The sequence below is a fragment of the Aedes aegypti genome, chromosome 2, assembly GCF_002204515.2.
Source record: "Aedes aegypti strain LVP_AGWG chromosome 2, AaegL5.0 Primary Assembly, whole genome shotgun sequence".
Lineage (NCBI taxonomy): Eukaryota > Metazoa > Arthropoda > Insecta > Diptera > Culicidae > Aedes > Aedes aegypti.
Window position 1 is genome coordinate 122413404 of NC_035108.1, and position 144179 is coordinate 122557582.

The 144179-nt window shown below is 38.6% G+C and overlaps 4 protein-coding genes and 1 long non-coding RNA gene across 6 annotated transcripts in view; 2 read left to right on the forward strand and 3 right to left on the reverse strand.

The window, feature by feature from the left end:
* Positions 1 to 2422: 2422 nt before the first annotated feature.
* On the reverse strand, positions 2423 to 33066 carry LOC23687578. Its single transcript, XM_021842176.1, has 4 exons — positions 32374 to 33066; positions 18724 to 19622; positions 2709 to 2780; positions 2423 to 2634 (listed from the first exon to the last, which is right to left on the reverse strand). The coding sequence occupies exons 1-4, from the start codon at positions 33059 to 33061 to the stop codon at positions 2473 to 2475; spliced, it is 1821 nt and encodes a 606-aa protein (XP_021697868.1). The 5' UTR covers positions 33062 to 33066; the 3' UTR covers positions 2423 to 2472.
* Positions 33067 to 33603: 537 nt separating this feature from the next.
* On the reverse strand, positions 33604 to 46409 carry LOC5572489 (zinc metalloproteinase nas-7). Its single transcript, XM_021842178.1, has 3 exons — positions 46055 to 46409; positions 33785 to 34218; positions 33604 to 33720 (listed from the first exon to the last, which is right to left on the reverse strand). Exons 1-3 carry the CDS (start codon positions 46368 to 46370, stop codon positions 33634 to 33636), a joined length of 837 nt encoding a protein of 278 aa, XP_021697870.1. The 5' UTR covers positions 46371 to 46409; the 3' UTR covers positions 33604 to 33633.
* Positions 46410 to 138397: 91988 nt separating this feature from the next.
* Positions 138398 to 139117, forward strand: LOC23687896. The gene is made up of 3 exons (XR_002499965.1): positions 138398 to 138668; positions 138736 to 138831; positions 138890 to 139117. It is a non-coding gene; the product is annotated as an uncharacterized LOC23687896 (long non-coding RNA).
* Positions 139062 to 139764, reverse strand: LOC5578594 (39S ribosomal protein L54, mitochondrial). The gene is made up of 2 exons (XM_001656966.2): positions 139513 to 139764; positions 139062 to 139446 (listed from the first exon to the last, which is right to left on the reverse strand). Exons 1-2 carry the CDS (start codon positions 139613 to 139615, stop codon positions 139145 to 139147), a joined length of 405 nt encoding a protein of 134 aa, XP_001657016.1. The 5' UTR covers positions 139616 to 139764; the 3' UTR covers positions 139062 to 139144.
* A 4162-nt stretch (positions 139765 to 143926) lies between these two features.
* Positions 143927 to 144179, forward strand: part of LOC5578595 — a 751-nt gene continuing 498 nt past the window's right edge. The window contains exons 1-2 of one of the 2 annotated variants that reach the window (XM_021842179.1): positions 143927 to 144026; positions 144077 to 144179. The exon at positions 144077 to 144179 is cut by the window's right edge and continues 109 nt beyond it. In XM_021842179.1, the coding sequence (XP_021697871.1) occupies positions 144129 to 144179 (51 nt within the window). In that variant the 5' untranslated portion in view covers positions 143927 to 144026; positions 144077 to 144128. The other variant, XM_001656968.2, reaches the window with a different exon arrangement.

A 144179-nucleotide genomic window follows, 5' to 3' on the forward strand; every position in this document is an offset into this window, starting at 1 on the left:
CGCAGCTCAAACGGGGATGTTCGATTTTGCCAGTCATCTCTAAATGGCATAAAATGTGAGAAAAAGAAAGAAAAACCAGCACATGAACATTTTTAAGTATGTATAAACATTACTCAAATTTTATGTTAGTCCAGAAAAGCCTGATGCTATGTGAGTGAAACTCACTTCTGTGTAACAATTTTTAGGCGTGATTGATTTGATTCCTTCCACTTTTTGCTTTCGATTACACGATGATTTAAATTTAGCTGAATATAATGTTTACGCGCTTTTGACTCAACAGATGGCAGTAGTGTTACTTGAATAACGTGTCGTCGGCAAAATATATGGCATAATAAAGAGTCGATCATCTTTTTCTTTTAACCATCTTTGGTTAGATCCGCGAAGCACATTCCCTGACCACTCTGGGCTGAGACGGAAGTGAATCGTCCCTTCGGCACACCATAGACTTTAGCCTAATGTACATTACCTTCGACATTACAGTATCAATCGCGAGATTGAGGTTATACTTCGGATAAATAGGCAGCCGATGCGTAATTTCAATAATTATTATGATGTAATCAAACAAACGGTGATGGCATTGATGCCATAGTGAAGATAATGAAATTCGAAAAAAGATTCAGGATATAGCTAGGGATACAATTAAATATACTTTATTGAATCGCGTTTTTCACCATTGTAACAGACACCATTATAGGATTTTTTATAATCATTATTCAACAGATATTTAAAACAATAAACAATACTATAGTGTGTATTTCAATATTCCATTTTAATATAGGTGTTTGGTACGAAAATAAAAAATCTGGCAATACTGTTGATTAAACCAAAACTTCCATGTTATGCTAGTGTTAAACTAATGAAATATATACGTGAAACGAAAGTGCAAATGAAAATGTTTTTATGTAATTAATAAGTACGAGTAAATTGTACGGATGTTTAGAAAATAACTAAAGTAGACTTTTACTGATAACGTGAATAGGTGCTTTACTCAATATACGTAGTATGTTTTACCGCACAGCTTATTTCATAGCAGCCCCAGGTTAAAGTTTTTTTTAAGAGAATTGAAATTTTCGTTTCACCTACCGATAAAAATATTCAATAAATATTTCGTTTAAGAAACTAATGTGGTAATTAAATTTATTGTGTCCAATAGTACAGCTAACTTACAAAATAATCTGTATAATTTATTTAAACTGTTTGAAAATGGTTCAGTTTCCTGTTTTAACATGGTTTCTAAAAATCGTTCAACAATTAGCGAATTACCCTAATTGAAACGATTTGAAAGCTACTAAAATAATTTGACCTTGAGGGTTTTTTTTCGCATAAATCATTGTTTTTTTTTTCAGTACAATTCATTAGTATCATAATAAAAAGTTTGTAGGTTTCAAAATAAATTTAACATTGAGTTGTTTCGTTGAAATTTTTAAGCCTTTATGTATGCAATACAAAGGTTAGGCGAATAGATAAAAAATAATGAACATTGCATATTTGTTAAGGAAAAAAATCACTATAGGCTGATCCATCTTGCCCCGAACAAACATTTCGGGTCAAGACCCAGACAACCGGAAGTCACATAAGAATAAATGTAAGAACTCATTTACTTGTACAAATAACAACACACCCGCACAAAAGGTTGAAGGAAATCGTTTGAGTGAAGAGTTTCCTCGCATATAACGCCTTTTTCAAGTTTGTCAGTGCATTTTGTTTCGTTCCGTATGCACGTACAAAGTAAGTTGAATCAATCCACAACAGCTGCCAAATAAATTTTGTTATCATATATTAAGTCGCATAAGATTTCAGCCTTCCTTAGCCGAGTGGTTAGAGTCCGCGGCTACAAAGCAAAGCCATGCTGAAGGTGTCTTGGTTCGATTCCCGGTCGGTCCAGGATCTTTTCGTGATGGAAATTTCCCTGACTTCCCTGGGCATAGAGTATCATCGTACCTGCCACACGATATACGAATGCAAAAATGGCAACTTTGGCAAAGAAAGCTCTCAGTTAATAACTGTGGTAGTAGCTGAGAAGCAGGCTCTGTCTCAGTGGGGACGTAATGCCAAGAAGAAGAAGAAGATTACAGAATAGCTTGCAATAAAATCTATACACTCGCATTGCATGCCACCTCTTGGTTCTTATTCAGGATGTTACAGGGGTCCATTCTATAGGTGATCCATCTTGTAGTGCCCTTTTCTTCCGAATCAGTTTCACAATAATCCTAAGCAAATTTCATCAATAAAATCCTAAGCAAATTGATTTTTAATTGAACTAGTGAGACCCACAATTTTAAAATTGAATTGAACATATTTATTTAAAAATTGTATTTGCTTTTCTTTATACTACTCTTCCAAAATATAATGTGAACAATTCAACAGAAATAGAATATTAAAGCAATAAATATTGATAAAATAGTGAAGCAGTAAAGTTAACTTTATTCTCTACATAATTTAACAACGAAATGATGTCCACAGAAATTTTGTTTACGCCTTTTCAAAATCTCTAAACTGAAACAGTATCATTATGTAGGTGACGATGGCGGCGAAAACGTTGTAGAATACTTGCAAATTGACGGTGAATAGTCCACACGCGGTGATCTTGGGTGATTCTGCCATCAGCTTTAGGTTGATCAGATCTAAGAAATTCTGAAAGTTTGAAAAAAAGATGATTAAAGATTATTTTTAGCGATAAATGTTTTTATAGATCGTGAAATATTTACCAAATAATCTTCTGAATGTTCTTCGGTGGCAGTGTATTGAAGGGATTTAACTGCATTTTTGAATTCCTGTTCCTGAAAATGGTTAAGAAAAAAAAATACTAGAGTTTGTTTCAAATGTTTGAAGGTTATATAATTAATGCTATAGAATCTGATTCATATGTCATAATCAAAGCTGCCTATACCAATTTTCAATTCTTACCTCAATTATAAGCTTATTAAATGCGTAAGTATTCCCATAAAATAAAATAATGGTTGGAATCGCGTTACCAGAGTCCATAAAAATGGATACTAAAGAACTTCCCCGTCCAATAAATACTATACTAGCGTAGATGGCAATTGCTGAGTTCAGGAATACTAGCAGTGAGTTCAGCAAACAGTAAAACCCAAATGCATCAGAAATCAATTGTGTCATAGCACCCAGTCGATCATACAATTTCAGTGTTGCCAGAAGTAGATTTTGCTTGACCTGTTTCTGAACTGTATCGCGTATCAAGTGGTATCGTATCGTCAAATGTTCGACAAAATACACCACATACAACTGTTGCAGAATGAAGTGAAATCTGATGAAAACAGAAATGGTCAGCAGAATCGCTGTAGTGGTATTATACGGCAGCACAGAGAACATGATCAAATTTATCAGCAAAACTATAAGATAGCTAGCACTGGCAAACACAAGTTGATTTCTTGTAAGCTTCGCATCCGCCTTAAACGACCATGAATTTGTTAGTGCGCTGTAACTCCGGTCAAAATAAAGTAGCTCATCAACCAATCTAAAGCACTGTTTTCGGTTGAACAGAAATAATAAGTTACTCAAAATGTCGATAAAGGTAAAGGAAGCATATCGAAGAACATCACTTATAGTGACCACACTCCGTAATAGTTTTCCAAATTCGCTGTACAATTCCATAAGGCCCAAGCACATGACGCATAAACAGAGCAAAAATGGTACAAAAAAGTTTCTAAAAATATTATTGTAGTGAATGTAGCACCATCTTTCGTCGAGTTCCAAGCGAATGCTGGATACGAAAAACACGTTGAATAGGTTAAGCATTTTATGGTCGATCATGCTTGCGATCTGAGAATTGAAGATGAATAACTGTTGTTACGTTGCGATGGTTCAACTTTATCGTAGGATTATGGCGTTTACATAACTAATATATTATTGTTATTTTTATGTTGCATGCGCCCGTATTTATTTGCGGTTATGGTATACCTAGTCAACTTGATGCTTGTCGTTTTATATTCAAATCGAGCATTCAGACTTGTTTGTGGCAAATGAAATATATGAATGAATATATGAAAATGAAAATACAGTTTGCATAAAAGATTGTTATCGAGTTCTAATCGTGACATTACGATAATTAAGGTACTGCGGGGCAAGGGGGTAAATGGGGTAAGTGAAAATAACTTGTATATTTTAGTGGAAATATGAATCTACGTTTCAATCACATGCGTAAACCTTCGAGGCCATTCAGAACATTACGATAGACAAGAATTTTACAAAATATTCAACCATTATATCATAATTGTGCAAAAGATTGTTTACCAGTCAAATATAACTTCGTAACAAAAAAAAATGTTGCGAGAATTTTTTTTTGCGATTTCTCATCGAAATAGGCTGTTATTTATTCCGCCAATCTGTCAAGAAACGGCCTACTTTCCTGCACTGAATTATACAGTGCGGTCATAATTATTACGCATGAATCATTACACAACAATTTTTCAGAAATTGTTAAATAATGGTGAATGATTTCCGATATGATTTCTGATACCCTCAAGTGGTCTTCTACGAAATTTCAAAAAATGTTGTACGCAACTCGTTGCAGAACTCGATTTTACAGCACTCATCATAATTATTCAACTGTAACTGCTGTAAAGATCGTCTGCAACTTGTTGCGTAAACAACTTTTCTTTAGTTCATCTTTTTTTTTTTAATGAAATAAAAAGTTCAAAAAATAATTCGATGCGTTGAGGTTCAAGCAAAATTGAAACAATATCAATTTTCTAACAACGTGGGGTCAGTGAAAAGTGTCTTATTAGATGTTGATGTTCGGTCTCACCGCAACGTTATCTCCCATTCGCTTCTATGGTAGGCGCACTCGTAAACTGCAGCAGCGTAGTGTGCATTCAATTTATCTCGTTTGCCCCAGCTAGCAGCAAGCAGCCCAATTCCTTTCATGCTCTTGCATTGGGCTGCGTGGTGCTAGCCTGTCGGCGCATTAACACTGTAACAATGCTACATGCGATGTGCACTTTTGCTACCTCTGGCATATATAAGTGACATCGTTTCCCTCTGTGATATTAGTTGTAAGCTGTTATCGTCACCTATCGTATCCCCCACCGAGCAGGAGCACTGCCTCTTTCATTCGTCTGCCCCTCCGGGACCAAAGTAAAACACAACGTAGGGCCTGGTCAACCCTGGACGAAACAGTTGAATATGTGTTTGTTCTTTAAACAGCCATATGTTAGCACGGTTCGCAATTATCATAAAAACAGAGCGTGTTGAATTAAAAAAACACTATTTAAAGCATTGAAAGCTATCAATGCAAAGCATAAATCCCGGAAATTCCGGTCAAGCTTCTCCAGGGCGGAAGTGAGCAGCTTTTCCAGTAAATCCACCGAGTACTTCTGAAGGTATGGGAGGATGAAGAAATATCCACCGGCTGGTTGGATGGCCTCATACGCCCAATATACAAGAAAGGGCACAGGGACTGTGCTAATTACAGAGAAATTACCCTGCTGAATTCGTTGTATAAAATACTGTCGAGCATCTTGTTTGACAGACTAAGACCGCTCGAGGCGTCCTTCCTCGGCGAATACCAAGCTGGTTTTAGTGAGGGCCGATCGGCAACGGACCAGACGTTTACCTTGCGTATGATCCTAGATAAATTTCAGGAGTATAAATTGCAGACTCACCACCTGTTTATTTATTGGTTTCAAGGCGGAGTGCAACTCAGTATAAAGAAATAAGATGTGGTAGATAATGTCTGAACATGGTTTTCCGGCGAAATTAATTAGGCTGATACGTGCTACGCTGGATGGTTCGAAATCAAGTGTTCGGATCGCGGACGAAGTCTCAACCTCGATCGTGCCGTTAGACGGGTTGAAGCAGGGAGACGCACTTTCGAATTTACTGTTCAACATTGCACTCGAGGGTCGGAGATCTGGCGTACAGAGGAATGGCATTATTATCACAAAGTCGCACATGCTCCTTGGCTTCGCGGACGATATGGACCTTATTGGAATCGATCGCAGGTTAACGGAATCAAAATTCGCCCTGTATAAAACATTGATTCTTCCGGTGAATCTCTACGGACACGCAGTGTTGACGTTGGAGGAGGCAGACCGTACTTGCGAGTATACTTGTGCTTAATACGTAAATTAAGTATCTCACCTGACCTGAGAGTTCAATTTCAATTTCTTGGATAATATATAGAGTAATACATGAAATCCATTGAATTGTTTAATTATCACTAAGCATTTACCTCAGTTTGAACACGCTCAAAAGAGTTGGTCATCCCGAACAGTGACACCAGGTTTATGGTAAGCGTATTCATTCTCAAAACAAATTCTTGGATGTTAAAACCGTCTTGGTCGCGTTCTAAAAACACTACCACCACTGTGTAGGCGTCAATTGAAATGTTCATGAATAACTGGATCAACAGGAAGAACAGTCTTCGTCCAAAGACTTGTGAAATATTTTTCTTTATACTAATCAACAAATCGGCATTGGCGAGCACAGCTTCCAAAGGTTTGGTCTTCAGTCGCTCTCGCAGTATGGCAAACTCTAGTGACAAAAACTCCGCGAAAAATAATGGATAGAACAGATTCCCCAAAAGATACAACCAAATAGTGTAAACGATAAGTGTTATCATGATGATAATAACCATCGATATCAATTGCAGATTTGCTATTACATTGTACACATTCATCACTGTTAGACATATGATAACTATGCACATCTCTAGTAGCATTTCCAAATGACGCTTGGGTTTCACTTTATCACGATCCTTATTCCGAATGGTGTAGTTCAGCATGAGATTCGCCAGGCATAATAATTTCCGGCGAGATACAAGGCTATCCAGCAACACTAATACCAAAGCATTGAACGACAAACGATAGTATTCTTGAGATATATGCGAAAGTGATTTGAGAGGGTATCATAGGCGTGTCAGTGGCCTTAGATTTCTTGAACAGTTGCCAAGAAAAGTAGAACACCATTAAGAAGTTAGCGAAAAGAATCGCCGTATTACGTAGGGCACTTGCAGGTATCACTTTGTGGCGAATGTAATCTATACGAATATTGCCGATTAAAAAAGTGTTAAAATAGTCTATGAATTTTAGTTCCGACATATTGAACATCAGAAGTACGACTATCTTCATTTTCTTTAACAAGTTATGTTTGCAACTAATAAGGGTATAGTCTGTCACTATCGTTTAATTCATGAGTAAGCTAAATATCGTTAGGTGATTGAAATATAATTTGTAATAATATCCATGTCAAAACAGATTCAACATCGTGTTGACAAAATAATATAGATCGTTTAATGTATAGTAATATAACAAGAAACGACTGCTTACAGGCATCCAGCTGCAAGACATCTTTGAATATTTTGATAAACTTGATGCGCATGATGTGCTAGGCTTTAAGTAAATAATCGACAAACGAATAACACTAATTGACTTTCATTAGACAAACAAGCCTTTCTTTATACGAACGTTTCATTCTTCACTATGGTACATGCTTTCAAATTGGGCTTGGGACTACTATCCATAAATACATAAGAGTCTTATGTACATTATCGTAGTTTTAGGTTTAATTCGCTCCAGAATTTCGTACAGTAATTTCTGGAAATACATTTTATAACATTCATCAATAGATATTTTAAGAAATTTCTTTGTTTGATTCTATTTCTAATTTATTTTTAGAGAAATTCCTGAATGATTATTTTTATAAAATTTTGAAAAAAAAAAATGAATAGTTTCATGGTCATGAAAAACTGGTTTTCATTAGAATATGGACAAATTTCACATCATTTAGGCAATCGCAAATCTTAATTTGCTTATTCAATTTCCAAATATTCAGAAACATAATCCAGCTTTTATTTATCAATTGAACAAAACCAATATATGTAGTAATTTCTTGAGAAACTTTCAAGTATGTCTCGGAAAAACATCAGGAATAAAACTTAGCTAACTGTACGATGCAGTTGTGCAACCAAGGGGGGTTTTGGAGGTCAATTATTACCCACTCCCCCCAGAGCCGAAAGATTATAAAGCTTGCCAAGTATATTTTTGAAATTCAACACTACACATCATACAACTACAGAGCAGTAACTTTGTTTGATTCGTATTAACTCTGGAAATGTGAGTGGTTTTACAGTAATATTCTTATTACTTGGGTTGTTTTTAATTATTTATCTTTTCAGGTGATTCGATAACAACAAAATTATATGTGAATTATTAATGCAATAAGCTGATAAAAAACAAAGTATTTCTAGCCCTTTTTAAAAATAAACTGAAGGCGTTGTGTCCATAGTTTGTCAAACCTCCAGATATATTGACATTTCTTCATTGATGCAGCATCCAGGGCCCAGATAGCCGTAGCGGTAAACGCGCAGCTATTCAGCAAGACCAAGCTGAGGGTCGTGGGTTCGAATCCCACTGGTCGAGGATATTTTCGGGTTGGAAATTTTCTCGACTTCCCAGGGCATAGAGAATGCCTTGATTTTCAAAGATTACAAAGAAGAAAAATTTGCGAATGCTATTGGAGAATTTAGCTGCCGGTAGAAAATTTCGGCCTCATTAGGAATTCCGACAATTTTGAGATTGAAAATAAATAGTTTATTAAATAAGATGTTGGAAAATTGTTAGGATTTGTCCTGGTATCGATGATGATAATATAATGATCGTCCTTGAAGTATAGAACAACTTTGCTGATGACACAATTTTTCTAAATGATCTGTGCCCTGACATACTTAACCGCAAAACCGAATATTTCATTCTCACCACCACCTACTGGAAACATTTCGAATCTCTTGATTAGAATAATGAAAGCCTTTGAGCTACGGAATAACTTTACCAAATACACCATCTCTTTAAGTGACCAGGATCCAGAGATAGGATAGCTCTTGAGCTACTGAATATGCCATCTTTCTAAATGGTCAGGATCCTGAAATAACCACAAAAAAATTCCGCTAGCGCCGTCTAGTGACAAAAATTCGAACCTCATGACTTTCACAATGATAGCGCTTGAGCTACTGAGCAACTTCACCGAAGACGCCATCCTCTAAGTAGTCAGAATCCTGAGATATCCGCTTAACAGAAGTTTATTCTTCTTAAACAGTGTTGTCAGCCACATGAACATTTGTGTTTCGACCGACTGTATGGTATGCAACACTTCTTGGCAAGTTCTTGCAACTTTGGTGAACATTCGGTATCGTTATCTTTCAAATTTATTGGTATCTGCATATAACACCCCCATATAATTAGCTCTTTAATAACAATCGAACAGTGTTGTCATCTATTATCAGAATATGAAATTTAAATGGCCATTTTGAAAAGTTCTCAATCAATGTTTCTACTTTGCCGAATATCTCTGATCAGTATTTGCACATCTAGATGTTGTATTTTTCAAAAACATAATTATAACCCTGATTTTGTTTTACGACCCCCCGATAACGGTCGTAAAAAGAGGTTGGGGTGTATAACAATTCAACATCCAAATGGAATTTTATTCGCTTTCCACAGAAATGTATAGAAATAAAATATTTTACATGATCGTTCGAAAAAATTTAAGCGTTTTTTTTAGTTTGGTTAATGGAGCGAGCTGTTTCTATTTTTCTAATAAAATTCTCGTGAAACATTGTGCATGAAACACTAGTAAAAGTTTGAAATTTTTGAATACATAATTGCACAGTTGACACCTAAATTGTTAATAACACCTGTTTGTTGACAAGAAAAACTGTTGTACATCTAAATGTATGGAATTTTTGCTGTTTAATAATGAGCACTGGTGGAATTATTCGGATCACGAAGCACCTCACGAGTGTAAACCAACACAAAACAAACATGACAGACTCATGAACAGGCTTGGTGTGAGTAAGTTTGCACCCGCCTGCGTTCGCGAACATTTACTCGCGAGTAATCGAACAAGGTGTGATTTATCATGGTTTTGACAGACAAATCAATTACATATCTTTCAAATCGAAAGTGAAGTTTGTAGTCAAAAATCAGCTTCGTGAACAGCTCCGAATACGTTCACGAACTACTTAAATCTCGTTTACTCGCGAGCCGTTTTGTTTATATTCCGGTTCAACAGAAATGTTAGCTACTTTCCATCACTGATGATTAGTGACTTTTTTCGAAACATTTCAGTCCGTTCACTAAGTTTCACAAATTAAGTAAACCATTAAACGAAGATGGTAAAAACCATTTTTGTTGCAAATAAAAAACTGACATGCTAAAATGTGAACAGCTTTTGTAGAATCGAATGCATACGACTACGCTTTTAAATGAAGCCTATTGATGATTAAGCGTTGAGATACAGCTGTTTGAAGTTTATAAAGTGAATTTCAGTTGTTGAGTTCAAAGTAGTGAGATTTTGATGACTGTTTATCGTCAACCATAACGTCCATTGGAGGATGAATTGAAGTCACTCCTCAAATTTTCAAAACGTCATGTGTCTAATGTCTAATGATCTGAAGAGTACGCTAAACCTAAAGTTTGACATTTGAAATCATATGTGTTCACTATAGTCGAATATATTGGTACCGTAAAGTGGGGTAACATCGATCTATATAATCTATCACGTAAAAAGTCGAAATGAACATTTTGAATTAATAGTTAGATCACCGAAAACGACAACGTTGTCAGAATTCTAATAATATTTTTTAAATTATTGAACTAATTGCTGTACAGAATGCCTAATTTAAAGCATATTTCGCAATTGTTGTTTTTAATTTGAGAATAACTCAAAAAGTTAATGACTTGTCAGAGTTCGATCTCATATCCAGCTTCAGAGGCCATGAATTGAGTTAGTAAATATATTTCAAATACTTTTAAACTTTCTATAAATGGATTATTAATGTTATACCACAACAGCAAAATCAAAAATCAATTGAAACATTTTCCAATGAGTCGCGACGTTCTTAAATGACCGGTTACGGAACATGAGTCAGTTGTTCGACAAATACTTGTTCAATTATGATTCGTGGTTTACGGTAGTGATCCTTTATAAGAGAGACACGCGGAAGTTGACATTTCTGTAAAAGCGTGAGCCAATCGAGCAGTGAGAGCTGTCAAAGCTTGAAATTATTTCGGTAAAAGTTGGTTTTCAAAGAGCAAAATATATGAAAACTTTTCATTTTCTGATTTTTTTTTTTTTCAATGCAATATTATGTTGTTGATTTTTTCTGCTGTTTATTAGTTTGGAAATGTAGCTCAAAGACCTATAACGAAACAAAAAACACGTTTTAGCAATGAGAAAGTCATGTCCGTGTTACAATATTATATTCGACACCGAGCAAACGCAACACTGCTGGTCTGTTACCAAATCATTCCATTTTACTTCCGCTTATCTCTCATACACTGAGAAAAATCTACACGTCAAGGTCGTGTGTTTTACTTACAGATTTGCGCAATAAGAGAAAACACATGACTCGAGTGTGGTAGCCATATGGATTTCGTCATTGACTTCATGGTATAATTACATGTGTATCAACATTAGGTTGTCATGTGAAGCCAACATGAATGCCTAAAAGTTAAATCATGAATACCGAATGATTTGCTTATTGAATTCGAAATGTAGTGGTTTTAGATAGCCATGTGTAATAAAATATGATTGCCATGGTTCTGAAAGAATAAATTTGGTAGAAGAACTATTGCTCCTCAAGATATGAATTAGAGGCTCCTCTGCTTGTCGCAAGCTTACTTGAAAGTTTTCTTTTTTCAAACTAGTGAGCTAGCAATAAGCGGGGTGCACCAAATCCATAATTTGGGAAGCCAGGCATTAGCATATTCCATTATATTCGAAACTGAAAACCAGGAAAATCTGTTAGTAGAATCTGATTTTTCTGTTAAACCGTACATTATAATCAACGTTTTTTATAGAAAGGAAGAATCCTCTTATATCGGATAACTTCACTAATAAAAGAAAAATCGAATTCACTCATTTTCACTGTCAGCTTCAAAATTTGCTTCTTCTCTTTGGGAGCATGATGATGACTGTCCAACACAAGGTCCAACCGCAACTCAGTTTGCTATGAGTTGATCACTAACAATTTAGAAGTTTTGAACATGGAAATCGATAACAAAACTCATCGATTTCATCATAACAAACTCATTGCGCAAATCAATGAATCGACCAACTTGAACATGGTGATCATGACACTAGATAGCCATAAGCAAAACACATTGAATCCGTGTTGGGTGATGATCTATGGCGTCCCTAGGTTGACGCATACGATTGTGGAGGGAAAGCTTCGGGAACTTATGTTGAAAAGTTATGGAATCCCAGTTGTCGGTTGATTAATCAATCCATAAAGCAAAACAAAGGAATTCAATGTGTAACTCAAACGAAGTTTGCAAGAAAATCACAGCAAATCAATATGGACGTTCATGGATCGATCCATAATTTTAAACACACAGATCGAGCGTGTGGATTTGTATCAGTGTATAAAGGATCACTAGTTTACGGCTAACCAGCCGAGAGGAAGTTCAACAAATACCGAAAATCTAAACATTACATATACTTTGCAATTGGATTAAATTGACAAATTGATATGAAATTTTCGGCCTTCGTATATGTAATGCTTAATTTTTCGGTAGTTGTTAAACTTCCATTCGGCTGATTAGCCGTTAACCATGAATCATAATTAAACAAGTAATAAATGTTACCCCGGATTACGGTACACATTTTTCACAAAATGTGAAGTATATATTCAAACAAAAATTTCAGATATATGAGACCATGAATACACATGAATTTTCAAAACTGTCGCGGAGCACCTGCTAAGGCTTCGTGGAGCACAAAATGCTTAATTATTAAAGTTATTCAAATTGACTTTTTTAACCGTTCAGGATATGGTATTTGCACGGTACAATGTATTCAAATTAACTACAGAAAACCGATTCCCCATAGGAACACCAAAATATCTTTAAAACCAGATGACCAATTATCAATATCGACGCAGATTCTAAAAATATAAGGTTTTTAAGAACTTGTGAAAAAATAGTGCAAAAAAGCCGAGAAACAAAAAGGTTTTCGCCATTTGAATGTTTTTGGAGTGAACAAATAAGGGGTTGAGGTGAAGATGAATAGAAACCAACCCTCGAATTTTTAGTTGTAGAGAACCAGAAAGCGGTTCAAGCTGCAAACTTCATCGATTGGTATCACCAGCGACTAACCGATCGATCAAATTTTCAGCTGGAATCGCGTTCCTGTTCTCTAGAATTGCGCTTTTGAAAATTTGAGTTTTGGTTTTATTTCATCTTCACCTTAATAAATAGTTTTTGGGTTTTCGGCTTTCAGTCTTTAGGAATCATAAACGCATTTCCATTCTACACCTGACGTTTCGGTCACATATATTGTGCCTTTTTCGAAGGATAGAAGGCATAAAAAAGGCACAATAAATGTGACCGAAACGTCAGGTGTAGAACGGAAATCCGTTTATGATTCCTATAGACTGAAAGCCGAAAACCCAAAAACATAACCTCCATCACAGTCGATTCCTGTACACTTAATAAATAGTTCAACCGAATTGCATTCCACTCACCTCCGTCGCCACCCGGTCAAAGCTATAGCTTACTCCGAACAGTGACACCATATTCACTAGGAACACGGTCAGAAGGACATAGATTGTTCTGATTAGCTGCCAACCGCTGGACTTCTGCTCCACGATGGTAGTCATGATGTCGTAACTGCAGAAGGACACGTTAACCAGCAAATGAAACAGCAGCAACAACAGTCTTTTTCCAAATGCTCTCGAAATGGCTTTCTTTATTCTATTCAAACTATCGGCACTGCTAAGGATGTCTTCCAAAGAATGTGAAGGTAGCTGGAGTCGCAGTGTAAGATATTCTCCGGTTACGTATTGCGCGAAAAATTGCATGAATACAAGGTTGCCCGTAACGTAGCAAGCATTACTATTGAAAATTGCGCCCATTACAATCATTAAAATAGATAGATAATTCCAATACACGTAAATAGTATACAGATTCATGATTAGTAATAAGCTTAAAATAATACCAATCTCAACCCTTATGAATGGCACATCAATGTTGGACCCTTTATGGTCCAACCACCTCATGCGATTGGCATGATCTGCCATTATTCTTGTCAAGTGCAAAATTTTGTTATGATTCCAGACGCTTTCCAGCAAGATTACCGCACATGTGACCAAGGTTATCACAAATCTCAAAACCACTGAAATGTTTTTGATTCTCGATAAATTTTGTTCGAAATCCAGCTTAAATAAAAAATAGATCGGCGAAACTGTGACAATCGAAAGAAGTATCGTGTTACGAATCACTCCCGAAGCTTTCACCCTGCCACGGTAGGAGTCGAATCGTACGCTACAAATCAACAAATTGTTGAAATGATTGAGAAATGACATGTCTGCCATCTTTGACAGTGAACATCGGACTACACGGTTCTGTCTGGAACGGAGGTTAATCGATTTGATGACCATTCGTTTTTGAGTGTCATCAGTCGCATCAATTATGGATAATTAGACTAACCATCGCTGGCCTAGAAACAAGATACCCCCTTCCCCCCGGGGTTTTTTTTAATGTAGTACCTACACACTTCCAAAAAATCAAATCATAAGACGTAATATGGGGCCTTCCTTACCCGAGTGGTTAGAGTTCGCGGCTACAAAGCAAAGCTTAGTGAAGGTGTCTGGGTTCGATTCCCGATCGGTCCAGGATCTTTTCGTGATAGAAATTTCCTTGACTTCCCTGGGCATAGAGTATGATCGTACCTGCCACACGATATACGAATGCGAAAATGGCAACTTTGGCAAAGAAAGCTCTCACTTAATAACTGTGGAAATGCTCATAAGAACACTAAGCTGAGAAGCAGGCTCTGTCCCAGTGGGGACGTTAATGCCAAGAAGAAGAAAATGGGGTGCGAGTATCGTCCAAGTTTCATGCCCATATAGGACTATCGGTCTTAATAGCGTTTTGTACATCGTTCATTTGGTGCGGGGTTAAACCTTTTTTGACTCGACTAACGTTGTTGGCAGCCGTCAAGGATCCGAGGTAGACGAACTCGTCCAGAACCTCGAAGGTATCCCCGTCTATCGTGACACTGCTTCCTAGGCGGGCCCTATCGCGCTTAGTTCCTTAGTTGACACCTCGTCTGAGATCCGAATACCGTTTTGTCTCAAATTCCGAACAGACTCATATTCCGAACACTCGGTTTTTGTATGGCGATTTGGTTGAAATGTTTCGCTGAAATATGTCACCACATACTAAGGAAATGGTAGTTGATTGCAGCTCAATTTTAACGGCCCCAATATAATTTATACCACGGGAGTAGTGATGATTCTCTAGTTTGAGACCAGTAGAACAAGCTCAGATAAATTTATTTGCAAAATTGTTCATTTGAATACGATTTATTCGTGCTGTTCGGAATTTGAATCAAGGTGTTCGGAATATGAGACAGAATGAACACAGTGTTCGGCATTTGAGACAAAATGTTGTTCCATACTTTTATGTAAAAACAATACTAAACAAGCTAAAATTAATTATTTTATCGACACACACAACAGCTAACAGTAAGACTTTGTGAGTAAATTGAAATTTTCACAAATATTTGCTAATTTATGCCTATCAGATGCATTTGAAATCACTGTTGCCCTTAAGTGTTCGGAATATGAGTCAAAACGGTACTTGATTTTTATTTTTATTTTTTTTTCAATACCCGCCACTATCCCCCACACCAAAAAGCTCATATGGAGAGAGAGCTTTCTGGTAGTGGACGCAACTATCTCAGCTCTTTTGAAAATATGACGATTGGAAATCTGCTTAATTTCATCCGGTAGTTGATTGTACTTGGTTGGTCCGATGATTGATATTCTTTTTTGGCCAAATGTCGTGTTAGCTCGACTTTGAAGCAAATTATTCTGATTTCGAACCATCCAGCGTAGCATGTATCAGTCTAATTAGTTTCGCCGGAAAACCATGTTCAGACATTATCTGCCAAAAGCTCATTTTTTTTCACTGAGTCGTACGCCGCCTTGAAATCAATAAACAGATAGTGAGTCTGCAAGTTATACTCCCGGAATTCGCAAGCTAAACATCTGACCCGTTGTCGATCGGCCCTCACGAAAACCAGTTTGGTATTTCGCCGACAGTTCTTCAGCTCACTGATAGCATTTTAACCTCTACTATGGTCGGCGGGTCCACAGCTTGATCATCATCATCTATGTTCATCCTGTTCCTCGCTACATTTCCATTTTCACCGTTCAAGAATTGCTGAAAGTGCTCCTTCCACTTGGTAGCCACTGCCGTTTTATCGGTCATCAAATTCCCTTCTTTACCATTGCACATGGCGGGCACTGGTACGGTATTGTGCCGCGCACCATTGACCGTTGCATAGAATCTCCGCATATCATTCCGGTTCATGCTTTCTTGAGCTTCAGCTACCACACTTTCTTCGTGCTGCCTTTTCTTTCTGCGGTGGATTCGCTTTTCTTCGGCTCTCGCTGCCCTGTACCGTGAATTTAACTAGAAGAAATATATTGGACGTGTTGTTAAACTAAATACCATCTCAATAGCTAAACACCGTCCACCGAACTATGAAGGCAGCCAACAATACTGTTTCAAAATTACTGCATCAATTGATTTTATTCGCAGTATGGCAACATATGTTGAATATTAGACCACATTTCTATGATATTCAGCAATAAATACAGGAAAGTTCTATTTTTGCCCTCAGAAAATCAATTCTGTAAAGCATACAATTTGGGATATGATGTCGGCAAAGTTTTTCATCAAAAAAATTTCCTATTTTCAAAGGTGAAGAATTATTCTTGCGTGAAGTTTGATACCCACGAAGTTTAATGGTATTACGAAATTTTGCAGAACTAAAAATGCTTTTTTTATAAATTGATCATAAACGTCCGATATTTAAAAAAAAATCTCAATAGGGCAATGTCTAAACGTCTTTTTTTAGAGTTCCTGCAATGAAGCAAAACTGTTTAGAACGTCCTTATCTGTTATTTTGAGATTGAGACCCCAAATTTTCTGATAATGTGAAATTTTGGGATACCGTTATGCATGATACGACCGATATTAAAGTTCTCCCCATACAAAACTTTTGGCTTTGAAACGTCCCAGCGTGGCCTAGAGTTGGGCAAAATTAAAGAATGAAGTTTGCACATTACGTCGCGGATAGTTTTTCTAAACCATAATCAAATCTGTCTCAACCGATCTTTTTCAAAAGAATATACCTTAGTTCTTTGTTCTGAAGATGTTTCGAATCGGATTTGACATGTTTAGCGTTGTAAGTGTGTAACATACAGCTTCCTCAATAAATTGACAAAGATATATAGGAAACAAAAAGATCATTATCCTCTTAATGAATTGCAAATGTGCCATAATATTTGATGAACTATAGCTTCAATTGCGCTTTCTTGTGCCTAGATATGATTTTTTTTTTATTTAAATTATACTGCGAATCAGACCATTATAATCTCATACTTGTTATAAAGACTGTCTTTTCAAGCATCATCAGCTACCGAATACATTCAGAAACCACCAAAAGTTTGCCCACCATATTAAACTTCAAATTGATACAGAAATAATTACATTTCAATAAACTGTTATCTGGAGAAGATTTTACTGATTCAATTAAATTAAATATGCTTTTAAACCAATCCTTCCAAATGTACTGGGAAATATCCCTTTCGGGACGGACGATTTTTCACCTTTATGATCAATGGATTGTACTCTTCATGGGGCTATAATGTAACTCATTGACTATGGATTAATGAAGATGGAAAACAAAAAAATATCTGAAACAGGCCCTGAACAAGCCGTTTCAAAAAATTCTGTCAAGCACAATTGTGCTGCTTCGTCCCGAAAAGTCTATATCCCCTTTTTGTATCAGCGACCATTCCCATCAAATTATCTTTAAAAATTTTGGTTTGTTAAATAATTAGCATTTTTCGACGTTTGGAGTGAGAATAATTCAATAATTAAAACAATAATAATTCTATTGCAACAATTTCTGCGCAGTCAGAACGAAGCAAGTGTCAAAGGGCTATAAACTGATTGAATATTGCATTTTTTGGGTTGTTTTCAGAGTTCGATAGACATTTTTGGTAGATCGATAGTGTCTGTATGGAATGTCATAGAACCCGCTTATTGGACCAGTATATTTTGGCCGGTACTCAAGATTTTCACTCTGACTAAACGCATATTTGAATATTGCTGGTCATCAATGCCCTGACCCTGCAAAACTTTAATTTTCAAGCTATCGTAATGCCACAGATCTTGGGATTGAAGATATGGATTATTAAAAAATTTACGATACTGATGTCGAAAGATGTTGATAATCTGTTTATCGTAGTGATATACACCCGATTTGACCATGCAAGCATTGAATGCTTATTATTTTCGTAGAAATTGTTCAGTCATTGTGAACCAATTCACTGAATGGTGGTCATTAGTTCAGTCAGTGGATCAAGTGCAGATAGTCGATCAAAAAATCGTTCGATTAGAGGTTTGGATTATGTTTTTTCATGATTATCACTTCACATTATATTGTTTGATAGTAACACAAAGATGTGTAGAAATATTGAACCAATATTTAAATGAGTTAAAAAAATACAAAGAGACTTTAAGCCTATTATCCTCAGCATATTCAGAATGTCACTTGGTGCACTCTGACTTAACGCCGACCAATTGTACTTTTGGCCAGCATTCGTATGGAGTGCGGCCACTGTTTCTGAGCATTCTGACAAAGGGAAATTTTGAGATACCCTACAAAACATCTATCGAGACATACCTTGACTTCAATCAATCCACAACGATAGCCGAACAGGAAAAATATAACCATGTTTCCGAACAGATCTGCCAACACATCCAGCTTCTCCCAAAGCACTTGTAGCAGATTTTCTTTGATCTGCACGGTGATCAACACGTTGTAGCTCACTACGGAGCAAGTCATAAACATATTAGCACCGTTGATTAGTATCTGGAACCCGAAAATTGACGTCAACAGCGTTTTGAGTTCGTCGATTTCATCCAGGCACTGCACAAAGAATCCAAGATTCCGCAGCGTGACTACTCGTTGAAAATGTTGAAATCGTGACAGCAGTATTTCGCCGAACAGCTGCCCGAATATCAACCGCATAGCCATATTGAACTGCAACAGGATGCGGCCCGCTACCGTAAGAGCTGTTTTGCCCGGATACATATGACTAAGTAGGATACAATGACAAAGCAAGTACAGCGTAATAAGCGAAGCGATTACTAGTTGAAGCTTGATCCACCAGAAGCTGTTGGGAGGAATAGGCCGGAAGAAATGTTTCTGGAACTCTTCGTCCATCCGAATAATACGTTTGCAAAGCTCGTGCAGCTTGTTCCTCTTGGAGATTGCTACGGCCAGCGTTGGAAACTGAACAATCATAATCACGGTGTACATCAGCGTTATCGAAATGGATGACACATCCCCGAGATGGCTTCGGAACTGTATCGTCCCCATCTGCTGCCCGGTAATGAAAAGAGTTACTATTGCGACACCCGTCAGGATCACAGCATTTCTAACCATTCCCGAAGAAATCGCGTTTAAACGATGATGCTTCCTGACAATTAATACATTTGACACCAGCATACGGTTGAATGCGTTCACTAGAGATATCGCGTCCATGAGGTCGTCCGGTTGGTATGGTGTGCTACTGAAAACTAATGCAATCTTGTGATTACAACAGAATTGCAATGAGAAATAATAAAGCAATGGAAATTATGATTCATCGTTGGAATCTAGATGGTTTCAATTTAACAAACTAGCTCCACGCATGCCACCAGATCATTGTGTTAAACCACATGTAAAACAAAGTGACATACGGGGACAAATACTTAATAGGCCATTCTGGAATAGAATTGAAATTCCTTTGAATGATGTTAACGTTTCGCTGGCATTCTCTAGGAAACCTTTATAAAGGATCACTATGAGAGATGAGATTACGAACCATGTATTGTGGCGTGAAATTCAGAGCGTCAATGATTAACGGGTCGCAATGATTGATTAAGTGATTAATGATCAGTGCGCATCGTACCTTCGTGCTGTGCGTACACGAATTCTCTCTGCTCTTGGAAGTTTTCTTAAAAACTACCTAAAGCAATAAAACAGTACTTTTCAGTGCTACAAAAACTATTGATCCCTTTACGATCCTTTTTGGACCCGTGCCTTCGATTTTTCGTTGGACCCGTTGGCGAAAGCTAGCGGTGGTAATCCTTCTTGGACACCCTCTTGGGAAAAAACCTCTCGGAGGTCACGTCTTCTTCCGTTTATTAACTTAACATGGTATCAACAACAAACAAAAGGAAGGGTGAATCTCTGAATTCCTTCCAAAAAAGTGGGATTTAAAACTGTCACTAAACGTGGCAAGAATGGAAGAAAGGACGTTTCTCCGGAATGCGAACTTTCTTCCAAGGGTGAAATGAATAATTGTATCGAAATGAGCAATCAGTTTGATGCTCTAGACAAATTTTCCGAACACCAAATCGAAGCAGCCTCTAGCCCAGGCTCTTTGATCCAAGTGAGGAAGCAAAGAGTGCCGCCTATCGTGGTCAGTTGTTCCGAATTTGGGGGATTTAGGCAGGAGATCTTGAACTCCATTAGGGGAATCATTGGCGTAGCTAGGATTTTTTTCTGGAGGGGGCCTAGGGGGGGCCTAGCTTATACTTGTTTACAGACGTTATGTCGGTCGCAATAATCACGATTTTAACTAATTTCGTAGTTCTAGCAGATTCGTATTGATTTGAATTGTTTGTAATTTTGTATCATTTCGCGGCACATCAGTAATATTTGTATATTTAAATTTACATTTATAGAATTTACAGAAATTTACAAATTCTTCCATTTTGTAATTCAGTCAAGAATTCTAGCATAAACATCACAAGGGATGTCTTTTATTCTTCCACGATTTTTTCAGGTATTGAAGAGATTTCTCTTAGAATTCTTACGGGAATTTATTTATGAACTATTTTCGTACTTTTCAGTGCTTTCTTCAAGAACCAGTTTGTCTTGGGATTTCAACAGAAAATCATTCCCAGACTTTCTGATCTTACATCAGAAAATTTCTCGAAGAATCTCTTTTATTTTTTTTTTATCATTATTAACGAGATTTTTAGCCCTGGGCTAGTTCATCTCGGGACCAACGGCTTTACTTCCCTTCCGAAGGAAGTTATCACTGAAATTTTTAGTGACTATCTCGGGGATGGGATTCGATCCCAGGTCCTCGGCGTGAGAGGCGTGTGTTCTAACCCCTACACCAGGTCCGTCCCCTAGAATCTCTATCGAGTTGCTTTAAAAATCCCTTTAATAATTCCGCCATGGAATGCATTAGGAATTCTTTTAATCATTTTCGCTGGAAGGTCCTCTACGTACTAATTACATTCCAATTGTTAGTTTAAAGCACCGTTTCCCAAACTTTTTTGACTTTCGCCCCTTTGAGGCCAACAAATTTTTGAAATCGCCCCCCTGATGTGGTTTTGAATTTTTTAATTTGGTGCCAACCGTGGTTTTCTGTTGAATTACAGTCAACTCTCCATATCTCGATATAAAAGGGACCATCGAGTTAGGGAAACTTGCATGACATAAATCAGATTATATGCAAACCAAGAGACCATCGAGTAAGCAATGAGAACCAACTTTTACTATCGATATCGAGTAATTATTTTTTTACGACTTCAAAATGTCCAAACCTTTGAAAAAACATTGGAAAATCCTGAAAATTGTTTGTACCTTTCTCACTCCAACGTAATTTGAAGTTTTTTTTTTGTTGAAAAAATCTAGATTGCTTTCTGCAGCTTTCGAGGTTTCAATCCGATATTTTTAAAAATCTTTTTTTAGTTACATGATTTACGTCTTTGGTAATTGATAGCTTTAATGTTGGCACTTAATTTTCGCTGGTCAAATTTTCTGAAATTAGTTCATAAAAAAGTGTGTAATGATTAAAATGATCGTAACAAAATATCAAAACAAATTGTATTGAAAACTTTGCCTTAGTGGAAACGTATATCAAATATCTTGAAATAAGCTGTCCAAATCTAAAGTTCTTTCATAAATAGAACATCAAAAGTAATCAAAATGAGCATGAAAAGAAGTACAAACAAATATGTATAGGGAAAAACTTAAATGGATTATCAACTAATCTTTACATCATTAGAGTATAATCCTCTATTAACTTGGGTGTCTTCTACTCTGTTAAGTATCGTTACTCTCAGTCTCTCACACTTTCACCCCCTTTCTAGTTTTTTGCCCCCCAAATTCCATTTTACAAATTTTCGACCCCTTGGACTTGAAAATCACCCCCAGGGGGGCGAATTCGCCCACATTGAGAATCACTGGTTTAAAGTATCCTCCAGTTGTACATTAAAAATGTATTCAGGTTTTTCAGGAATTAATGAGGATTTCTTCAAAAAATAGTTCAAAAAAATCTAGGAGTCTCACCAAAAAAGTCTTCAAGATCACCAAGCAAGGATTCTTCCACCAATTCTTCAGAACAGTTTGCTTTTGAAGTTATTGTTAAAGTTCATCCACAGGATTGTTTGAAAAAAAATCATAGCAAAAATTATCCAGACTTCCCGCAAAAAAATAAATTATTCTTCTAGGTGTTCTTCATGATATTCCATGCAAAAAAATCATGAGCTGTTAACAAGAATTCAATTGGGAAAATTTTATTCATTATTTCTCAAAAAAGTTCTCCGCAGATCTATCCGCATTTTTTTACAGATAATTATTTTTTACATTTCTCTAAAATCATCCCCCATCCCATAGAAACTCTCACGAGATTTTTTTTATTTTTTTTTTATCTTAGAAATGTTTGAAAAATTCTAACCTTCTTCTAAAATTCCTAGCGAATACGTTCAACTGTTTTTAAAGAACTCTTCCACGAAAGCACTCAAAGATCTCCCGAGTAAGTTGTTCAGGGATTTCTTAGGGAATTATATATAAGATTCTAAAAAAAAAAAACACCAGTGATTCATCTAAGTATTTTACAGACTTTTTTTTCTTTAAACCGCACCGACGAAATTTTCAAAAGAAAATTCACCAAAAATACACATAACATTTTTTTTTTTGAAGAAATTTTTTATCAGATTTACTAAGATTTTGCAATTCATTCTTGAACTCCTTAAAAACAATTGTTTTCGATTGATAATCTTAGGATTCTTTCATAAATAAAATTTGAAAATTTATCCAGTTTCCATTTTTTGGTTCAAAAACTACTCCATGAATATCTCAATATTTTTAAGGATTGATTTATTAATTCCTCTATGAATCTTTCCATATCATATTTCTAGAGAAACACATACAATAGTATTGTATTTTTGAAATAATTGCAGCTTAAATATAATTCGGAAAAAATTACTATTGTAACAAAAAATAATCGGTATTAAAACGGATGGAAGTTCTATTGAATGTAGTTGTAACTAAAATCTCAGATAATATTCTGTATGAACTTCGAAGTTTCGTGCTACTACATGTTTAGCATGTGTTGTAGAAAGAACCATTTTTTTCCTATCTTTAGAAATCTCAATCAATATTTCGAAGGTTTTATTATCGATTGTTTTGTAGTACAGTAGAAGTATAACGCGGAAATATTGCCGGTTTTTTTTTTAAAGAAGATGACCGAAGATGTATTGTGCATTACGTTGAAAATTAAATTACAAATTTCCTCTGACGACTCGATGGCTAGAGATATTCCAAAAACAAATGTCTTTCCAATTCATGAATTAACCGTCAATTTGTGATGTATTTTGGAAAAATTTCTTAAGGACTTTTGTTGAACTTTACGGAAGAATTTGTCATAAAATGTTTAGGAAAAATATTTAAATATATTCACACAGCAAAAATTTGTGAATGTTAAGCAGCACGCAATTTGGACATCGACGGAAAATTGTGGCAGGCATTTGAAAATTACAAGCGTTAGCCAACAGCTGCACGCAAAAAATTCTTGCATGATTGACATAACTTTTCCGATAGTTGCTTTAACATGCCAAGATACAATTGTTACAAGCATATTTTCGGTGCTTCTAAACTGACAGTATGGTTTGTCCAATCGCTTTTGCGTTTGTTTCTGTCTTCCATCACATGATTATTTCAATTATATTATTGTTGAATTAGCTTTCCGCACATTTTTACCTTGTCACGTTATGAGCTGTACCGCAAAAAACCGCTGTTTACCAACAAGCGATGTTGGAGTAGATGTAAGTTAATGTGCTCTCACTCTCAAGATAGTGGTTTGAATTCCTGCTCCCATTTTTATTTACATTTTGTCGCATTTTTGCAATGTCGATAAAGAAGATTCGTGCTGGTTTTGACAACACAACATCAACAATAATACCATTGTCATGATTGTATATTAATATTGAGTCAATCATATCTATGGTTGATTCAATTATGTTGTGTAGTTGAACCAATCATACCAAATAGTTAAACCAAGCACAGATATTGTTGAATCAATTTTAATGTATGGTTGACTGAAATCCAATGTCAAATATGATTGATCTACCAGCAAATATGATTGACTGGACAATTCTTTTTTCTCCGTGTGAAGCAAATAAAACCATCTGTTACCCAATCAGGGCCCTTCCAACTATATTTCAGTTAAATCCGCTAGAAATTTACATGAATCTGCCACAAAACAAACCTAGCCACGGTCAACAATCACGCGACCGAGAGAACGCTCCGCATTGTTGACTGCTATTTCAATCACTTCTCGATGAAACCGCCAACCGTCGAAGCGATTCTGTGATACACACATTTTACGCAGAACGTGTTCAACTTTCGTCAGCCTCATGCTAAGGTGGTTAGACAGCTGAGAGAGCTCAGGTGTGTAGTTGTCGCTCCAGGGGTCGCGAGTTTAATTCCCGTTTAGAACTTTTTTTATGTTCATCTAGTTTGGTAGCTAATTATAGCTCATTTTCAAACCAGCATCAATGTAATTTTAAGATGGCACATAAATTTCTATCCTATATGATGGAGTCCTTTTGTTACATTCGACTCGCTATAATTTTACGGGTTTCGTTCGTACTGCAGATGCTTTCCAGCAAGATTACCGCACATGTGACCAAGGTTATCACAAATCTCAAAACTACTGAAATGTTTTTGATTCTCGATAAATCTTGTTCGAAATCCAGCTTAAATAAAAAATAAAGCGGCGAAACTGTGACAATCGAAAGGAGTATTGTGTTACGAATCACTCCCGAAGCTTTCACCCTACCACGGTAGGAGTCGAATCGTACGCTACAAATCAACAAATTGTTGAAATGATTGAGAAATGACATGTCTGCCATCTTTGACAGTGAACATCGGACTACACGGTTCTGTCTGGAACGGAGGTTAATCGATTTGATGACCATTCGTTTTTGAGTGTCATCAGTCGCATCAATCATGGACAATTAGACTAACCATCGCTGGCCTAGAAACAAGATACCCCCTTCCCCCCGAGGTTTTTTTTTAATGTAGTACCTACACACTTCCAAAAAATCAAATCATAAGACGTAATATGGGGCCTTCCTTAGCCGAGTGGTTAGAGTTCGCGGCTACAAAGCAAAGCCTAGTGAAGGTGTCTGGGTTCGATTCCCGATCGGTCCAGGATCTTTTCGTGATAGAAATTTCCTTGACTTCCCTGGGCATAGAGTATGATCGTACCTGCCACACGATATACGAATGCAAAAATGGCAACTTTGGCAAAAAAAAGCTCTCTGTTAATAACTGTGGAAATGCTCATAAGAACACTAAGCTGAGAAGCAGGCTCTGTCATAGTGAGGACGTTAATGCCAAGAAGAAGAAAATGGGGTGCGAGTATCGTCCAAGTTTCATGCCCATATAGGACTATAGTCTTAATCCCCCACACCAAAAAGCTCATATGGAGAGAGAGCTTCCTGGTAGTGGACGCAACTATCTCAGCTCTTTTGAAAATATAACGATTGGAAATCTGCTTAATTTCATCCGGTAGTTGATTGTACTTGGTTGGTCCGATGATTGATATTCTTTTTTGACCAAATGTCGTGTTAGCTCGACTTTGAAGCAAATTATTCTGATTTCGAACCATCCAGCGTAGCATGTATCAGCCTAATTAGTTTCGCCGGAAAACCATGTTCAGACATTATTTGCCAAAAGCACTTTTTTTTCACTGAGTCGTACGCCGCCTTGAAATCAATAAACAGATAGTGAGTCTGCAAGTTATACTCCCGGAATTCGCAAGCTAAACATCTGGTCCGTTGTCGATCGGCCCTCACGAAAACCAGTTTGGTATTTCGCCGACAGTTCTTCAGCTCACTGATAGCATTTTAACCTCTACTATGGTCGGCGGGTACACAGCTTGATCATCATCATCTATGTTCATCCTGTTCCTCGCTACATTTCCATTTTCACCGTTCAAGAATTGCTGAAAATGCTCCTTCCACCTGGTAGCCACTGCCGTTTTATCGGTCATCAAATTCCCTTCTTTACCATTGCACATGGCGGGCACTGGTACGGTATTGTGCCGCGCACCATTGACCGTTGCATAGAATCTCCGCATATCATTCCGGTTCATGCTTTCTTGAGCTTCAGCTCCCACACTTTCTTCGTGCTGCCTTTTTTTTCTGCGGTGGATTCGCTTTTCTTCGGCTCTCGCTGCCCTGTACCGTGAATTTAACTAGAAGGAATATATTGGACGTGTTGTTAAACTAAATACCTTCTAAATAGCTAAACACCGTCCACCGAACTATGAAGGCAGCCAACAATACTGTTTCAAAATTACTGCATCAATTGATTTTATTCGCAGTATGGCAACATATGTTGAATATTAGACCACATTTCTATGATATTCAGCAATAAATGCAGGAAAGTTCTATTTTTGCCCTCAGAAAATCAATTCTGTAACGCATACAATTTGGGATATGATGTCGGCAAAGTTTTTCATCAAAAAAATTTCCTATTTTCAAAGGTGAAGAATTATTCTTGCGTGAAGTTTGATACCCACGAAGTTTAATGGTATCACGAAATTTTGCAGAACTAAAAATGCTTTTTTTTTATAAATTGATCATAAATGTCCGATATTTAAAAAAAAATCTCAATAGGGCAATGTCTAAACGTCTTTTTTTAGAGTTCCTGCAATGAAGCAAAACTGTTTAGAACGTCTTTATCTGTTATTTTGAGATTGAGACCCTAAATTTTCTGATAATGTGAAATTTTGGGATACCGTAATGCATGATACGACCGATATTAAAGTTCTCCCCATACAAAACTTTTGGCTTTGAAACGTCCCAGCGTGGCCTAGAGTTGGGCAAAATTAAAGAATGAAGTTTGCACATTACGTCGCGGATAGTTTTTCTAAACCATAATCAAATCTGTCTCAACCGATCTTTTTCAAAAGAATATACCTTAGTTCTTTGTTCTGAAGATGTTTCGAATCGGATTTGACATGTTTAGCGTTTAAGAATATCAACAAGTGTGTAACATACAGCTTCCTCAATAAATTGACAAAGATATATAGGAAACAAAAAGATCATTATCCTCTTAATGAATTGCAAATGTACCATAGTATTCGATGAACTATAGCTTCAATTGCGCTTTCTTGTGCCTAGATATGATTTTTTTTTATTTATATTATACTGCGAATCAGACCATTATAATCTAATACTTGTTATAAAGACTGTCTTTTCAAGCATCATCAGCTACCGAATACATTCAGAAACCACCAAAAGTTTGCCCACCATATTCAACTTCAAATTGATACAGAAATAATTACATTTCAATAAACTGTTATCTGGAGAAGATTTTACTGATTCAATTAAATTAAATATGCTTTTAAACCAATCCTGCCAAATGTACTGGGAAATATCTCTTTCGGGACGGACGATTTTTCACCTTTATGATCAATGGATTGTACTCTTCATGGGGCTGTAATGTAACTCATTGACTATGGATTAATGAAGATGGAAAAAAAAATATCTGAAACAGGCTCTGAACAAGCTGCTTCAAAAAATTCTGTCCAGCACAATTGTGCTGCTTCGTCCCGAAAAGTCTATATCCCCATTTTGTATCAGCGACCATTCCCATCAAATTATCTTTAAAAATTTTGGTTTGTTAAATAATTAGCATTTTTCGACGTTTGGAGTGAGAATAATTCAATAATTAAAACAATAATAATTCTATTGCAACAATTTCTGCGCAGTCAGAACGAAGCAAGTGTCAAAAGGCTATAAACTGATTGAATATTGCATTTTTTGAGTTGTTTTCAGAGTTCGATAGACATTTTTGGTAGATCGATAGTGTCTGTATGGAATGTCATAGAACCCGCTTATTGGACCAGTATATTTTGGCCGGTACTCAAGATTTTCACTCTGACTGAACGCATATTTGAATATTGCTGGTCATCAATGCCCTGACCCTGCAAAACTTTGATTTTCAAGCTATCGTAATGCCACAGATTTTGGGATTGAAGATATGGATTATTAAAAAATTTACGATACTGATGTCGAAGGATGTTGATATATCGTAGTGATATTCACCCGATTTGACCATGCAAGCATTGAATAGTTGTTATTTTCGTAGAAATTGTTCAGTCAGTGTGAAAATGAGTTAAAAAAAATTTAAAGAGTTAGACTTTAAGCTTATTATCCTCAGCATATTCAGAATGTCACTTGGTGCACTCTGACTTAACGCCGACCAATTGTACTTTTGGCCAGCATTCGTATGGAGTGCGGTCACTGTTTCTGAGCATTCTGACAAAGGGAAATTTTGAGATACCCTACAAAACATCTATCGAGACATACCTTGACTTCAATCAATCCACAACGATAGCCGAACAGGAAAAATATAACCATGTTTCCGAACAGATCTGCCAACACATCCAGCTTCTCCCAACACGGTGCCCCGATAGACCGTTATTATACAAAAAAATTATCCATCAAATCTGAGCACAGGGCTCGATTTCTGAGGTCATTCTGCACCTCTGGGCCAATTTTTAAAAAAATCCCTAGGAGGAATCTCGAGAAATCTTGATTTGAAGTTTTTGACTTAAAAATTCAATATAATCCTTAAAAAAATTTTGAATTAGCACTGAAAAAACCTACAAAAACGCTCAAAAAGTTGGCCAAACTGTTCTCAACTAGCATATAACTGTTACCATTGTTATAATTAGAAATATTTAAAACTGACTTAACATACCAGAGTGGCTTAAGTATGTTTTTACATGGCTTAATCCAGTTAGCTTAGTTCAATAGAATGAAATCTAAGCAATAAATTCTTATATACAATTGATATTACGTTCGATAAACGTGAAACATTCAATGCTGAATTTACAGCTTGTTTACAGCTTTTTTTTCGACTTTCACACTAAGTGACCAGCCCACCAAAGTCTGCCGTATTTATTTTGCTTAAAAAAAATTGTTTCTACTATTTACTACTTACTACTCTTGATGTTTACGTCTAGTTTTCCGCCGAGTTCTGCCCTCACCATTCTGTGTAAAAATATCCTTTTCAATACTCCAGCAACAACAGGATTATAACTACACGGGAAACATGATTGTCATATGTCACAAGTGTTCGAAAATTAACAAAGTCTTTAACAACTTCAAACAAATCCTCAATGAGTATTTAATACTTTAGATCAGCATCACCAGGATGGCTCATAAAAAATGCGAAAATTGTTCGAACGTGAATCTAGCATCCACAAGCATTATTTTCATTGTTTTTGCTAGTGAATGTAATTTCTGATTATTGTAGTATATTCTAACATAACTTCGCTATCTAGGACAATTTTTGTCATATTTTTCTTACTGTCCTAAACAATGTAATAAAGCAAAGAATTTCAAAGGTTTTGTCCGCCCAAAGCTAGAAACAGCGTCTGATTGTCGTATACTCTGGTGATAAACTTTCCACCTTCAAAAATCACACTTTATTGTTGTAAATTTCAGTTTGTTTGGTATCAGAGGATGGATGAGTTCTTAGAGAACGGGTTTTTCATGGTCACAATAAAATATTTTGCCAGGGTCATAGTTTTGAGGGCATTTGCGTCTTATAGGTTTGATATGCCTTTATTTATTGTTAAAGTTTAGTAAAAAATAAATACGGAGGCCTAAAACAGATTTTTGAGGATGAAATTTGTTCCTTCGGTTAGAGACAACTTATATCAATACTAGCTCATAGGTTTTGAGCAAAACGGATCAGCTTATCACACTAATATGAAGGTTCAATCAAAACTCTCCAAAATGAGCCGTTTTTTCAAAAATATGTTTAAGTCTCCAATGACCCAGGTATGAACCAATTCTATCATTTGATATGGGCGTATGCTGGAAACAAGGCCTGTGAAGTATCTCACGCCATCGTTGATGTTTTAGAAGCTTTCACCATTCAGATATTGAACTCGACGTCCGCACGATAAAATTTGAAGGTATGCTTCCAATTCCTCTCTGGTAAGGTGAAAGTAACAGATAAAAATCATGTCCAAAGCGAAAAACTGAGTCTAAATAGATTAAACAATACAAGTCATGAATAATATTTATGTTTCATTCACATTTTCTATGTAAAAACTACCATTGAACATGATATGACGATTTTCGCATTTTTTTATGGGCCATACTGTATATATCTGCAACAATCTTCGTTTTATTTTTTTTCGGAATGCATCGTCAATCTGTATATTGATTTCTAGATCACGATCGACTCAGTAACGAAATTCTAGCTGCTGCAGGTAATGTCAAAGGCTTAAAAATAAAACATAAAGCTGATAGGCTGGCAAATACAATGAAGTGTAAGAATTGTAGACGAGGAGCCTATTTTTTTCGGAAAATTACATGGAATGGAAGGAGATGAGTTTCAGAATTTACTGTTCAATATTTCGTTTTGTCGCATATATTCCTTGATTCTGCAGACGATGACTTTATTGAAATCGTCCGCAGTGCAGTAAAGCAGAGTTTCACTATTTTAAAGGTGGACAACTATTCTCCGTCGCGTCTCTCGTGAACTAGGATAAGCTTGTCATATCATGTACTCTATCCAAACGTATATGGTTTCATGTAGACAAAGAAGGAAGTTCAGATTTGTTGGTGCTGAAGCAGTGCTTGATGGAGATGTACAGTTGTGTTCAGAATAATAGTAGTGTAAGCCGATTTCTATACAAAATGCTCAAATTTGGCATTATGTTACTTTCTTTCCATAGGAGCAATCGGCATGAAATTTTGGCAGTAAACTACAAATAAAGTCAATTTCATTATCACATAATTTGTTAATCTTCACACTACCGGTTAAAAAGTTAAGCACCAGTCGAAATCGTTCAAAATAATAGTAGTTTTCATTATTTATATATCTGCTGTATTTTGAGTTTTTGAATTTTTCTAAATTTAAAGCCGATTGCTCATAGGGAAACAAAGTAACAGCATGCCAAAGTTGAATATTTTGTATGAAAATCGGCTTTCACTACTATTATTCTGAACACACTTATGACGTATGATAATAATGATAACACACGTGTACTAGCTGTGAATATCTCCTTTTATGGATTATGTAACCAGCTTATGGACCAACTTGCAAGGGTAAATAACATTTCTACACTGTTGCTTGATAAAGGCTTATCTGATTTCATAGATCAATTATTTCGTTAACAACTTCGGCAAAACACATCGCGACCCTTTATCGCAGAACACTGAAAAGTGTTTCGAAAACTAAATCAGTTTTCAATAAAAATGCAAACAGAACAACGATGAATGCAAGCATGCCTAAATGAGTCACCATTGTCAATTTTCCCTGTATAAACGCTTATTATTGGCTCTAAAAGCACATTTATTTGAGAACAGGAGCGAAAACTATTGTGTGAATAAAATAGGCGAACTTCAGTGAGCTGGTTATTTAGTGAGAATGCCGGAAGAAAAAGTTACATCATTCAGGTGGAGGTCAGCGGCCCCGTGAAAGACATTCGTGTATGTTCATGTGTATTGTACCAAATCATTCCAGATTTGAAACAAATGACTGATACTAGCTCTAAATCGACTATACAAGTTTAAAAACTATAGAAATCTATGAAAAAAAAATCTTAAGCCACTTTGGTAAGTTTAGTTAGTTGTTAATGTCTAATTATAACAACGGTAACAATTTTATACTAGTTGAGAACAGTTTGGCCAACTTTTTGAGCGTTTTTGTAGGTTTTTTCAGTGCTATTGCAAAATTTTAATGAGGATTATATTGAAATTTTAGATCTAAAACTTCAAATCAAGATTTCTCGAGATTCCTCCTAGGGATTTTTTTAAAAATTGGTCCAGAGGTGCAAAATAACCTCAGAAATCGAGCCCTGTGCTCAGAATTGATGGACAATTTTTTTGCATAATAACGGTCTGTCGGGGCACCGTGCCCAAAGCACTTGTAGCAGATTTTCTTTGATCTGCACGGTGATCAACACGTTGTAGCTCACTACGGAGCAAGTCATAAACATATTAGCACCGTTGATTAGTATCTGGAACCCGAAAATTGACGTCAGCAGCGTTTTGAGTTCGTCGATTTCATCCAGGCACTGCACAAAGAATCCAAGATTCCGCAGCGTGACTACTCGTTGAAAATGTTGAAATCGTGACAGCAGTATTTCGCCGAACAGCTGCCCGAATATCAACCGCATAGCCATATTGAACTGCAACAGGATGCGTGCCGCTACCGTAAGAGCTGTTTTGCCCGGATACATATGATTAAGTAGGATACAACGACAAAGCAAGTACAGCGTAATAAGCGAAGCGATTACTAGTTGAAGCTTGATCCACCAGATGCTGTTGGGAGGAATAGGCCGGAAGAAATGTTTCTGAAACTCTTCGTCCATCCGAATAATACGTTTGCAAAGCTCGTGCAGCTTGGTCCTCTTGGAGATTGCTACGGCCAGCGTTGGAAACTGAACAATCATAATCACGGTGTACATCAGCGTTATCGAAATGGATGACACATCCCCGAGATGGCTTCGGAACTGTATCGTCCCCATCTGCTGCCCGGTAATGAAAAGAGTTACTATTGCGACACCCGTCAGGATCACAGCATTTCTAACCATTCCCGAAGAAATGGCGTTTAAACGATGATGCTTCCTGACAATTAATACATTTGACACCAGCATACGGTTGAATGCGTTCACTAGAGATATCGCGTCCATGAGGTCGTCCGGTTGGTATGCTGTGCTACTGAATACTAATGCAATCTTGTGATTGTAACAGAATTGCAATGAGAAATAATAAAGCAATGAAAATTATGATTCATCGTTGGAATCTAGATTGTTTCAATTTAACAAACTATCTCCACGCATGCCACCAGATCATTGTGTGAAACCACATGTAAAACAAAGTGCAATACGGGGACAAATTAATTAATGGACCATTCTGGAATAGAATTGAAATTCCTTTGAATGATGTTAACGTTTCGCTGGCATTCTCTAGGAAACCTTTATAAAGGATCACTAGGAGAGATGGGATTACGAACCATGTATTGTGGCGTGAAGGAATTGTTGTTTCAGTTAGATCTTAACTAAATATACGAAATGTGATTATTTATCATAATTTTAGCCTCTATTCGATCCCAGTCCAAGTAATATAAAGATTTTCTAAGATACTTATTCTGCTTTAATCATGTTTATTGTATCTACATATTTGCAATGAGCTGAACTGTGGAGAAATGAGAAATTGAACACTAGTTTGTCCAACGTGTAACTGTTTATTTTTTTATTATCGTTCATCCATTACAATACATCGCTTTGATCCGTTTTATATCGCTGTTGGAAAATCCATTCCGCTGTCCAATTTTGCCCGAAAACTTCACCTAGATGTTTCAATGTTCCTCAATTAATAAACATTTACATTATAAAATGATACGCACGTCCTACCTTGGGGTCAATCGTATTGAATCCATTCCAGCTGAATGCCTTTCGGGAATAGTGCAGCACACTACCCAGATCGTACCCGGTGCCCAGAGTGCTGGTCCGATCTTTAGTTTCCTTCCAGAAATTCCCAATCGCGTCGAAGCGCACATTCAGGTAGTTGATGTCCACGAACTTATCCCTATCGTGGCGAGTGTGCTCGTGAAGGAATCCCAGCGCGTGCATCAACTCGTGAAGCACCGTTCCAATCTGTCGTAGGCAAGAACTTTGCAAGTTGACCACTTGGCGACCTCCCGCACGTCCAACCGTTGACCAGCAACCACTGGAAGATTTCTCGATTGCGATGAAATCCCTTTGGCTGGCCCTCGGAACGAATCGAACACAGGTCTTCTGGTGGAACATTTTGAACGCCATTTGGATGCGCTGCACATCGCTGTAACCTTCAAGGGTACGAATGCAATCAAAAAGTCAACGTCAGACTAGGGTGGTGCCTATTTCCAAACATCTTTCGTAGTCAAAATTTACAAAGTGAAAAATACTTTTGGGGTTAAATATAACATCCTGTGAAAAAATAGAATTGTTGGTGAAGATTCGGAGGTAGCGCAAAAAGTGTAAGTGCATTTTCCGTGATTTTAGGGAATTATTCATAATTTTGGTAAGTTTTCAGGTTGTTTTGATTATTTTAGAACCCACAAGTCATTCTGTTCCAATAGTATTGACAGCTTATTTTATTGTTTTAATAAAGTTTTTTTTTCTAATAAGGCTGCTTCCTTATTTTGACAGAAGTTATTTAAGATTACCGCTGCAAATGTCTACATAATTTCAACTGTCTAGCAATAACATCAAAAATTTCCTTAACCTTCCTTAGTCCCTAACAAAATGTTACGACTCAGGGTCGTTTTTGACCCGAAAATTCAAACAGCTCGCAAAAATCAGTGTGTTTAACGAATTTAGTTCTGTTAGGCTTCAATGAAGGGCACACATGTGTAGTTTTAGAAATCCTCCCGGAGATCCGGATTTGGTCACTGTAGCCACCGGGAACCTGCTACATCTGAAAAAAGTGCCTTTAGTGACCCTTACTTTGACGACCTGTAGTTTCGTAACTAAACAAGTAATCTGAACCGTCCTCATATTGTTGAATAGGTAGTCACGTGGACTGTGAATAGAGATCCTCATATCACTTAGTTATTCATACCCGGTTCCGGAAACCCGGAACATCCGAAATGTAAGTTTCCATCGCAGTTCTGTATATGTTATTCACATCGGTACTATTCGGTTGATGGATATTTTGGCATAATTTTTTCTGCAATAAGGAACCAATTACCGGCGCACATTCCCTGAAAAATTCGGTCCAGTATGGTCCATGCGGAACGGATTCCTGGAGTCCCGGAAGGTGGCCAATCTGGACAATTCGATGAAATTACTCAGATTTGAACCCCAAACCCAAATGAATTGTGCCCAATTCTTAACGATTTTTTATGTTCGGATGTATTTTGCCAAAAGAATGAACGGATGGTTATTCTGGTCCTTTTGAAGCACCGGAATGGCCACCGTGAAACCCGTAATATGGAACCACAAAGTTTTAACACCAAAAGTAGGCATGCACAGCTAAAAATATGTTGTAAATTTAAGTTTATTTTCATGCACATATTTGGAGCATCAAAATAAACGTAAATTTCAACGACCAATCCATTATTTTTCAATCGAATTCACTTTAAATTTACACGATCATGTAATAATCAACCATTTTTAGTTGAAAATTGAATGTATATTCATTTAAATTTAAATGATGCTGTAATAACACACGAATTCGATTTATTTTTACAGTAGGCTTCAGTTTACATTACATTGAAAATTAAATATTTTTTTCTGTGTGCGACGGCTCATTCTTCATGATTTTGAATACATGTGACTCTTCTAGTTCAATTATTGATGAATGACCACTCTGGCTCATTGTAACCACGAAATAACCCAGGAATGGCGACCGGAGATACCCGTGTTGTGCGATATTTAAATTGTTGTACCAAAATTAGACATGCGACGACTCAATCTTCATGATTTTGAACACCAGTGACTCTTCTAGTTCAATCATTGATGAATGACCACTTTGGCTATTTTGGCCCATCGAAATAACCCAGGAATGAACACCGGAGACACCCGTATTGTGGGACATTTCAGTTTTTGTATCAAAACTAGGTATGCGACGGTTAACTCTTTATGATTTTGGATACCTGTGACACTTCTAGTTCAATTTTAGATGAATGACCACTCCGGATCATTGTTACCACGAAATAACCCAGAAATGGCCACCGGAGATACCCGTATTGTGGGACAATTCAGTTTTTGTACCAAAACCAGGCATGCGACGACTCAATCTTCATGATATTGAATACCTGTGACTCTTCTAGTTATAGATAAATGACCACTTGACAACATAAATAACTCAGGAACAACCACCGGAGATATCCGTATTAAAGAATATTTTAGTTTTTGTACCAAAACTAGGCATGCGACGGGTCATTCTTCATGGTTTTGAATACCTGTGAATTTTCTAGTTCAATTATTGATTTCAATTTTGAAATGGGTCGAAAAAGACCCAAGGTCCTTACTAAGTTTAAAACTCTTGCAGGATTTTCAAGAACCTTGAAGCACAAACCTCAATCAAACTATGTTTAAACTTGCTCCAATCATAAAACCGTGTTCGACAAAAGTTCGTAGAATTGAATAAACTACTAGGTATGGTCCTTCGGAAATCTAGGGGGTTGGTGTCAGGCCCTGCAAGCCAACCGTAAAAACACATCAGCACAGGAACGTCAACGAGAGAATACGGATTGGAATAATCGGCAAAGACCACAGCGACGAAAAGGGACTAGCGATTGGAAACGTGGTACGTGGAACTGCAAATCTCTCAACTTCATTGGAAGTACTCGCATACTCTACGATATAATGACCAGCGGTTTCGACATCGTAGCGCTGCAGGAGGTGTGCTGGACAGGAGCATTGGTGCGAACGTTTAGAGGTAATCATACCATCTACTAGAGCTGCGGCAACACACGCGAGCTGGGAACTGCTTTCATAGTGATGGGTGATATGCAAAGGCGCGTGATCGGGTGGTGGCCGATCATTGAACGAATGTGCAAGTTAAGAATCAAAGGCCGATTCTTTAACTTCAGCATAATCAACGTGCATAGCCCACACTCCGGAAGCACTGATGATGACAAGGTCGCATTTTACGCGCAGCTCGAACGCGAGTACGACCGCTGCCCAAGCCACGACGTCAAGATCATCATAGGAGATTTGAACGCTCAGGTTGGCCAGGAGGAGGAGTTCAGACCGACGATTGGAAAGTTCAGCGCCCACCGGCTGACGAACAAGAACGACCTACGACTGATAGATTTTGCCGCCTCCAAGAATATGGCCATTCGTAGCACCTATTTCCAGCACAGCCTCCCGTATCGGTACACCTGGAGATCACCTCAGCAGACAGAATCGCAAATCGACCACGTTTTGATCGATGGACGGCACTTCTCCGACATAACCGACGTCAGAACCTATCGTGGCGCTAACATTGACTCCGACCACTACCTGGTGATGGTGAAACTGCGCCCAAAACTATCCGTCATCAATGATGTACGGTACCGACGCCCACCCCGGTACAATCTCGAGCGGCTGAAACAACCGGATGTCGCCAATGTGTACGCGCAGCATCTTGAGGCAGCGTTGCCGGATGAGGGCGAGCTCGATAGGGCCCCTCTTGAGGACTGTTGGAGGACAGTCAAAGCAGCCATTAACGACGCTGCCGAAAGCATTGTCGGATATGTAGAACGGAGCTCAAGAAACGATTGGTTCGGCGAGGAGTGCCAGGAGGTTTTAGAGGAGAAGAATGCAGCGTGGGCTGCAATGCTGCAGCATGGTACGCGGCAAAACGTGGAACGATACAGACTGAAGCGGAAACAGCAAACCCGCCTATTCCGGGACAAAAAGCGTCGCCTGGACGAGGTGGAATGCCAAGAGATGGAGTTGCTGTACCGTTCTGAAGGAACGCGGAAGTTCTATCAGAAGCTCAACACATCCCGCAATGGCTTCGTGCCGCGAGCTGAAATGTGCCGGGATAAGGATGGGAGCATCTTGACGGACGGACGCGAGGTGATCGAAAGGTGGAAGCAGCACTACGATGAACACCTTAAGGGCGCAGAGAACACAGGCACAGAAGGTCAGGACAGCGGAGGCGATGGCTACGTCAGCACAGCGGACAGTGGAAACCAACCAGCTCCCACGATGGGGGAAGTTAAGGATGCCATTCAACAGCTCAAGAACAACAAGGCCGCTGGCAATGATGGTATCGGAGCCGAACTCATCAAGATGGGCCCGGACAGGTTGGCCGCTTGTCTGCATCGGCTGATAGTCAGAATCTGGGAAACGGAACAACTACCGGAGGAGTGGAAGCAAGGCGTTATATGCCCTATTTACAAAAAGGGCGACAAACTGGAGTGTGAAAATTATCGTGCAATCACCATCCTAAACGCCGCCTACAAAGTGCTATCCCAGATTCTCTTCCGTCGTCTATCACCTATAGCAAACGAGGTCGTGGGAAGTTATCAAGCAGGTTTCATCGACGGCCGCTCGACAACGGATCAGATCTTTTCCGTGCGGCAAATCCTCCAGAAATGCCGTGAGTACCAGGTCCCTACGCACCATTTGTTCATCGATTTCAAGGCGGCATACGATAGTATCGACCGCGTAGAGGTATGGAAAATCATGGACGAGAACAGCTTTCCCGGGAAGCTCACAAGATTGATCAGAGCAACGATGGACGGTGTGCAAAACTGCGTGAAGTTCTCGGGCGAACACTCCAGTTCGTTCGAGTCTCGGCGGGGACTACGACAGGACGATGAACTTTCGTGCCTGTTGTTCAATATTGCGCTTGAAGATGTTATGCGGAGAGCCGGACTTAACAGTCGAGGCACGATTTTCACGAGATCCGGACAATTTGTTTGCTTCGCGGACGACATGGATATTATTGGGAGAAAATTTGAAACGGTGGCAGATTTGTTCACCCGCCTAAAACGTGAAGTAACAAGAGTCGGGCTAATGGTGAATGCGTCGAAAACAAAGTACATGCTGGTTGGCGGAACTGAGCGCGACAGGGCCCGCCTAGGAAGCAGTGTTACGATAGACGGAGATACCATCGAGGTGTTGGACGAGTTTGTCTACCTCGGATCCTTGTTGACGGCTGACAACAATGTTAGTCGGGAAATACGAAGGCGCATCATCAGCGGAAGTCGTGCCTACTATGGGCTCCAGAAGAAACTGCGGTCAAGAAAGATTCACCCCCGCACCAAATGTACGATGTACAAAACGCTCATAAGACCGGTAGTCCTCTATGGGCATGAGGCGTGGACTATGCTCGAGGAGGACTTGCAAGCTCTTGGGGTTTTCGAACGCCGAGTGCTTAGGACGATCTTCGGCGGCGTGCAGTAAGACGGCGTGAGGCGGCGAAGGATGAACCACGAGCTTGCTCAACTCTACGGCGCTCCCAGTATCCTGAAGGTAGTTAAAGCTGGAAGAATATGCTGGGCAGGGCATGTTGCAAGAATGCCGGACAACAACCCTGTAAAGATGGTGTTCGCTACGAATCCGGTCGGAACAAGAAGGCGTGGGGCGCAGCGAGCTAGGTGGGTTGACCAGGTGCACCAGGAACTGGAGAGCGTGGGTCACAGTCGAGGATGGAGAGAAGCGGCCATGAACCGAGTGAATTGGCGAATAATTGTTGGCGAAGCTTTATCAAGATAATTGATGTAAAGCCAAATAAGTAAGTAAGTAGGGGTATCACTGATTAATGAACTGGTCATTCGATAAGCGCCCTTTTTTATCCAGTTGGCGGATCTTTCGAGTTTCAATAATCTTGGTATCTTTGGCAATGGACCGATGCACGAATTCATTATTTGACGTGACTGTGTTATTTGAGTGACCATGGCAACAAGTGAATTCGTCACCGCTTAAACATCAAATTAGTAAACTCGTGCATTGGTCCATACGTGTTAAGTTGAGAATGACAATATATCTTCTTGTTCTTAAGGTGACACCGATTAAACTGAAAATTTATTGGGTTGTGCACTACATATATCCAGCTTTAAACGCTAGCTATAAATCAACAAGGGGTGATTCAATTTTGACATTTCTTGTGTACATATTTTATAGCTAGGTCTTAGCAAGCACTGGTTTTATGTTGTTGATTGAACTGTCATTAATTTTCACTTGATGTGTTTTGCAGTAGCAATAATTAAGATCCATTAGAAGTTTCCTTATGCAAACGAGTTATCATACAATTTTTGGACAGTCGGACTTTTAGGTGTGGATTGTGTAAACCAGTGATTTTCAAAGTGGGCGAATTCGCATTCCGGGGGGCGATTTTCATGCTCAAGGGGCGAAAATTTGTAATACAGAGTTTGGGGGGTGCAATATCCAGAAAGGAGGCGAAAAAACTAACACGGGAGCATTTGAAAATAATTACTCATAACCTTTAGAGGACACACATCTGAAGGATAATCAATTCCAAACTTAACTAATTCCAGGAAAATATACCTTAGATCGTTATATCTCTAATTATGCTCATTTTAAAGTTATCAATTGTTTTTATCATTGATGATTGTCAAACACAAAATGTCAGTGTTATGCATGCAGGTTTTTTTTTTTTAAATCATGTGCAATTTAAAGAATGATCGATATTTGAGATTTTCACAAGGTCGGACTGATTAGTCACAGATAACAACTAGAACACCCAACATATTTTGGATGTACAAGACATGCATCTGTGAATTTTTAGGAAATTTTGCCAATCCCCATTATTTTATATGAGGATTTTGTTTTTGTATGGGAACTTTGAGGTTAGGAAGCTAACAGTACCCGATTTGAAGTTTCGGTTGCACTCATCATCCTCATCATTCTTATCACCGAAAATGGCCATTTTCGGCGTTATGAAATTTGTGAACAAACCCTAATTGAATCACGTATCAGGGGGGCGATTCCATATAAGTATTGGCCTCAAGGGGGCGAAAGTTTAAAAAGTTTGGGAAGCACTGGTGTAAACTTACGAGTGAGAGAATTGAGCGCTTTTCCACGGAAGCATAGAAATTTAATCAATTGGCTATCGAGAAATTAAAGTTCCAAAATTTTGCTTGACTCGCTACAAACTGGAAGGTTTGCAAGGAAGCCAGCAGGTTTCACTTTCTGAGCAATGGAATTATTTTAATTTTTAAGGTCCCTGGCAAGCAGCCGTGCGCTATATTCTCGCAATCTTAATCAATTTAACGGGGGACTCAGTGCCATCTCACTCGTATTTGTGATAGAATTGGCTAAGAAGTCCTGAGTCTAAAGTTATTTCTATTCCCACAAACCTCTATGAAGAATATGGAATTATAATATCATAAGTAACGATGGATCCGAAGTTACAAATAACAAATAACCTGCCTTTCATCCCTACTCACATTAATAGTACGAATGCTAATCAATGGAAAATTTAATCAGTTTTCTTGATAATTAATGAAAATGATCGGCCTACAACCAGGCTCAGATGTCTTTTTTTTATGGAGCAAGTATTATGCACTCCGTCAATCATTGGTGATTCAATAAATCTTGCTGAAAGCGTTTATTGTTTCTGCAACAAATCCATAACTTACATTTTCAATTTGATAACTAGTAATCCTCTTTAATGCACCTAAAATAAACAACAATTTGGGAAAAATACAAAAAAGAATTTATGAGATCTGAAGTTTTTTCAAGAAATTTCATATCTAATATGAGCAATTCTCGCTGAAACCAGGCCGCCATCGGCACCCATCGTTGGAATTCCAATTTTATGTCACTAATCGCTAGTTTTCGATAAAACTTAAGGGTGGTCCTTTCTGTTTTCTCAAATTGATGGACCCCTCGTACGCCAGCTAGCTGAACAGTTTGCGAAAAACACTTGGAACACATAGCAAGCTTAGTGGCATCGTATAGAGTAAGGATATAGCTTTCATTTGAACTTGAAAAAATTTTGGCGGCCATTTTGAATTTGGCCGCCATCTTGAATTTTGTTAGAAAAATCGATTTTTCACCATTAGCGCACCGCTAGTTTTGAATTCTGAGATCAACATCAGAAAGCTGAGGAAAAATTGCGTAAGATAGGCTACAAAAACTAGGTGAGCAAAGGTATTTACCCTATGATATGAACGATTTTCTAAATCATGTTCTACTATTTGAGGTATATGGCGAGTGCAATCAATGCAAACATATTTTTTGTACAACAAAGAAACAAGTTTTCAATCGTTGGTGTATTATTTGAGACAGATTGTTCATATATTCTTTTTGTATTTTTTACACTTTCGTTGTTGTCTCCTGGAAACATGGTCGTCAACATCAAAAGTGTTGTCCACCACAAAGGTTGCTGTGATCCAACTATAAAAAAAAAATATAGTGAAGGCAAGAAATGTCAGGAAGGGGTGATTCAAATATTATGGTATGCTAGAGTAAAAAGCTGGATACAATTATAGTGATACATTTTTCGCATCAATATATTGAGTGGTTCTTGAGATTTGCTTCTTCAAATGGAAAGGGTGATTATAATACCGTCCCGTGCGGCCTTAAGATTACTTATTAGTTTTCTAGTTCACCACGCTCTCACTGAAGACTGTTCTTGCAAATTTTTGTACTGCATTACTTCTTGGGAAAAAAGGGTCATTTGGGGAACTGGCGTTCGGTGAAACGACATTCGGGGAAAAGTAACACAATCCAAATCAAGTATGGACCGATGCACGAGTTCACTATTTGACGTTTGAGCGGTGCCGTGTTAATTACGTGACCATGACAACGAGTGAATTCGGCACCGCTCAAACGTCAAATTAGTAAACTCGTGTATCGGTCCATTATGGGGAAATTCAGCCCGAGGCTGGTTCATTCCAGCCAACTGAATGGTCGATTTTAAGAAAGATAAAAAACAAGTCCTTATATTTTCGTTAAAATATGTAACAACAATATTTTTATTGTTATTCAAAATATCTGAAAGGTTATAATTTCGTGATATTGGGCAGTATGTGTATAAAATGTAGTAAAGTTGAGTTTACAACATTCTCGGTAGTAAATGCTACATGTGGAACACGAGTGGAACATGTTTGTGTCATTTTACTTCACTACATCTTTCAGCATACTACAAGCAACACGTGGGTATAAATGAAAGGAGCATTTACTACAAAGCTACTGGTAGTTAGTTTCAGAGGTTGCTACTCGTACTTTAAGATTTTTTAATTGAATGGAATAACTAAAATGTGAGTAAAAATCATGGAAAAATAATGTCAGCTTCGATATTTTCGATATTTTCGTAAAAAACTAAGATTTCAAAAAGAGTTTTAAGATTTCGGTAAGGTTATTGTAGTAATTTTGAATTTTCCCGTAAATTTTGGCAATTCAGGTACTTATGAAATAATAGTGAACTTTACGTGAGAATAGTGACATTCAAGGTTCTCGGATTTCCTTTGGAGTTTCAGAAATGTTTTATATTACCTAGTTATTTTTCAATAAAATGAAAAAGTAAGGCCTGTACTGGCCAGATAAGGGTTGATTTTATAAAAACGCATTTTTTTTATGTAAAATTTTATTTTATCAAAAAAATGCCACTAATGATATTTCAAATATCTCAAAGAAAAATACAAAAATATCCTTTTGTACCGAGGGAAATGTTGAAAAACAAAATCTTTACTCACATAGTGATGAGGCCATCACATTTTGGTTTTGTAATTAAAAGACAAAACCCCATTTTGGCTACCATTTAGACTGCTAAGGCCGAGAATATCCCCCTTTTGCAATATCAAATTATTTCCATTGATTAGCTTCCTATAAATTCTCTTTTGTTGGCTCCATGAGTTTGCAAAGTTCACGAATTTATCTAGAATTGAAGACGAACAGACCATGGACTCGTATTGACCTCATTCTATGCTAGAGAATTCAACAATGATGAATGTATCATTCATCATATTCAATGTACAGGGGATAGGCAAAATGATTGAGATAGGCAAAATTTTGCCCAAATTCAAATGCTTATAACTTTATGAAAAATGGATGAAATTGGATGCATCTGGAAGCAGTCGACGGCAAATTTGGTCCAGTTTTAGGAACTTCCTTGGCCATGCATATTGGCCACTGGACACCGGAGATGTTCCGGATTTTCTGAGGTCATGTCCAAATGTCATTTTTTCTGTCGCTTCTATTTTTGTGCGGTGTAAAGTTCGATAGATGTTTGCAATTTTCCTAGAAACTAGAACTAATAGGAAGTTAAATGCCACCGGACGCATTAAGATTGGTTGGAAATCTTCAGAAATATGACCATTTCCGTAAAACTGGTTCTTGAAAGCATGGTCAGTCATGTTTGTATTTCCAATCATGTTAATATTATACGGAGCTATATCCAAGCGGACACTAACCTTAAAAATGATGATTCCTGCAGCATATTCAGAACCATTAGATCAGATACACAGACCCGGGGAATGTGGCCGATTCGGAACATGTCCGTTCATCTGTTTAGAATCACATTCTACCATAAACAGTAAGATCCATGGGACTTGGAAAATGGCGATCATTTTCAGAACCACATGATGTAATAACCACTCTATAGTAAATTCCAGGGGCTCCTAGAGATGTGGCCAATTCGAAACATGACCTCATCCCCCAGGGCCCATGGAACCTACTATACAGTGGTCGTATAAATAAGTTGCGCTGTAAATACTTCTTTTAGCATCACCTTCAAAAATCTTGATGTTTATACCCATATTGATGTGTTTTCGGGCATGTTTTGAATTGGCCACATCCCCCGGGGCACCTGGAACCTACTATAAAGTGGTCATGGCAGCCGGTGATGCTGGAAATGCTTCGGAAAGCATAACCTTTGAAAATCATGAAGTTTGATGCCTATATTGATATGGTTCCGGATATGTTCCTAATTGGCCACTTCCTCCAGGGCACCTGGAACGTTCTATAGAGTGGTCTGTGCATCTAATGGTTCTGAATACGCTGCAGGAAACATCATTTTTAAGGTTGGTGTCCGCTTGGATATAGCTCCGGATAATATTTACATGATTTGAAATACAAACATGACTGACCATGCTTTCCGGAACCAGTTTTACGGAAATGGTCATATTTCTGAAGATTTCCAACCAATCTTAATGCGTCCAGTGGCATTCAACTTCCTATTAGTTCTAGTTTCTAGGAAAATTGCAAACATCTATCTAACTTTACACCGCACAAAAATACAAGCGACAGAAAAAATGACATTTGGACATGACCTCAGAAAATCCGGAACATCTCCGGTGTCCAGTGGCAAATATGCATGGCCCAGAAAGTTCCTAAAACTGGACCAAATTTGCCGTCGACTGCTTCCAGATGCATCCAATTTCATCCATTTTTCATAAAGTTATAAGCATTTGAATTTGGGCAAAATTTTGCCTATCTCAATCATTTTGCCTATCCCCTGTATTCTCATAAAGATCATTGAATGTATTCTTATACAGATCATTGAAAGGTCCTCATCGTGTGTATTATTTTTTTACTGATTCTTGATATTGCTAAAAACTAATGTAATTAGTTACTAGAAAGATAATAAAATGGTTGAAAATAAAAAAAATGAAACTCGTTAACTACCATGATATGTACAAACAAATGTAAACAGTGAAAATTCTTGACAGTTCAATCAACAATCTTAAATTCCAGCCTGCTAAGAGCAAGCTATAAAACTTGTAGGTAAGAAATGTCAAATTCAATTCACCCCCCGTAGTTTATTAGCTGGCGTAAAAAGCTGGATAATTCGTAGTTGCTACTCCGTGATTGATCTGAACAATCGGGCTTGGGATTAGCTTACCATTATCAATGTGTACAAATCAAGAACTCCAGTTTTAATAGTCAACAACGGCACCGGCCACGTCCTTATGGTCCTCAGGGGAGGAATGTTAATTAGACAACCATTGTTACTAAAAATCGAAGAATCTCCTGCATTTCCATAATTGTTATGGAAACCATATCGCGCCTAATAGGATTCGCGATATTACACGATAAACGTATTGTACGCCGAACAAGTGTTTATCGCTTGTCTCCGCAGGAGCACAGGATCGCGCTCTAAACCTTCACCAAAACATCTATTTTTTTCACAGAGTATTATTGAAGCATTTTCAAGTTTTAAATTTTGACTAGGTACGGAAGATTTTTGAATCAAAACAATCCCCATCCAAATGTCGGACGCCAAAATCTTACCGAAACTGTCGCTTATTTTGTACGGCACGACAGCCTTCGCCCATTTTCTGCTTTTGAATTTCACCGCGTTCTTCGCAAGCACCGGTTGATAAAGATCACCCTGTACAAACGGTCCCATCTCTTCCGGATTGATGCTTCCGTCGTCGTCGCTCCACTCTTCCAGCAGCTTTTCGGTATGATTCCTCGTCTCCACCACAAGATACATCTCTTCGCCCAACTGGGAAAACTCGAAATCGAACGGTTCGTCCTCAGCTTCGATGGGGGCGCCGAGGACGGCAACCACCTGAAGTGCCAACAGACCGATCGTTAGGAACATCCTTTCGCGTAGAATTATCGTGACGTTCTGTCTAAATAATTTATGGGGCACTTACTCATCGGAACACGACTGTTGCTGATGGATCAAACAATCATCTCTCCATTAGCCCGAAGGAAGCACCATTGAGTGGGAGTAACACTACTAGCGGTACCGAGTGTACGATTTGGTGATAAAAGGTTCAATTAATTAAATTTGATTACACACCGGTGTGCGGCGTCAATGGGCGGCATCGTGATCTGGAACTTGGCACTTGTGGCGTTGTAGATCTGGGTCATTGTTAACAACACCAATGATGCAACGCTGATAGCATAGTTGTGTACGCATTTCGAAGTCGCGAAGGTGTGAAATGGCTCGATGCTAAGCTCAATTATGAAAAAAGAAAATAAAAGGGAGTCAAGTTTGGTTAACTTAGTCAAAATGGGTAGGGGGGAGTGGTCTGTAGATTGAGACATTACTTTTTTTCTACCTTTGTTAACGATATTTTTAGTCCTGGGCTTTTTTTTTAATTTCTTTATTAGTATCATTCTAAACATTACATTCGTTTCATATATCTAGGTGTTCTGTGTTATTGGACAACACTATCATCCTAATTTGGTAAAACAAATTTAAGATTTAATTAACATTTCGTTAACAACATATTACATTTCATTTGCCGTAGCAGTTCAGATTTTTTACAGGTGAGTTGATTTCACCTGCTTGTAAGAGAATTTTTTTTTAATATACTTAACCTAACTTAACCTAAACATATAACGCATTAATCGTGGCAATAGAAGATTGTAACGATTTTTGTCTGAAATTATTGATTATTTTATTTGACATTTGTTCCAATGTGTCAACATTGGATATTCTATGTAACTCATTGGTACTATACCAGGGAGGAAGCCTCAGAATCATTTTCAAAATTTTAACTTCATCTGACCAATTTATTGAAACCCCTCTCATCGTGACAACATGTCTACTTGAAGGTTTCAAATAAAGAGCTTTTGATTTATGTGGGAATATTATTAGTTGAGTTTTGGAAGCATTAGGAGAAATCTTCCATTTTTGCAAGTATGAAGAAAAAATATCCAAACTTTTTTGCAATCGACTACAGATGACACGCAAGCTTCGTCCTTTGGCGGAGAGGCCTGTGTCATCCGCAAACAAAGATTTTTGACATCCCTGAGGTAGCTCAGGTAAGTCAGATGTGAAAATATTGTATAATATTGGTCCCAAAATGCTGCCTTGGGGAACACCAGCTCTTACAGGAAGTCTTTCAGATCTGGAGTTCTGATAATTAACCTGAATAGTACGATTTGACAGATAACTTTAAATTATGCTAACAATGTATGTTGGAAAATTAAAGTTTTTTAATTTTACAATCAAACCTTCATGCCAAACACTGTCGAATGCATTTTCTATGTCTAGAAGAGCAAGACCAGTAGAATAGCCTTCAGATTTGTTGGAACGGATCAAATTTGTTACACGTGAAAGTTGATGAGTGGTCGAATGTCCATGGCGGAATCCGAACTGTTCATTGGCAAAAAATAAATTTTCGTTGATGTGGGCCATCATTCTGTTTAAAATAACCTTTTCAAAAAGTTTACTGATGGAGGAAAGCAAACTGATTGGACGATAGCTAGAAGCTTCTGCAGGATTTTTGTCTGGTTTTAAAATTGGAACAACCTTAGCATTTTTCCATTTGTCAGGAAAATATGCTAATTGAAAACATTTGTTAAATATATCAACTAGAAATGATAAGCTACTTTCTGGAACTTTCTTGATGAGGATGTAGAAAATTCCATCATCGCCAGGAGCTTTCATATTTTTGAATTTTTTTAATAATAGTTCTCACTTCTTCCAAATCAGTCTCCCAGGCATTTTCGAAAACGTTCTCTTGATTGAGAATATTTTCGAACTCCTGAGTAACTTGATTTTCAATTGGACTAGTAAGTCCTAAATTAAAATTGTGCGCACTTTCAAACTGCATAGCAAGTTTTTGAGCTTTTTCACAATTAGTTAGTAATAATTTGTTTTCCTCTTTCAATGCCGGTATAGGCTTCTGAAGTTTTTTTAAAATTTTAGATAATTTCCAAAAGGGCTTAGAGCCAGGGTCCAATTGAGAAATCTTATTTTCAAAATTTTTGTTTCTTAATTGAGCAAAACGTTTCTTGATTTCTTTCTGCAAATCCTGCCATATAATTTTCATAGCAGGATCGCGAGTGCGTTGAAATTGCCTTCTCCTCGCGTTTTTAAGACGGATCAAGAGTTTAAGATCATCGTCTATAATCACGGATTCAAATTTTACTTCACATTTTGGAATTGCAATGCTCCTGGCTTCAACAATGGAATTTGTTAAAGTTCCAAGAGCATTGTCAATATCATGTTTTGTTTGTAAGGGAATATTAACATCAGTCGGCTCGAAAATAATTGAAAGTAGAGCTGATAGGATTGAGAATCGCTTCATGGGATATTTGAAATGTAACAGGGACATGATCAGAATCAAAATCAGCATGAGTAATCAGTTGGCTACAAAGATGACTAGAGTCAGTTAAGACCAAATCAATCGTAGATGGATTTCTAGAAGAGGAAAACATGTAGGGCTATCAGTGTATTGAATTGAGAAATATCCTGAAGAGCACTCATCAAATAAAATTCTGCCGTTGGAATTACTTTGAGAATTATTTCATGACCGATGTTTGGCATTGAAGTCACCAATGACAAAAAAATTTGACTTATTGCGAGTCAAATTTCGCAAGTCAGTTTGGAGCAAATTAACTTGCTGCCCAGAGCATTGAAAAGGCAAGTAGGCAGTTATGAAAGTATATTTACCAAGCTGTGTTTCAACAGAAACACCTAAAGTTTCAAAAACTTTAGTTTCATATGACGAAAACAGTTGATGTTTTATACGCCTATGAATGATGATTGCAACTCCCCCACATGCCCCATCAAGTCGATCATTACGATAAACAAAAAAAGTTAGGAACTTTTTTTAGTTTGGATCCAGGTTTTAAATAAGTTTCGGTAATAACTGCTATATGCACTTTATTAGCTGTAAGAAAATTAAACAGCTCGTCCTCTTTACCATTCAGAGAACGAGCATTCCAATTTAAAATATTTAAATTATGATTTGGATCCATTAGAAAAACGTAATCCAATAACAATTTGATTTGTAAATTATACATAAACTTGGAATGCTTCAGTCATAGTGGTGGCTTTGAACATTGCATCAATCATTAGATTCAATTGTTCAGTTAGAAAATTAAAATCTGATGATTTCCCATTGGAATTTACGGTAGACGAAGAAGCGGAGTAGGAATTACCTGTGGCGGTAGGGTTTTTTCCATTTGATTTGAAACAAGTAGAATGGGTACTCATGGAACGAATAGGGGAAGAGTTCAAATTACCTGCTACGATATCAGCAAAGGATTTTCCGTGGGTAGATACATTCGAAATTGAAAGATTCGAACGGCTACCCGACGGATTAAAATTAGTTTGTGAATGAGCATGATTATGATCTTCCTGGTGGGTATGATTCCTAATCAAACGATCGTTAACTGAAAAATGAGCATTGTTCGATACTCTACCAGGCAAATTCCGGAAACGACCGTTATCGTAACGGATGTTATCCTTCATCTGCCTGGCACGAGCCTCAACGACTCTTTTGCGTGAAGGGCATTCCCAAAAGTTAGCTTTGTGAGGGCCCTTGCAATTGGCGCATTCAAACTTTCTGGTATCTTTTTTCACAGGACAGACGTCCTTAGCGTGAGAAAATACTCCGCAAATCATGCATTTAGCATCCATGCGACAATTTTTTGTACCATGACCCCACTTTTGGCACCGCCGGCACTGAGTGGGGTTCTGGTAATTTCCTCCAGGTTTCTGGAAATGTTCCCATGTCACACGGACATCGAACATAAGTTTTGCTTTTTCTAAAGCTTTAATATTATTTAGTTCTTTTTTGTTAAAGTGAACTTAATAATATTCTTGAGAAAGCCTTTTCCGAACAATGCCAGATTGGGTTCTCATTTTCATAATGATTACTTGGACTGGGGAAAATCCAAGTAAATCATTTATTCCATTTTTGATCTCTTCAGGTGACTTATAGTCACTTGAGAGACCTTTCAAGACAACTTTGAACAAACGTTCAGTTTTGTCGTCATAAGTAAAAAATTTGTGCTTCTTCTCTTCAAGATGTCTGAGAAGAAGTTCACGATCTTTAAGAGTTTCCGGTAAAACGCGACAGTCTCCTTTCTTTTCGATTTGGAAGGAAACCTTGATTTCCCTAATGGAGCTAAGATCTTCTGCCAAAATCCCCCAAATTCGGAACAACTGATCACAATAGGCGGCACTCTTTGCTTCCTCACTTGAATCAAAGAGCCTGGGCTAGAGGCTGCTTTGATTTGGTGTTCGGAAAATTTGTCTAGAGCATCGAACTGATTGCTCATTTCGATACAATTATTCATTCCACCCTTGGAAGAAAGTTCGCATTCCGGGGAAGCGTCCTTTCTTCCATTCTTGCCACGTGTAGTGACAGTTTTAAAACCCACTTTTTTGGAAGGAAGTAGTGAATTCAGAGATTCACCCTTCCTTTTGTTAGTTGTTGATACCATGTTTACCCAGTCAACATTTTGGTTGGTATATTTTTTGCTAAACATCATTCTATATGAATCAAATCACTCGTATAAAATGCATGGAAACGCTATATACACACCAAAGTGGAGGCCATATACGTACTTCCCACGACTTTTTCAGACTTTCCATGGTCAGCAATACGATACCACAAAATTCCGATAAAAATAAAAAAAAAAAGTTATAACCGAGACTCGAACACCGGACCTGTTGATCCCTGACCCGGTACCATACCACTACACTACAGATCGCTTCATGATTGAGGTGTGATTATTTGCCGATATGAAAGGAAGTTTTCTATACACTGCACACGCTTTGTTGTTCTTTGAAGCCCACCGCCAGAAAATACCAACCAAATACCAATTCCATTTGTTGCTAGTCTGCATTGATATATGATCTGTCAGTTTATATAACTTGACGCGATTCTAGATTATACTATTTACGGCATGGTTTGTTGTCAACAAAGTTTGTCGACAATGAATCGAAGTGGAGAATTATATACAACTTGTGTTACAATTATTCGTTTTGATTTGTCATATTGTGCGATTCTGATTTTTGACGTATGAATATGAGATTTTTGGCGCACAGTCTTATACGATACGTGGTTCACTGGGTAGTTAATAAACGAGAAAGACGTGACCTTCGAGAGGTTTTTTTCCTAAGACGGTGTCCAAGAAAGATTACCACCGCTAGCTTTCGCCAACGGGTCCAACGAAAAATCGAAGGCACGGGTCCAAACAAGGATCGTAAAGGGATCAATAGTAGAAAAAATAGTACTGAAAAGTACTGTTTTAGTAGCACTGGAAAAAAACGTTTTTAATTTTAGCACTGAAAAGTACTGTTTATGTAGCACTGAAAAGTACTGATTTATTGCGTTAGGTAGTTTTTAAGAAAACTTCCAAGAGCAGAGAGAATTCGTGTACGCACAGCACGAAGGTACGATGCGCACTGAATTTTCACATTTTGATATGATAATGCCTCTTGGTTCAACAATGGAATTACAGTCGACTCTCCATAAGTCGATATTCAAGGGACCATCAACTTATAGTTGTCGAGTTATAGAATATACCGACACAAAATACCACAAAATCGAAGGAACAAATTTATTATTATTATTATTATTATTATTATTATTATTATTATTATTATTATTATTATTATTATTATTATTATTATTATTATTATTATTATTATTATTATTATTATTATTATTATTATTATTATTATTATTATTATTATTATTATTATTATTGTCTTTATTAACGAGGCTTTCAGCCCGTGGCTGGTTCACCTCGAACGAGGAACAAATTTGTGTATTTCCTTTAAATATATGATCACTTTTGTAAGAAAATACAGCTTTCTTTCGTTGATTTCGTTGATAATATTTTAAAAACTATTATTTGAAAACTTTTTTTCGAAATACATACTCGAAAAATCATGTTATATTTACCGACAATATCTATATAAATAAAAATGGAGTGGTGATGGTATGTCACGAAATGGCTTGCGAACGGGCCACAAGATTTTTACATTTTTTTCACTTAAGTGATCGTGAAGTGTTCCGACGTGTTTGTGTGTATAAAAAGTTTAGAATATTCACCGGAAAAGTCAAAAAACGAAAGTGAACGGAACTATAATTTTGTATGGGACGTTTCATGGCGTTTTTCAACAGCCTACTTGATGGCAAGACGAAGTTTGCCGGGACCACTAGTATTTAATATTTTCATGTTTTTTCAACTTTTATTACAACTTGCAAGTATTTATTCACTTCCAAACAAGAATTAGATCATGTTTCCCCAAAAAAGAATAATTTCAAAATGAATATCGAATTATGGAGAGAAATTTACCTCTCACGTGACATTGATTTGTGGAGATATCGAGTTATAGAAATATCGACTTATGGAGAGCAAATTGTATGGAAATTTGAAGGGACCGAAAAATCCATCGAGTTGTGAAGAGTCGACTGTAGTAAATGTTTCGAGAGCATTGTCAATATCAAGTTTTGTTTGTAAGGAAATGCTAACAACGAGATTACTATCGATGTATGTTTCATGTGTATTCCAATCGGCTCGAAAATAATTGAAAGTGGAGCTGATAGAATTGAGATTTGCTGATCATGATCGCTGATTGGACAAGATCAGAATCAAAATCAGCTTGAATAACCAGCTGGCTACAAAGGTAACTAGTGTCGGTTAGGACCAAATTAATCGTAGAAGGGTTTCTAGAAAAGGAAAAAACAAGTAGGGCTTTCACGTTATTGATTTGAGTAATATCCTAAAGAGCACTCATAAAATTCTGCCGTTGGAATGGATCATTGAAGGTAATTTTTGTCAGTGCTCACCGCATCAAAACAAAGGCGCCACTGTATATGTGATTTAACATTGTGACAGCATTGCTGTTCTCTCAAACACACAATGCTACGGTGGCGCTATCTATGCTTTCCATAGCAGTCGTTTTGGTTATTATTTGAGAATTATTTTAAACGCGATACTTTGCATTAAAGTCACCAATCACAGAAAAAAAATCCTTATTGCGAGTTGATTTCCGTTGATTTCCGATTGAAGCAAATCAACTTGCTGCCAAGTGCATTGAGAAGGCAAATAGGCAGCTATAACAATATATTTACCAAGCTGTGCTCCAAGGGAAATACCCAAAGTTTCTATAACTTTAGTTTGAAATGACAAAAAAGTGGATGTTTTATACGCCTAGGAATGGTGATTATAACTCCACAACATGCTCCATCCAGTCAATATTACGATAAACAAAAAAAGTTTGGAGCTCTTTTGAGTTTGGATCCAGGTTTCAAATAAGTTAAGGTAAGAATTGCTGTATGTTTTTTTTTTTTTTTTTTTTTTTTTTTTTTTTTTTTTTTTTAATAGTAGGGTTCAAAAAAGCTTCAAAAGCCTGGCCTGTTGTGTGTTGGCACGGTGTGGGACTCACGTTAGGCGTGCTTAACCACTAAAAAACTTTCCCTACTGCTCCTGTGCCTCGATCTCCCCCGGAACTACATCAGGCAACTTCATCGGGGGAGGGCTGTGCTCATGCACTTCTGTGCTCATGCACTTGTTCAATCTCAGCCTCTAACTGTTCTGCTTGTTCGCTTTTGGAGCGTTTTGCCCAATTGGCGGTTGAACATCTCGCCGGGACTTTGGACAGCTTTCTGTGCGACGACGCATACTTCCCTTGGGCTGGCCTCGCGTCAGAGCTCTGTTGATCTTCTACTGGACGCTCATGTGCACTTCGTTGCTCTACGACGACTTGTTCTCCGCTGCTGCTGTTCGAGCTCTCCTTGTTGACCAGTTGGATGCCGAGGTCGGTCCAGCGATTCCGGTTGGAGGATGACTTCCGGTTCACTGGCGCCCAGACGACCCAAAACTGGTTTGTGACGATCGATGCTACTCGGCTTAGTCCCCGACGGTGGAGCTAGCCTACTCCGGCTACGCGCTTCTTCATGATTCGATACAGGCCGGTGGAGTGCCGAAGTCGGTCCAGCGATTCCGGTTGGAGGATGGCTTCCGGTTCGCTGGCGCTCCGACGACTCAAGCCGGTGATACGCTACGTACTACTCAGAGTAGTCCCCGGCGGTGGATCTATCCTACTCCGACGAAGATTTCCCCGGCGGCGGAAGATCTCCCGAACCGATGCTATCCGGGCAGATGCCGAGGTCGGTCCTGCGATTCCGGTGGAGGGAAGCTTCCGGTTCACAGGCGCCCCGACGATCATTTGCCGGTGCAACAACGCGATCTACTCAACTAGTGCCCGGCGGTGGACTTAGCCTACTCCAAAGCTGGCCGGGCAGATGCCGAGGTCGGTCCTGCGATTCCGGTGGAGGAAAACTTCCGGTTCACAGGCGCCCCGACGACCATTTGCCGGTGCTATTTCGCGAATTACTCAGCTTACCGGCGGTGGACTCAGCCTACTCCGACTCGACGTTGGTCGGCCAAGTGCCAGGGTCGGTTCTGCAATTCCGGTTGGAGGATGGCTTCCGGTTTGCAGGCGCCCCGACGACTATTAACCGATACTACGCTACGCCCGCTCTACTCGGTCTAGTCCCCGACGGAGGATCTAGCCTACTCCGATCGCGACCCGGAGCTCTCTGGTCTTCACGCCATCTCCTTTGCAGCAACGACATAATCGCCGTTATTCCCCTGTTCACCGCATTCCAGGTGCTTTCATGCTGGCACATGTTCTGCACGATGTTGTCCGGATTTAGAACGCTTGCGGTTTCTGGCATCATCTCGCTTCGTATATCCCTGAATCGAGGGCAGTCGAATATAACGTGCTCCGGTGTCTCCTCGATATTTGGACAGGCCGGACAATGTGGAGATTCTGCGTGTCCGAATCTGTGCAGATATTTCCGGAAGCATCTATGGCCTGACAGAAACTGGGTCAGGAAGAAGTTAACTTCTCCATGTTTTCTGGTCGTCCACACCGACACGTTAGGAATGAGCCTGTGGGTCCACCTTCCTTTCTCCGAGTTATCCCACTCCTGCTGCCACCTGGCCATTGTGTCCAACCTAATGGTATTCCTCACATTCCGTGTGTCCCTTTGCTGGTAACATGCGATGTCTTCAGCCAGAGTGATACAGATGGGGATCATTCCGGCGATAACGCACACTGCCTCCGATGATATAGTGCGGTAGGCACTCGCAACCCGTATAGCCATGAGCCGGAACGTACCTGCCAGCTTATCTCGGTTACGTTTGGTTCCCAACGCTGCAGCCCAAGCCGGGACTCCATACCTCAGTATAGACGATGATACGGTCGCTAGAAGACGCCTCGTGCTGCTTCTTGGTCCTCCAATGTTGGGCATGATCCTGGCTACGGTGTTAGCAGCTTTCGCAGCCTTTTCGCAGGCATAGTCTACGTGGCTGTTGAAGTTTAGCCTGTCGTCGACCATTACTCCGAGATGCTTTAGAGAGCGCTTCGATGGGATTGCGTGCCCTCCGGCGTTGATTTCCAACTGCTGTACCGCCTTGCAGTTGCTGACCAGCACCACCTCCGTTTAATGATGAGCCAACTGCAACTTGACTCCAGTCATCCACGATTCGATGGTGTCTAGCGATTCCGCCGTCAGCATCTCCACCTCCTCCGCAGTCTCACCAGTTATCGCAAGAACGACGTCGTCTGCGAACCCGACGATCTCGACTCCATTCGGCAGTGACAAGGTTAGCACTCCATCGTACATCATGTTCCACAATGTTGGACCAAGTATGGATCCTTGTGGAACTCCCGCCGTGACTTCAAATGACATCCGTCCCTGGTTCGTGTCGTAGACCAGTACCCGGTTCTGGAAGTAACTTTGCAGAACTTTACACAGATATCCGGGAACCCGCATTCTGTGTAGGGCTGCGGCAATAGCCTCCCAACTGGCACTGTTGAACGCGTTCTTGACGTCTATTGTTACCACTGCGCAGTATCGATTGCCTCTCCTCTTCTGCTTGGCAGCTTTCTCCGCGCACGCGATGACTGCCCGAACAGCATCCACCGTCGAAGTCTTTTTACGGAATCCGAACTGCCTTTTCGACAATCCGTTCTCGCCTTCCGTGTAGATCGTCAGCCTGCCGAGGATGACCTTCTCCAAAAGTTTGCCAAGAGTATCCAGCAAGCATATTGGTCTATATGAAGCAGGATCTCCTGGCGGTTTTCCCGGTTTTGGCAGTAACACCAGCTTCTGCACCTTCCATCTGTCTGGGAAGCAGCCTTCCGCTAGACACTTCTGCAACGCTGTCCTGAATATGTCTGGGAACGCCAAGATTGCTGCCCTTAGCGCAACATTAGGGATACCATCTGGTCCGGAAGCTTTGTTCAGCTTCAATCCTTTCGCAACCGTTATCAGCTCGGCGTTAGACACTTGTATACCGGCATTTTCCTCATCTACGTCAGCGTACGGTGTGGGCGGCCACGCTGTTGGAGCATGCGTAGGAAAGAGACCGTTCACTATCGCCTTCAGTTTGTCGGGACACATTTCAGCTGGGGTAACTGGGCCCTTGATCTTCGCCATCACTACTCGATAGGCGTTGCCCCAGGGATTTGCGTCAGCTTCCCGGCACAACTCCTTGTAGCAGTTCGTTTTACTCGTCGATATTTCCCGTTTGAACGCGGCTCTGGCCAGTCGGTAGGTCACTTTACGCTCTTCCATGCTGGCTTCGGATCTAGCTCTCTGCACGCGTCTTCTGGCTCTTAAGCAGGCTGCGCGAAGGGTGCTGAGTCTGTCGTTCCACCAGTATGCAGGACGCCGTTGATTCCTTGGCTCCAGTTTTCTCGGCATAGTTGCGTCACACGCTCTCGCCAACACTTCTGTCAGCTCTCCTGCATCCATGTTTGGAGCGTCGCTTACTGCTCGGAGTGCTTCGACGAAAAGATCCTTATCGAAATGCTTCGTCTTCCACCTTCGTTCTCCATTCCTCCTCTGCCATACTGCACAACTTCTCTGGCCAACGCAGTAGTGGATCGCTTGATGGTCACTGTGGGTGTATTCTTCGCTAACTCTCCAGTTCATATTGGTGACCAGTGACGGGCTGCAGAAGGTCACGTCGATGATGGACTCCCTACCGTCTGTATGTAATTGCTGTATGTTTGCTGCCTATAAAAGCATTACTGTCCCATATGGATTTTTGTACCAATACTTTTTTAATCGCAATACTCATGTTTTAATATGTAATTCACGATGCAGATAAGAATCAATTCACTTTGTTTGAAATGGTGTGGAAAAGTATGAATTTGTTGCACTGCCATATCGAAATATAAAGGCATAAAAGTCTCTATATGAACTTTCAATCCAAATAGCAACTAGTAAACGTGAACTAAACGAGACAACTACTATGTACAGTATAGCATGCTAATAACGGCGATATACTACCACAGAGAAGAAGTGATTCATCATGCGAATGAAAAGTTTAAAACATTATTGGAATTACTTGAAGCGTCCCTTGGACAAATGTAAAAAAAAATCAACAATTTTCTTGCAGTAAATCAAGTAGGCCATGCCTTTCATAAGTATTTATAAAGTATTACAACATCGTAATCTCAACTATACACACTTAAATTCTGAAATCGACCTCGGTAAACGGATTCGCCGAGAACCGTAGAACAACTGATATCTCGGTAATTACTTGCCGATTGTCGGTAAAACTTTCGGTTTGACGAAATCTCGGTAAAATAAATACTTATTTTTGCATGATACGTCGAGAAATGATGTTCCTTTTTTTGCACGGATTTTGAAATTTCGAAATGAAAACTTTTTTTGCACGGTACGCATTCCCCGCGCAAAAACATAATCGGGTGTAATAAAAACTTATCTTTCAAAGCGATTAGTGTTTATCCGTGATAATTTTTGGAGTGAATTCAACATGGAAAGCATAAAACAGCAACAATAAAGCATAAAGGTAAGTTGAATACAAAACAAGGTTATGGGAAGTATGCACTTCAACAGAAAAGTAATCGCCTATCTCGATGCGTGGGAAATTTCTTGCAAGAAATGCTCAAGAAGAGCATTTTTCTTTGATCGCAGTAAGCAGTTGAAAAGAAATGTCAATTCAAATGGAGCTGTAGAAAATTTATTGACCATTTCTTCCGCAAAAATGTTTACTTTTCTTGAGCGGAACAGCATACCTAGCTTGAACTGTGATGATAGAGTTGTATTTTTGTGAAAACTTAGGCTCTCACGCGACTTACAATTCGTTTATAAAACAAAAAGCAACCAAAACTTCAAACAGCCTAAACAAAACATCACCTCGAAACACCGCTCTAATTTTTGCACCAGTTTTTAATTTTAGTACCCCTAACATAGTGAAGATGATTCCAGCTGCTCTCGTCTCCTCTTCCACTTGCAATTTCCAATTTTCCAGATGGTGGTCTAATGATGAATAACGAGGATTGTTTAACAACTATCGAAAAGCTAAACATTACATATACTTTGCAATTGAATTAAATGGACAAATTAATGTGAAGTTTTGCGAAAAAGTTACACGTCTTCTCGGTGAAAATCGAACTCACGACTCCCTGATCTCTAGTTAGGGCGCGTTACCCCTACGCCACGAGAGTGTTCATGTACGATTAGTGGGATAAAATTGGAAAATTGGTGTTTGGCAACATAGGTTATAAACTTCCGGATTCTTTGTTAGTGATTGAATTTGTTGTGAAATCGCGCATATCTCAAGAACACCTAATGGTTAAAAATGATTATGCCAATGGAAAATAGTACAGTAATAGATTGATTATGATCTAATTTTTGTGTTGTAAAATTGAATTTTGGACGTAAACAAACATTTTCAGTAACATTTCTCGTCTTCTTCAACAGCGACCTCTATGATGGTGGCGCATTATATTTGCCTATCGGCCAAACACAATTATATTAGCACAGAAAAACAGACGTAACACTATAGAAATTTCCATCCACCATTTATTTAACGATAATTTCAAATATTCTATGTTTCAAATCTCACATCCAAATGCGCGCTTATCGTTTCTTTCGTGTTTGACGTTTCACACTACTGCCATCTGAGGTCTTGTTGCACAAAACAGTGTTTCGTGCACCAAGCTTACAAGATCATGATGATGTAAACTGGGCGATGGGCCTTAATTGAATTTGTTCTAAAGTGTTACTTCTGTTTGTCTGTGGAATTAGCATTAGGCGTACATGTTCTCTCGACTATGATTTTGATCGCAAGTAGTCCTAAGTGTTATGTCTGTATGTCTGTAATCAAAGATTCTGGTAACACTTGATCGTAAAAAAGCTAACGTGACCTAGACACGTGTAGAATAAGATAAGATCGATGGCCTCAGGTTAACATAAGAGAACGGAGAATTATCAATGTATTAGAAAAATCAATCAAAAAATATCTTATTCAACTGGTCTCCTACTATTCAGATTTCCAACGCTTGTCGAAGCAAAGAATAACCTCCATGAATAATTTCTACACTGAAGACCAGTAAATATTTTGATGCTCTTTCCATTATTTTGATGCAAAAGAACACCGGCTAGCTAGTTAGAAATGAATCATGAACGCAATCAATCTGTTCTATTTCTTTGGAATCATCCCATACCAGTACAACCCGGTGAAAAAATGTTATGCAGCAAAACGTGCAATGCGAAATGCATTTCAAATGCTATGGTTCATTATTGCGCCAACCACGACTATGCTCACCCTAGGAGTTCTGATTCGTGAATTATTGTTTCGCGATGTTCGCTTTTGGCGCATTGTGCACATCTTGAGGCTGTTCATCTCGGTGATCACTCTGTTTGTGAACATTTCGGACAATTATTACGACGCCAAGTTTCATATGGAATTGTTGAACTTTTGTACCCGTAGTTGTGCGAAGACAGCTTCGAAGATTAGTCAAAAAACCATGAAGAAAATAACCGTTCTGTTGACCTTCTACATCTATTACCAAGCCAATCAATACACATTCGTGGTGCTGTACAATGAAGAATTGGATGAACTGTTCTTCTTCGTGACTTACTACTACTTGGAAATGGTCTTGATTCTGAACATGTTCTACATAGCTTGTTTGTTCACAGCAATGCAGGAACTGATGAACAACATCATCAACATGAGAAACCGAGACCAATCGAAACTGTACGGTCAGTACCTTCGTCAAAAGACATTGCTCACCAAAAAGATGTCCTTTCGGTTGGTGCAGTTGACGACGAATACGTACGTGGTTTCGTCGGCACTGATCTTCATTTTTGTGACCCAACTGCAGACATTCCCTCACGGAATTCTGGAAGCGAACGTGATGTCCCTCGGTTTAGCAGGCAGTGTGATCCAGCTGGTAGGGCTGTTTTCGGTTTGCTACGAAGCCCATCAGTGCGCCAATCAGGTAACTGATAATGATTCCTCATCTTTGAAACAGGCAAGTGTGACCATCAGGCATAACTCATTTGTGGTAAGATTTTCAAGGGGATATTCTTTTTCAAAGTTGGAGCTAAGCATAATAACAAAGAACGTAGTTAACACAAAAAAGTAAATGTTTTTACTAAAAAGTGTAATATGTATGAGTTACGATTTCAACGCCATTTCCAACTTGCATAGAAAATTGCGGTATGATTAACGCCTTGTTTGTGAGTTTTGAGTATCATTGAAAACTGCTTACGTTAAAAAACATATGTGCTTATTCTGCGCGGCGTGTGAATCGGATTCGCTCTCACCGCGAGTGACGTGAGACGACTAATGTTAATCAAATGGGAGCGAGTCGACAATTGTCACCTCATTCGACTCGTCTCACCTCACATGCCGCGCAGAATAAGCACAATATTGATTTCATTTCATATGATAATTTAGTTGGTCTATTTTTTATTCATTATTGTAATTAATAAAGACTTGATTCCATAGGATGCACAGTGGTTCCAGCTACATAGGAGGGCGGTCATAAATATGAAAGTCGGTAAACTAATCATGAATTCATGCAATTTGATACGTATTCGTGTTCTACATGCAAAGCATTACTTCTGCAAAGAGGGGGAGGTGCTAAGGTTTTCACCCCCTCCCTATTCACGTATTGGCGGAAGTGATATTAACACGATTTCAGCTCTATTCGCTCACATATACCAGGATAATGAACAAAGTCGCAGACGCTGTACATTTAAGGCTTTCTATGTGTATTGTTGAGCAGCCTACTATGATTTCACATTTAAAACTCAAAAATGAGATACTTGAGATTCCTCATGAAGCACCTTCAGAAATTCCTCTCAAGATTTCTCCAACATTTCATGCGAAATTACTCCTGTAGTTTTTCCAAACAATTTTTTGTTTTCATTTACAAGTAAAATCTATGTGGGTTTTACAAAACTTTTTACACTACAGCTAATACTATTGGAAATATTCTAGTAATTCCAATCATAATAGCGATTTACTTATGAAATCCTTCGAGACTTCCTCAAATTTCTCTCAAGATTTCTCCAACATTTCATGCGAAATTACACGCAGAAGAATTTCTGTATGTTAAGATTACAATCCTGTCAATTACTTTTACTTACGCACAAATAGTTGTTTCGAAATAAAATTAACTTACGCCAACACTAAATTAACGTCAAATCAAATACTCACACTTCTTTGATTGAGCTATCCACTTGTACTTATAACAATTATAATTTTGATAATTATCACTATTCGGAAACATTCACCTCCCTAGACTTCAAGTCATGCTCACAAATCTACTTATTTCTAACTTGCAAGGAATAGTGTAGGTGCTAAGATGACCACCTCTCACGGAGACGGAGACCACATATCAAGTTTGTCGACTCGCCCTATGTTTTCATTTTTGCAATGTTTTTTTTTTAGATCGATAAAGCAGCACCGATTCTTTTCAGATATGTTGATAAAGCAGAACAAAATGCTGAGTAAACATTGCAAAATATTGTAAACTCAATAAAATTCACTTTGAGTCAACTAAAATATAGTTAAATTTTGACGTATAGATAGAACAAAATATAGTGTTCATAATCATGTTTCCGGTCAATTTAACTATATTTTAAGGTTATTTTGGAGATAACTAAAAATATAGTTGAATTGGCAGTATATTGTTAAACATAACTATACCATATAGTTGTTGACAACTATATTTTTGATTGAATTTACAAACGTCAAGTAAATTCAATCAAAAATATAGTTGTCAACAACTATATGGTATAGTTATGTTTAACAATATACTGTCAATTCAACTATATTTTTAGTTATCTCCAAAATAACCTTAAAATATAGTTAAATTGAACGGAAACAAGATTATGAACACTATATTTTGTTCTCCGTGTTCCTCAAGAGCCCAAGAGTTCTTTCCGAGAACTTTGTAGGAGTTTATCAAGGGTTATTTTCAAACTAAATCGAATTTCATCAGATGTTACTTTGTGATTTTCTTTTGAAAAATCTCCCGGATTTTTGAAAAATTTCAAATCCTTGATCTCTTTCTGGAAATATTCCTGAGAAAATGACTGGGAACATTCTTTGAAGACATCTTTGGGAAATTTCTCTATAGGGTAACCAATATATTTTGGACCCCCAGGGGCATTTTCCTGCAAATTTCCCAGTTTAAATCGAAAGACCAACTCAATTTGCATGCCAATTGGAAAGATAGGACTATTCCGCAGTTGCATCAACCGTTTGTACATGTGAAGAAAATGTGTTTATTTTATCTGAAATTAATTTAATTTAATCGGTTCATCCATGTAACCGTTACAACACGTTACACACAGAAATTGAAGACGTCAGAAATTTTTCAAATGTAAACAAAAATTTTTTTCAAATTTCTGAACTAAAAGCGTAGAATTTCTATTGTCAATCGATTGATTAGACTATGGGCAAGCATAATATACATCCAGTGTCGTGGACTTTGTCACCAAACGATAAAAAATGCCGGGGGTCCAAAATATATATTTTGAGGGTTCAAAATGTATTAGTGTGTCCAAAATAATGAAAAACAGTGCTTCACAATTCAATTATTTTCGACGTTTTTTGGATCCTACATGATTGAATGGGCATATTCATCTCGTGGAGGAAGTTTTTCTCTACATTTTGGCATGTTTTTTGACTTGGTTACGCTGTGAAATTAATTAATTGGGACAAAAAACTAAAATTTCTTCCATAGGGGGTCCAAAATACGACCGTTACCCTAATTTCTAGAATAATTCTTGAAGAAATCTTAGCAACAATCAGTAGTTATTAGGTGAAGCAACGATCCGATCGAAGAATGCTACGTTTACCCTAGCAACTTACTTGTTAGATAAAAATAACACTTGTTCGTTATTCTCCCGCAAACTACTGTGAAATACAGACGTTATTGTTAAACCGTTAACTGTTGTTTGAATACCTTATTCTACCAAGAGGTTATGAGCCCAGGATTGCTGAGAGCGTTGGAGAATTGAAAATCGTCAATTTTTGAAATGGCCGAAACAAAGGTGACTGTGGAGAAGCTGGATGGGACGAACTACGCTGTTTGGAAGTTCCGTATGGAATTGCTGCTAACCAAGGAGGAGTTGTTCTCGATTGTAGCTGACGAACTACCTGAAGAACGGAATGCAGCTTGGAAAACCAAGGACGGAAAAGCTCGGACGTTGATTGGTCTCGCTTTGGACAACTGCCAGTTGGTACACGTCATGCAGTCCACCACGGCCAAGGAAATGTGGGATTCACTTAAGAAATACCATGAAAGGACCACTTTTGCCACGAAGGTGCATGTTCTGCGGAAGCTAATAACGACTCGATTGTCGGAAGGAGGGAATGTCTCGGAGCATCTGGCGAACATGACCACGTTGATCAACAAGTTGAACGCGATGGGTGAGAAGTTTAAAGACCATTGGATTGCTGCAATGATTCTCGCAAGTTTACCAAATTCTTACGATGTTCTTGTAACCACGCTGGAGGGTCGTCCTGAGGAGGAGCTAACACTTGACTATGTGACTGGTAAGCTACTGGATGACTGGCGTCGGAGAACGGACGGAGAAGAACCTGGAGAGAAAGCATTCAGAATCGCGACGGGTGGAAACCCGAAAGTTCACGAAGCTAAGAAGAAAGTGTGCCACTATTGCCATGAACAAGGCCACTTCAGGCGTGAATGTATGTTACTTCAAGGAAAGAAGTTTGAGCCCAAGAAGAAAAACAATCGCCACGTTAATATGGCTACATCAAATTCACGAGAAGCTTGTTTCGGGGTTGAAGATGGAGATCATGGTACAGAAGATCAGAATCTATGGTACCTTGATTCCGGTGCAACATCACATATGAAGCACAATTCCAAGAATATCGTTCGATTGGATACGAATCGGAAGCATAGCATTAGTCTTGCTGATGGAAATCAAATCGAAGCGTGTGGCTTTGGAAGCGGTCAATTGTTTGCGAAGGATGGTGAGGGAAATGATACGAAAGTTACGTTGAAAGAAGTATATCATGTACCGAAGCTCAAGTCGAATCTGCTGTCGATAAGCAAGATCACTGACGATGGGTACGTAGTAATTTTTGAGAAGCATGGCTGTAAGATTATCAAGAACAATGAAGTAATCGTGACTGGCACTCGCAATGGAAATTTGTACCACTTGGATTCATCACTGTCTCACCGAGTAATGTTAATGAAAGATATTCACGCGAAGCAATGTCTGCATCTTTGGCACCGAAGACTCGGACATCGTGATTTGGATGTTATCAAGAATGTTGCTCGAAGTAATCTCGCAAGCGGAATCCTGTTGAAAGAGTGTGATGTTGACAACATGTGCGGAGTTTGTTACGAAGGAAAAATGAGGCGTTCGAAGTTCCCCAAGCACTCGAATACCAGAACCCATGCAATCGGAGATTTGATACACACGGATCTCGTTGGACCAATGGAAACAGCAACGCCAAGCGGAAACCGTTACTATGGTATTACTGGATTAAAGAAACTATAAGCAAAGAAGCGAAATGTTCCGATTGGAATTCCAAGTTTACTGTCAATGTCATTCCAATCGAGCAGGAGACTTGTCAAACACTTTTTCACACAAGCTGAAAACGGCTCACACAAAAATGTTACCGCCCTCGAAAATTTTGCTTCTTCTGAAGTAGCATATTTTCTGAATACATGAGTGTCTGTTGCAATTTTCATGCTTTGCATAAAGAATGCTCTACTCATTACATTGGTTTTCTACACATTCAGTCAATGTTTCATTCGTTACCCAAACCTGTGAAAATTCAACACATAAAAACTGTGACTCACTTTTAGCGTGGGATTCAACATTGGCAGTGCTGCGTAATAGATTTGGCATAGTTGCTAGCTGATTTATTTTGAATATGATCAGATTTCGTCTCTTTATAATTTAGACTCTTTATACTGGATGATTTTAGCCGCTACTGCATCGTGTATTTGCTGAAATATAAGGAAGAAGCTTTAGAGAAGATGAGAGAGTATATAAATCTGCTGTACAATAAACATAGGTGCAAACCAAAGATACAGTTAACTCTCCCTTGCTCGATATTCCGTATCTCGATATCGAGTTAGAGAACCATAGTAAAAGTTGGTTTTCATGGCTAACTCGATGGTCCCTTAGATCGCAGTTGCACTGGTTTTGTGTTCTGTAACTCGATACCTCCCTAACTCGATGGTCCCTTCAATATCGAGTAAGGGAGAGATGACTGTAGTACGTTCTGACGGAGGAGGAGAATTCTGTAGCAGAGCGGTTCCATTTGAATTCGAATGTCGGTTTACTTTTGTATTTTTTTATTTGGCTGAAATTTGGCATATGCTTTCTTTATACCCAAAAATGCCTATTTGCATCATCGGTTCGCCATTTTTACCCTAGCGTTACTTTTGAGAAGGGCCTAAGAAAAAAAGCCTTAACAATTTTCAAAAAATTAAAACTCAGATACTATTTGTCTGATCGGTTGGGTGTCTTCCGCAAAGTTTTAGGTTATTGTTGGAACTAGGGAAAGTGTACCAGTTATGGCCATAGTGGTTCCCTATTTGGTCATATGCAAAATTTGGATAACTTTTACATTTTTAATCTTTTTGAACGTTTTAACATCAAGATTTATCCTTTACTTTACTGCTAAAACACAAAAGATTTTTCAAAATGTGAAGGCATTCTAGATATCACGTATGGCGAAATAGGGAACCACTATGGCCATAACTGGTACACCTACCCTATCTGGAAAAAAAATATACACTGTAAAAAAAATGTATTTTTTTTTTGGAAAATAAAGCTTGAAAATCCATTTTCACAAAAATCGTTTTCTTGATTTTTTTTTTATTTTTTTATATTTTGAAGTAAATAAAAATGGAGTCTTTTGCACAGTGGGTCAAGATGGAGAAATCATGGACAAAAAAGTTATGATTTTTTGAAAATAGGTGAATTTTTGAAAATGGTCATAATAAACTTTTTAAATATTTTTCAACTCGATTTTATGAAAGTCGCAAAATTTACAACAAAAAAGGTATACGGAAAAATCAGGCTAACTTTTACCGTTTTAAAGATACAGCGATTTTAATACAAAATAATGATATAATTTTCAATTTTCGGTCATTATAATATTACTTAGAAACGGTTTGTCCGATCAGTTTGGTGTCTTCCGCAAAGTTTTAGGTTATTGTTGGGACTATCTGGAAAAAAATATACACTGTAAAAAAATGTTTTAATTTTTTATGTATCGAAAATAAAGCTTAAAAATCAATTTTCTCAAAAATCGTGATTTTTTTTTATTTTTTATGTGTTGAAGTAGACAAAAAATGAAGTGCAAAAGAACAGTGAGTCAAGATGGAGAAATCATGGACAAAAAAGTTATGATTTAAAAAAAAGTGAATTTGTTGAAAATGGTCATAATAAACTTTTCAAATGTTTCGGTAGCAATTAGCAAAATTTTCTCATATACCTTTTTTGTTGAAAATCTTGCGTACTTTCATAAAATCGGGTCAAAAAGCATTCAAAAAGTTTATTTAGACCATATTGAAAAATCAACCTTTTTTTAAAAAATCATAACTTTTTTGTCCATGATTTCTCCATCTTGACCCACTGTGCAAAAGACTTCATTTTTTGTCTACTTTAACATATAAAAAATTAAAAAAAAAATCAAAAATACAGTTTTAGAGAATATTGATTTTTAAGCTTTATTTTCGATATATAAAAATTTACAACATTTTTTTTACAGTGTATATTTTTTCCAGATAGCCCCAACAATAACCTAAAACTTTGCGGAAGGCACCAAACTGATCGGACAAACCGTTTCTAAGTTATAATTTTTTGAAACTTATTAAGGATTTTTTTTTCTTAGGCCCTTCTCAAAAGTAAGCCTAGAGTCAAAATAACGAGCCGATGATGCAAAAAGGCATTTTTGGGCATAAAGAAAGCATGTGCAAAATTTCATCCAAATCAAAAAATATAAAAATGAAATTTGGGAAAAAAGTCGTCATTTTCTGTGGAACCGCTCAGCAGTCGAATGAAACAACTATTTGCTGAACACGGAATCATCCATCAGGTAACTGAGCGGTTCCACGCCGTTTCGCAAACCCGATTATTTTTGTATGTTTTGAATCGCCTGAAAATTTGCATACAGATTCTTTATGACCAAAAATGCCATTATACACTTTCAGACCGCCATTTTGAACCTCGCCTTATTTTTTAGAAGGGCGTATCGGAAAATGCATGGCAAATTTTTGAAAAACTGTAACTTGAAAACGGTTTGTCCGATCGATTTGAGATCTTCTACAAAGTTGTAGGTATTGCTTAGGACTATATGGAGAAAAATATGCACGGTAAAAAAAAGTTACAGAATATTTTTTATTTCAAAAACAAAATTTTAAAATCGATTTTCTCCAGAAACGCAGTTTCGATGTTTTTTATTTTTGGATATGTTTTAGGGGGCAACTTATGTGATATATAGCACAATGTTTCAAAATGAAAGAATTATGGACAAAAAAGTTATGATTTTTTTTTAAATTACAGATTTTGAAAAAAATCGATATAGAGGAAAACAATATTTTTTTATGTGATTATTTGAAAGTACAAAAAAAATGCAATCGAAAAGTACTTAAGTAAATTTTTTGTAGGTTGCATCAATTTCGAGATATACTCATATTTACATAAAATTTTCAAATAAAAAAAGATAAATAGGCCCTTTTCAAGCATATTCCGTGTTTCTCCATTTCAGAAAAAAAATATTTTGATTGAGCGAATTGTAGCTAAATCGTTTATCGTTTGATCAAAACATGTATGCTTAAGTATTGAAAAAAGAGTGCACGGTAAAAAATATAAACGATATTTTCAAATAAAAATTTGAAGCTAATAGTTCTTAAAAACCGCAAAATTGATGTTTTTTTTATTTTTGGATATATTTTGCGGTTGTTGTAGGTATTGTTTAGGACTATTCGGAAAAAATATGCACGGTAAAAAATAATGATAGATATTTTTAATAAAAGAAAATTAAAATCGATTTTCTATGAAAATGCATTTGTGATTTTTATTATTTTTGGACATGTTTTAGGGGACAACTTATGTGATTTATTGCACAATGTTTCTTAATGGAAGAATTATGGACAAAAAAGTTATAATTTTATAAAATATTACAAATTTTGAAAAAAATCAAAATGAAGGAAAACAATATTTTTTATGTGTTTATTTGATAGTACAGAAAATGCATTGGAAGAGTACTTAAGTAAAATTTTTCTAAGTTGCATTAATTTCGAGATATACTCATGCTTATATAAAATTTTCAAATAAAAAAAAGAAAAATAGGCCCTTTTCAAACATATTTGTTTCTCCACTCCGGAAAATTTTGTTTTGATTTCAACAACACAAACCAAGTCGAGTCAAGTACACGACACTGAAGACGGCCTTACAGTTGAGGTCGAAATACGCGTATCTGTCAAAGGATACAAAATCTAGTGGAATTAAATGGTATAGTACTAAATTCGGTTTTTTCATCTACTTATAGGTATTCTACTAAACAGCTCGAAGATTTATTATGATATAGAAGTTGAATGGCATTTTTTTGCAACATCACATGGAAAAGGGCCATGCGATGCCATAGGAGGGACACTAAAACGTATGGCTACCAGAGCCAGTCTTGCCAAAGAACGTGAACATCCGATAAAAAATGCTAAGGAACTATATGATTGGGCTCAATATCGGAAAGAAGAGCAGCTTACACAAATCTTCTTTTGTTATTCAACTACTGAGGAGTATGATAGCATTGCACAAGAACTTAACGAACTATTTTCAAATGCAAAAACAGTTCAAGGCACACAGAAATATCACTCGTTTATCCCTATCTCTGAAACACAAATAGAAGTTCGACAATTTTCGAGCTGAGACGATATTAAGAAAGTAGTTGATATAATTAAGAAATAAAATTGCAGTATATATATATATATAAAAAAAAAACAAAAAATAAACTCATTCTCCATGGTTGTACGATCTTACCGCGATGAGAGGGCTTTACCCATTAGCCGGGCTTAGCCCTGGGGACCAAAGCTACACCGTTGTGATAGAATCACATTTTTAATGCCACGTTGAGATTTACCGTGTATATCTCGGAAGTGATGCATCTCAGCTAAATTTTACTTGAGTATTTTTCGATAGAAATTTTTCATATTTTAAAATATATAGTTATTTTTCTGTACTCAAAAAACGCACCAAAAATATCGTTTCACATATATTCGTTTTATTTATTTTTTTTTTAATAATTTATTTTTTATCCAAAAATTTTCCGTTTTGAGGCATTGTGCAAGAAATTACAAACAATATGCTGCAAAACATATCCAAAAATTAAAAACATCAATTTTGCGGTTTTCAAGAACAATTAACTTCAAATTTTCATTTGAAAATTTCGTTTATATTTTTTTACAGTGCATACTTTTTTAAATACTATAGTATATAGGTTTTGATCAAACAATAAACAATTCAGCTACGATTCACTCAATCAAAATAAAATATTTCTGGAATGGAGAAACACGAAATATGTTTGAAAAGGGCCTATTTTACTTTTTTTATTTGAAAATTTTATTTAAATATGAGTGTGTCTCGAAATTGATGCAACCTAGAAAAAAATACTCAAGTACTTTTCGATTGCAATTTTTCTGTACTTTCAAATAATCACATTAAAAAATATTGTTTTCCTCTATTTCAATTTTTTTCAAAATCTGTATTTTTTTAAAAATCTTAACTTTTTTGTCCATAATTCTTCTATTTTGAAAAATTGTGCAATAAATCACATAAGTTGTCCCCTAAAACATATCCAAAAAAAAATCGAAACTGCGTTTCTGGAGAAAATCGATTTTATGCATATTTTTCTCCATATAGTCCTAAGCAATACCTACAATTTTGTAGAAGATCTCAAATCGATCGGACAAACCGTTTTCGAGTTACAGTTTTTTAAAGATTTGCTATGCGTATCGGGAAATATACGCCCTTCTCAAAAATAAGGCGAGGTTCAAAATGGCGGTCTGAAGGTGCAAAATGGCATTTTTGGTCATAAAGAATCTGTATGCAAATTTTCAGGCGATTCAAAATATACAAAAATTAAATTTAAAAAAAAATCGTCATGTTCGGTGGAATTGCTCAAATGTAACAACTTTAAGTGAAAATTGAGTTTACAAAATTAATTTCTACAAAAAAAAATCGTTGTATACACATATCTTAATCCAGTATTAGAAATTTTACTTCTTGTTGACCATAATCTGTTATTTTGGGTTTGCAGCGTATCAAACCATAGGCACGCCAAGATTAATGTTAATTTACATAGGATTACCTTGGTTTAGAAGTTATGAAAGTGAAATTTACTTATCAGAATAAATAACTTAATCACTGTGCACCAATATTAGACATTATAAGCTAAATTTTGATTCCAGGGAAATTGAACGATTTAGATTCGCTTTTGATGCTGTATTTAAACCAGTTAGGGACATGAAGGGACAAAGGAACAGCTGTATTAACAGCATTATAAATCGTTGAAATTTTTAAAACTGAACAAAGTTATCTAATGTCCGAAGGTGTAGTAATCAAGTTGGAGAAATAGAATTATTATTTGTGAGTCTATTTTTATGTGGAATCATTTTCGTCTATAACCTATTTAGTTTTTTTTTATTTTTATTAGACCTAAAAAAACGATAATGATCGTAGTGGACTTTTGGCTTTCGAAGGACTAGCTTGCAATTATTGCAATACCACCAGTGTTTGGTACAGTCGGAAAATGTTCTCTGTCTTGGGGCGAGATTTTAATCCACTTTCCTAGATAAATAGAGTCAGTTGCCACATGTCATAATAGCCCGAAAATCTATTGTTTGATTTCGATATAATCGGTATTCAGACAGACTAGACCAAGTGTTTTTTTTTTATTAATTTTAGAAACATAAACCCCAGGCATTCGAAATATCAAAATATTCACATTATGTGCTGTAATTAAACTTGTCTATATATGCAGATGATACTCTCGATTATGATTTTGACCGCATGCCCTAAGTGTTACGTCTGTTTGTCTCAGTAGCGTAGCTAGGGGGGTGCGGTCCGCACCGGGCCCCGAGTTCAAAGGGGCCCCCAGATTGTGCTAAGAATTTCATTTAATTTTATGATATTGATTTTTAGAAAACTACGCGTAAACAAGCAGATAAAAAATCAGTTTGAAGGTGAGCTTGATCGACAATGTGTAGGGGCCCAATGATCAATGTTATTAGTGATTAGAGTAACTTAAATACCTATTCAAAATTCATTTCCGATAACTCGCTTTATTTTGTAATTCAGACGGATATACCTAAATATGCGGGTTCCATAATTGTATCTGGAAGTCCGACCTGTATTTTACAGATCATATTCTTAAGCTAGCCGATTTTCATTTCAATTATAGTTGAAAAAATAAATCAGTTATCATCTTCGGGACATTGTTTGTGCACATTCAAGACTGGTAAAAGATCTTAAACGTTTAGTCTCTATTTTAATGCAAGTCTCTATTTTTAACGGTAGGTCTTGAAAGTCTCTATTTTAGGCAAAAATGTCTTCAAAGTGATTTATGATTTATTTTCTTTATTCTGTTTGCAGTGACTTCAAGAGGTTCTAGAGATACCTTCAGAGAATAACACGAGATTTTTGGTTCTTCAAGAATTTCTTTTCAGATTCCTCAAGGAAAGCCTTAAGGAATTCTTCTAGTGATTTATACAAAGATCTCTTCAGGTATACTTCTGAGATCTCCTTTAGTAATGTCTCTATTGATTCAACCACCAAGTCTCCTAAAAATCTTCCAGCGTTGTTTCAAGAGATGGTTAGATGATATTATTTGTAATTCGCTTAAGGAAACGCTTTTCTTGACTATTTTGATTTCCCCAGTGGTAACTATAAAGAAATTAATTTGTGGATTTTTACAGAAAGATCTACAAGATTTCCTATGCCTTACTTACTTACTTTTGCTGGCTCTACGTCCTTCAAGACATGACCTGCGTCACAATGTTACGCCAACTAACTCGGTCCATGGCTGCTATCCTCCAATTTCTCGATCGCCCCACACTTCCAAGATCTTGCTCTACTTGGTCAAACCACCTAGCTCGTTGCGCTCCCCTTCGTCTTGTACCGGCCGGATTTGAGGCGAACACCAGTTTTGCGGGATTGTTGTCCGGCATTGTCACAACGTGTCCCGCCCATCGTACCCTTCCAGCTTTGGCGACTTTCTGGATACTGGGTTCACCGTAGAGTTGCGCAAGTTTTTTTTTTTTTTTTTTTTTTTTTTTTTTTTTTTTTTTTTTTTTTTTTTTTTTTTTTTTTTTTTTTTTTTTTTTTAATTTCTTTATTAGTATCATTCCAAACATTACATTCATTTCTTATATCTAGGTGTTCTGTGTTATTAGACAACACTATCATCCTAATTTGGTTAAACAAATTTAAGATTTAATTAACATTTTGTTAACAACATATTACGTTTAATTTGCCGTAGCAGTTCAGTTATTTTTTACAGGTGAGTTGATTTCACCTGCTTATAAGAGAAAAAAAAAACCTTTTTAATATACTTAACCTAACTTAACCTAAACATATAACGCATTAATCGTGGCAATAGAAGATTGTAACGATTTTTGCCTGAAATTATTTATTATTTTATTTGACATTTGTTCCAATGCTTCAACATTGGATATTCTATGTAACTCATTGGTACTATACCAGGGAGGAAGCCTCAGAATCATTTTCAAAATTTTATTTTGAATTCTCTGCAGAGCTTTCTTCCTGGTATTACAACAGCTAGTCCATATTGGTACAGCATACAACATGGCTGGCCTGAAAATTTGTTTGAATATCAAAAGCTTGTTCTTAAGACAAAGTTTTGATTTTCTATTAATAAGGGGATAGAGACATTTTACATATTTATTACATTTGGCTTGAATGCCCTCAATGTGATTTTTGAAAGTTAAATTCTTATCTAGCATGAGCCCTAGATACTTAACTTCATCTGACCAATTTATTGGAACCCCTCTCATCGTGACAACATGTCTACTTGAAGGTTTCAAATAAAGAGCTTTTGGTTTATGTGGGAATATTATTAGTTGAGTTTTGGAAGCATTAGGAGAAATCTTCCATTATTGCAAGTATGAAGAAAAAATATCCAAACTTTTTTGCAATCGACTACAGATGACACGCAGGCTTCGTCCTTTGGCGGAGAGGCCTGTGTCATCCGCAAACAAAGATTTTTGACATCCCTGAGGTAACTCAGGTAAGTCAGATGTGAAAATATTGTATAATATTGGTCCCAAAATGCTGCCTTGGGGAACACCAGCTCTTACAGGAAGTCTTTCAGATCTGGAGTTCTGATAATTAACCTGAGGTGTACGATTTGACAGATAACTTTGAATTATTCTAACAATGTATGTTGGAAAATTAAAGTAGAATAGCCTTCAGATTTGTTGGAACGGATCAAATTTGTTACACGTAAAAGTTGATGAGTGGTCGAATGTCCATGGCGGAATCCGAACTGTTCATTGGCAAAAATTGAATTTTCGTTGATGTGGGCCATCATTCTGTTCAAAATAACCTTTTCAAAAAGTTTACTGATGGAGGAAAGCAAACTGATTGGACGATAGCTAGAAGCTTCTGCAGGATTTTTGTCTGGTTTTAAAATTGGAACAACCTTAGCATTTTTCCATTTGTCAGGAAAGTATGCTAATTGAAAACATTTGTTAAATATATCAACTAAAAATGATAAGCTACTTTCTGGAAGTTTCTTGATGAGGATGTAGAAAATTCCATCATCGCCAGGAGCTTTCATGTTTTTGAATTTTTTAATAATAGTTTTCACTTCTTCCAAATCAGTCTCCCAGGCATTTTCGAAAACGTTCTCTTGATTGAGAATATTTTCGAACTCCTGAGTAACTTCATTTTCAATTGGACTAGTAAGTCCTAAATTAAAATTGTGCGCACTTTCAAACTGCATAGCTAGTTTTTGAGCTTTTTCGAAATTAGTTAGTAATAATTTGTTTTCCTCTTTCAATGCCGGTATTGGCTTCTGAGGTTTTTTCAAGATTTTAGATAATTTCCAAAAGGGCTTAGAGCCAGGGTCGAATTGAGAAATTTTATTTTGAAAATTTTTGTTTCTTAATTGAGCAAAACGTTTCTTGATTTCTTTCTGCAAATCCTGCCATATAATTTTCATAGCAGGATCGCGAGTGCGTTGAAATTGCCTTCTCCTCACGTTTTTAAGACGGATCAAGAGTTTAAGATCATCGTCTATAATCACGGATTCAAATTTTACTTCACATTTTGGAATTGCAATGCTCCGGGCTTCAACAATGGAATTTGTTAAAGTTTCAAGAGCATTGTCAATATCAAGTTTAGTTTCCAAAGAAATGTTAACATCAAGATTAGAGTCAACAAACGTTTTATATATATTCCAGTCGGCTCGTAAATAATTGAAAGTGGAGCTGATAGGATTGAGAATCGCTTCTTGGGATATTTGAAATGTAACAGGGACATGATCAGAATCAGCATGAGTAATCAGTTGGCTACAAAGATGACTAGAGTCGGTTAAGATCAAATCAATCGTAGATGGATTTCTAGAAGAGGAAAAACATGTGGGGCTATCAGGGTATTGAATTGAGTAATACCCTGAAGAGCACTCATCAAATAAAATTCTGCCGTTGGAATTACTTTGAGAATTATTCCATGACCGATGTTTGGCATTAAAGTCACCAATGACAAAAAAATTTGACTTATTACGAGTCAATTTACGCAAGTCAGTTTGGAGCAAATTAACTTGCTGTCCAGAGCATTGAAAAGGCAAATAGGCAGCTATGAAAGTATATTTACCAAACTGTGTTTCAACAGAAACACCTAAAGTTTCAAAAACTTTAGTTTCAAATGATAAAAACAGTTGATTTTTTATACGCCTATGAATGATGATTGCAACTCCTCCACATGCCCCATCAAGTCGATCATTACGATAAACAAAAAAGTTAGGATCTCTTTTGAGTTTAGATCCAGGTTTTAAATACGTTTCGGTAATAACTGCTATATGCACGTTATTAACCGTAAGAAAATTAAACAGCTCGTCCTCTTTACCATTCAGAGAACGAGCATTCCAATTTAAAATATTTAAATTATTATTTGGATCCATTAGAAAAACGTAATCCAATAACAATTTGATTTGTAAATTTTACACCTACTTGGACTGCTTCAGTCATAGTGGTGGCTTTGAACATTCCATCAATCATTAGATTCAATTGTTCAGTTAGAAAATTAAAATCAGAGGCAGACATGTCATGTGATTTCCCATTAGAATTTCCGGTAGACGATGAAGCGGAGTATGAGTTACCTGTGGCGGTAGGGTTTTTTTTCCATTCGATTTGAAACAAGTAGAATGAGTACCCATGGATCGAGCAGGGGAGGAGTTCGAATTTCCTGCTACGATATCGGCAAAGGATTTACCGTGGGTAGATACATTCGAAATTGAAAGATTCGAACGGCTACCCGACGGATTAAAATTAGTTTGTGAATGAGCATGATTATGATCTTCCTGATGGGTATGATTCATGATCCAGCGATCGTTAACTGAAAAATGAGCATTGTTCGATACTCTACCAGGCAAATTCCGGAAACGACGGTTATCGTAACGGATATTATCTTTCATCTGCCTGGCACGAGCCTCAATGACCCTTTTGCGTGAAGGACAATTCCAAAAATTGGACTTATGGTTAGCCCCGCAATTACAGCATATGAATTTGGTGGTATCTTCCTTCACTGGACAGACGTCTTTGGCGTGAGTAGAACCTCCGCAAATCATGCATTTAGCATCCATGCGACAATTTTTTGTACCATGACCCCACTTTTGGCACCGACGGCACTGAGTGGGGTTCTGGTAATTTCCTCCAGGTTTCTGGAAATGTTCCCATGTCACACGGACATCAAACAAAAGTTTTGCTTTTTCTAAAGCTTTAATATTATTCTGTTCTTTTTTGTTAAAGTGAACTAAATAATATTCTTGAGAAAGCCCTTTCCGAACAATGCCAGATTGGGTTCTCTTTTTCATAATGATTACTTGGACTGGGGAAAATCCAAGTAAATCATTTATTCCATTTTTGATCTCTTCAGGTGATTTATAGTCACTTGAGAGACCTTTCAAGACAACTTTGAACAAACGTTCAGTTTTGTCGTCATAAGTGAAAAATTTGTGCTTCTTCTCTTCAAGATGTTTGAGAAGAAGTTCACGATCTTTAAGAGTTTCCGGCAAAACGCGACAGTCTCCTTTCTTTGCGGTTTGGAAGGAAACCTTGATTCCCCTAATGGAGTTCAAGATCTCCTGCCTAAATCCCGCAAATTCGGAACAACTGACCACGATAGGCGGCACTCTTTGCTTCCTCACTTGAATCAAAGAGCCTGGGCAAGAGGCTGCTTCGATTTGGTGTTCGGAAAATTTGTCTAGAGCATCGAACTGATTGCTCATTTCGATACAATTATTTATTTCACCCTTGGAAGAAAGTTCGCATTCCGGGGAAACGTCCTTTCTTCCATTCTTGCCACGTGTAGTGACAGTTTTAAAACCCACTTTTTTGGAAGGAAGTAGTGAATTCAGAGATTCACCCTTCCTTTTGTTTGTTGTTGATACCATGTTTAGTTAATAAACGAGAAAGACGTGACCTTCGAGAGGTTTTTTCCCAAGACGGTGTCCAAGAAGGATTACCACCGCTAGCTTTCGCCAACGGGTCCAACGAAAAATCGAAGGCACGGGTCCAAACAAGGATCGTAAAGGGATCAATAGTAGAAAAAATAGTATTGAAAAGTACTGTTTAAGTAGCACTGAAAAGTACCGTTTTTAATTTTAGCACTGAAAAGTACTGTTTTTGTAGCACTGAAAAGTACTGTTTTATTGCTTTAGGTAGTTTTTAAGAAAACTTCCAAGAGCAGAGAGAATTCGTGTACGCACAGCACGAAGGTACGATGCGCACTGAGTTGCGCAAGCTCGTGGTTCATTCTTCTCCTCCATACGCCGTTCTCGCATACATCGCTTGCAGGTCCTCTTCGAGCATTGTCCACGTCTCATGCGCGTAGAGGACTACCGGTCTTATTAGCGTCTTGTACATGGTACACTTAGTACGGAAGTGAAGTTTACCAGACCGCAAGGTCTTGTGGAGTCCGTAGTAAGCACGACTTTCGGCAATGATACGTCTTCGAATTTCTCTGCTGCAGTTGTTATCCGACGTTATCAATAATCCGAGGTAGACAAATTCGTTCACCCTCTCGAACTCATCCCCGTCGATCATCACGCGTCTGCCAATGCAAGCTCTATCGCGCTCGGTTCCTCCAGCCAGCAGATATTTCGTCTTCGACGTATTTACCTTCAATCCAACCCGATCTGCTTCTCGTTTCAGCCTGGTATACTGTTCAGAAACCACCTGGAACGTTCTTCGGACAATGTCCACATCGTCAGCAAAGCAGATGAACTGGCTGGACTTATTGAAGGTCGTGCCCCGCATGTTGAAGACCGCCCGTTTCATAACACCTTCTAGCGCAATATTGAACCATCGCCTTGTCGAAGTCCTTTGCGTGTTTCAAACGGGTCCGATAATGCACCCGATATCTTCACACAGCACTGTACACTATCCATCGTTGCTTTGATCAGTCTAGTCAGTTTCCCGGGAAAACCATTCTCGTCCATAATCTTCCATAGCTCTTCGCGGTCGATGGTATCATAGGCCGCTTTGAAATCGATGAATAGGTGGTGCGTAGGGACTTGATATTCGCGACATTTTTGGAGGATCTGTCGCAACATAAAGATTTGGTCTGTTGTCGATCGCCCGTCCACAAAACCGACTTGATAACTTCCCACAAATCTGCTTGCCAGTGGCGATAGACGGCGGAAGATGATCTGGGAAAGCACTTTATAGGCTGCGTTAAGAATGGTGATCGCTCAATAGTTCTCACATTCTAACTTGTCACCCTTTTTGTATATTGGGTATATTATTCCCTCCTTCCACTCCTCCGGTAGCTGTTCTGTATCCCAGATCCTGGCTATTAATCGGTGCAGACAAGTGGCCAACCTGTCCGGGCCCATTTTAATAAGTTCCGCTCCAATACCATCCTTTCCAGCTGCTTTGTTGTTCTTGAGGTGTTTGATAGCATCGTTAACTTCACCTATTGTGGGAGTTGGCACGTCTACCTCATCCGCCGTACTGATGAAGCCATTCCTCCTGCTGTCCTGATCTTCCTCCTCTGCGCCGTTTAGGTGTTCATCGTAATGCTGCTTCCACCTTTCGATCACCTCACGTTCGTCCGTCAAGATACCTCCATCCTTATCCCGGCACATTTCGGCTCGCGGCACAAAGCCTTTGCGGGATGCATTGAGTTTCTTGTAGAACTTACGTGTTTCTTGAGAACGATATAGCTGCTCCATCTCTTCGCACTCCAACTCTTCCAGGCGGCGCTTTTTATCCTGGAATGATGGGTTTGCTGTCTTCGCTTCTGTTTGTATCGTTCCACGTTTTGACGGGTGCCTTGCTGCAGCATCATCGCCCGCGCTGCATTCTTCTCGTCCAAAACCGTCTGACACTCCTGGTCGAACCAACCGTTCCGTCGATTTCCTTCCACGAACCCAATGGCACCTTCCGCTGCGTAGTTAATGGCTGCTTTGAGACTACTCCAGCAGTCCTGTAGGCTTCGGTGAGCTCTCCCTCTTTCGGCAACGCTGCCTCAAGGCTTTGCGCGTATTCAGTTGCGAATTCGGGTTGCTTGAGTCGCTCCAGATTGTACCGGGGCGGGCGTCGGTACCGAATGTTGTTCACAACGGAGAGTCGTTGGCGCACTTTAACCGTCACAAGGTAGTGGTCCGAATCGATGTTTGCGCCGCGATAGGTTCTGACGTCGATAATATCCGAGAAGTGCCTTCCATCAATCAAAACGTGGTCGATTTGCGATTCAGTCTGTTGGGGTGATCTCCAGGTGTACCGATACGGGAGGCTGTGCTGGAAGTAGGTACTACGTATGGCCATGATTTGGAGGCGGCGAAATCAATCAGTCTAAGGCCGTTTTCGTTCGTAAACTGGTGAACGCTGAACTTCCCTATAATCGGTCTAAATTCCTCCTTCTGGCCAACCTGAGCGTTGAGATCTCCGATAACGATTTTGACATCATGGCTTGGGCACGTTCCAGCTGCGCGTAGAAAGCGTCCTTATCGTTATCGTCACTTGCTAGGTGAGGGCTGTGCACGTTGATTATGCTGATATTGAAGAAACGGCCTTTGATCCTCAACTTGCACATTCTGTTGTCGATTGGCCACCACCCAATCACGCGCCTCTGCATTTCGCCCATCACGATAAAAGCTGTGCCCAGCTCATGTCTGTTGCCGCAGCTCTGGTAGATGGTATAACCATCCCTATACGTATGTACCGTCGACCCTTTCCAGCAAACCTCCTGCAGCGCTACGATGTCGAACTTGCGGACCCTCAATAATTCGGAAAGAATGCGGGTACTTCCCAAGAAGTTGAGAGACTTACAGTTTCATGATCCGAGTTTCCCGGATAAAGCGTACCATTCAGTGAATGGAATAAACCATTAATGTACAATATAACGTATTGGATACAATACAGCGTATTGTAATTGAATGTCCAAGCAACATTATTCTTGTTTGAATATACAATTCAAAAACAATATAATATATTGTAACAGAACACTGTATTGTTTTTTATTGGTTGTATATTATTACATGAACAATATATCGTATTGTATTTTCAAAATGTATGTATGAGAAAATATCTATATTTGTATTGTTACGATACTTAACCACCCATACATTATATTGGCAAAATCTTATATACAATACAGTGAACTGTTCAAAACAATATATTGTACTGTAATTGTATTGTCATTTTACAATATACTGTATTGTATTTCCAATATATTGAATGGTACTGTTTCAATACGTTATATTGTTTTTGTATTGTATTTTTTTATCCGGGTTCCAATCGTTAGTCCGTTTTCGATGCCTGTGTCTATGCAGTAGAAGCATTAACCTAAGAATGCTAATGTCGCTGCTGTTCGTGTTACCAACATCTAGTTTGCCACGCACTGACAGCTTGAGTACCGGGCCTCAAAGTGTCAAACAAATTTTAAAATCATCCACTACAACATGGCATCGCCCAATCAATGAAAAGATATAGTTAAAGGTGATAATAAACTAATTCAGTTTTGTGAGAACACTGCCATTAGCGTTCTATTACTAATATTTCTATTGTCTATGCCGATTGTTCCGATGCGAATTTACATTGTATTCTTCCTGTACTGATGATTTTTACGGCTGGCTTGTAAGGCCTGCACCAACCCCCTGTCTCGCCGGAGGATGATCGTGCACAGCACTGTTTAGAGTCCCACGCTGGCACTAGGACGCTGTTTTGAGCCGCTCCTAACATGGAGAACAGACGCTCTGATAAGCTACACCCTCAGAAGAGAGGAGCCCCCCTTCCCTGTCAGCATACGACCAAGGTCCCACCAGGGTTGGTTACCCGATCTTCCCTACGGTTACTCGTACCCCAGGCGGCACCACGGGGAGGTAGGGAGAGGAGTTACTGGACAAGAGGCTAGGGACAACAAATGGGGTCTATTTTTTACCTGCAGGTACGCGAAGTACTAATGGTACGCATTGTCCAGTCATTTACCACCCATTTCCTATGCCACTTTCTCCAGTTATTCTTTCAGTAATTATATGGATGTCTTAAAGCATTCATCCAAATTTTCCCCAGGAATTGCTTCTAAAATTCCTCATGGGATTATCTGAGGATTAATAATCAATACTTTTCCAGGAATTCCTCTTCAAATTTTACCTGAGATTCCTCATGAAGCACCTTCAGCAATTTCTCTCAAGATTTCTAAAACATTTCATGCGATATTACTCCTGTAGTTTTTCCAAACAGTTTTTTGTTTATTTTTACAAGTAAAATCTACGTGGGTTTTACAAAAGTTCATCTGAGGTTCCATACTACAGCTAATACTATTGGAAATATTCTAGTAATTCCAATCATCTTTGCGATTTACTTATGAAATCCTTCGAGACTTCCTCAAGAGCCCAAGAGTTCTTTCAGAGAACTTTGTAGGAGTTTATCAAGGATTATTTTCAAACTAAATCGAATTTCATCAGATGTTACTTTGTGATTTCCTTTTGAAAAATCTCCAGGATTTTTGAAAAATTTCAAATCCTTGATCTCTTTCTGGAAATATTCCTGAGAAAATGAATGGCACTTATGATTTTCTTGAAAATAATCTGAATTAATCTTTGAAGGAATTTATGATAGAATCTCTGAAGCAACTTCTATGGTTACCCTTAGAAAGTTCTACGGTGAATTATTGAAGGTGTAAAACGAAATCCTTTCGAAGTCCGTGAAAATCACGAAATGAACTCCTGAAGAAATCATTGAAGTTCATATGGTAATTTATTTTAAGCAAACCTTGAGAAAATTGAAGAAGAACTGTAGACTCATTAATTGACATTTTTGCCATTAAACTACTACATCAACATATCAACATAAGTTTCATAACTTTAGTCATAAATTTACAAAAGCTATGTGTTCCAATGTTAACCTGCCAACCTTAACTTTGAGGGCCCCTAAATTGAACTCCGCACCGGGCCCCAAAAACCCTAGCTAGCCACTGGTTTGTCTGTGATCAAAGCTTCTGGTAACACTTGATCGTGAAAGAGCTAACTTGACATAGACACGTGTAGAATAAGATAAGATCGATGGCCTGCGGTTAACATAAAAGAACGGAGTGTTATCAGTGTATTAGAAAAATCAATCAAAAAATATCTTATTCCACTCGTTTTCTACCATTCAGATTTCCAACGCTTGTTGAAGCAAAGAATACCCTCCATGAATAATTTCTACACCGAAGGCCAGTAAATATGTTGATGCTCTTCCCACTCTTTCGGTGCAAAAGGACACCGGCTAGCTAGTTCAGAATGAATCATGAACGCAATCAATCTGTTCTATTTCTTCGGAATCATCCCATACCAGTACAACCCGGTGCATAAATGTTATGCAGCAAAACGTGCAATGCGAAATGCATTTCAAATGCTATGGTTCATTATTGCGCCAACCACGACTATGCTCACCCTAGGAGTGCTGATTCGAGAATTATTGTTTCGCGATGTTCGCTTCTGGCGCGTTGTGTATATCTTAAGGCTGTTCATCTCGGTGATCACTCTGTTTGTGAACATTTCGGACAACTATTACAACGCCAAGTTTCATATGGAATTGTTGAACTTTTGTACCCGTAGTTGTGCGAAGACAGCTTCGAAGATTAGTCAAAAAACCATGAAGAAAATAACCGTTCTGTTGAGCTTCTACATCTATTACCAAGCCAATCAATACACATTCGTAGTTCTGTACAATGAAGAATTGGATGAACTGTTCTTCTTCGTGACTTACTACTACTTGGAAATGGTGTTGATTCTGAACATGTTCTACATAGCTTGTTTGTTCACAGCAATGCAGGAACTGATGAACAACATCATCAACATGAGAAACCGAGACCAATCGAAACTGTACGGTCAGTACCTTCGTCAAAAGACATTGCTCACCAAAAAGATGTCCTTTCGGTTGGTGCAGTTGACGACGAATACGTACGTGGTTTCGTCGGCACTGATCTTCATTTTTGTGACCCAACTGCAGACATTCCCTCACGGAATTCTGGAAGCGAACGTGATGTCCCTCGGTTTAGCAGGCAGTGTGATCCAGCTGGTAGGGCTGTTCTCGGTGTGCTACGAAGCCCATCAGTGCGCTAATCAGGTAATTGAACACCACATGGTTAAATTAAACATTGGAATTAGGAGTAAAATACGCCGTTGGGGTAAAACGCGCCACCACAATATTTCCAAGATAAACGGTAGGGAAACTATGGGTAAAATTAATGAACTGGTTTGTGTTTTATGGTAATTATGTTATAAATCTAAACATAGCACTATTCTTAATTCTCAGACTAAGGAACTATTTCGACAAGTCTAAAACACGCTGCTCCCCTGACCGTTATTATCAGAAAAAACTCTCCATCAAATCTGTGCTCACCAGTCGTTTTCTATAGCTAAGCTGCATGTCTGGGGAAAATTTATAAAAAGTCTTAGGGTCCGTTTTGAAGTTACGCCCTTTTTATTGTAAAAATTAACAAATTCAAAGGAAATTTGAGATATTTCAACGGATTTTTATTGGCCATGATTGTCAGAAGGAATAAACCATCAAAATTTGGTTCAAAGTAGGTGGTTTTAGTTATTTGTAACCTCTGGGCGAAGTTTTTAATAAGATGACCGTCGAAATTTTGAGTTACGCCCTTTTTGAAATGTAACTATTAAATCGCCAATATCAAACAGATTAATTAGGCATTCTGATACCGGTAAGCATGTTCAAATATTTCCAATGACTCATTACATTCACATGCCGTCAAAATCTATCACAATTGAGTGATTTTTCATAGGCTCAAGCAATATAAGGCATTACGAGCCAATTTCATATTGTTATTATTAGTCATAAAATATTGTTATAACCCAGCTGTCCCGGCTGTTCTGGCTAACTTTGTACTACCCCAGAAATTAAACCTCAATTGCTGAGTAATGCACTATTGGCCAAACTGTGGCACTCACTATCAATACTTTTGTGATCATTTGTAGCATACATTACAAAATTTAGATTTTTTACAAATCTAGAAATACCCGGTCTTTTCGATCTCACAAACACGTAAGAGTCCTGGATGAATACAATTCGCCCCAACGAGGGTATGGTGCTGCCATATGGAAAAAGTTTACTCTGTGCGTGAAGCGTCGAAAATTTTACCCGGCAAGGTATAGGAAGTGAAATTTCAAATGCCTTTATACAATTAACTACAATAGCTATTTGACATCTTGTCAGTACATATTGATAAACTTTCAATGGGTCACATTTTAGGCACATTATTTTGATTTTTATGTTTTTTCCTCTATATTCTGCGGATTCTATAGCTTATCATAAATTTAACCCCGTACACTTAACAGAATTTAATTAAATTATGTTTTGAATTTTTTAGAAGCATTTTAAAATTGACTTCCTATGCTTTGCCATGTAAGGAAATCGGAGCGTCACGCATAGGGTCAACTGTGGCAATTGCCTTCGTCATCACGAATAGTGAAAGAATTGTATGAATCAATCAACCTATTCTCAAGCCAACTCGTGAACATTAAGCATCAATACTTGAAATACGTTTAAGAAAAGTAAGAATTATTCGGTATTGTTTAGATGCACTGATTTTAAAATCATAACACCTCCAGAACTTAATTTCACATGTCTTCCATAAAAATCAATACTCAAATCAAACCTCTCTTGATAAGATTCCACCCAATAATCCCGAGTTTCATTTCCCCGAATGTCATTATCCCGAGAGTCATCACCATTATGCTGAATGCTATTGTCCCGAATTTAATTTACCTTAAATGACATTGCCCCGTGATAATGAAATTCGAAGTAAAGCCATTTTAGGAACTGGACCTCGTGGTTATGGTCTTCAGGTTTATGATATTCGGGGTAATGGAATTCAGAGGGGCATAATTTAAAGAAGACTTTACCTCCAGTTTTTGTTACCGGAAATTGTTCTGTGGCCGTGTTGGTTACCTGCTAATCTATCTACCATGACAGAGGTTGAATCCTATACAAATTGATGATTTATCAGTAAACTTCAATTTTTTTCCATCACAAACTATGCCTGTGAAGTAAAGACTCTCCCGCTGCTATAGGAGGAGATCCCCCAGTACCGGACACTTAAGCCACTAAATTCATAATTCGAAAAATATTGATTTTATGGGCTCGTGTTACCCATTTATGATAAATATTATCATTTTTATAGCGTACAAAAAAAAATTTGAAAATATATATATGAATTTTGATATTGCATTTTGATGATGAGTTTTAGTACCAAATTGATCGTTCTCGAAAGGTGGCACCCAATCCCGGACAAGATCTAGAAATGCCTCGAATTCTGTAAATTTGAACATCATCGAATGTGTACACTATAGGAATAGTTTATAATTACCAATTCAATGCATTTGCTACATTTACAACAATAATTTGAGTTTTTCTTAGTTTGCAAGATGCCTATCAAAAACCTATAATCATATATGAAGATGAAAAATAGCGCATTTTACGATGTTGTTCTGAATGTTCATTATTCTTAATTTTATTGCATATTTGATACCATGATCGACGGAACCCATGAAAAATGAAAGTATTCTGAGACACTGATGCAATTATTACAAAGATATCATATAACAAATCAAGCTGTCTGAAACTGAGGGACAGGAGGTGCTTAACCAATATTGTAATTTGGCCCTATTTAGTTCAATTATGGTATAAAATGCATTCATACTATCAAATTAGGATTATGTTCGATCATGCTTGCGGGATCCAAAGTATTATTTCATATTCAAAATATTTACTAAATAGGCTCAAAATGAAGTGGATACGTCAATTTTTTAAAGATTTTCAAACTTTTCTACTTTTTTTTTAAAAGGCATGCATATTTCAAGGATATGTTATTCTACGCAATCATTAGTCTACATAATAGCTTTCTTTTCTACTAATACACCATCTTGATTGGACCATGATTTCTCAATGTTTCGGCTTTGTCCGGTATTGGGTGCTGTCCGGCACTGGGGGATCTCCCCCTAATTAGTGGAGACAAACTAAAATAAATCATACTTTGTTAAACAAACCTTTCATACGTGAAGGTGACAAAGACAAACATTTAAAGTTAAGCTATGGGGATTTTTTTTATTATCGTACAAACTGGGCCGAAGGGTCTCAGATTTTCATGAAACTTTTTCCACAGGCAGGGCTCATGGATATATGAAAAAAAAAAAAATTGAGAAAAATTTAGGGTCGCCTATTTTTCCGGAAAACTCAGGTTGGTTTTCCCTTGACACTACTTACTTTGAAAAATCATAACTCAAGAACGAAGCATCGTAGAAACAAAGTTTTGATATGAAAATTTAAGCAAATTTTCTCAAAAATCCAAAAAAAATATGAACTGGAAAAAAATTTCCACCGTTGGGAAAATTCGTAAAGAAAAGCCGGAGAAACTATGCCCGAACTCGTGGAAAATTTTCAAAAAAATATTTTCGAGAAGGTAATTTTATAAGCTTTAATCACTGAAATTTTTGGAATGCACTTTTTTTTTCGTTTTTGAGTTATGGCCAATTTTGTGAAAAATGTCCAGATGTGCCATATAAGACTTTTCTTTGAAAAATCATAACTCAAGAACAAAACATTGTAGAAACAAAGTTTTTATATGAAAATTTAAGCAAATTTTCTCAGAAATCCAAAAAAAAATGAACTGGAAAAAGTTTTCCACCGTTAGGGAAATTTATAAAAAAAAGCTGGAAAATCTATGCTCGAACTCGCGGAAAATTTTTATTAAAATATTTTTGAGAAGGAAATTTTATAAACTTCAATTATAGTAACTTTTAGGATGTACTTTTTTTGTTCCTGAGTTATGGTCAATTTTGTGAAAAATGACCTATTAGCCTTTTCTTTGAAAACCCATATTTCAATCGAAGCATCAGAAAAACAAGGTTTTTTTTATCAAAGCAATTACAAATTTTCTAAAAGATCTGAAAGAAACGATATGGGATTGGTTTTAATGAAGTATAAGTCGGATTAGATTATATTTTTCATGAAACATTACACCGTTAAGCAAAGCTGATAAAACTGTTTCTTTTCCATTCCAAGGGATTCTTTCTTTTCTATGGAACAAATAAGATTCTTTTTATATTTTTCTTCAATTTTATTTATTCAATTATTCAGTACATAACTTACATTTTGTCTTAAAACTATCTATTTTTTCAACCGGGAAGATTGCCTTTGGTTGCTACCACCAGAAGATTTTCGTTTCTTTGTAGTATTAAGAACAAAGCATGCTGTATTTTCTTGGTTTTCATGTGCATCTGAGAATTCACTCGCAAAAATGCTTCGTTCGTCTTTTGAAATAAATGAATGATATTTTTTTGTTCCAGGAATTGGAACAAGGTTAGAAAATCTCTCCTGAAGTAATTTTTCAGCCTCTGAATAGTCATTTTCAGTTGCATAGATGAATTCCCAATCTTTTTTAAATTGGTCTTTCACCTTTTGCGACACAGCCCAGTCAAAAAATTGTTTGGCATTATTAATTTCCGCTGACTTTTTAATACTAGCATCTCTAGCCATTCGCTTAATATTGCCACCGATACCATCACATGGACCTTTTCCATGTGAGGTTGGGAAAAAGTGCCATTCTGCTCTAATTTTAAAATCATTTTCATGGTTGCATACATTTTTGAAATTTGATTTATTTTTGTACTGCTCTCCGCAACCATCAGAAAGATAAATGATTTTTTCAAGCTCAGGAAAATTATTTTTCAATCTTGAAATTAGTTTTGTTTGAAAAGCATAAACTGATGTCGTATTATGCTTTTTTATGTCAGCAATTACAACAAAATTTAAGACTTTGATCGAAGATTTGTCTTTGTAATAAATTACAAATGGATGTATTGTTACTTGAGGTCGTACAAAGTAATGGTTTTGAATGGAATCTTGTATCACGCACGAATAATTTTCCGCGAAATCCATCTGGCACATTATTTCTTTGTTTTCAACTAGTGATTCCTTTTATTTTACTTGAAAAGAAATTTCCAAGAATTTAGCAAGCTCTTGTATTTTTTGTACATTATTTATAGAACCAACTGACTCACCCGAGGAAGTAGTTTCCTTTGGCGACGCCAACGAAGATAGTGCTGAAACTTGTTCCTCAAATGCCATTGCTTCTGGAAGATCCGTTACGAGAGCCTTCTTGTCACCGGTAATGGAGCACTTCACGCAAATTTTCATCTTTTCCGTAATCCACCGAACTCCATTCGAATGAAGCTTACTGATGAGGCCTTGGCTGATCGATCGTAGATTTGTCCTTACTGATTTGTGGCCGTCCAGTCCGAAGGGGTTACAGCATAAAGCATTGTATTCGTAATATTGAACTTTGTCCATTTCAACAGCTTCGGGAAAACTTTTTTCACTTTACTAAAAATAATAACGAGGAATATACAGCTGATAGACAACACTTGCACTTTCTGACTGCTCTTTGTTAGTTTTTGGTAAACTTATGATTATCAAGCCATTTCAACGCTTTAAACTTGAATTGGTAAATACCTATTTGTCATATTGTCTACCCATTTATTTAACTGTCAATTTTGTAGTTACCTAACAGGAAAAAATTGCCTACATTCTGATTGAAGAAAACTTTGTTTCTATGTAGTTTCGTTCTTAAGAAATTTTGTTTATGAACTTATAAATTTGTAAATATATGGTTCAAACAGCTAATGCTAGCAATATTTAATCATGTTTTAGGAACGAAAAATGAGCGTATTGAAAAATATTGTAGGATTGGATCATATTGATCGCTCTTTTCAAATATACTTTGTTTGAAAGCTGGAATAGCTAATCGGGTTTTCATTATTTGTTTTCATAAACAGTGAAAAATGTCCTGGGAAACTGATTCCATTTCAAAAATTTCATATTTTTGAGATAATTTGAATCCGGTTCGACAAGTCATGATGAGTCTTGAGTCATGATTTTTAAACGATACATGCCTTATGGCAAATCTTTGCATTTTTTACAAAACTGAACATAGACCAGGAACTAAAGAAAAGTACATCCTAAAAGCACAGATAACAGATGTTTATGCTAGAACAAAATTATTCTGAAAACCTGTGTAAATATTCAAATTGAAACTCCTTGCAATCACTAGCGCCGCCACACAACGAATTGCGTCAATCAGTGGTGAATATTAGTATCTTGAAATATTTCATATTCACCACTGACATCGTCATGGGAACTTAGCGATGACAGCGCCACCACGATGTTGCTACTTGTGTTGCCATTCAAAATAACCATGAATTGTCTTACACAGTTTTACAATCGGACTTCAACGTCTGTTATCTGTGCTAAAAGTTACCAGAATTGAAGTTTATAAAGTTTCTTTCTTAAAAATATTTTATTACAAAATTTCCGCGAGTTCGGGCATAGATTTTCCAGCTTTTCTTTAGGAATTTCCCCAACGGTGGAAAATTTTGTGGAAAACTTTTTCCAGTTTTTTTTTGATTTCTGAGAAAATTTGCTTAAATTTTCATATAAAAACTTTGTTTCTACAATGTTTCGTTCTTGAGTTATGATTTTTCAAAGAAAAGTCTTATATGGCACATCTGGACATTTTTCACAAAATTGGCCATAACTCAAAAACGAAAAAAAGTGCATTCCAAAAATTTCAGTGATTAAAGCTTATAAAATTACCTTCTCGAAAATATGTTTTTGAAAATTTTCCACGAGTTCGGGCATAGTTTTTCCGGCTTTTCTTTACGAATTTTCCCAACGGTGGAAAATTTTGTGGAAAACTTTTTCCAGTTCATATTTTTTTTTTGATTTTTGAGAAAATTTGCTTAAATTTTCATTTCAAAACTTTGTTTCTACGATGCTTCGTTCTTGAGTTATAATTTTTCAAAGTAAGTAGTGTCAAGGGAAAACAAAAAATTTCCACCTGAGTTTTCCGGAAAAATAGGCGACCCTGAATTTTTCTCAATTTTTGTTTATTCATATATCCATGAGCCCTGCCCGTGGAAAAAGTTTCATGAAAATCTGAGACCTTTCGGCCCAAACCCGTACGGTAATAAAAAAAAAATCCACCTCTGTAAGTACTACGATTTTAAATTCCATTATATTTCAATAAATTCCAATAACGGATGTTCTATACTTTGCATTATTTTTTTTCCATTTTGAATCGTTGCCTTCTACATCGTTTATTTCATTTTATTCCATACCCTGCTACTCATAACCGAAAACTCAAGTCCGAAAGTATTCTTTGACGTCAACTTGCGTTTCGATATACAACATGAATTACATGTTAAATAATCTGAATCGCGAGTTCATTGCTTCACCAAACTATATAGAACATTGTTGAATTAAAACTAATTTGATTACATGATAAAATTGGCTCCGTAATGCCTTATATAGCTTGAGCTTATGAAAAATCAGTCAATTGTGAAAGACTTTGACGCCATGTAAGTGCAATGTGTAGTTGAAACCATTTGAACATGATTATCGGTATTAAAATGCCTAATTAATCTATTTGATATTGGCGATTTTAATAGTTACAAAGGGCGTAACCCAAAACTTCGACGATTTTCGCATTCAAAATTTCGCCCAGAGATTAGAAATAACTAAAAACACCTTCTTTGAACCAAATTTTGATAGCTTATTTCGTCTGATAATCACGGCCAATAATAATCAGTTGAAATAATTCAGATTTCTTTTGAATTTGTGAACTTATACAATCAAAAGGGCGCAACTTCAAAACGGGTTCTACGATTTTTTAGAAATTTTGCCCAGACATGCAGCTTAGCTATAGAAAACGACTGGTGAGCAGAGATTTGATGGAGATTTTTTTCTGATAATAACGGTCAGGGGAGCACCGTGTAGGACGATCTAGAACTGTCAAAAGCTCAAACAGTAAACACAAACAGAGTACACCCGATTCTGTTTTTGCACGGATTTTTTTTACACGGCCGTGCAAAAAAAAGTTTCCATACATTTTTTTCCACCAAAACCTTATTTTGACGTTAACTACGTCTTACGGCAATATACTGGGTGTCAATTGAAAATCTAAAATGTTGCGACCGTCACGAAATTATTTAAGATTTTGAATACTTATAATTCAGCCATTTACCGGTAGATTTTCAATATTTTCCCACCAATCGGTCGGGATTTTATACAACATTTTACTCAAATTATTGAGGATTTTGCCCTCCAATAGACTCACACCTAAATAATTTTGTCCCACCATAATATTCTCCCACCATGTTTGCCATATATTGGATGGCGTCGTAGCTAACAAAACCAACAAGTAACGCAATGTAACGCATTATGTTGGATTGTAGGGGAAGGGGTGGTAAAATGAACACCTTAAGGAAATCATCTTGTTTCTGATAGAAAAACGAGGAATTTGTATAGTTCTATCGAACAAAATCAGAAATAAGGATGTAATCTATAGCAGCGACATGGATTCAGACTAAAATAGCTAAATTTTTACATATTTTTATCGCTATCAAAAAGTGATGCAAATGTTCATTTTACCTGCACTATGTGGGTAAAATGAACAGCGGTTGGTGGTAAAACGAACACCATGCAAAAAACGTGAGCAAAACAAATATTTCTAAAAATTGTCATTGTCCCACCGAATATACATCCATTAACGATTGTAATCCATTCAAAAAGAATTCTAAAGGTATCAGATTTGACATCATATTATAACGATATTTACCTCACTGAAAAACCTCAAGTCTTCCGAGCTAAAAGTTACGTCAGTTATAATTTTCAAACGTGATTTTCTAAAATCTTGGTTTTCGTTGATATTTTGACTTCAATTGACCTACGTATCAACTCAAACACTCAGATTTATACTCTAAAGCGTCCGTTTGTGATAAAAATTCATCGAAATTTGTTTTTTCTCAGTAAAAGGCACGTTGTTCATTTTACCACCCCTGTTCATTTTACCACCACTTCCCCTACATTGAATGCAAGGTGCGTGCTTCTATGAAAGTGCCATATAAACTGATGTGTGAGTATTTATTTTTCCTCGTTGAAGATGTGCACGATAATCTATTCCTCAACTAAACGAACAATAAGTGGTGTTACTTTTTTGCACGGTTTTTAATATATTGAACTGAAAACTTTTTTTTATGCCCAGGGAAGTCAATGAAATTTCCATTACGAAAAGATCCTGGACTGACCGGGAATCGAACCCAGACACCTTCAGCATGGCTTTGCTTGGTAGCCGCGGACTCTAAACATTCGGCTAAGAAAGGCCATATAACGGAACTTAATGCTTGATTGGTTATTTGAATTGAAGAACTATGTCAACTTTATTTTTCCTCATCATCTTTAACCAGCATATGAATTAGCGATGTCCATATAAATACCGATAAGAATGTGAGACAAGTAAAAAGAATGGTACACGTTCCCAATGCTAATCCAGTAGCTTCCTGTTGTATCGATACAGCAGATATCAGATCTCATGTCAAGCCGATATGCAATCGTTATGTTGTCACATTTAACACCCAAACGGGAACGAAAGCATTGTACTAGGCAGAAAGGAAAACATTTCGGTGGCCAATCAATTATGTTGAACCTAATTTTAATCCTCCTCAGTTCAGTTGCAACTCATGAACGAAACTAATTTGTTCTATATTTTCGGTATCATACCATACCGATACGATACAACTACCAAAAAATATGTGCTCATCAGACGAGAACAAATACGAGGATTGATTGTGCAAACTGCTGTACCGAACGTAGTTCTATGGTTATGCGGCATAACTGCTCCTAGCGAAATATTCATATCCGGCAAAGTTTGGAGTACTTCCTACGTTTTGCAAATGCTTTTGGTCATAGCGGCCGTTTACGTTAGCATATTCGATAACTATTACAATGCGCAGTTCTACATGTTTCTCCAAAGTACTTATCGTTCAACTGATTGTGAAGCTGGATCGTCAATTCAAAGAATACTAACGTTTAAGATATTTAGTTTAGTGATCTTCTATGCTTATATGGGAATTTATTTAGCCAATCGCTTTATAACAGAAAACGAAAGCTTTCCCATGATGTTTTTCTACTTTATTTACACGTATCTCGAGTGTCTTTTGGTCATGAACTCATTTTATATGGGAACTGTATTTGAATATTTGCAGTGTTTTTTAAACGATTTGCTAAAATTCGATCTGCATCAACAATTGAATGTTCACTCTAAACGAATCAGAAAAAAGTTCTTTACATACGCCAGTCGCAAAAATGAGCTCTCACAAATCCTCTGTCCAAGACTTCTGTTCATGGGGATGAGTGCGTTCCTAACCAGTTCGTCCATGGTATACTTAACGATGCAATGGTTAGATTCGCGGACAATTACATCGCCTTGGAACGACATCAATGACATTGTCCTGCAGATGGGACAATTATGTTGCCACATGGGTGGGTTAGGCAGTTTGTGCTACGCGGTGGAACAGTGTTCAAGAAAGGTAAGAAAAAATCAATCTATTTTTCTCAAAAGCAGCCATTTTTGCTAGTAGATTTAGTTGACATATATCACTGCCATTCATATCTCTTTTGAAATACTGAATCTACTACCAAAAAATAGGTGCTCATTGAAACAATCCCTATTATGGTCCTATTTTAATTGCCGAAATGGTCAATTGGCATAACAATATCTAAATTAATAACTATAATCAAAAGCTAGGAATCAGGCCTTGTCCCAGTTGGGGCATAATGCAAGGAAGAAGAAGAGTCATCGGCAAATCCATAAATAGGAAAACCACAGAGTTGTTTCTAAAACGTATGCTCAACTCCCTCTTTGAGACATCCACATACACTCATTTCCTATCTTAATCGCTGCTTGAAGCAATGTCAAAAAAAAGGGGTTGTGCTTTTTTTCCCCGAATGCCAGTTCCCCAAATAACCCATTTCTCCTGAATGTTTTTGACACTCATTATTGTTACAGTCATCTCTTCCTTATCAGATAGTCCGTATCTCCATATTGAATTGGATAAACATAGTAAAAGTTGGTTTCCATGGCTAACTCGATAGTCTCTTAGATAGCAGTTGCACTGGTTTTGTGTTCTGTAATTCGATGCCTCCCTTAACCAATGGTCCTTTCAATATCTAGTTATGCAGAGTTGACTGTATAACTTAGGCGAATGTCCTTAGTTAAAATTGCTATAATAAATACAGTCAACTTATAACTCGGTATTGAAGGGATCATCGAGTTGGGGAGGTGCAAAAGTTGAAAAATATATCTGTTAATTGTTTTGGTCATTAGGGGCCCAAATAGCCGTAGCTGTAAACGCGCAGCTATTCAGCAAGACCAAGCTGAGAGACGTGGGTTCGAATCCCACCAGTCGAGGATCTTTTCGGGTTGAAATTTTCTCGACTTCCCAGGGCATAAAGTATCAACGTACCTGCCACACGATATACGCATGCAAAAATGGTCATTGGCATAGTAAGCTCTTATTTAATAACTGTGGAAGTGCTAGTCATAAGAACACTAACCTGAGAAGCAGGCTCTACCTCAGTGGGGACGTAACGCCAGAAAGAAGAAGAAGTTTTGGTCATTCTATGGCATTTTCAAAGAATGTAAGAATTGAGCTTGATCAATTCAAATTCGATATGTTACAAACCTCACAACCGGAGGCGCACGCATCGTTTCCTTCGTGTTTGACGTGTCACACTAGCGCTTTCTGTAGGCACTGTTGCACAAAATAGGATTTCGCGCAACATGATCATGTTCTAAGTGTTACGTCTGTTTTTCTGTGTATACTCTTTGAATACCATAGATAACAAAAAAAATACCAGATACATTTTCTACTGTTTAAAACATTTAGGCGTTTTTATGTACTCTATACCTTACAAATTGAGGTTCGAGTGTATTAGAATTCTTACAATAAGTTTTGTCAAACATTAATCTTTTCTTTAACTCTTCTTCTACCAAGGGGGTGAAAACTCACGCCAACCACCAAGGGTCTAATAAAAGTGGAAGTTCAACTTTGAATATGCATCTCTGTCGTTTTCGAAGCGTTTTTGGTATAGATGCATCTACCCAAAATTATTAAGCAAAATAAGGCACTTCCTAGTTTTTTTAAACGCATTTTTCCACAGATTCGACAATAAAACAAAATTTAAAGCGATGACACTTTTTCGACATTAATTTGCTTGATTGAGTAAAGTGAACATGTTTGAACAGAAATTCAAATTTTTGATTACACTCAAAATTTATTTTACTTAAAATATTACGGAAACCCCTATTTATTTGACCCGTTTGTCTGTATCTCAAAATTCAAATCGATGACATATAGTTTTTTCGAGATGAAATCGATTGTAAAAATCGAAATGTTCGAGTCTTTAAATAATTTCCGATAACACTTAAAATGTATTTTACCCAGAAAACCACACAAAAAACGCATTTCTTGAGTTTTTTTTTGCCTGTAAATTAAAATTGAAGACTATGACATGAAGTTTTTTCGAAACGTACTTGCAGAGGTCGAGTGAATATTGTAGAGAAGAAAAATAAATTCTTGACTACACTCAAAATTATTTTTATCTATAAAACAACAAAAACAACTTATTTCGCGAGTTTATTCATCTGTAAATATAAACTCAAGGTTATGACATGTAGTTTTTTCGGCATGAATTTACTTGTAGAACTCAAGTGAACATTTTTGAGCGGAAATTGAAATGTTTGATTACCCTCAAAATTTCTACAGGCAAGAGATACAGGCAAACGGGTCCAAAAATAGGGGGTTTTCGTAATATGTATTTTAAGTAAAATAAATTTTGAGTGTAATCAAAAATTTTAATTTCTGCTCAAACGTATTCACTTGACTTCTTAAAGTAAATTCAGGCCAAAAACTATTGAAACACGTCTGGTTATGTTGGGAGTAATAGTGGAAGTGAAGAAAAATTTTATTGCTTTAATGTCTAAGCCTACTACAATATGTTTTCCTAGGTTGCTATGGGTAGTCCTTCGGCTGCCATCCAACACCCCTGCTCAACCGAATAATCCTAGCTTACTTCGCAGCATCTCGAATGGTCCACGTGACAATCCTTTGGTGAACAGGTCTGCCAACTGCTCATTTGTCGGAATGTACTGGATCTTGAACGTACCATCTTGTAGCTTCTCACGAATGAAATTATACCGGATGTCCACGTGCTTCATCCTTTTGTGGTCACGTGGCTCCTGGGCAATGCAGATGCAAGACTGATTGTCTTCATGTAGCACTACGGGTTGGTCCAGCTTTATTCCGAGTTCGAGGATAAGGTTTCGCAGCCAGATTGCTTCACACACAGCGTGACTGAGCGAAACATACTCAGCTTCAGTTGAAGAGAGGGCAACGCTGCTTTGCTTGCGAGTCATCCAGGAAACTGTACCATCAAACACTTGAAACACGTTACCCGAGATGGACCTGCGGTCGGCCGGGTCGTTCCCCCAATCAGCGTCAGCATATCCAACTAGTGGCGCCGATCCTTCGTTCCTCCGAAATATCAGACCGTGGTTCATAGTACCCTTCAAGTAGCGGAGAATGCGCTTCAGGTGACTCCAATGTTCGCTTGTCGGTGCAGATTGGTACCTGCTAAAGAAGTTGACCACAGCACTTATATCCGGTCTTGACGACAGTGCCAGGTACGTCAAGCATCCTATCAGCTCTCGATATGGTTCGGAGGTCACTGCTTCATCTTCGCGGCGTTCTAGCTTCAGGTTCGGTTCCAGTGGCGTCGACAGACAGCTATCTAGATTGGAACGTCGGAAGCCCAGCTGGATTACGAAGTTGTGGAACTCCGAGTTCCAGCTCCGAGGAGCCTGTTTCAATCCGTAGAGGGACTTCTTCAGGTGACACACAAGGCTAGGATCACCAGACTCGAATCCTTCGGGTTGTCGCATGAATATCTCCTCCTTCAGTTGTCCATTGAGGGACGCGGTTTTGACGTCCATTTGGTGTAGCTGATATCCCATCTGGTTCGCCACCGCCAACAGCACACGCACCGTGGTCCCCTTCGCTACCGGTGCGTACGTTTCGTCGTAGTCGTAACCCTTCCGTTGTGAGAAGCCCTTTGCGACCAGGCGGGCTTTGTACCGGTTGACGTTGCCAGCTTCATCTCGCTTGATCTTGAACACCCATTTACAGTCGACGATGTTCTTATTGGGTGGCTTCGGAACGAGCTCCCACGTCTCATTCTTCTGCAACGACTCCATCTCGCTGATGATGGCCTTCTTCCAGTGTTGCCAGTCGCTTCGCCGTCGCAACCCATCGATCGTGGTCGGCAGGTTCTCCACGAACGTCTCACCATTCAATGCAAACGCCATCGTCGCATCGTCATGGTCCTCAGAAACACCTGTAGAACATTCCGCAGCAGTAGATGCTCGAGAGCCGGTAATAAAATCAAGGAACTTACCGGGGAGTTTGCGCTCCCGTTCGCTGCGCCTCGTGGTCGCTTCTGCAGGGCAGTCGACACGTTCTGGTTGCGAAGGGAGCGTGGTGTCGGCATCCTCGTCGTCATCAGTTATGTGTTCTGCATTCACATCTGGTGCTGCCTTTTCAGGCTGGGGGGCAATATTGGGTTGGCCCACCACTGGAGCTTCCGGTTCATCTTCACAATCTTCTGTATCGTCGTTACGCCACAGCACCTGCTTGGCATCATTCGGCGCAGCAACGGAACCATCTTTCTGCTCGTCTAACACCACGTCTCTCGCAACCGTAACTCTCCGCTTACGTGGTTCCCAGATTCTATATCCGTTCGCAGTGTAACCAACCATAACATTCTTCTCCGATTTGGGGTCCAACTTATCACTTTTCTCCTTTGGCACCCAGCTATGTGCCACCGAACCGAAGACTCGCATTTTGTCGATGTTGGGTTTTCGTCCATACCATATCTCATACGGTGTCTTCTTCTCTTTCAGCGCAGATGTAGGGCTCCGGTTGCATAGATAGGCAGCAGTCAACACTGCCTCGCCCCACATGGATTTGTGCAGTCCAGCTTCTTGTACCATCGAACGGGCCTTCTCCAACAGCGTGCGGTTCATCCGCTCAGCCACTCCGTTTTGTTGTGGGCTGTATGGAATGGTTGCTTCGACGTTGATCCCTTGAGTGCGGCAATACTTACGGAACGATTTTCCAGTATATTCTCCGCCGTTGTCGCACCTCAGTCGGGACACTCGAGTTCCACAGAACGCCGTCACCCGTGCACAGTATTCTTCAAACTTCGATTGCACCTCATCCTTGGACTCCAGGAGGTACACGACCGTGAAATGGCTAAAGTCGTCAATGAACGTGACGAATGACCGCTTCTTGTCCCACGTCTTCTGCGTAAACGGACCACACACGTCCGAATGGATGATCTCCAGTGGACGAGACGCTCGTCGCTCTCCACCGTCGTCGAATGGTTGCCTTGATTGCTTCCCTTGGAGACAGACTTCACAGACACAGGGTCTTCATGTTTGCCGTTCCCAAGTGGCCGAGTCGTCGATGCCACAAATCGAATCCGTCCTTCTTCGAAGCCATCGCACCAGCTTCGCATTCGCCACCAGAAGCTGAGTAAGCCACATCTCGTAGCTCGATGTCCATCTTGTACAGCTGACCAGCTCTTCTGCCAGTTGCGACCACACTTCCGTTCTTCAAAACCTTCACTGTACCGTTAGAGATTCTTACCATCATTCCGTTATCTTCCAGGCGCCGAACCGAGAACAAGTTGCATGCCAACTGTGGGACGTAGAGCACATCCTTGACAACAGCCGGTACTTTCCTTCCATCAATCAGCATATTGACTTTCACGGTGCCCGCATACTCCGCGAAAACGGCCTGACCAGATTTTGCCACCGCTATACGCACCTTATTGTCCAACGCATGCATCTCATCAAAGAAAGTCTTGCTCTTCACCATGTGATCCGTCGCGCCCGAGTCCAGTCGACGTTTTCCTTCGACACAGTACCAACAGACAAACACTCCATGGTTTCCGTAGCAACGAACGTCATTTCCTCGGCCACGCTCGCTCCAAACTTTGTTTTTCGTGAAAATTTTCCATCCTTCTTTCGGGGCCGAGTTGAGCTAGAACCTTCAGCAGGACGGTTTTCGGGACACTCAGCTCGTTTGTGACCGTACTTGCCGCAGCCGAAGCACTTGATTCCTAGCTTCTTACCTGAAAACGCCGAATCTCGAGAATTTTCCGACTCACCTGCAGGACTTGAATTTAGTCGCTTCACCTGCTCGTCCAGAAGCCGCTTTTTCACATACTCCAACGTAAGCTGCTGTGGCTGTATCGTCTCCAGAGCCGTGATAAGCGCTCCGTAGGACCGGGACCGGGAAGCGCCAGCAGTAATTGACACACCACGTCTTCCTCCTGCATGTTGACTTCCGCCGTCCTTAGCTCGCGCAGAATCTTCTCGAACCGGAGCAAGAAATCCTTTACGTCGCCACCTTCCGCCAGCCGCAGCTCTTGTAACTGCTTTTTCAGGATTAACTTGCCTGCAATTCCAATCCGTTCGAAGTTGTTCTTCAGCTCGTCCCAAATGTCTTTGGCCGTCTTGTGTTCCTTGGCATACTCGAGCTGATCCTCTGCAATCCGGTGAATTGGCAGGTTTTTGCATCGTCGATCCTTGGCCATTCGTTCGTCCAGTAGCTTCTTCTTCCGCTGCCTCTCCTCAGCAGTATCGTCCGGAAGTTCCTCAGCGTACTCTTGATCCGCAATTGCCGTTTCCAGGCACTCCAGCAAGCCCCTGTCTTCCATCAGCACTTCAATCCTGAATTTCCAGTTGCCGAAGTTTTCACCGTTGAACAGCCAGAGTTTTTCGTCGCTCATCTTGACTTCTTCCGCAGAACTTGACCAAACGTTTCTTCAAATAAACTACTTCCGTGCTGGGCCAATAACCTATTGAAACACGTCTGGTTATGTTGGGAGTAATGGACTTATCCACGGTCTTCTTTTATCCTCGACTTTCTTTTTCTTTTCTGCTCTAAATGCGGGCAATGTTTACATTAAATGACATCCGGACCAACATCCGGACAACGAATGTATTCGATTTCCCTACCGCAATACAGTAAACAAATTTTTATTCAATATTTTCTAGTTTTGAACAAAATAACTGATCTTGAAGTTCCAAAGATTACGATGGCGGATGCTTGAACGTTTAATCTCATAATCGGGGGCCCCAGAGTCGAAAAGAGACATAATAGTTGGGTTCAGATTGGGTACCACTTCTAGTACTGCATTTGGTCCCTTGGTACTGCATAAGGTACCCAAGTTTGACAGATCACGCAACACATTTCACGGCATTCTAGATTTTTATCTATTATGTCCTATAAAATTTTGCATGGAACATGGAAGTTCTTATTTCGTCTTTGGTAGCGAATGACCTAAATGATCCATACTAAGATACTAAGTTAGAGCATTTTTGAAAATGTGTGGCAATTTTAACATTGTTGATAATAGTTATCTATTGTGCATTTGTAATTACAATTATGAACAGATTGCACTATGGTCAATTGTTGAAACTTTCTTACAATGCTTAAAATTTTGTATCAAATGCGCGAAGTTAGACAATATGCTAAACCAGGACACTTTATAGCATTAAATATGTAAATAAATTATTTGCATTACGTAAAATAATCTTACTTCATTTGAGGGAGTTGAAAACCCAAAAGGGTGACAAAAATCTAGTTTTGATTAAATTGATTTTGAAGTTTTTGCAGCAATTTTTCAAGCCATACTAATTGTAGGGGGGGCCAAAAAACCAAGCTAATCTTCTACGAATTATGTTATTTTTTATGTTAGAAAGAAAAATCACCTAAAAATACCGTTGGAAAGCAAAAACAGTAGTATTTTTAGCGTACTTAACTCAAAACCAACCAAAATGTCACTTCAAACCATTTGTTTTGGTCCCTCATTTAGAAAAATGGTTTTTGATCCAGATTTTTTAGTTCTGTCCTTACATGCGTCTACGACAAACTTGTTCAGTAGGTAAAGGAATGACATGCGGCGAATGAAAAGATTCAAAATACTGCCACCAGGAAGCTTGTAATTTTCGAAATTCGAATATCTCAGTAACCTACAAGTCGTCGTCTTCTGCAAAATTGCTAAATAGGGTGACAGTGACATGCGAAAATATTTGGAATTCTAACATCAGGTGACACTTTTGTGCATGCAATGCTAGAAGCTTGGATATTTCAGGAACCTGGAAGAAGGAAATTTAGAATTCTCAGCGACCTGATGACTTACACAAACGAAAATTTGTTCACTTAGTCAAGAACCGGCATGTGGCGGGTCAAAATATTTTAAATTCTGAAATTGTGTAAATTGGCACATTCTATGAAAAACTTAGTTTTCTATTGTTTTGTGCGAGGAAATGGTTCAATTCAATGTTTAGATGTTTAGTGCCGCACATCAACATCTACGACTTTCCTATCGAAAGGTATTAGGTAGGTACTGATCTAACATTCAACTAATCTAAAACAAAACTAAGGGCTTAAAATTGAAGACCAAGCGTTTCGCATACGGACGATTGGCATAATGGACGTTTCGCACAAAGCAAAAGGTAGCATTTTAACCTTCCGCGGATGTTAAGAAAAACAACTTAATAAGATACTGGGGTCATTATGACCCAGAAATGTATACCCCTATAAATCAGCGAAATATCAACCGAATAATGAAATTTATGCCGCATTCGAAAGATATACTCCTCAAGACTCTGATCAGTACCTGGAATGCCGGTTCCAGATCCAGTGGCCACCGGGAATCGGCTACGAAGGGGACCATGTTGGCCACGTGGAATTTCAGTACACTCAGTCCAGAAATCTGCAGTCATCACCAAATTGTATAAGATGCAGGCCATATAGGAATGTACTGTCTTCAGCAAACTTGTTTCGGGGACCAAGAACTTCCACATGGGATACAATTTAGTTCAGAACTCGACCGCGACGTGGCGCTAGCGTCGATATGAACTTCCGGTAGGGGCTAATTATGCGATAACTCGAGATCGCGAGCACATAGAAGGATGCTGTCTTCGGCAAAGTTGTTCAGGAGGATAAGGACTTCCACATGAGATACAATTTATTTCAGAACTCAACCGCTGCGTGGCGCTAGCGTCGATATGAACTTCCGGTAGAGGCTAATTATGCGATAACTCGAGATTGCGAGCAAATAGAAAAATGCTGTCTTCGGCAAAGTTGCTCAGGAGGATAAGGACTTCCACATGAGCTACAATTTAGTTCAGAACTCGACCACCGCGTGGCGCTAGCGTCGATATGAACTTCCGGTAGGGGCTAATTATGCGATAACTCGAGATCGCGAGCACATAGAAGGATGCAGTCTTCGGCAAAGTTACTCAGGAGGATAAGGACTTCCACATGAGATACAATTTAGTTCAGAACTCGACCACCGCGTGGCGCTAGCGTCGATATGAACTTGCGGTAGAGGCTAATTATGCGATAACTCGAGATTGCGAGCACATAGAAGGATGCTGTCTTCGGCAAAGTTGCTCAGGATGATAAGAACATCTTCATGAGATACAATTTAGTTCAGAACTCGAGCACCGCGTGGCGCTAGCATCGATATGAACTTCCGATAGGTGCTAATTATGCGATAACTCGAGATTGAGAGCACATAGAAGGATGCAGTCTTCGGCAAAGTTGCTCAGGAGGGTAAGCACTTCCACATGAGATACAATTTAGTTCAGAACTCGACCACCGCGTGGCGCTAGCGTCGATATGAACTTGCGGTAGAGGCTAATTATGCGATAACTCGAGATTGCGAGCACATAGAAGGATGCTGTCTTCGGCAAAGTTGCTCAGGATGATAAGAACATCTTCATGAGATACAATTTAGTTCAGAACTCGAGCACCGCGTGGCGCTAGCATCGATATGAACTTCCGATAGGTGCTAATTATGCGATAACTCGAGATTGAGAGCACATAGAAGGATGCAGTCTTCGGCAAAGTTGCTCAGGAGGGTAAGCACTTCCACATGAGATACAATTTAGTTCAGAACTCGACCACCGCGTGGCGCTAGCGTCGATATGAACTTGCGGTAGAGGCTAATTATGCGATAACTCGAGATTGCGAGCACATAGAAGGATGCTGTCTTCGGCAAAGTTGCTCAGGATGATAAGAACATCTTCATGAGATACAATTTAGTTCAGAACTCGACCACCGCGTGGCGCTAGCATCGATATGAACTTCCGATAGGTGCTAATTATGCGATAACTCGAGATTGAGAGCACATAGAAGGATGCAGTCTTCGGCAAAGTTGCTCAGGAGGGTAAGCACTTCCACATGAGATACAATTTAGTTCAGAACTCGACCACCGCGTGGCGCTAGCGTCGATATGAACTTGCGGTAGAGGCTAATTATGCGATAACTCGAGATTGCGAGCACATAGAAGGATGCTGTCTTCGGCAAAGTTGCTCAGGAGGGTAAGCACTTCCACATGAGATACAATTTAGTTCAGAACTCGACCACCGCGTGGCGCTAGCGTCGATATGAACTTGCGGTAGAGGCTAATTATGCGATAACTCGAGATTGCGAGCACATAGAAGGATGCTGTCTTCGGCAAAGTTGCTCAGGATGATAAGAACATCTTCATGAGATACAATTTAGTTCAGAACTCGACCACCGCGTGGCGCTAGCATCGATATGAACTTCCGATAGGTGCTAATTATGCGATAACTCGAGATTGAGAGCACATAGAAGGATGCAGTCTTCGGCAAAGTTGCTCAGGAGGGTAAGCACTTCCACATGAGATACAATTTAGTTCAGAACTCGACCACCGCGTGGCGCTAGCGTCGATATGAACTTGCGGTAGAGGCTAATTATGCGATAACTCGAGATTGCGAGCACATAGAAGGATGCTGTCTTCGGCAAAGTTGCTCAGGAGGGTAAGCACTTCCACATGAGATACAATTTAGTTCAGAACTCGACCACCGCGTGGCGCTAGCGTCGATATGAACTTGCGGTAGAGGCTAATTATGCGATAACTCGAGATTGCGAGCACATAGAAGGATGCTGTCTTCGGCAAAGTTGCTCAGGATGATAAGAACATCTTCATGAGATACAATTTAGTTCAGAACTCGAGCACCGCGTGGCGCTAGCATCGATATGAACTTCCGATAGGTGCTAATTATGCGATAACTCGAGATTGAGAGCACATAGAAGGATGCAGTCTTCGGCAAAGTTGCTCAGGAGGGTAAGCACTTCCACATGAGATACAATTTAGTTCAGAACTCGACCACCGCGTGGCGCTAGCGTCGATATGAACTTCCGGTAGGGGCTAATTATGCGATAACTCGAGATCGCGAGCACATAGAAGGATGCAGTCTTCGGCAAAGTTACTCAGGAGGATAAGGACTTCCACATGAGATACAATTTAGTTCAGAACTCGACCACCGCGTGGCGCTAGCGTCGATATGAACTTGCGGTAGAGGCTAATTATGCGATAACTCGAGATTGCGAGCATATAGAAGGATGCTGTCTTCGGCAAAGTTGCTCAGGAGGGTAAGCACTTCCACATGAGATACAATTTAGTTCAGAACTCGACCACCGCGTGGCGCTAGCGTCGATATGAACTTGCGGTAGAGGCTAATTATGCGATAACTCGAGATTGCGAGCACATAGAAGGATGCTGTCTTCGGCAAAGTTGCTCAGGATGATAAGAACATCTTCATGAGATACAATTTAGTTCAGAACTCGAGCACCGCGTGGCGCTAGCATCGATATGAACTTCCGATAGGTGCTAATTATGCGATAACTCGAGATTGAGAGCACATAGAAGGATGCAGTCTTCGGCAAAGTTGCTCAGGAGGGTAAGCACTTCCACATGAGATACAATTTAGTTCAGAACTCGACCACCGCGTGGCGCTAGCGTCGATATGAACTTGCGGTAGAGGCTAATTATGCGATAACTCGAGATTGCGAGCACATAGAAGGATGCTGTCTTCGGCAAAGTTGCTCAGGAGGATAAGGACTTCCACATGAGATACAATTTAGTTCAGAACTCGACCGCTGCGTGGCGTTGGCGTTGCTATGAACTTCCGGTAGGGGCTAATTATGGGATAACTCGAGATTGCGAACACATAGAAGGATGCTGTCTTCGGCAAAGTTGTTCAGGAGGATAAGGACTTCCACATGAGATACAATTTAGTTCAGAACTCGACCGCTGCGTGGCGCTAGCGTCGATATGAACTTCCGGTAGAGGCTAATTATGCGATAACTCGAGATTGCGAGCACATAGAAGGATGCTGTCTTCGGCAAAGTTGCTCAGGATGATAAGAACATCTTCATGAGATACAATTTAGTTCAGAACTCGAGCACCGCGTGGCGCTAGCATCGATATGAACTTCCGATAGGTGCTAATTATGCGATAACTCGAGATTGAGAGCACATAGAAGGATGCAGTCTTCGGCAAAGTTGCTCAGGAGGGTAAGCACTTCCACATGAGATACAATTTAGTTCAGAACTCGACCACCGCGTGGCGCTAGCGTCGATATGAACTTGCGGTAGAGGCTAATTATGCGATAACTCGAGATTGCGAGCACATAGAAGGATGCTGTCTTCGGCAAAGTTGCTCAGGAGGATAAGGACTTCCACATGAGATACAATTTAGTTCAGAACTCGACCGCTGCGTGGCGTTGGCGTTGCTATGAACTTCCGGTAGGGGCTAATTATGGGATAACTCGAGATTGCGAGCACATAGAAGGATGCTGTCTTCGGCAAAGTTGCTCAGGAGGATAAGGACTTCCACATGAGATACAATTTAGTTCAGAACTCGACCGCTGCGTGGCGTTGGCGTTGCTATGAACTTCCGGTAGGGGCTAATTATGGGATAACTCGAGATTGCGAACACATAGAAGGATGCTGTCTTCGGCAAAGTTGTTCAGGAGGATAAGGACTTCCACATGAGATACAATTTAGTTCAGAACTCGACCGCTGCGTGGCGCTAGCGTCGATATGAACTTCCGGTAGAGGCTAATTATGCGATAACTCGAGATTGCGAGCACATAGAAGGATGCTGTCTTTCGAGATTGAGAGCACATAGAAGGATGCAGTCTTCGGCAAAGTTGCTCAGGAGGGTAAGCACTTCCACATGAGATACAATGTAGTTCAGAACTCGACCGCTGCGTGGCGCTAGCGTCGATATGAACTTGCGGTAGAGGCTAATTATGCGATAACTCGAGATTGCGAGCAAATAGAAAAATGCTGTCTTCGGCAAAGTTGCTCAGGAGGATAAGGACTTCCACATGAGCTACAATTTAGTTCAGAACTCGACCACCGCGTGGCGCTAGCGTCGATATGAACTTCCGGTAGGGGCTAATTATGCGATAACTCGAGATCGCGAGCACATAGAAGGATGCAGTCTTCGGCAAAGTTACTCAGGAGGATAAGGACTTCCACATGAGATACAATTTAGTTCAGAACTCGACCACCGCGTGGCGCTAGCGTCGATATGAACTTGCGGTAGAGGCTAATTATGCGATAACTCGAGATCGCGAGCACATAGAAGGATGCAGTCTTCGGCAAAGTTACTCAGGAGGATAAGGACTTCCACATGAGATACAATTTAGTTCAGAACTCGACCACCGCGTGGCGCTAGCGTCGATATGAACTTGCGGTAGAGGCTAATTATGCGATAACTCGAGATTGCGAGCACATAGAAGGATGCTGTCTTCGGCAAAGTTGCTCAGGAGGGTAAGCACTTCCACATGAGATACAATTTAGTTCAGAACTCGACCACCGCGTGGCGCTAGCGTCGATATGAACTTGCGGTAGAGGCTAATTATGCGATAACTCGAGATTGCGAGCACATAGAAGGATGCTGTCTTCGGCAAAGTTGCTCAGGATGATAAGAACATCTTCATGAGATACAATTTAGTTCAGAACTCGAGCACCGCGTGGCGCTAGCATCGATATGAACTTCCGATAGGTGCTAATTATGCGATAACTCGAGATTGAGAGCACATAGAAGGATGCAGTCTTCGGCAAAGTTGCTCAGGAGGGTAAGCACTTCCACATGAGATACAATTTAGTTCAGAACTCGACCACCGCGTGGCGCTAGCGTCGATATGAACTTGCGGTAGAGGCTAATTATGCGATAACTCGAGATTGCGAGCACATAGAAGGATGCTGTCTTCGGCAAAGTTGCTCAGGAGGATAAGGACTTCCACATGAGATACAATTTAGTTCAGAACTCGACCGCTGCGTGGCGTTGGCGTTGCTATGAACTTCCGGTAGGGGCTAATTATGGGATAACTCGAGATTGCGAACACATAGAAGGATGCTGTCTTCGGCAAAGTTGTTTCAGGAGGATAAGGACTTCCACATGAGATACAATTTAGTTCAGAACTCGACCGCTGCGTGGCGCTAGCGTCGATATGAACTTCCGGTAGAGGCTAATTATGCGATAACTCGAGATTGCGAGCACATAGAAGGATGCTGTCTTCGGCAAAGTTGCTCAGGATGATAAGAACATCTTCATGAGATACAATTAGTTCAGAACTCGAGCACCGCGTGGCGCTAGCATCGATATGAACTTCCGATAGGTGCTAATTATGCGATAACTCGAGATTGAGAGCACATAGAAGGATGCAGTCTTCGGCAAAGTTGCTCAGGAGGGTAAGCACTTCCACATGAGATACAATTTAGTTCAGAACTCGACCACCGCGTGGCGCTAGCGTCGATATGAACTTGCGGTAGAGGCTAATTATGCGATAACTCGAGATTGCGAGCACATAGAAGGATGCTGTCTTCGGCAAAGTTGCTCAGGAGGGTAAGCACTTCCACATGAGATACAATTTAGTTCAGAACTCGACCACCACGTGGCGCTAGCGTCGATATGAACTTGCGGTAGAGGCTAATTATGCGATAACTCGAGATTGCGAGCACATAGAAGGATGCAGTCTTCGGCAAAGTTGCTCAGGATGATAAGAACATCCTCATGAGATACAATTTAGTTCAGAACTCGACCACCGCGTGGCGCTAGCATCGATATGAACTTCCGATAGGTGCTAATTATGCGATAACTCGAGATTGAGAGCACATAGAAGGATGCAGTCTTCGGCAAAGTTGCTCAGGAGGGTAAGCACTTCCACATGAGATACAATTTAGTTCAGAACTCGACCACCGCGTGGCGCTAGCGTCGATATGAACTTGCGGTAGAGGCTAATTATGCGATAACTCGAGATTGCGAGCACATAGAAGGATGCTGTCTTCGGCAAAGTTGCTCAGGATGATAAGAACATCCTCATGAGATACAATTTAGTTCAGAACTCGACCACCGCGTGGCGCTAGCGTCGATATGAACTTCCGGTAGGGGCTAATTATGCGATAACTCGAGATCGCGAGCACATAGAAGGATGCTGTCTTCGGCAAAGTTACTCAGGAGGATAAGGACTTCCACATGAGATACAATTTAGTTCAGAACTCGACCACCGCGTGGCGCTAGCGTCGATATGAACTTCCGATAGGTGCTAATCTGAGACGAGACTCGCGAAGAGGAAAAAAAGCAACGTCATATGCAGCCCAGATTTCGCTGTCAGATGCAGCCAGTTGATTTTGTGGGCGAATATGTGGAGAGTATTGGAATCATTAATAAAAAAAATAATTCAGCGAAATATTCCATTTGATTTGCGCTGACGAAACTAAATCGAAACAAGCAAAACATTTGTTATTGCAATGTTTACTGCGTTTGCGGATGTAAAATTTAACTTGAAAAGGTTTTCTGAACTTGGAACGATGCAATCGCAATTCATCTTTGCCATTGAGTTCATGTAAAAGCTTGAACATCTTGCTCACAAATTTGTGTAAACACAGAATCGAAGAAGAAAATCTTAGCAATCGTAGAAAAAGAAGACCGACTTCGCGAGTCTCGTCTCAGGTGCTAATTATGCGATAACTCGAGATTGAGAGCACATAGAAGGATGCTGTCTTCGGCAAAGTTGCTCAGGAGGATAAGGACTTCCACATGAGATACAATTTAGTTCAGAACTCGACCGCTGCGTGGCGTTGGCGTTGCTATGAACTTCCGGTAGGGGCTAATTATGTGATAACTCGAGATTGCGAACACATAGAAGGATGCTGTCTTCGGCAAAGTTACTCAGGAGGATAAGGACTTCCACATGAGATACAATTTAGTTCAGAACTCGACCGCTGCGTGGCGCTAGCGTCGATATGAACTTCCGGTAGAGGCTAATTATGCGATAACTCGAGATTGCGAGCACATAGAAGGATGCTGTCTTCGGCAAAGTTGCTCAGGATGATAAGAACATCCTCATGAGATACAATTTAGTTCAGAACTCGACCACCGCGTGGCGCTAGCGTCGATATGAACTTCCGATAGGTGCTAATTATGCGATAACTCGAGATTGAGAGCACATAGAAGGATGCAGTCTTCAGCAAAGTTGCTCAGGAAGGTAAGCACTTCCACATGAGATACAATTTAGCTCAGAACTCGACCGCTGCGTGGCGTTGGCGTTGCTATGAACTTCCGGTAGGGGCTAATTATGTGATAACTCGAGATTGCGAACACATAGAAGGATGCTGTCTTCGGCAAAGTTACTCAGGAGGATAAGGACTTCCACATGAGATACAATTTAGTTCAGAACTCGACCACCGCGTGGCGCTAGCGTCGATATGGACTTTCGGTGGAAATTACACAAATATTGTCCGTGCATCAGAATCATAGTCCCTACTTCTTCAAACTAGAGAATCAATTGAATGAAGGATTATGAAACAAATTGTTCATTTCTTTTTCCTTGTCTCGATCATTGTCAGATCATTCTCTGCAACTGGAAAAACCGAGACTTGTCACTTTCAACAAGGTTTAAAATGTAACAAGGACTAATAAGTGTTCCTTTCATTACTCGAACATCCTGTTCTCTTCGTTTGAAGCAGTCAGGACTAGGGTTCACTGGTATATCTTTTCTCCATAACGCACCATGAAACTGTGACATACCCGCGTTATGGGTCATTTAGAAGGATGTCTTCCACAAAGTTGCTCGACAACCCGGTGGATTTGACGTCGATTTGTATTTCCGATAGAGGTTAATTATTAGAGGAGGGTTTCACATTTTTTGAGCCCAAACACGACCCGTACCCGACTTACTTTATTTTTTTTAAACCCGGACCCGACCCGTACTCAGACCTGACCCGAACTTGAAAAAAAAATCCGCTGTTCAAATCCAAATCTGACTCGAAACCTAAGCATTTTTTGTAAGAAAAGACCGAGTTTTAAAAATAGATAAATTCATCGTTTCTGATGCATAAGGAAGCTTTTTGGTTGTTACTCTTACTATAACTCTTACTAAAGTCCACCTAAATCCGAATTTTTACAAGCCCGATTCCGACGTACTCGAAAAAAATGTTCTAGCCTTTAAATCCGTCCCGAACCATTCGAGTCCGGGTTTGAAAACCCGAGACCCGACTTATAGAAGGATGCTGTCTGCGGTAAAATTGTTCGAGAGAATAAGGAATCAGTCATGAACATACGTTCAAAATTTAACCAGCATGTGGTGCTGGCGTCTATATGTATTTCCAGAAGGAACTCTTTTTTGAAGGTTTTATCTTCGGCAAAGTTGTTCAATTTTTTTTTAATTCTGCGTAGTAAATTCCGCGTGACGCTCGTCATTATATTGCTCTTATATAATATGAACTCTGAACTTGTGGGCTTCGTGGCCGTGCGGTTAGTGTCGTCAGGCAATGAGTGCATCGTGTCATGGGGTGTGGGTTCGATTCCCGCTGCAGCCATTGAAACTTTTCGTGAGGAATGTTTCTCGGCTGTACCATTGGAGCATGCTTGTTCTTTGTCTAGTGTTAAGTAACAGTCTGTGTAGCTAAATGGCTGAAGACGGTGTCCGTGTCCGTGTCTTTTAACTACACGATCCACGAAATATATGTTACGATATAAACTACAGTCGACTCTCCATAACTCGATATTCAAGGGACCATCGACTTATAGAATTATGGTATAATAGATTATACCGACACAAAATCGAAGGAACAAATTTTTGTATTTCCAATATTTTTATTATCATTTTTGTAAGAAAGCAGTATTATTTTGTTGATAGCATTTTACAAACTATTATTTGAAAACATTTTTCGAAGTGCTCGAAAAATCACGTTATTTTTACTGACAATAGTTTTTATCATTTTCATGTCATTACAACTTGTAAGTATTTATTCACCTTCAAACAAAAATTAGATCACGTTTCCCCAAAAAAGAAAAAAAAATAAAATAGATATCGAGTTATGGAGAGAAATTCACATCTCACGTAACATCAACTTGTGGAGATATCGAGTTACAGAAATATCAACTTATGGAGAGCACAATGTATGGAAATTTGAAGGAACCGGAAAATCCATCTAGTTATAGAGTACATCGGGTTATAGAATATCGAGTTGTGGAGAGTCGATTGTATATAATATAAAATAAGCTCTAAGATATGATATGAACTATATTGTACTCACTTCTAAAATTCCAACAAGAGTTCAGATACAGATAACGTCATGAAGTTGCAAAAACAATTACTTCTAGTTTTCTTTAGAAGTTGTTGCAGTAACTGTGCACTTTAGTTTTTAACTGGATCCGCAGGAATCTTATGACTTTATACCAGTAATTCCTTCTGGATTTCCTCCAAAAAGTTATCTAGATCTCAAGACGTAGTTCACATCGGAGTTATTCAAAGGATATAGTCAAGTAACCTTAAATGTTTTGTATGATGGATTCTACAGTTATTTACCGAGAGCTCATCCGATGGAATACAAACCCATGCCCTTCTGTCCTCATCCTCTCGAAATATCTCCAGAGGCTCTCCCAAAGATTTTTCCAGGAAATCTTTCGAAGATTCCTCCAAGTATTTTACCAGAAAATAATCCAAGCTATTCTGTACCTTAATCTCTACAATAATTTCTTCTGGGGTTCCCTAGGACTTTTGCCAGAGATTCTTTCAGGAAGAACTTTTGTTTGCCATGCATGGAATAGCTTCCTCCAGGGAGTTGACATGGAATTTTTACAAGGATTCCTACAAAAAAAAATATGCATAAGGATTTCTTCAGAGATTTCGCAAAGGTTTCCAGCAGAAATGTCTTAAGTGATTCCTTCGTAGATTCCTCCAACAATATCTTTATTGGGATTCTTTCAGGATTTTTTCCAAGGGTTCCTCCAGGATTCGTTTTAGGAATACTTCGAAGTTTCTCCGGAGATTTCTCCAGGGATTTTTTAAGTTATTTCTTCTGGTATTCCTCTATAAAATTTTCCGCAGACTTTTGCAAGGATTTCTCCAGGAAAGTGTCTTCAAGGATTCTTGCACAGATATCTTCAAGGCTTTCTCCAGGAATTCCTCCAGGAGTAACACTTAAAACAATTTCTTCAAGGATTACTAAAGATGTTTCTCTAGTTGTGAAGCTCAGAATCGTTGCTGGCAAGCGGGAGCACCACGAAGAACCTTGCATTCCATTCTGACATTACTATAGGAGTGAGGCGTCGAAGTTGTGCCATGCCTACTAGATCGTTTGATGTCCGATCCGATGTTACATTCTCGGAGTTCTTTCAACAGGCTTTTGATTGTCAACCATCATAACAGGGTTGGAAGACAAGATCTATGACAATGTTCATTCAGTACCACACATCCTCCCTCTTCTCAGGAAAAAAAAGGTTGAAGTGATGAGTTTTCACATCGTTTCCGTCATCACGAAAGCTTTCAGGAATTCAGGATGTATATTTCACATCGCTAAGAGCTTCACCGATGTATACTGTTTCATATTTCAACTGTTCACTTGTACATGCGACTTTGAAACATTTTTCCGCTGTAGAATACCCATGCAATCAGAACGGCGTTGAAATTATTGATCGGTTGAATGTCGTTCCATGCATTAGAAACGGCAAGCTAATTATATGAAATGACATATCTAAGATGGATTATGGACAAAATATTGCTATTAATAAACTGACATATATGCGTTCAACAGAGTAGCATCAGTGTTTGGCTTCCATCTTGTTGTACATTCAATCCACCGTACTTTCACGGAAATACTCACTCAAAGACTTGTTTGACTGTTGTTACTTGTTTTGATATAACATATCTACTAAGTTACTAGCCATCATTGGGCTTACATATCTTATTCTATAGATACAGTCGCGCATGCATGTGAACATCACTTTTATTAGGAACCAATTTGTGATCACTAGTCGCGATAGCAAGTGTACACCACCATTACTTAGAGCAAATATACGACCACCAGTCGAGTTAACAACATCAATAGCAGTTACTATGAACAAGTATGCGACCACCAGTCGCAATAGCAAGTGTACACCACCATTGCAAAAAACAAATATACGACCACTAGTCGAGCTTACAACATCAATAATACTTGCTAGGAACAAGTATACGACCACCAGTCAAGTTAATAACATCAATAGCAGTTACTATGAACAAGTATGCGACCACCAGTCGCGGTAGCAAGTGTACACCACCATTGCATAGAACAAATATACGACCTCCAGTCGAGCTTACAACATCAATAATACTTTCTAGGAACAAGTATACGACCACCAGTCGAGTTAACAACATCAATAGCAGTTACTATGAACAAGTATGCGACCACCAGTCGCGGTAGCAAGTGTACACCACCATTGCATAGAACAAATATACGACCACCAGTCGAGCTTACAACATCAATAATACTTTCTAGGAACAAGTATACGACCACCAGTCGAGTGAACAATATCAATAGCAGTTACTATGAACCAGTATGCGACCACCAGTCGCGGTAGTAAGTATACACCACCATTGCTTAGAACAAATATGCGACCTCCAGTCGCGCTAGCAATATCAATAACATTGATTGCTAGGAACAAGTATGCGACCACCAGTCGAGTTAATAACATATTCATTGTAACCATCTGTCGCGTTAAAGACAACCAAATACCAAACCAAATGCAACCACCATTCGCGGCAATACAATTTTTTTAATTCCAACCACCAGTCACGTTAAGGACATATTTTTTTTGCATTGCATACACCAATTGTGTTAAGGGCATTTTTTCATAGCAACCACCAGACGCGTTAAAGATATTTTTTTCAAACATGTTATTATTTTTTTTTAACATGGCATTTATTTAGAAATTATAATGAATTAAGTAGATTTGAATAGTTTGGATCTCACCGGTTATCGACACAAAATTCACAAATTTCACCGACTCAGTATGCTTCACACTTAACTTGTTCGTTAAACATTACGGGATACACAATGTACTGAAGCAAATAGGAAAGAAAACAATCATGTGCATTATAGGTCAAATTTGACCAAAACATCGATAATACTGAATCGATTAAAATTCGATTCGTCCTTTGTATCGATTTTATTCAAATCGATTCGATTTCTTTACTCGTAAGCAAATTTACAAGAACAACGACTCAAAATAAGATCAAATCCCTTGTATTAGGATTTCATGTTGTTTCAACATCAAAAAATCGATTAATTGGAACGAAAAATCTACTTTTGGAACACCAATTCAAAATCGCCATGGTTAGGAATATTTGCACACACTTACATTCATTTTTCACTCTATTTTATTTTATTGAAATTATTTTGTTTTTTATTTGAAAGCAGGAGAGATAAGATATAGAAATGTGTGTATCATCACAGAAGAAACGATGAAATGATAACATACAATCAAAGCGAAGTTTTATTATTATTTATATAGAAATTTGCACAGTTGATAAAATGTTACGGGAGTTTTTTTTTCGATTGAAATTACTAATTGATAAGTTATACAAATTGATTAATATTCATGAAAACCACTAAAAACTTTAACACTTCACTTCTCTTTTGCAAAATCACATTATTTCACAAATTATACTTAATTATACGATATTTTTTATACACGTTTTGTACGGATATGTTCAATTGACTTCTGCAAAAAAAATAGTTCAGTTCCTAACGTTATTCTTTTTTCCGTTCAACCTATGCAGAAAATAGGTCCCTGATAAAAGCAGAATGCGCACTTCATAACTTAGATGAATCAGCTCGAAATAATCATAATCTTTGAATCGGATAAAATAGATGAAACACTTTCTATTACATTCAAATATTTCCATCGAAGCAATCTGTTTGAATTCAAATGCAAAACAAAATATTCACTTCAAAGCCTGCATCGCGCAACTCAAATAGTTGAGGTGATGCTGGTGTTCAATAAGAGCAACAACAAGAACAGAGAGAAACATTGCTGCTTCAGCGAGTAGTGAAGCGGCTAATGCATATTAATGTCATATTTCCTTTTCAATCAGTTTTCTATTATTCATAGAAAATACCACATTGCTGTTTACTTACAGATGCCTTTTTATCAGATTCAAACTTCACTCCACAATCACTCTGAATACATATTTTCACACGCGGTTTAAGAAGCACTCGGCACAAACACATTTCCTAGTGGACACTCCCGCTTGCTATCGAATCCAGGCTCTCCAGGAAAAACGAAAATTTATTTAAAACTCCTGGCAGGATCGCCAAATGTGAAGCTCAGAATCGTTGCTGGCAAGCGGGAGCACCACGAAGAACCTTGCATTCCATTCTGAGGGGGCTCTTGCAAGAATTTCTCCAGCGATCCCTATAAGAACTCATGAAATAATTTCTTGTAAAATCCCCAATTGAATGATAGAATCTCTGGAATAATTCGTTATAGAATTCCTGGAGCGATCCCTGGAGGAAATCTTAGAAGTAAGTCCTAGAGGAATCTTGAGAGGACTACCAGCGGAATTTCTGGAGAATTCACTGTGGAAATATTTTAAGTAATCCTTGAAGAAATGTTTCTTAGAGAAACCTCTGACATTCTGCAAAAATCTCTGTAGAGATCTTCTTGGAGGATTCCTTAGGGGAATCTCTTATTTTTTATTAGAGGAATGTTAGGAGAAATCGCTTGAAGAATCTTTGGAAGAATCGCTGGAGAAGTGCTTGAAGTAATCTATGCAATAATTCCTGGAAAAGTTCCCTGAGGATGGATTAATTCCCGGAGAAATCTATCTGGAGTGAATTCTTCAGAGTTTTTGCAATTCCCTCACAGGTCTTTTTTTATTGAATTCTTCGACGATCTGATTTTAAAATTATTTTCGGTATTTCTCAAGTTAATATTTTTGGATTTGACGGAATAATAGTCTGATTTTTTTCTAAAGGATAATTTTGAATTTTCTCAAGAGGATTTTTTAAAAACACTTCAGAGTACTTTTTAATAATGCGTCCCAATGAAGCTATTTTTGGAATTCCTCCAGCTGTTCTTTCTAGTATTAGTCCATAAGATATTTCCAACATTCGTTCGAGTTGATGTATGAATTCCTCCACGGTCATTTATTCAATCTAATTTGATTCTTCCAATCCTTTATTATAGAATTCTACGAGAAACTTGGATTTTTGGGATTTTTTCATTGGTGTTTGCGAAATTGATTAATTTTTTTTACAAACCTTTTTTCAAGATAATCTGACGAAATTTTTCTGAGTTCTTCCTGCCAAAATTGTTATCATACAAAACCTTTATGCAAATTCTTGTTGAAATTTCTGCAGAAGCTGATTCAAAAGAAATTTCCAGAAGTAAACGGAGAAGAATGTTTTATTTTGGCGTTACTATCCTGTTAATTATTATAACTTACGCAAAAAATAATTGATTCTGAATCAAATCAACTACTTCAGCACTAAATTTTACTTTAAATCAAATTACACACTCTATTGATTTTACAGTAATACCTCCATGAGTCGATGTTCCATGACTCGATATCGACTCATGGGACCATAGTATAAATAAACTTTCATGGTTACTATGATGGTCCCTAGAAGCAGCTTTCCAAAGGAATGCTGTTCCATGACTCGATATTTCCATGAGTCGATGATCCCTTCAATATCAACTCATGGAGGTTTCACTGTACTATAAATTTTTAATTATCTCAATAATAATATTGATAATTATCACTATCCGAACACATTCACATCTTTATACTTCAAGTCATGCTCGCAAATCTACTTACTCTAACTTGCGAAGAATAGTGTAGGTGATTAGATAATCACAACTCAAGCAGAAGATTACGTTCAAATTAAAGTTTATGACGTGCACTTTTTTAAGTGGGGGTAAGAAAATGTAGGAAGTTTCTTATGAAATGTGCTAAAGAGTTTCTTTCGGAATTCTATCTCTTATTTCTTCTAGGGATACGCCACAGAATTTTTTTTCGGGGACATCCTTATAAATTATTTCCTAGGAGAGACACCTCCAGTTCTCCTCAAGGCGTAATTTTATCAATTTATTTATTTATCCAATGATTTTAAAAATTACTCCTTAAATTACTGTTTAGTTCATTTTGGAGTTTCTCACAAATTTCTTTCAGCAATTTATTTCTTTGTTTACATTGAAAATTAGCCACGTGGTGGTCGTGTTCTAAACTAAATTGTGTCTTATGTGGAAGTACTTATCCTCCTGAGCAACTTTGCCGAAGACTGCATCTTTCTATGTGTTCGCATTCTTGTATTATCGCACAATTAGCCCCTACCGGAAGGCCACATCAACGTTAGCGTCACGCGATGGTCGAGTTCTGAACTAAATTGTATCTTATGAGGAAGTCCTTATCCTCATCAACAACTTTGCCGAAGACAGCATCTCTCTATGTGCTCGCAATCTCGAGTTATCGCATAATTAGCTCCTACCGGAAGTTCATATCGACGCTAGCGCCACGCAGCGGTTGAGTTCTGAACTAAATTGTATCTCATGAGGAAGTGCTTATCATCCTGAGCAACTTTGTCGAAGACAGCATCCTTCTATGTGCTCGCAATCTCGTGTTATTGCATAATTAGCCCTTACCGAAAGTCCATATCGACGCTAGCGGCACGCGGTGGTCGAGTTCTGAACTAAATTGTATCTTATGTGGAAGTCCTTATCTTCATGAACAACTTTGCCGAAGACTGCATCTTTCTATGTGCTCGCAATCTCGTGTTATCGCATAATTAGCTCCTACCGGAAGTTCATATCGACGCTAACGCCACGCAGCGGTCGAGTTCTGAACTAAATTGTATCTCATGAGGAAGTGCTTATCCTTCTGAGCAACTTTGCCGAAGACAGCATCCTTCTATGTGTTCGCAATCTCGAGTTATCGCATAATTAGCCTCCACCGGAAGTTCATATCGACGCTAGCGCCACGCGGTGGTCGAGTTCTGAACTAAATTGTATCTCATGAGGAAGTGCTTATCCTTCTGAGCAACTTTGCCGAAGACAGCATCCTTCTATGTGTTCGCAATCTCGAGTTATCGCATAATTAGCCTCCACCGGAAGTTCATATCGACGCTAGCGCCACGCGGTGGTCGAATTCTGAACTAAATTGTATATTATGTGGACGTGCTTATCCTCCTGAGCAACTTTGCCGAAGACAGCATCCTTCTATGTGCTCGCAATCTCGAGTTATCGCATAATAAGCCCCTACCGGAAGTTCATATCGACGCTAACGCCACGCAGCGGTCGAGTTCTGAGCTAAATTGTATCTCATGTGGAAGTTCTTATCCTCCTGAGCAACTTTGTCGAAGACAGCATCCTTCTATGTGCTCGCAATCTCGTGTTATCGCATAATTAGCCCTTACCGAAAGTCCATATCGACGCTAGCGCCACGCAGCGGTCGAGTTCTGAACTAAATTGTAACTCATGAGGAAGTGCTTATCCTCCTGAGCAACTTTGCCCAAGACAGCATCCTTCTATGTGTTCGCAATCTCGAGTTATCGCATAATTAGCCTCTACCGGAAGTTCATATCGACGCTAGCGCCACGCGGTGGTCGAGTTCTGAACTAAATTGTATCTCATGAGGAAGTGCTTATCCTTCTGAGCAACTTTGCCGAAGACAGCATCCTTCTATGTGTTCGCAATCTCGAGTTATCGCATAATTAGCCTCCACCGGAAGTTCATATCGACGCTAGCGCCACGCGGTGGTCGAATTCTGAACTAAATTGTATATTATGTGGACGTGCTTATCCTCCTGAGCAACTTTGCCGAAGACAGCATCCTTCTATGTGCTCGCAATCTCGAGTTATCGCATAATAAGCCCCTACCGGAAATTCATATCGACGCTAACGCCACGCAGCGGTCGAGTTCTGAGCTAAATTGTATCTCATGTGGAAGTTCTTATCCTCCTGAGCAACTTTGTCGAAGACAGCATCCTTCTATGTGCTCGCAATCTCGTGTTATCGCATAATTAGCCCTTACCGAAAGTCCATATCGACGCTAGCGCCACGCAGCGGTCGAGTTCTGAACTAAATTGTAACTCATGAGGAAGTGCTTATCCTCCTGAGCAACTTTGCCGAAGACAGCATCCTTCTATGTGCTCGCGATCTCGAGTTATCGCATAATTAGCCCCTACCGGAAGTTCATATCGACGCTAGCGCCACGTCGCGGTCGAGTTCTGAACTAAATTGTATCCCATGTGGAAGTTCTTGGTCCCCGAAACAAGTTTGCTGAAGACAGTACATTCCTATATGGCCTGCATCTTATACAATTTGGTGATGACTGCAGATTTCTGGATTGAGTGTACTGAAATTCCACGTGGCCAACATGGTCCCCTTCGTAGCCGATTCCCGGTGGCCACTGGATCCGGAACCGGTATTCCAGGTAGTGATCAGAATCTTGAGGAGTATATCTTTCGAATGCGGCATAAATTTCATTATTCGGTTGATATTTCGCTGATTTATAGGGGTATACATTTCTGGGTCATAATGACCCCAGTATCTTATTAAGTTGTTTTTTTGTGGCGCCATCTTAGAATCACCTTAAGAAAAAAATTTTTTGGTCTTGCGCTTCGTTTCCACAAAATATTAAAAGTCAGGGAATTTCAGAAAGATCCGTTTGATAACAACAGAGATATTGCAGGTTGAAATTCGATTTTGGGTCATTATGACCCCAGTATCTTACTAAGGTTAAAGAAGGCATATAATATTGATTATGCAAACGCCCGTATGCGAAACGTTCTTATGCGAAACGTTCTTATGCGAAACGTTCTTATGCGAAACGTCTTTATGCGAAATGTCTCACCCCCAAGTGAGAACAATTTCAACGTATTTTATTGTTACGTTAGGCATCTGATATTTTTTAGCAAATTAACGCAATGTACATAATAATTTGGGCTGTATTGATCAGATCAACTCAGTCCCATATTTGGACACTTCACGATTAATGGTTTGCACCGCGGGAATCAATCATCGTCTATTAATTGTCACTGAATTGGCCATTGTTTCCCGCAGTCTGCTCATCGCCATGAAGGAAATCAATTTATTCTACACGTTCGGCATCGTGCCATATTGTTACGACACCGAAGAGAACACATTTTTGTATGACAAAAGAGACCGGTTCTATAACTTTCTGTTTAAAATATTTCTTCCAAGTGTAGCTCTGGTTGCGCTAGCCGTGTTATGGCCGGAAGTGTTGTTCTTGGGCAACTCAATCATGGCCTATGTGTTCGCAATGCAGGTTATCCTGAATCTGTCCACGTTGTATATCAACATTTTGGCAAACTACAGGAACGTCCGATTTTACAAACGTTTGCAAGAAAGCTGTTCAATTTCGGACGCTGACACGGAGGAAAATTCGTCTTACTGGACTTTCATTATGAGAATATCAGTTCCGGTTGTGTTCTACGCGTATTATGAAGCATGTCTGGTGATTTATACGAAAGTCTACGACATTCGTCCTTTCAAGGATCTGTGCTTCTACCTCATATACTACTACTTGGAACTGGTTCTCATTCTGAATATGTACTACGTGGAACTCATAATCAAGTCGTTGAGGCAACATTTGAAACAGATCTATCACATGGATCAGTCCATCGCCCGGACAACCCGGCAGTATTTCAGCTACATTCGCCGGAAGAGTGCACTTTGTCATGTGTTGCGTTTTAGAATGTTGTGTTCGGCCGGGAATACGTATCTGGCGGCGTCGGCCATGTTGTACACGATGATGCGCAGGATGGAAATGGAAGAGACCTTCTCATCGTGGATCGGTTTCAACGAGATGGTGTTCAACCTCGGATCGTGCGGATCGCAATTGATTGGGCTGGCTGGTTTGTGCTTCGAAGTACGGCGATGCTCCTCAGAGGTATGTTAGTTTACTAAAGAATCGACGAGATGAAGTATCTCAGAAAAAAGAAACATTAGAGATTTCATGCGTTTAAGTTTAAGCGTTTAAGCACTCAAGGATAGGATCAAACTTTGGAGAAATTCTTCTGAGCATCGTTTGAAAAAATGCTAGAGGATTTTTTCCAGAATTACCGTGAAAATTGATGAATGAATCTCTGGAAGAAAATTTTAGAGTGATAAATGGAGGATTGCTAGTAAATATTCCAAAAGAAATCTCTGGAGAAATCACTCGAAGAATATCTGAAAAATTTCCTCAACGAATCCAAAAATAAATTTCGAAAGAACCTGAATTTACTGCAATTTTGAAAAGGAAAAAGTGAGTTTAGAGACCATTTTGATCAATAAAGAGAGTTTAGAGACCATGCACTAAACATACAGACTAGCATTAAAATAGCCATGCTACCATACTGTTTCATAAATCATTATCAATAATGTATCAAAAGTCGCAATTCCATCTAAGGTTGTGTATATTTAACATTGGATTCCGGTGACATCCTTCGTTAATCAATGTCAATCATACCTGGAGAACAATCCAGCTAGGTTCGTTAGTTTGATAATGGTTATCACCATGGAAGAAAGCAATTTATATTTCTTCTTTGGTATCATTCCATATCGTTACAATGCTGAAAAGAGAATCTATATATTGAACAGAGCGGAGAAATATTTGAACCTGCTCGTGAAATGCTGTGTACCCAACTTGACGTTGGTAATTCTGGGGATATGCCATCCAGAAATTGTAGCCGTTGATGCCAGCTTGGCGAATGTCATTTACGGAACTCAAATGATCCTGAACGTGGCAGCGTTTTACCTGAACATCTTTGAGAGCTATAGAAACGACGAATATTACAAGAACTTACACCAGTTTTGTTCACTTTCAAACCGCCAATCAAAGAACTCCTATAATCGCGTCGCAATAATAAAAATTGCTATTTTAACCGTATTCTATGGTTATTATGGAGTCAGCATGGTACTCTACGTTTTTTCCTTAGGAATGTTTTCGATTCCAGAACTGTGCTTTTACTGTACATACAACTACATTGAGTTTGCTTCCATCGTGAACATGTTGTACGTTGCCAGCTTGTTCCGGACGGTGCGTAATTACTTGGAAGACTTACGCCTCACAGTAGTTAAACAACATCCCACCAAAGCTAGAAGAAAGCATTCCAACTACATAAAACAGAAGAGTGGGCTAATCAATGAACTTAATTTACGCGTATCGTTCTCAATGGGCAACATATACCTGGCGGCGTCATCCATGTTCTACACTGCGATCTACAGGTTGGATCGGATGGAATTTTGTCAGTCTTGGCCCATTTGCAATGAAACGGCTTTCTATTTCGGTTCGTGCCTTGCCCAGCTGCTCGGAGTGGGAAGTTTTTGCTATGAAGTGCAGCAGTGCATCAATGAGGTACGATAGTTATTTAAGCTAAATGTTGTCAAAAGAGAATCTTTACAGCTTAACCCGTAGACTGTCCAACAAGGCTTGTCGATTCAAATTATGAAGAATGTTGTAAACAACAGGATTGGCAATGAGTTCCACGCAAGATCGTAAGTTTCGAATAATGACGTACTCACGGGGGTGTTTTGGGGTTAAGCCCCTTCCCCATTCAAAAGTTGAAAATGCTGAAATCTAAAAAAAATTGGTATGAAACGACATGTAATTTTAAATATTTCCAGCTGCGCCGCCTTTTACAGCACATTTTACTATTAATAGAACAATATTCATCCCCATGATATTTTCGCGTGTTGCGTTTTCACTCTCGAGTCGGAAATCTTGTCATCTTTGAAGATTGATAATCCAAAAACGGTATTATGATTTAACCGTTTTGCCCAAAATCTAAAACATGTATGATTCCCAATGCTAAGGCTGAAGGGCTCATGAATGAGGTTTGATGACCAAAACTTGACAGCAGTTTGAAAAGAACTTTAAATTCTATTATATTAAGTACAAATTTTCTAATTGATGTAAAACTTTAATATCGAATAAACTGATGAACTTAAAATTTGAACTAAATATTACGTGTCCATATTTTGTAAAAATATTTTGCCTCGAATGTGAATGATGATATTTCATTTGTATCGAACAATGTTTGCAGCAGGTGTGCAAACATCAAACAGCGTCTCACTTTTGTAGATTTTCTGTATGATATAATCTGTGGATTTGATTTTTTAAGTTGAAAGTATAGCTACCAGTTTGACGGACACCTTAGATTATAGCGATCTTTTTCTCAAGCTATTTTATCTGTATTAAAAGATAGACTTTTCAAGCACAATACAACTTTCAGCCGAGCTATTATTTAAGAATATTGACGTAATTTGAATACAATAGCTGTTCCATCAATCCATGTTTATCAATCTTTAGAAATAAGAAGTTTAAAAGCTTTATATTTATATTTTGTGTAAAACATTTAATTAATGAGTCTTCCATAATGTCTCAGTGTATTATTATTCAGTAAACCTTTTTATTCCGAAAAATTTTCCTCGCTGAAAAAATAGTGCGGTGAGTATCTCTCACGAATTCTAATTGAATAGGGTCCTTATCACTTGATCATCTGATTATGATAATTAGTTATCGTTCAAAATGAACACTATTCTACGTTATGAACTTATTTTAAAATAATAAAGCTTTGTATTTCGAGAGAAGAAGAATTTAAATTGAAATTCTAATGAAATTTCAGACTCTAATATTTGCGGTAACTAGTTTTGAACTGATTACTATTTGCTGACTATAATAAAACTTTTTTTTTTCATTTATCTTTTTCTTGTGCATGGATTATCCATGTTTATAATATTGAGTCAAATGTTATGCCGTTTTCAGTTGAAATGATTGAGTTTGATGCACAAATTATACCATGTATGGAAATCATTAATAAAAATATCATAGATTGTTTAAAAATCTGACTTAAAAAGTACCATTTTTTACCAAATAAACATTGACCATTTTGATTCTTAAAAAAATATTTTATTTCTTTAAGTAAACAAGTCTAATATTTTTCAAATAAATAGTAACATTGTTCTTACTAAACAAAATATGTCAGGGGGTAGTCCTCTATGGCCGAACACCTTCTATGCCCGGACAGTTTGAATTTTCCAAAAACGAATAATGATATTGAGATTTTAGTATTCCAGGATTACACCAAAACACATTTTGGCAGTGCATACAAACTATGACGTTTTCATGTCCAAACGTAAACAAACAGTAGCTGTGAAAAGTTTCACTCTGATACAATCTACCAAAAAAAAAGTGAAGCGATAAAATGTCATATACCTAGTGTAGCCACAAATGTTTCTTATAATTTAAGCTGAATTGTCTCCGTACGTTGACTTCAGTAATCACAATGCAAAGTTTATTAGAAAATCTAGAATTTCAAAGAAAAGTAACCTTTTTTGTAAATCATTGCATGTCCTCTATGGACGGACACCTCTTGTCCTCTATGACCGGAAAGTGAAAATCTTAACCTAATAACTGGGATCTAATTTATAATTCGCTTTTTCATGAATGTAGGGTGCAAAAAACAAACAGCAACAAAAATAAAGCATAATCAACTAAACTGTCGGTCCTTCGAGGCCTTATAAAGTGTTGTAAACATGATGCTTTTAAGGCAAATGAACACACAAGAAGCAGCCACAAGATATGATGTACAGTCATCTCTCCATAATTCGATAATGAAGGGACCATCGAGTTAGGGAGGTATCGTGTTAAAGCATAGCATAGCATAGACTGACTGTACATGTCAATGGTTGCTACTCCGTGATTGAGCGGAACTGGTAAGAATTGCACTACGATCCAAATGAATAAGGGATGGGAGTTTCCGCTTACTCTCGAAGTGCAATTTTAGCAGATCTAATATTATTGATCAATAACGACGCCGGCCAAGTCCTTACAGTCAGTTGGGATTGGGAAGGAATGTTAGGGTGTAATGATTGTTGCTTCTAGAGACCGAGAATACCTCTGCATCTCCACAATCACCACGGGAAGTGTGTTTATTAGTGACGGAGGAAAAGATCTGGGAGTCACCTCTGGTCGATGATGCGATCCATGGACAAGGGGGAAATATACGACTTATATTTAAAGCTAGTTTTGTATTTTTGTCTCGAGAAGTTTTTGGTAGAAGCTTTAAAAAATACGTCAACATCTATAATGTCGAACAATTCAAAAGATGTTTTTATTAATGACGAAAACTGAAAATTACATGTATATATTTTAAATTATATGAAACAGGAATAATGCCGACACTTGTAGTGACGAACTATACATAGTTTGTTTGAAAATTACATATGAGTATTACTGTGCATTTTGTCTTGATATGGTAGAAGTTTTAAAAAATACGTCAACATTCACAATGTCGAACAATTGAAAAGATAATTTTTAATGATGTCAAAAAGAGAAAAATATATGTATATTTAAATTGTATAAAAAAAGCATAATGCCGACACTTATAGTGACGAACCATACAAAGTTTGTTTTAATATTACTTAAAAGTTACGCTTTCAAGAAAAAATGTGTTATCACAAGCATGGAACGAACTCACCAGTTGGTAATCCATCCTCGACTGAACACAAAACTGATACTGACAGCAAAACTTTTTGGCGTCCCGAAAACAAACCGTCTTGCTTGTAACTTCCCAAATACCTACCCAGCAAGACGCTCTAAAACAAAACAAAAATTCTTCGGCGACGAAACCACGCGCGAAACCGTGAGCAAAACCTATCTGACGACGCAAAATCGAACCGTCCTGCTTGGGCTTCACGAAGCACTCCGAGTTAGGGAGGTATCGTGTTAAAGAATACAAAAACAGTGCAAATATGCGATTCAAGGGACCATCGAGGCAGCCATGAACACCAAATTTTACTATGGTTCTCTAACTATATATTGAGATACGGAGGTCGAGTAAGGGTGAGTTGACTGTACCTAAGAGCACACTTCAGCCTTCGAGCTGACAAATAAATTGTGAAGAATCATAAACGCGTTGAATTCTCGAAGACATTTTCATCTGAATACGAGCAACCGCTTATGCAACATAGACGGCGACATATGGCGAATCGATCTATGGCTTGTTGATCAGGAAGGAGTTTATGGAACTGACCTATGATCTCGCTAATATGCTTCATACGCTGTACATCATGCAAAGATTGAACTCACAAGGCATGTGCTGACATACGAAGCACCCCTCGGCCTTTCTGTGGGTTCGGTGTAAACTTTGACACCATTTTTGGTACATCATAAAAATGAATTGTAAAGGTTTATTGTTGTTCTCATTTGAGTTTGAAATAATGTGATTTCTTTATACAGTACAAAAATTAACGGTACCGTAAAATCGGGTGTAATTGATCAGAAGGGTGAAATTGATCATCGTATCACACGATTTTATTTATTCGTAATGGAGCACAAATATCAATGTAAGCTGCAGTAAATGAACGTTGCTTGTTGTAACTATTGTCGAATTGTGTGTTGTGAAGTTTTTTTTTTTGCGTTGAAGAATGTTTATTACTATGAAAATAACGTAAAATTTCAAAATCATGCACGGTGCAGTATTGACAAACACCTATGAACTCCTATTTATAAGCAAGGATTTGAACATGGCCTGAACCTGAAAGTTTGTGAGGATGCATGAGATATATCCCTGTACCAGATTCCATCACCAAAACTCGTACCAATTAATTCATATGGTTGAAATAATTGAATTTCTGTTAGATATAATTGAATTACTTAGGAAATTGCATATATTTAGGCGTTTTCGGCGTAATTCTTGAAATTTAACTATTCGTTATTTATATAAATATTGCATTGTTAAGAATTTTACAAGCATATTCGGATTCAGGGAGCTTAAATTTATCATATAGAGTTGTTTTGGAAACTAACAATAATGGCATTGACCAGTGATCAATTTCACCCCGAAATGAGATTCTCTGATTTTTTATTTTAGAGGAATTTGTTAACACTAAATTGACATTTGTTAGAAAATTTCGGTACATAAGTCGATGAGGCTCACCTTCGTACTTGTTTTCCTGTATTTAGTTGTTTGGCATTGTTAACATTATAGAAAACAGACTAGAAAAACTGTGAAATATGATCAATTTTACCCGAAATTACGGTAGAACTAATGTAGATTTTGAAATATTACCAAAAAACAAAAAGTGTCCGGGCATAGGGGACTTTCCCCTACATTTTGAAAGTCGGAATCAAAAAATGTTTGGAGTTAGATTTAAATTTCGTTTTTTTGAACTCTAGAACTCGTAGAACTCTGAAATTCTATATTACGATTTAAACCAGCCGACGTTGTGCAATGGATAGCTAGGATGGCAGTTGGGCATATAGAAGATTTGCTGATATGTCTGAAACATATTTTTGGGAACTTGTAATCAGAAGACACAGTGTGTTTGTTTGACAAATTAAGACATGAACTTGCGGGAAAATACGTGTTCTAGTGAGACTGGAACTCACGACTCCGGCTTTCTATTCAGCAGAATCATAAGGTGTTCTATTGCTTACTTGGATAAAGCACCAGTCTAGCGTGCAAATTCATGTTTCAATTTGTCAAATAAACACACTATTTCTTCTAATTACAAGTTCCCAAAAGTACTATTCCGATAAGTTTAGTTATTCACAAAATCATGTTTACTACCCATAAATGCATACACTCAAGAAAACAGCCCCCTTAAATAAAGGTGCATTTGCACATACATTGGTCGAATTTCCATTCTCATTAATTGTATGTGTACGTCATATTCATTATGCTCGTAATCAATACCATGTATTTGTGTAACATATCTATGTCATTTGAAGAACATTCAAAGTATGTGCAAAGTTCATACCATTCTGGAACTCATTGTTTGAACAAATATGGCCTCCGAAAAATAATCCCGTGATTTTGATCTCCTCGGTGCACTCAAACAGCAGTATTTAGACGATGACTTCATTGAATATACAGGTATTGAGAAAAGAACAAAAGCTATTTTAGTGGTCTTACAACACTTATTTACTTTTGTGCAGATGCGGGAATCATGAAGTAGAGAGTTCCTGAATAACAGCGAGACCAAATGTTGCAAGCCATAACTGAAATCGAAGACAAGTTCCACCAAGAATGTTAATATGCAGATGTAATTGTCGCGTGTTAACATGTCTTTTAGTAATATATAAGTTTGTTTTAAAAATACTTCCATTTTGTTTACTCATCATAACTGTTCATCATTTAATGTTTCTTGGATCTTATTTCATTGGAATCATGTATATGTGTGATTCCGATAAAATATTTCTGATCCAAGGAACGAAAACATGAAATTCTTGCTCTCAATGCTAAGAAAAAATCGATATAGATGACCAATATATTCCATTGAAGCTAGCTATGAAAAGTATGTGTTTCGATTATGGATTACATATGAAGTAATCATGATTTCAATGAAGATAATGATTGGCGATGGTTTATTGGTTTTGCACATACTATGTATGTGCAAACCCCCATTGCAAAAATCCATATGGGTTGGCACATGAAACAAATGGGAAGTTTATCTTGAGTGTACCAGTCCCACTAGCAAACGTCGCGACGTCAGAGGAACCAGAGAAAGCGTGGACAAAGCGGAAACCGAATCTCTCCCATATTCGAATTTTTGGTACGACTGCAATGACACACGTGCCGAAGCAAAAGCGTCACAAGTGGGATCCAAAAGCTGAAGAGTGTGTGCTGACTGGATATGAGGACGAAACGAAGGCATACCGCCTATACAATTCGCAGATGGACAAGATCTTCAAAAGCCGTGACGTAAACTTCATTGACGAGGGAGTCAGTGATCGTGAGGTGGTGGTGGCCATGAAATTAAGCGGTCCAGAACGTAATTTTATCAAACTGTTTCCGAAAATGATGATCATGATGAAGTGCAAGCTGATGAATCGATTTCAAGTGATGAGTCCTTTGCGGACGCTGTTGACAACGTGACAGATCCGGCGCTCCCACCGCATCAAGTTTCTAATCCGCCCGTGTCACAGGCGTTGAAGCAAAGTGGTAAGAAGCGCTTTCTCGCAGGCAAGTACAAAGATTTTTGTTTAGATACCAGAGGACTGCCGTCTTTGAAATTTTCAAATGATCGGAGACGTTCTGCGATCCCGCCTGCAACCGTTATAGAAGATACAACTGCGTCCCCGTCGTCTTCAAAGCACAGACCAACTAGCGATGTTGTTTAATGTTCAGATACTGGTGCCGATTTTCCACAGCCAATTATGGATGATCCGACTACGCACCAAGAAGCTCTATCTCGTGACGATGTGGAACGTTGCAAGCAGGCCATGAAGGAGGAATATGAGGCACTCTTCTCCAATGGTACGTGGCAGTTGGCTGATTTACCTACAGGACGCAAGGCAATCAGATGCAAATGGGTGTATCGACCTAAACTAGACGGAAACGGTAATGTCGACCGATACAAGACAAGATTAGTCATCAAAGGAAGGGGGTGGATTATGAGGACACCTACGCCCCGGTCGTCCGTCACAGTTCCTTGTCGTATCTCTTTGCGTTGGCGGTACGATGGAATATGCAGATAGAACAGATGGATGCTGTAACAGCATTCCTCCAGGGCAAACTCTCGAACGAAATATACATGGAACAAACTCCTCCAAACAGTTGCCCTTTCAACGTGCGAAGCCGAGTACATGGCACTGTCGGCTGCAGTCCAGGAGGCGCTCTGGTGGAAGCAATTGCAAGGTTTGTTTGAGGATAAAATGGAACTCGTGATCCACTGCGACAATCAAAGTGCGATAGCTGTAGCGAAGAACGGAGGATACCATCCCAGAACAAAACACATTGATATTCTTCACCAGTTCATTCGCGATGCTTTGGAGAGAGGTGACATCAACGTTACATACGTAAGTACGAATCAGCAGACAGCAGATGGCCTAACCAAACCGTTGCCAGATGCCAAACTGGTTCCATGCTGTGAAGCAATGGGAATCCGAACACCACTGGGTTGTGGAGGAGTGAAGAAATGTATCGAGGAAACCCATAATTTTTATGCATTAAAATTTTTTATTTTTATTTTATTTTATTCAATTCATTGGTTTTAATACATTTGTTAAGGCAGAGATTTGTAATACTTACAGCTGCGAAATTATCAAAATTCCTTTGGAGAACTAATAGTAATGTCATACATTTATGCAGAGGTAGGGAGAAAAATAGTTCAAAAACCCTAGACTTCACTTTTTTTATTCTTAACCTAATCTAAACTAATATATCAGTTTTTTTTATTGAAAAAGACTCACAACGAGTGGATTTGTTGAGATTTCGCACGATAATTTGAATTTGTTCGTTAGTTTATTAAAAAAACTCGAGTAACGTTTCCGTTTCTGCGATATCATGAAGCTCTTCTGTTGGGAACCAGGGATCCAAATTAAAAATCATCTTTAGAAGCTTGTTCTGTTTGACTTGGAGACGTCTCAGATGAGACATAGCACAACATTGCCAAACTGGACAACCATAGGTGAGGACCGGTCTGAACACACTTTTGTAGAGCAGCAGTTTGTTCGCCAGTTGTAGAGAAGATCTTCGGTTAATCATTGAATACAATGAACGAGTTTAACCTTTAACTTTGTTGATACTCCATGATAACTCCATTGACGTTGACTTTTGAAGATGGTAGATGTCTTGGGGCTCTTCTTCGTGTAAAGAAAATGGCTTGAGTTTTTTCAGTGTTCGTCTTGATCCGCCATTTCTGCTGGTATTCTTCGAGCTTGTTCTGCACTTGCTGGAGTTTGCAGGTGATTATTTTTGGATCTTCATTCAAAACGAGGAATGCTGTATCATCGGCGAAGAAGGCGTAGGTGATTCCATCAACTATCAGGACGTCGCTAGTGAAAACATTGTAGAGTGTTGGGCTCAACACTGATCCCTGTGGGACGCCACAAGGGATGTCGAATTTCCCAGATACGGAGTTGTTAACAGATACTTGGAATGATCTTTCGATTAGGAATGATTGCACCAGCTTCACAATGTAGAGAGGACAGTTACATTTACGTAGTTTGTAGATGATCGCGTCCTGCCAGACGGAATCATATGCCTTTTCGACGTCAAGCATAATCATACCAGTCGATTTTTTTGCAGAGAAACCGTCCTTCACGATTTTGGTTATCCGTGCTAACTGGTGGTTGGTGGAGTGACCGGCTTTGAAACCAAATTGCTCGTTTGAAATCACCTCGTTAGAATTTAAATGTCGATTCAACCGATTTAGGATGATTCGTTCAAACACTTCGCTCAGGCTACTTAGCAGACTGATGGGGCGGTAGTTTGTAGGCAGCGTTACGTCTTTTTTGGACTTGGGGATGGCTACTACAGTTGCATGCTTTCACATGGTGGGAAAATACATAAGTTTTATGCAGCCGTTGAAAATTTTGGTCAAATAAATCAGGCCTTTTCGAGGTAAATGTTTGAGCATCGGACCCCCTCCTGACCTGGAGATTTTTTACTTTTGAGTCGCTTGATTATCTCCCTGATTTCTTTAGGTTTTGTGAGAGTCGATGTTCATCTCGATGAAATTGGAAAGTTCCTGTTTGGTTGACCTCCTGGACTGTCCTAGGGTCACTCGCGAGTGTGTTGTTGTGGGCCTGTGCGAAGTTAGCCGCCAGTGCATCAGCTTTCTCCTTGTTTGAAACCATCAAACGATTTCCAACTCGCAGGGGTGGTTGATATATCGTTTAAGAACGAAGGCTCCTACTGATTTTCCAAAACTTTTTGCTTCCTTGGGTCAGGTCGCGTAATGTTTTGCTAACATTTTTGTATTTGTGTGCTGCGCAATGTTCACGAATCTCTTGAGTGAGTGCATCAACAATCCTCTTCAAGACAGGATCTCTCGTACAATAGAATTGCCTTCGTCGGACATTCCTAAGTCGAATCAACAGCTTAGTATGACGGGAAAGTGGTGATTCGTCTTGGTGATATTAGCAACAGGAATAGATTCGACTTCAGCAGCCTTCAAAGCTGCAGCAAATGCATGGATACTGTCGTCGGTTTTTTGTGTAGGATCCAAATTATTAAGCAAGCTAGACGTCACATTGAGTCTTCTATTTACGGAGTTGGCAAAGCGATTCCAATCAGCACGATCAAAGTTTTTGTATTTGCGCGCTTGGGTTACCACTGGACTATTCGTGTTGATGGAAAATACTACTGGATAATGGTCTGAACAAAGTTCTTGGAGTGTGTGGGGTAATGTCATGTTCACGTAATTATTTGATAGCACTAGGTCCAAAGTTGAGCAATACTTTCCACCCGCTGAAATGCGAGTGTAACTTTCGGGGTAGTGTACGAAGAAATTTCCATTTTCGCTCTCCTGTAACAGCATTTCTCCTGCTTTATTGCTTTTAGAACAGTGCCAGTGTCGATGCTTGGAATTGAAATCGCCCACCACGAAAAATGGTTCCGGAAAATCAGTGAGCTTTCTGAGGTCACGTTTGAAGTTGTTATGGATCGAGCGATTCGAAGATAAAGGGAAGTATGCTGCGATGATATGCACAACAGTAGACTCGAAGTTTAGCACTATGTCAACAGCCTCAATGGAAGAAGTGTTCAATCCATCAGCTTGCTTGAAAGCAATTCCGTTCCTAACAAAAATCGCAACGCCTCCTCCACGGTTTGCTACATGACTTGGACGATCCAAACGGACACATGAATAATTTGGATGGTAGATTGATATATTCGGTTGGAGCCATGTGTTGATTGCGCCACATCAAGACCCGTCCAACTCTACATGCCCCAATGTGTCCAGCGTTGAAGGTAGTATCACGCCACACCTAATGCCTGTCCAGGGGACTGACGCCACACTGATGACAGAGACAGCTAGGTACCGAAATCGGTGCGAACGAAAACAATAGGAGTACACACTACGAAAAAATCATGTGATTTACGTCTTTTAGGATGCACATAAAAGAAGCGAGACGAATGACGTAAATTTGTGTCGAATTTAAAATACGTTAGTGTCTGATTCGGGAAACATCGATCACAGTTCTATCGTTTTCGTGTCCATTAGCATGTAAAATTACATTTTTTGTTCAATACATCTTCATGGACACATTTTTGTGTCGTTCCATCACTTACATCATGTGTCATTCAGTCATAACCAGAATTACGTCCACAGTAATTTTCATTATTTTTAAGAGTGTATGATGTGCCATTGGTTTACCACTGAGTTTACTCGAAGAATTCACATTCTTTATTGCGAATGGAACGACTGTTCCAGTTTATGACGCGTATGCTATATGTGTTGTCCATTGAACACATACTTGAACATTAGCTCGGAAAGAGCGAGAAATTGCGATGCCTTCGTCTTACACGAAGCTAGACGTGTAAAAAGATCGTTGGCATGATTCAAAAACTCCGAGAGGGAGAAGAGATCCGAGTTGTTATTTGCATCACGTTCTTCATCGGAGCCCGCGAGATTCACAACAGCAGCAACACGCCCAACAGCTCCAACAGCAGCACCAGAATCTCCTACAGAAGGGTTTCCCTTGACGACATCCGCAAACATCCTGTTGTGGCTCACATATGTAGGTCGAGGCGAACCACTGAATCCACTAGAAATTGGTGCACTAATGGAAACACCTGCACGATGTGATGTAGAGTGCTTCTTTTTTTCTTCGCTTAACTGAATGTAGTTCTTCCTGGTGGGGCAGCCCTTGAAGTTCGCTGTATGATTTTGGCTGCAATTGGCACAACGAATTTTCGAGTGTGAGGGTGGATTGTTGCCTTCACCCGGCGGTGGCAGGGTGCATTCCTTGGAGAGATGAAGCTCCCCGCACTTCACACATTTTGCCTCCATGTTGCAGTAACGCATTCCATGACCAAATCCACTTTCTCGTTTTTTCGTCGGTGACTTGAACATTCCCATTAATTTATTGAACTACAACATTGTTGTTCGATACAAAGGCCTTCTCGAGTCCTATAATTACGCTTGCTCGAATACACTCGTGACTCGACCAATTAGCAATAATATTTTGGACCACTTTGTATGCAGGAACGATGACTTAGGAAGTATAAGAAATGATACCATCTATACGAATATAAGTGATTATTTGCAGGTAGTTTCTTCAATAAAAATCAAGGGTTCTGAAGAATGCACTATACTTACAAAGAAAATCATTGATAAACCAAAAACGCAAGAGCTGTTTAAAAACTTCTTAGAACATTTTAATCTATGCGGTGACGCGAACAATTCAATTTTAACCATAACCACTACCTACAAAAACATATTGGCTCAATGTACGAAAACCAAAAGCGTAAAAGTAAACATCAAATCTCAACACTGTCCTTGGATTAACTACTATTTATGGCAATGGTTGAAACTTAAACAAAAATATCTCAAAAAAGTAAAAAACAACCCCCACAATAACCATTTGTAAAATCTGCTGCAACATGTGTCCAAAAGAACTGATGATGCTAAAAGGAGGTGTAAGAGCGATTATTACAAACAACTGTTGGAGAACACTTGTCATGCAAAGCTTTAGAAAAATTTGAACGAGGTCATGGGACGTTCTAAATCAAAGACTCGCTTGGAACTAAAAGTAAATGGTTGTTCAATATCTGATAGTTCAGAAGTTTGTAAAGCATTCAATGATTTCTTTTCAAAAATAGGGAAAAATCTTGCCGACAAAATACCGAAAAGTAATTCCAATCCTTTAAGTAACATTAATTGATTAGAACCCTCATTTTTTCTAAACCCTGCGAATGAAATCGAAGTATTCGGGATTATAAATGAACTTGATGCAAATAAAAGTAGCGGTCCTGATAATCTCCCAACTAGCGTCGTCAAGGCTAATATCAACATCTTTTCAAATATTTTTGCTCAACTTTTTAACCAAATATTAGAGCAGGGAATATACCCGGAATGTCTTAAAGTTGCAAAAGTAACTCCTGTCTTTAAATCCGGTGAAGCGTCTGACCCTAGCAATTTTCGGCCCATTTCAACTATTTGAGTGACAGACATCAATTTGTAGCAATCGAGGACTTTCGAAGTGCTTTGAAGACGATCAATATTGGCGTTCCCCAAGGCAGTAATATAGGCCCTATTTTGTTCCTTTTATATATAAACGACCTTGGAAGACTACCTTTAAAGGGAATTCCGAGACTTTTCGCGGATGATACAGCAATTTTCTATCCTAGTCTGGATCCTTCTGCTATCATTCCGAGCATGAACAGTGATCTACGCATTCTTATGCGGTTTTTTGACTCCAATTTATTGTCACTAAATTTAATGAAAACAAAATATATGTTGTTTCATTCCCCAAGGAAAAAAGTTAATTTTGATATAAATCTTCATATAGGACAGACCGTAATTGAAAGGGTGTACAATTTTAAATATCTTGGATTAGTATTAGATCCGTCACTTCCATGGGGTATCCATATTGATCGAATTCAAAGAAAGGTCTCATCTCTTTGTGGACTAATATATCGAGTGAAACCATTTGTTCCTCGTTGTGCACTTCTTAAATTTTATTTTGGATGCGTACATTCTCATCTCCAATACCTCATCATCGTTTGGGGTCATGCCTGCCAGTCTAAATTGAAAAAACTGCAAGTTTTGCAAAATCGATGCTTCAAAATCATTTATTCCTTACCACGACTATATCCTACCATTCAAATCTTTACAAGTTTACCACATAGCGCTTTACCTCTACGTGGCCTTTGCGACTTACAATCTTGTTTGTTTGTTTATGATATTATAAAAAATCCTAACATGCATACTAACTTGGTATTACCTGCTAGTTCCCACAGCTACAATACAAGACATGCAAGTAACTTGATCAGATCTAGAGCCTTAACCTGTCTCGGTCAAACGCGGATATCATTCAACGGACCTGCTATATACAACTAAATACCAACGCGATTGAAAGCGATCAACAATAGAATTTTATTCAAAACGAGTTTAAAACAGTACTACAGATCCAAAATCAACACATTCCTGAATTAATTTCGTATCAACTGCCAGTTTTCTGATATTTTCATTTAATTTATAGCACTCTGTTTAAAGTTCTATGTATGTTTTACTTAATAGTGTATAATTATATATTTAGATTAAACTAATTTAGTTTCTACTCTGGGATCCCTTAAAAAAAAACAAAGTTCCACTGGGCATCCCTAGATATATTTAGTATTTTTTGTAGTATTCATCACTTTCGTTCACACACCAATATAATAATGTCAAAGTAAGTGTAATTATTGTAAATTTAGATGAGTCCACTAAAAAAAAATAAAATAAAAATAAAACTAAAAAATAATTGTTGGCATCTAAAACACTGGACTGCATCGTTTACCTTTTTGGTGAAGTTGCGGCAGTTCACAACAACATTAAAAAGCGTCCGAGTTTTTTGTAGATCGCGCAGCTTGACTGACCCTTTGGGGAAATGAAGAACGTACAGAGCGATTTCTCCGTCTTCTGACGACTAGAGAATTTTCACTTCTGTTGACAAAATGTTGTTGTTCTGCAATTCATTTTTTAGCTCATCCAGGTCAAAAACCGGGAGACCACCCAATATGACTTTGACTGGCGTTTCGTCAGTGGTTCCATGTGTATAGAACCTGGCGTTCCTTGTTTTGAGAGCTTCAATCGTCTTGTCGAAGTCCGCTTTATCCTTGATCAGAAGTCGGATGCATGACTTGATAATTTTCTGTGTAAATGATTTCACACCCATTGCTGAAGAAGACATCAGGTTGCTGATTTGTGTTACAGTCCAATTGTACACAAATATCGGCGGGCACCGAATCTTGGCCACACTCTGTGACCGAAATTGTTCACTTTGTTGAGGTCGATTCCCATCGGCGTGCATAAGGGCATCGAAGATGTTTTCAGTCGACACATTTGGATGCACTTCATAGTGGATGTTAACATTGCCATTCGATTGCGATTGGGGCGGACTTTCGGCACTATGTTGTCCGGTACACTGAGCACTGGAGTGATCACCGCTGTTTAGTGAGCTGCTACGCTGACGTTCCGGATGCTGGTTACGGACCAACAGTTGTTCATCAACCATTGCATTTATCTCCAATTGCGTGGAGGTTATGCGAATTTTGTTTTTATCGTAGTTCCTACGGATTACTATGGCGGACGGGCCATTCGAGCCACTTTTCGGATTCGCGGCATCTGGAGCACAACTCGAAACGTGCTTACCCAGGATTTCGGATTAACGATGTACTTTTTGTGACAACTAATCAAAAGTTACCGTCGTATAGGAGAGACGATGTAATCGGTTTGACGTTTCGATCAAAACTGATTTTTTTTTTAATAAATAATAAATTAATAATTATTTTTTTAATAAATAATAATAAATTTAATCTGTCATTAGTATTTTAACAGTTCAAATAAACACACACGCGCTTTATTCATACTATACTGTCTATTAATATAAAAACATAACGATTTTCTACAACTTATGGTTTGTGGATTTAAGGCTCAAAAATGTTAGGTCAAAACAATTTTTCCGTTGAATATCTCAAATTCCCGGTTTTATTCGTCTTTTTTTTCCGGTGATTTCAAATTCTCGTATTTTCCGCTTTTCCCGGTTCAGTGGCCACCATGTATTATGACCAATTCTCGCATGACTTGTGATCTCGCCCTAAAAGCCATTGGTAACTGAGTGTGTAGCTAGTTGTTTCTAAGAAAATGAATGGACCAAGATGAAAACTATCACCACTGGAAGATAGAGGTGGATCTTCTCTTCATCGTAATATAGTTAAATAACGTGTAAATCCATTCGTTTGCTCGGTAAGAACAAGCTACACACTCGGTTACCAATGGCTTTTAGGGCGAGATCTCATGTTATGCGAGAATTTAAATAAAATCACGCCTTCATTTCGCTATCATATGCTTCCACCGATACAAGATATGGCAGAGTTACTAAAACTAATATTGAAGACTGACCTCGAGCTCGGCTTGTTCAAAGACAAGTTTCATAACATGACTAATATTATTATCTTATAAATTTTATTTACAGGAACAAGAACTCGCTAGAAAGCTGAGCGATTTGAGGGAGAATTTTGCCCAAAACAACAAAGAATCGGTATGGTAACATGAACATATTATATTCTTCACAAGCAAACCATTCTTCTTCTATTGCCTCCATACAGCCTTCGACAACTATGACAAAGATCAGTGTCCTCTATCGGCCACCCGCCATCAGTGCCTACGGATTATTCGAAATCAATTTGAACTTTTTCTATCAGGTCAGTCAATTCTTGAAGTTAGTTTTAAATAACTAATTGTGTTATTTTATACCTACAGATGATAGCAGCTATTTTCACTCAATGTGTAATACTTTTCCAGTTTCAAAGTTTCGAACAACAGTAGCTTACCATCAGTGGATGGCCCTCTGATGTACAATTTTTACATAGCATCGAATATAAATGTGCTTTCCATATGCATTCGGATATTTAAGGAAACCTCAGAAGAATCATTCTACCTCGCAAAACAAATCGTATTAATTCTACAATAAAGCACAGATTTTCAACGAATAAAAGTATCCCTCACTTACCTCCCTCAGAACTTTTTCAGCTTGGCCAGCTTGTTGTTCCGCTGCAGTGCCATCCGCCGTAACTTTCGCCAGTAGGCTTTACTCTCCGGATCCATTTCGTCTAGGGTCAGCGGCTTGCCAACGTGTAAACTCCACAGCCACTCCGGATATTCCGAGTCCGGTTTCAGTTTGATATCTTCGCCGGTTTTTAGCACATTACTGCCACACACGAAGTTGACCAGCTTATTGGCATCCGTCTCCACGGGGATTTCCTTCTTCTCGACGACCGGTCCCAATTTACCGAGCTTTTTCTTCTTGGAACCGAGAGCTGCGAGAGGAATCGAGTTTTAGGGGGGGGGGCACATTCGGAACAAGACCGTTCCCAAGCACTTACCTCCACCGGGTTTTGGTGTTGCATAATGACGAACGATGCCGGTTTGAATGGTGCAGCACCGCCGGAACAAAGCGGAAACGTTGTTCATAACAAGTGAACTCATTGTGATGAACTATTTCTTACTAGAGGGCTCACAATTTAACACACTTTAGTAAATTTTAAATAGTTTTTAAAGAAACAAATTTAAATGCGAATGGAACACGAATCCATCGGCTTGCGTTTGTTTTGATTTTTATTCACATGCGTTGAGAACTGTCAAATTGGAGCTCACGAGAACCATGTTATCAAAAGGACTCTCAGTGTCAGTATCTCACGTCTCCAGTGCTGTAGCAGAAATGTTGAAGACCCTTGACTCAGGTTCTGAGTTCCTCATCATGCAGATTTTTCAACGTATCTATGGAGGATCTGATAAACGGATTTTTTTTATTGAGCGCAAATTATTTTATCGTATAATCAATACAAGACCTCTTTCCTGAAAAAAGAGACCAAAATATCAAACAGAAAATGAACCGTACAGAAAACAAAAATGAATCAAATGGGAACCAAGAAGATTCAGATTCAGAATGGATCAATGCATGCGTTCATTTTTTGACGTTTTAGCGGTGCCGTATTATTTATGTTACCATGGGAACGAGTGAATTCGGCACCGCTCAAACGTCAAAATAGTGAACTCTTGCACTGGTCCATAGGGTAACGACTGTTCCCATCGTGCTTAATCGCTAAAGCTAAGTATGCTGTTTTGCTCAAGAAAAGGAAAGAAATTCCTTGACTGAAAGGGTCAAGAAATTTCCTACAGAGAGCTCCCTTTGAAATGACATCTCTTCTCAACTGCGTACTGCAATCAGAAAAATGTGATTTTTTTTTTGTATTCCACTCACCAGGCATTGCAAAATTCGCTCTCATTTGAGTATGAAGCACGATCAAAGCAAGCATAGAAAAACATCCCATGCGGTCCACGATCGTCATTGTATCGCAAGGTGTAACAAGTCTGATAAATGGAAGCAGCGAGCGAGAGCTCCAAAGAGAGAGCGATGATAAAATCCATTTTTCTCGCTTGTTTGCCGTTGGGGGTAGGTGTTTTTCTTTACTGGCAAGATAAACAATCCACGCACTTCCAATAGCAATAGTGTCTGCACTACTATCTCCCCAATCTGATCGAAGTTGTAGCAGTATACGATAAATAGTCTCTCATAACGTGCAGCATGTTATGATAGTTACAGAGAGTGATACGTGAGAGATTCTCTCAATTTTCTCAGGATTCAATCTCTGCTACTCACCGATCGCGCTACGCTGGATTCTGAAATTTCTCAAACTTTCAACACAAGCGCATGGAAGAATGGTAGTCGATAACTGCCGAAACGTATGGAAAGTAATGAAAAACGTAAATTACTTGCAACTAAGAAACTGAATCGAAAAAGTAGTGATTAGAAATCAAGCGTGATGTGAACACATTTTTGTTCATCTTCCGTGGTGCTTTCTTTGTTTCAGGATTTAGTTTTTACTACCATTGAAACAGAGCCATCCATTACCTAATGCTACGATACAAAGAAGATCCTCCTCCCAGTGGTGATAGTTTTCATCCTGTTCCACACATTTGCTTAGAATAGAGGAGCTACACACTCGGTTACCAATGGCTTTTAGGGCGAGATCTCAAGTTATGCGAGATATCGCCCTAAAAGCCCATGGTAACCAAATGTGTAGCTTGTTGTTTCTGAGCAAATGGATGTATTTCTACGTTACTTAACAATGCTACGATGAAGATAAAATCCTCCTCCATCTTTCAGTGGTGACAGCTTTTATTTTAGTTCATTGATTTGCTTAAAAACAATGAGCTACGAATTCGACCAATGGCTTTAAGAGCGAGATCATATGTTATGCGAGACCTCACCCTAAAAGTCATTGGTAACCGAGTAACTCGTTATTTTAACGAATGAATGGAAAAAAGATGAAAACTAACAACGTGTAAATCAAATGGCTTTTAGGGCGAGATCATAAGCGAGAGATAATGCTTCAAAAATTACTTCAGAAGTTCATCCGGACTTCCTAAGGGATCCCTCCAAAAGTTACGTCAGAGTTTGAATCAGGAATTCTTCTATATATAATTTCATTATTTTTTTAATGCTTAAAGTCTTATTTTTTAAATGCTAAACAAAGATGCAAAGAGCAATCTTAGAAGTTTGATATCAAACTATTTCACCTTAAAAATGGCTTGTAAGTCAGAGCTTCTTCAAATCATTTTGGTGTCTTTACGCGATGATTCCTGATTGTCCATGACATGGTCGCGCAGAAGACACCAAAACGTATTGAAGTTACTGTAACGATCTACCAGCGTTTTATTTTATTTTTTTTTTTTGAAAGAAACACTGAACCGCAGACAGACGTTCAAGTTAGACTCAGCAACTTATGTAAAAACCTGGGAGTCTCCCTCCCCAAGTAACCATAAGCACTAATAATAAGCCCTTAATCAGCATCATAGATGCGTACATGCATTATAATAGCACCACAAATGCTTACACACCCTATAACAGCACTTCCGCTGCATAGAAACCCTATTACAGCATCATTAATGCTTCTAAGCCTGATGCATACAGGCATTAAATAAGCACTATATTGGCTTTATATTCGAATACAGGGCATGTTTAAATACCATCCAGTGTTTTGACAGATATACCACGTGCTTTGTGTTTGCATATAGTGGTAAGAGGGAGTCAAACATAAATCTTCTCACTACTACAATTGCAGGTTTTATGACGGGGAAAAGTGATGGTTTAAATTGGTCACTTTTCTTTCCAATACTATTCATCTTATGTGGCCGTAGAAGCAAAGGAGCAGGATAACAACTCAACAATACGGGTGTCGCAGGTTCGAGACGCAAAATGAGGAATTTCATCATCATAAAACGAGGATCAAAATGTGGCAATTGCAAGTCCTCAAAAAGATAAAAACTACCAAAACGAATATATCTGATACGGAGAAGTACTATCTGTACCATTTTTAATTTTTTTTTTTGCATACTATTAGAGGTTTCCATTTCCATTCATTAATTTATTTACCTAGTGTACCAGTTGCTTGGCCGCATACGCGAAAGCTCTCTGGCTGCGTACGCGAAAGCACAAAATATTCGCCCTAAAAACCTGGCGATAACAACTGACGTTTCTCACGTGGTCTTATATCAGCATTAGTGGTGCAGATAAGCACGGTTATATCTTAGCACTATAAGGGCACGCTATTTCGCCTTTTCTGGCATTATAATAGCATTATATGCGTATATAAAACTGACATGCATCAAATGATTACCCTATATGCGCATATAATGCTGTTACCGTGCCGCATTATCGTGCTTACTGGTTACTTGGGGAAACCAATACAAAATTTCTCTACGTCACAGTGAGCCGAGATTTTGCTGTCACGAACTGTCACTGTGAGCCCGGATCTTAAGCAATGGACAAACATGATAAAAGCGCGTAATTAGCCAAAACATATTTTTGCATTTCATCAAAAGTAGCAAAAATCAAATTAGAATCAATTCATGCACATTCAAAAGTAACGTCACGAGAGCACCGTTCATTCTAATTGAATATAACGTATAGGAATATTTTTTGTACTGTTTTCAATAAAACTGAAAATTAAACGAATAGAAAACTGTGGCCCTTTTTCAATGTTTGTCCAGAAAGATCGAAGGTACACAACAAATGAAAACTAGCAATTTTCACTAAGCTTGCCTTGATTGTCGTTGGCAAACTGGAGTTATCTTGCAATTTGGAAAAAAATTGTATCCAATTTTGTGTGTATCCAATTTTGTGTGTAGTATCTGTGCCTCCCTCCTAGGTAAAAACCATGGCCGTCACAAATCACAAAGTGACAATAAGGGGCTGTCCATTATTTATGTAAGGGGTTATAGGGGAGGGGGGTTTTAGATTTCTTACGCGCCATACAATTTATTTTGGATTATCATACAAAAAATCTTACCATGGGGGAGGGGGTGGGGTGTTGAAATATCCCGAAAATTGTCTTACGTAATTAATGGACCGCTCCTAAGCTAAAAGGTGGCCTGCCATAGTGCTGTATGACCATTTTTCACTTAATCTGAGATAACGCCCTAAAAGCCATTGGTAACCGCGTGTGTAGCTCGGTGTTTCTGAGCAAAATGCAAAGCAAAATCATTTAGGGCCCATTCACAAATTTCATAACGCTTGGTGGGGTGGGTGGGTGTCCTGGGGATGTTACGGCTCATACAAAAACTGAAATATATCCATACAAAAAGCGTTACATGGGAATGGGTGGGTATCCAAAATGGCCAAATTCAGCGTTATGAAATATGTGAACAAGCCCTTAATGAATGAATGCGCATCCAAACCAACACCGTATTTTCACTGTGAGCGCTGAGAGGTTTTGTTTTAGCGTGAGCCACTCAGAAATCTCTCAACCCAAGGTAAGTGAAGAAAAGGGTAATCTACGTACGATTTCATTTGCGTAAACAGCATTCAAAGCGCGAGGATGTTTTGTTGCGTGATAAGAACACCGTGAGCGGTCTTAGCCGTCCAAGTGACACCACAAACAAAAAAAGAACATTCTAAAACCAAATCTACGGAAACTACACCCCAGGACAGGACATCATGATCTCACGTATACCGATGAGGACACTGGTCAAAACGGCCACCTACATT

Bases quoted from the DNA above. Each gene is read 5' to 3' on its own strand.
- LOC23687578 (XM_021842176.1), bottom strand. From the start codon at position 33,061: ATGGACGCGATATCTCTAGTGAACGCATTCAACCGTATGCTGGTGTCA. The intron at 19,623-32,373 runs GTGCTAATATGT...AGATTGCATTAG, and splicing joins GTTCCAGATACTAATCAACG to TTTTCAGTAGCACACCATAC. The intron at 2,781-18,723 runs GTATGTCTCGAT...AACCATTTTCAG, and splicing joins GTGGATTGATTGAAGTCAAG to GAACAGGAATTCAAAAATGC.
- LOC5572489 (XM_021842178.1), bottom strand. From the start codon at position 46,370: ATGTTCCTAACGATCGGTCTGTTGGCACTTCAGGTGGTTGCCGTCCTC. The intron at 34,219-46,054 runs GTAAGATTTTGG...GTACCCTTGAAG, and splicing joins CAAAATAAGCGACAGTTTCG to GTTACAGCGATGTGCAGCGC. The intron at 33,721-33,784 runs GTAGGACGTGCG...TGAAACATCTAG, and splicing joins TCAATACGATTGACCCCAAG to GTGAAGTTTTCGGGCAAAAT.
- LOC5578594 (XM_001656966.2), bottom strand. From the start codon at position 139,615: ATGAGTTCACTTGTTATGAACAACGTTTCCGCTTTGTTCCGGCGGTGC. The intron at 139,447-139,512 runs GTAAGTGCTTGG...TTCCTCTCGCAG, and splicing joins AACACCAAAACCCGGTGGAG to CTCTCGGTTCCAAGAAGAAA.